The following is a 144,179-nucleotide window of genomic DNA, read 5'->3' as shown; positions in this document are numbered from 1 at the left end:
AACGCACTACCTTAGACACATTGTTAACATCGGACACCGAAAAAGCCCTCAGATGGTCTAAAGCTAGATTTTTTACTTAACAGCAATTCATTTTCCACCATGTTCGCTAGAAAACTAAACCAATCTACTAAACCACCTCACACCTACAAATTAAGGAACTCATCTTGAAATTTAGGGCCAGATTCACAAAGAAGCGCCTATCTTTAAGCGGGCGTAGCATATCTCAGATACACGACACCACCGTAACTTAGAGCGGCAGGTCCCGTACGGCGGCGTAGTGTAAATGGGCCGGCGTAAGCCCGCCTTATTCAAACTAGGCTGGTAGGGGGCGTGTTGTATGTAAATGATTCGTGACCCCATGTAAATGACGCGTTTAACGAACGGCGCATGCGCGCGCATGCTCAGTATAAAACGTCGAATTTTCAAAGTAAATTACGCCCACCCAATGCTTAGTCGATGTGAACGTAACCTACGTCCAGCTCCATTCACGGACGACTTACGCAAATGATGTAAAATACGGCGCTGTTCGGACATTTCCGACGTCCATACCCAACATGACTTACCCCTGCTTTATGAGGGGTAACTTTACGCCGGTCAGACGCCTTACGTAAATGACGTATCTTGATACGCTGGGCGCACGTACGTTCGTGAATCGGCGTATCTAGCTCATTTGCATATTCAACGAGGAAATATACGGAAGCGCCCCTATCGGCCAGCGTAAATATGCACCCCAAGATACCGTATCTAGGCAAAATTCATGCGTAACTGGTTTTAAGAATCAGGCGCATAGATACGATGGCGCACATTCGGACTTACGACGGCGTACGTGGAGTTACGCCGTCGTAAGTCCTTTGTGAATCTGGGCCTTAGTGTCCCATCCCAAAGAAGTCATGAATCTGTTCTTAGACTTCTACAAAAATCTTCTCTCCTCACCACGTACATCACCCAAACAGTCCTCCCTAGAATGGCTTAACAACATTACACTACCAATTCTTACTAGGGAACAAATTGAATCCCTCAATGCTACTTGTACAGATATAGAAGTTAGCAAAATTATTGGAACATTAAAGATATCCACAGCCCCAGGCCCTGATGGTTATTTCACATCTTACTATAAAAAATTTGCCTCTACCATTACCTTACTAAATGTATAATAATATTTTACAGGGGGTCGATTCCCATCTGAGATGCTTTTAGCCAACATGTCCCTGCTTCCCAAACCAAATAAAGACCACTCCACCCCTCAAAACTACCGCCAATATCAGTTATCAATAACGACTTAAAAATATTTGGCCGTATTTTGGCAGACAGATTATCTGCTGTTATTTCCCCATTAGCTGACCCTGATCAAACGGGCTTCATTCCAAACAGACAAATAACGGACAACATACGACTGACTGCAAATATCATTCAAGACGCCAACATATATTCCAAATCCACACTGCTACTCAGTCTTGATATACACAAAGATTTCGACAGTGTATGCTGGTCATATCTTGATACTCTACTCCCCAAATATGGCATCAACAATGAATTCCTGCATGGCTTTAAGGCCCTATATCACAACCCACAAACACGCATCAAACTCCCAGGCTTATAATAACTCTGACTTTTTTCCCCTGACTAAAGGTACCAGGCAGGGTTGTCCCCTCTCCCCACTACTCTTCGCCCTAGCGATAGAGCCCCTTGCCTGCACTGTCAGAAACAATATAGATATTAACCACTTTCCCCCGGACCATTTGTCAGCCTTAAGACCAGAGGTGTTTTTACAATTTTCCACTGCGCTGCTTTAACTGGTAATTGCGCGGCCATACAATGTTGTACCCAAACAAAATTTGCGTCCTTTTTTTCCCACAAATAGAGCTTTCTTTTGATGGTATTTGATTGCCTCTGCGTTTTTTAATGTTTGCGATATAAACGGAAAAAGAGCGAAATTTTTTTAAAAAAATTATATTTTCTACTTTTTGTTATAAGAAAAATCGAACAAACTCAATTTTAGTCATACATTTTGGCCAAAATGTATTCAGCCACATGTCTTTAGTAAAAAAAAATGCCAATAAGCGTATATTTATTGGTTTGCGCAAAAGTTATAGCGTCTACAAACTAGGGTACATTTTCTGGAATTTACACAGCTTTTATTTTATGACTGCCTATCTCAATTCTTGAGGTGCTAAAATAGCAGGGCAGTACAAAACCCCCCAAATGACCCCATTTTGGAAAGTAGACACCCCAAGGAAACTGCTGAAAGGCGTGTTGAGCCCACTGAATATATATATTTTTTGTACCAAGTGATTGAATAATGACAAAAAAAAAAAATTACAAAAAGTTGTAACTAAATGATATATTGCTCACACATGCCATAGTTATATGTGGAATTGCACCCCAAAATACATTCTGCTGCTTCTCCTGAGTATGGGGATACCACATGTGTGGGACTTTTTGGGAGCCCAACCACGTACGGGGCCCCGAAAACCAAGCACCGCCTTCAGGATTTCTAAGGGCGCAAATTTTTGATTTCACTTCTCACTACCTAAGACAGTTTTGAAGGCCATAAAATGCCCAAATAGCACAAACCCCCCCCCAAATGACCCCATTTTGGAAAGTAGACACCCCAAGGAATCTGCTGAGGGGCATATTGAGCCCACTGAATATTACATTTTTTTGTACCAAGTGATTGAATAATGACAAAAAAAAGAAAAGAAAAAAAGAAATTACAAAAAGTTGTAACTAAATGATATATTGCTCATACATGCCATGGTTATATGTGGAATTGCACCCCAAAATACATTCTTCTGCTTCTCCTGAGTACGGGGATACCACATGTGTGGGACTTTTTGGGAGCCTAGCCGCGTACAGGGCCCCGAAAACCAAGCACCGCCTTCAAGCTTTCTAAGGGCGCAAATATTTTATTTCACTCCTCACTACCTATGAAGGCCATAAAATGCCCAAATAGCACAAACCCCCCCAAATGACCCCATATTGGAAAGTAGACACCCCAGGCTATTTGCTGAGAGGCATGTTGAGTCCATGGAATATTTAATATTTTGCCACAAGTTGCGGGAATATGACAATTTTTTTTTTTTTTGCACAAAGTTGTCACTAAATGATATATTGCTCACACATGCCATGGGCATATGTGGAATTACACCCCAAAATACATTCTACAGCTTCTCCTGAGTACGGGGATTACACATGTGTGGGACTTTTTGGGAGCCTAGCCTCGTACGGGGCGCCCGAAAACCAAGCACCACCTTCAAGATTTCTAAGGGCGCAAATTCTTTATTTCACTCCTCACTACCTATCACTACCTATCACAGTTTTGAAGGCCATAAAATGCCAAGATGGCACTCAACCCCCCCAAATGGCCCCATTTTGGAAAGTAGACACCCCAAGCTATTTTCTGAGAGGCATGTTGAGTCCATGGAATATTTTATATTTTGCCACCAGTTGCTGGAATATGACAAACTTTTTTATTTTTTTTATTTTTTTGCACAAAGTTGTTACTAAATGATATATTGCTCACACATGCCATGGTTATATGTGGAATTGCACCCCAAAATACATTCTGCTGCTTCTCCTGAGTACGGGGATACCACATGTGTGGGACTTTTCGGGAGCCTAGCCGCGTACGGGACCCCGAAAACCAAGCACCGCCTTCAGGATTTCTAAGGGCGCAAATTTTTGATTTCACTCCTCGCTGCCTATCACAGTTTCGGAGGCCATGGAATTCCCAGATGGCACTAAACCCCCCCAAATCACCCCATTTTGGAAAGTAGACACCCCAAGCTATTTGCTGAGAGGCATAGTGAGAATTTTACAGCGCTCATTTATTTTTGAAAATTAAGAAAGATATATATATATATATATTTTTTTTAATTTTCAAATCTTTGTGACAAAAAGCAAGATCTGCAAAATATTCACCATACCTCTCAGCAAATAGCTTGGGGTGTCTACTTTCCAAAATGGGGTCATTTGGGGGGGTTTGTGCCATCTGGGCATTCCATGGCCTCCGAAACTGTGATTGGCAGTGAGGAGTGAAATCAAAAATTTACACCCTTAGAAAGCCTGAAGGCGGTGCTTGGTTTTTGGGGTCCCGTACGCGGCTAGGCTCCCAAAAAGTCTCACACATGTGGTATCCCCGTACTCAGGAGAAGCAGCAGAATGTATTTTGGGGTGTAATTTCACATATGCCCATGGCATGTTTGAGCAATATATCATTTAGTGACAACTTTGTGCAAAAAAAATAAAATAATAATAATAATTCTCTTTCCCATAACTTGTGTCAAAATATAAAATATTCCATGGACTCGACATGCCTCTCAGCAAATAGCTTGGGGTGTCTACTTTCCGAAACGGGGTCATTTGGGGGGGTTTTGAACTGTCCTGGCATTTTATGAACAACATTTAGAAGCTTGTGTCACACATTACCCACTCTTCTAACCACTTGAAGACAAAGCCCTTAGTGAGACTTTTTGTTTACATGAAGACATATTTTTTTTTTGCAAGAATATTGCGTTGAACCCCCAAACATTATATATTAATTTAAAGCAAAGGCCCTACAGATTAAAATGGTGGGTGTTGCATTTTTTTTTCCACGCAGTATTTGCGCACCGATTTTTCAAATGCATTTTTTTGGGCAAAAATACATATTTTTTAATTTTAATGCACTAAAACACACTATATTGCCCAAATGTTTGATGAAATAAAAAAGATGATCTTAGGCCGAGTACATAGATACCAAACACGACATGCTTTAAAATTGCGCACAAATGCGCAGTGGCGACAAACTACATACATTTTTAAAAGCCTTTAAAAGCCTCTACGGGTTACCACATTAGATTTACAGAGGAGGTCTACTGCTAAAATTACTGCCCTCGATCTGACCTTCGCGGTGATACCTCACATGCATGGTACAATTGCTGTTTACATATGACGCCAGACTGACATTTACGTTTGCCTTTGCGCGAGAGCAGGGGGGGACAGGGGTGCTTTTTTTTTTTTTTATTATTTCATTTGCTTTTTTAATTTTATTTTAAACTGTTTCTTACTTTTTTTATTATTTTTATAATTTTTATTGTTATCTTAGGGCATGTAAATATCCCTTATGATAGCAATAGTTAGTGACAGGTACTCTTTTTTGAAAAATTTGGGGTCTATTAGACCCTAGATCTCTCCTCTGCCCTTAAAGCATCTGACCACACCAAGATCGGTGTGATAAAATGTTTTTCCACTTTCCCAATGGCGCGGTTTATATCCGGGGAGGGGACATTCCCTCCCACTGCTTGTAAAAGCAGTTTAGAGGCTAATTAGCCGCTAGGATTGCTTTTACATGAAAGCCAACCGCTGGCTGAAAAGAATGATACCAAGATGATACCTAAACCCGCAGGCATCATTCTGGTATAACCATTCAAAGTCCAGCAACATACCATACGTTGATGGTTCTTGTCGGACATGTATTGTAATCTTTTTTTTTTCGTGCAGCCTGTTGGCTGAACGAAAAAAAAGAGATTGATCGGTGGGTATGCCCACCATTAAAATACCTCCCTTCATCCACCCACTTCTAATGATGGGCATACATGCACCATTTATATATGCCGAAGCATGGGGGCATCCTCCCGCAAAAAAGTTATGCCGCTCACACACGTATGTACGCCGCATAAAAAGTTATGGCGCATACACACGGTCGGACTTTTCCACGGGCAAGCTTCCGACGGAATTTCGACCGTATGTACGCGGCATTAGGAGCAAAATCACTCCTCCGCCCCTAATGCCCCCATGCTTCGGCATATATGCTCTTTTTTTTAACTGTGGTGGTGAAATCACCTACCACAGTGTTGGAGTCGCGGCTTTATGTATCGTGGGAGCAAACACTGTTGCTGTCACGCTAAATAAATCCGTGCTGCAACTGAATGGCGTACCTGATAAGCAAATGATGGTTAACATTATAACAAAGTAACATTACATTTTAACAGTAAGATCATACCATACCATACCTGCAAAGCAAATACCAAAAAAAAAAAAAAAAACAGTAAAAAAGAAAACATTTTTTTAACGCAACCTGTGCCTAAAAAATATATATGCCGTAGCATGGGGGCATCCTCCTGCAAAAAAAGTTATGCCGCGTACACGCGGTCGAACTTTTCCACGAGCAAGCCTCCGTCGGAATTTCGACCGTATGTACGCGGCATTAGGAGCAAAATCGCTCCTCCGCCCCTAATGCCCCCATGCTTCGGCATATATGCTCTTTTTTTAACTGTGGTGGTGAAATCACCTACCACAGTGTTGGAGTCGCGGCTTTATGTATCGTGGGAGCAAACACTGTTGCTGTCACGCTAAATAAATCCGTGCTGCAACTGAATGGCGTACCTGATAAGCAAATGATGGTTAACATTATAACAAAGTAACATTACATTTTAACAGTAAGATCATACCATACCATACCTGCAAAGCAAATACCAAAAAAAAAAAAAAAAAACAGTAAAAAAGAAAACATTTTTTTAACGCAACCTGTGCCTAAAAAATATATATGCCGTAGCATGGGGGCATCCTCCTGCAAAAAAAGTTATGCCGCGTACACGCGGTCGAACTTTTCCACGAGCAAGCCTCCGTCGGAATTTCGACCGTATGTACGCGGCATTAGGAGCAAAATCGCTCCTCCGCCCCTAATGCCCCCATGCTTCGGCATATATGCTCTTTTTTTAACTGTGGTGGTGAAATCACCTCCTACAGCGTTGGAGTCACAGCTTTATATATCGTGGGAGCAAACGCTGTTGCTGTCACGCTAAATAAATCCGCGATGCAACTGAATGGCGTACCTGCTAAGCAAATGATGGTTAACAATAAAACAAACATTACAGTATTACATACCATACCTGCAAAGCAAATACAATAAAACATTGTAAAAATAGAGAGAATAGATATAGAATAGTGAGTGGACAGTAGAGAGTGAACATAAGAGAACAATAAAGAGAGGAGAAAAATACAACCACAACTATTTTTGGATTTTTTATTTTTTTTGTGTGAGTTTTTTCACTTTTATAAAAACTGTAAGAAAATTGTAAACTGAACGTTGCAGATTATGGTCTCTCAAAATGTCATGGCCATCACATATTCCGAGACCCTGTGTTGGTGTGCCTAGGACTGTGTGGTGCTGTACCCTACGCTAAAACTCAACTAGTGTGTGGTAGCGTTTGAAACATACACCAATGCAGAGACCAGGTTGGTCAGGACAGTCGGGACAATAAAAGCGGGTGTCACGCCTAAATCCGAGTTTGCTGCAGACACGACATCTTCTTTGGCGTTTTTTTTGGGTAGGGGTACCAGGGATGACAAAAGGAAAATGCCTCTCATACAGCCGGCTCACTGCATTTGCATTAGGAAGGTGGGGCACAGCACCATCTGGAAACAGAAGGGCTTCGACGATCTCTTCCTGGAATTTTAGGAAGGATCCAGTCCGTCCTGAAGCTCTGTATAGCACATGAGCGTTCAGCAAAGCCAATTGAAACAAATAAACAGACACTTTTTTGTACCAGCGTCTGGACTTCCAGGCAATTAGGTACAGCGCCAACAACTGGTCATTGAGGTCCACCCCTCCCATGTTAAGGTTGTACTCGTGGATACAGAGGGGTTTCTCCACAACACCAGCCGCCGTAGGAATTTGGACTGCCGTGTCTGTGTGAAGCGTGGACAGAACGAAAACATTCCGTGAATCCCTCCACTTCACTGCTAACAAATTATTACACTGTAAGCAGGCTCTCTCCCCCCGACTAAGACAAGATTCTACAAGCCGTTGGGGGAAGCCCCGGCAATTAGGTCGCACAGTGCCACATGCGCCAATTCCATAATCAAAAAGGTGACTAAAAAGTGGCACGCTTGTGTAATAATTGTCCACGTACAAGTGGTACCCCTTTCCGAATAAGGGTGACACCAATTCCCACACTATCCTACCAGCGCTCCCTATGTAATCTGTGCAATTCTCCGGCTCTACGTGACTGTCTTTTCCCTCGTAAACCAAAAAGCTAGATGTATAGCCTGTTGCCCTGTCACAGAGCTTATACAACTTGACCCCGTATCTGGCACGCTTGCTGGGAAGGTATTGTTTGAATGACAAGCGGCCAGAAAACTTAACCAGGGACTCATCAACGCAGACAACTTGTTGGGGATTATACAAGGCTGCAAACCGTTCGTTGAAGTGGTTTACGAGGGGCCGAATTTTGTAGAGCCGATCGAATCCAGGGTCTCCCCGAGGACAACAGAGTTCATTGTCACTAAAATGCATGAACCGCAAGATCTGCTCGTATCGTGTCCTGGTCATGGAGGCAGAGAAAATGGGCATATGGTGAACTGGGTGCGTGGACCAATACATCCGCAGCTCACACTTTTTAGTAATGCCCATGATGAGGGAAAGGCCCAGAAAGATCTTAAATTCGGAAACCGTAATTGGCTTCCAATCTCTGGCAAGGGACAGCTGGGGATTAGCGGCGATGAATTGACCAGCGTACAAATTGCTTTGGTCCACAATAGATCTATAGAGATCTTCGGTGAAATACAGCGAATAAAAATCCAGTGACGTAAAATCAACTGTATTCACCTGAATTCCGGGTTGGCCAGTGAATGGGGGAAGTACGGGTGCTGCAGAAGTGGTGGGTACCCAATCAGGGTTGGCGAATGCAGCAGGAAGGGCACTATGGGGACGGGCCTGTCTTTGTTGTCTTCTTCTTCTTGGTGGCAGCGGGACACTACTCGTGCTTGCCACCTCTCCAGCTTGAACTGCACTTATGGGACTCGCCACATCACCAAGTGTTACTGCAGTGCTGGATGTATGACCAGGATGTACTAGGCCGCTGGTGCTTGCCAGTTCACCAGAAGGAATAGCGGCGCTAGTACTTCTCTGCTCCATACGAGAGCCCTGCGGTTCTTGCACCTCAGCGACAGCAGAAGATCGGGGTCTGGTACGCCTGACCCTAGCAGGGACCACAACTCCGTCGTCAGAGCTATCTGTCAGGGAGCCACTGTCGTCTACAGGATCGTATTCTGAGCAAGAATTTGACAGATGTGTGACCTCCTCATCACTATCTGTCAGGCTCATAAACAAGTAGGCCTCTTCATCACTGTACCATCGATTTGCCATTTTGGGCTCTAAATTTAGGGGTACAGTGGTGAGATTCACAGGCAAAAAAGCACCTGACCTGTTAGCGACTGAGTCAAGCGCTACCAAAAAAACTGTTAGCGATCGCAGAGATCAGGCCTGACTCTGCGAACGCTGCAGTTATGTGTTTTTGTGTTTTGTGTCAGTGATCGATCGATCGATACTGCACTTCGGTGGGCTGGGCGAAGGGGCTAAACGCAGGTGCTAGCAGGTATCTGGGCTGATCCCGCTAACCATGCGTTTTTGGGAACCCTAAACTGCAGGGAACGCTAGTATAGATCTGATCAGATCAGGTATCGATCCTTTCAGATACTATACCACTAAAGGGAGGCGTATGGTGCGTGCGTGGGTGTTAGTGCTACTGGCACTAATCTGACGCTGCCTGGGGCAACGCAGACCCTATCTGGTGCTAAAACCAAACATTTATCACCCGCCGGGCGATCAGGGGGTTAAAACTTTATTGCAAAAAATATGGCGGGTGCCTTGATGCTATAAAAAATAAACAAACTAAACTGCGTCACCCGTGACACTTATACTGTGATCACTGGTGACAGGGGGTAATGAAGGGGTTAAACCTTTATTGGGGGGGTTAGGGGGGGTCCCTAGACTTTTTAGGGCCTAAGACTAATTACCCTAACAATTATTTTAGTCACTAATGACACTAGTACAGCGACCATTGGCCAGGAGTGATCACCAGGTCCAGGCCAGATTTTATTGGCCTGGACCTGATGATTGATCAGTTCTGAAACAAATCTGATCGTCGGGAACGGCGGGGGGGCGCCCCCTTGCCGTTCACGCGCCCGACGTTATACTACGGGCTCTCGCCCAGGAGAGCCGACCTGCCGCCGTAGAATGACGGCGGCTGGTCGGCAACTGGTTAAAGGATACTCCAAAGGATCCAAAGAATACAAGCTAAGTCTCTATGCAGACGATGTCCTTCTGTTCCTAACTGACCCTCTTATCTCTCTACCCAATCTAACTAAAACCATGGACATCTTCCATGACCTGACAGGTCTGGGTGTAAATTTATCTAAGTGCTCGGCCTTACCAATCAACATTCCTCCAACCCTAATATCTTCACTTAAAGACAAATTTTCTTTCAACTGGCACACGGAATCGTTCAGATACATAGGTATTCAGATTACACCTTCATATAAAACGTTATACCAAGCAAACTACCATCCTTTATTTAACAGTATCAAAAATCTACTTAAACTTTGGTCTTCATACCAAATTTCTTTCTCAGGCAGAATAGTGGCCGTAAAGATGATGATACTACCCAAATTTCTATTCTTTTTTAACCACTTCCCGACGGCCGTACAACTATATACGGCCGCAGGGTGGTTCTACTTCTCTGGGGCGCCGTGTTTTTACGGCCGCCCCTCTCCGCGTTCCCCGCGCGCACAGTGGGGAACTTCTGTGCTAGCCGTGTCGCTTGGACACAGCCAATCACGGATCGCCGTGAATGGCCAATCGGAGTGGCCGTTTGCTAGGCGATCTGTGCGGCCAATGAGAGATGATCTCATATGTAAACATATGAGATCATTTCTCATTGCCGGCTCTCACACTGACAGCGTCCTGTCAGGGAGAGAGGAGACCGATCTGTGTCTCTTGTACATAAGGACACAGATCGGTCACCCCCCCAGTTACCCCCCCTTCACCCACAGTTAGAACACTATATAGGGAATACATTTAACCCCTTCCTCACCCCCTAGTGTTAACCCCTTCCCTGCCAGTCACATTTATACAGTAATTAGTGCATATTTATAGCACTGATTGCAGTATAAATGTGAATGGTGCCAAAAATGTATTAAAAGTGTCCGATGTGTCCGCCATAATGTCGCAGTAAAAATCGCAGATCGCCGCCATTACTAGTAAAATAAATAAATAATACAAAATAATAATTCTGTCCCTTATTTTGTAGGCACTATAACTTTTGCGCAAACCAGTCGCTTATTGCGATTTTTTATTTTTTTTTACTAAAAATATGTAGAATCGGCCTAGACTGAGGAAAAAATTGAGCCATTTATTATAGCAACAAGTAAAAAATATATTTATTTTTTTTTACAATTTTTTTTGAGGATATTTACTATAGCAAAAAGTATAATTTTGTATTTATTTTTTAAATTGTTGCTCTATTTTTGTTTATAGCGCAAAAAATTAAAACCGCAGAGGTGATAAAATACCACCAAAAGAAATCTACATTCGTGGGGGAAAAAAAAGGATGTCAATTTTGTTTGGGAGCCACGTCGCACGACCGCGCAATTGTCAGTTAAAGCGCCGCAGTGCCGAATCGCAAAAAGTCCTCTGGGCAGGAAGGGGGTTTAAGTGCCCAATAAGGAAGTGGTTAAAGCCCTTCCACTTATCCTACCTAAAAAAACATTAGAATCTTTGCAGAGAGAGAGACCAACAAATTCATCTGGCAAAACAAGAAACCTAGATTTAGTTATTCCCTTATGTTTAGGCCCCAAACAAAAGGAGGCCTTAGCATTCCAAACCTCTGGCTTTATTATTTGTCAGCCAGATTCACACAATTAGCCCAATGGTATGTCTCTTCACTCCTAATCCCTTGGCTCAGATTCCAAGAAGAATCTATCCTACCCTACAATTTACGAGGACTTCTCTGGTCCAAGTCCATCCCACCACAAAAAAATAAGACCCTTATCGTCACTCACACTCTTCAACTATGAACAGACAAGTATCTAAATGTAATTTATCCTCTGACACACCTCCCCTTGCTTCCTTTATAGGTGACCCCCGGTTTCCCCCCCCCCCGGACAGAGCCCAAGATCAAAATGTATTAATGAATTGGAAGTCACATAACCTAACACATTTGAATTCACTCTCCCACAACAATTCATTCCTCACTTTTACCGAACTACAAACAAAATATGATCTCTCACCTACGGAGCTAGAAAACTATACAAAAATAAGACATTTCTATCAGAAATATTACTCACTTACACTTCACCCCCCCCCCCCCCTATACACAATTTGAGCAAATTTGTATCTCCTCCCCCCGCGATAGGGGTTTAATCTCCAGAATATATAAAAGCTTAAATGAGTTCAACATGCCTGAGAAATCACATACCATGCTTCAATCGGAATCAGATCTAAATACCCCATTTACTCCTGATCAGTGGGATACTATCTTTACAAATCTCCATAAACGTACCAAAACAACCTCGATCAGAGAATCAGCCATCAAGTTGCTTTATAGATGGTATCTTACCCCTGCTAAACTTAACTAATTTTATCCCTCACTATCCCCACTTTGCTTTAGGGGTTGTCCCACCCGTGGAACACTTTTACATATCTTTTGGGACTGTCCCCACATAAAAAACACTTGGCATAAGGCGGGCCTTTATAATAGAAAAAATATCCAGTAGAAAGATCTCTCTTACACCTCAAATCTGCCTTCTATTCTCACCTATACAGGATATTTCGGTGACTAGCACAAGACTAATCCACACATTCCTCAGCTCCATTCATTGGGCCATAGCCTTTAATTGGCGATCCAATACGGTACCCTGGCCACAAATCCTTAACCCCATGACGAACATTAAACTTTCTGAAAGAATTCACCACATGTTATATGATTCTATGCCCCTTTACCAAAAAAAATGGATCCTCTGGGACAGCGCCTCTCTGGTTTAGTAGGAAGGGAGAGAGGAAGGAGAAGGGGAGAGAAATATTAACTGCTTGCCGACCAGCCGCCACAGTTCTACGGCGGCAGGTCGGCTCTCCTGTGCGAGAGCCCGTTGCATAACGTCAAGGATACTTTTATTCATTTATCAATTTACAAAATATTTTTGCACCCAGCGCAAATATTTCATTTTTTAACTATGCTTCTTAGACCACCTTCAACGTCAAGGCTAGGGCAACATACTCGTAGCCATGTGTGGAACAAAATTCACATTTGAGGAAGGAGAGTATGCGCAGTATCTATATTCCCAGTTTAAAAAAAGGTAAAGTTCTTACAAACGAGTATATATATATAAAATTGTACTCCTGTTTGGAGAAAGAGGTGCTCTACTCAAGAGACACGACTCCATGCTGGAGGAGAGATTCCATGTCCATCAGGCTGAGAGAGTTGAGGCAGCTAAGAAAGTCTGGATGACTGGGATAGCTGGGACAACTAGGTTAGTCCAGCGGACACTGGGAAACTGGAAATTTCGAAAGGGTACCAAGAGATCCCCTATTGTGCAGCCAGGAGCGGCTCTGGGCAGCAGGAACCAGTGAAAAGTGAACTGAAGGGAGAGCCAGGTGGCTCTGTATTTTTCTGTTACCTAAATTAATGTTACCTTTGTCCTCCTACGGGTCAAGCTTCTCTCCAAGAACCATAAGGTCATAGCATGCCACTCACACACACTGGCCGATTGCTATTTGATGCCTGGATATTAGTGGTGGGCTTTCCTGCTCTAGCTACACCATCACCCCCATACATCAGGACTTGCATGTTTGTGCTGCCCGGATGGAGCATTCCTTTCATCCACTGCAGTGCTAGACTCGGTTTACAGGAGACAGTAATGCCTCGTTTCCACTGAGTGGAACAGTTCGGTACAGTTTGGAACAGTTAGAATGGTCCGGTCTATTCTGGTGAGCGTTTCCACTGCAAGTCGGACCATCAGGGGCCATACAGGGTTTAGAAAAAATGCCTAGCGTGTCCACCAATCAGTGGAATGTATTGTAGCTCTGCCCTAACCGAACTGTTCCATTTTCTATGGCCCAACATCTGAAGCAGGACCCAGAATGGTGCTGTACGGTTCGGTTTTATGGCACACGTTCATAACGGAAACACCCAAAATAGCATACCGTACCAAACCGATCCGCACTAGTCTCTACAGTGAGGAGTTTTTTGTTTCTTGAGCGCATCTAGCCATATGACACAATGGCTGTCTTGTCTATATTTCCTTTGCATTATGGAATATTGACTAACTGTTTTGCTTTAACCACTTCAGCCACGGAGGATTTGGCTGCCAAATGACCGGGCCACATTTTGTGATTCAGCACTGCGTCATTTTAACTGACAATTGCAACGTGACTCCCAAACAAAATTGATATCCTTTTTTTTCTCACAAATAGAGATTTCTTTTGGTGGTATTTGATCACCTTGGTGATTTTTATTTTTTGCGCTATAAAAATAGAGCCACAATTTAGAAAAAAAATAGGAATATTTTTTTACTTTTTGCTATAATAAATATCCCCCAAAAACATATATCATTTTTTTCCCCTTAGTTTAGGCCGGTGTGTATTCTTCTACATATTTTTGGTAAAAAAAATTGCAATAAGCAAAAGTTATAGTGCCTACAAAATAGGGGATAGTTATGGCATTTTCATTAATATTTTTTATTTTACTAGTAATGGCGGCGATCAGCGTTTTTTTATCATGACTGCGACATTATGGTGGACACATCGGACACTTTTGACACATTTTTGGGACCATTGTCATTTATACAGCGAACAGTGCTATAAAAATGCACTGATTACTGTGTAAATGACACTGGCAGTGAAGGGGTTAAGTGTGTCATAGGGAGTAATTCTAATGCCTTGTACACACGGTCAGACTTTTGACCGTGCAAAAGTCCGCTGTTAGTCCGTTGGAAGTCTGACGGAAAGAAAGAGAACAGATTCTCTATCTAAGGTCTGTCAGACTTCTGACAAAAAAGTCAGATGGAGGCTACACAAGGCCTGACTTTCCGAGAGAAAAAGCCTGTCTGACTTTTTTCTCTCGGAAAGTCCTGCCCTGTGTACAAGGCATTACTGTGTGTGTCACTGCTCCCGATTACAGGGAGCAGAAGATCTGTGTCGTGTCACAGAACAGGGAGACGCCTTGTTTACACTGGCCTCTCCCCGTTCTGCAGCTCGGTGAGATGATTGCGGCACACTGGCGGTCATCGAGTCTGCAGGTCCCGCTGACACGGTCACGGAGCTCGCGGCAGGGGCGTGCATGTCCCCGCACGGCGCAAAATTCAAAGCAACGTATATAAACGTTGCTTTGCACAGCCGTGCCATTCTGCCTACGAATATCTAAATGGCGCAAGTGGTTAAAAAATTCATGTTTACATTGACATTGTGGCTTTGGGGGTAATCCAAAAAAGGGATACGCCGGCGTATCTACTGATACGCCGTCGTATCCCTGTTTCTATCTATGGAACTGATCCACAGAATCAGTTTCACATAGATAGACAGAAGATCCGACATGTGTAAGGGACTTACACTGTCGGATCTTAGGATGCAGTACCTCGTCCGGCGCTGGGGGCATTTTGAGTCGAAATGCCGCGTCGGGTATGCAAATTAGCACTTACGGAGATCCACAAAGCTTTTCAGCTTCGTTTTTTCTCCGTAAGTATTAGTTTGCTATCGCAAAATTAGGGCTGCTTTTACAAGGTGTAAAGTTAGTACAGTACACCATGTAAAAGTAGACCCTTCTTTCCCGCGACGGTGTCTTTTTTTTCCCCACTCGTATTTTTTTTTTTACGCCCGTCACCATTCTCAAAACCCTGCACAACGTAAAACCGCGCAAAGCACGTCGGGAAAATTACGTCGGGAGCATGCACAGTACGTCCGGCGCGGGAGCGCGCCTAATTTAAATGGGACTCGCCCCATTAAATTAGGAACGCCTTGCGCCGCATGATTTTAAGTTACACCGCTGCAAATTTCAAGGTAAGTGATTTGTGGATCGGGCACTACCTTGTGCAATTTGCGGCGGTGTAACTTAAATGACAAAAGTTACGTTGCGCCGGGTGTTTGTGGATTACCCCCTTTGTTACTACTATTGATTCTTCTGGGACAGTAGGCTCCAAGTGCATCTTACACAAGCATACCCCCTAGCGCTAGTCTCATGGACTTGTTGGTTGTACAATTGCTTTGCTCACCACCATCCCTGATGCATTGTTCCTACTATCTACTGGGGAGTAGACATATGCATTCGTTTTCGTTAGAATGCATTTTCGTCCGAAAATCTGTTTTTTTCGTTATCGTTTTAACAAACGATAACGAAAGTGCAAGAAACGAAAACCGAAAGATCCGACATAAAAAATGCTTTATTTTCGTTTTCGTTGCGGTAAAAATTCGATATAGAGAGATTCGACATTATAGGGAAAAGATTCGACATCATAGAGAAAAGATTCGACACTATAGAAATAATAGATTCGACATTACAGAGAATAGATTTCTATTTATGAGAAAATAGATTTGACATTATAGAGAATAGATTCAACATTATTACTAGTCATACAACATTAGAATTCTTGTAGGCGGAATATTCGAACAGAAATGTACGATTCGGCGTAAAGATTTGACGGTCCGTCGAATATTTTTTGACCATTAGACAGGAACCAACAAAGATTTGACGTTCCGGCGAATATTCTTTTGACCATTCGACAGAAACCAAGTATTATTGGATTTTCGGACGAAAGCTATTCCCCAACGAAAAACAAAATAAATCAAAACGATTTTCGGGAGTAACTAAATACATTTGTTTTCCAAACGAAAACGAAAAAACAAAACGAAATATTCCAGTCTGCACATGTCTACTGGGGAGCATAAAGCAAATCAGACTCTCATATCTTGTTTGCCCCCATTCAGCGCCTGAACTTTTTGTGTTTTACATTGTGCAGTATCTAAAATCCCACTTTATTAAAAAAAAGTTATGTACTTACAAACACAAGGAGTAAACAAGCATCACAAATATAAAATTGCCCAGTGTCCCGATGGGCCTGATGACATCACTGCTAAAAACCCTGCCCAACATAGGTAATATAAGAAGCACATGGGTGGAGCACTTTGTTTTTCCATTACATACATTATTATCACTTATATTGGGACTGATTTTACCTTTTTCTCTTAAAACTACGATTTTAGATACTGCACCATGAGTGTCCCTCTTGCTTTTCACATGTGAATTTTTCCACAATTCCAAGTTCCACACGTCGCTGCAAGTATGTTGCCCTAAACTTGCTGTTGAAGGTGGTCTAAGCCCCATACACACGATAGAATTTATCCGCGAATACGGTCCAGCGGACCGTTTCCGGGGATAAATCCTCTCGTGGATTTCGGCGGATTTTCATGCGATGGTGTGTACTCACCATCGCATTGAAATCCGCGCCGAAATCCTCTTGCGATGACGTGTCGCGCCGTCGCCGCGATTATGACGAGGCGACGTGCGCGACGCTGTCATATAAGGAATTCCACGCATGCGTCAAATCATTACGACGCATGCGGGGGATCCCTTCGGACGGATGGATTCGGTGAGTCTGTACAGACCAGCGGATCCATCCGTTGGGATGGATTCCAGCAGATGGATTTGTTCTGCATGTCAGCGAATATCCGATCTGCTGGAATCCATCCCAGGGGAGATATATCCGCGGATAAAGATCCGCTGGCGTGTACACACCATAGGATCTATCCGCTGAAACCCATTTGCTGGGATTTATCTGCGGATGGATTCTATGGTGTGTATGGGGCCTAAGAAGCATGCATTGAGACTGTGTACTGCTGTCTGAAATGCTTAGTGGTTTCTGGTTGGAGAAGAACTGCATTATCCTAATCCATCTACCCCAGTGAGGGTTGTTTTCACCAAGGCACAGTTAGAACTTGTAATGAGGTCTAAATATCTGGTAAGAGGCCAAATCATTTTCTTATTTTTTTGGCTTTATATTGGTATATAGACTTTATGGATTTGGGGATTATTGCTTTATTTTATATATATATATTTATGGTCGTTACCCTCTGACCGAGAGAGATGTGGATCACATAAACACGCGACAAGACTTACAACATAAATAGACCTGAAGTGTGGCTTGGTGGTCTGGTCAGTATGCCAAGAAAAGGGGGCATACCCAAGGTAAGTAATGGGTAGTTAATTGAAGAAGGATATGCTGAGAAGTGCCCTGAAAAAGGGAAGGGCGGGAGGGTGTCGAATGCGATTGAATGCGCAGACTCACGGACATGAGGTGAGCTGGAAAGAGTCGGCCCAGTGACGTGTAGTACCGCACACTGAACCGACAAAGAGCATGTGTGAGTGGGCTGCTTAAATACCCTCCGGGCTCCTCCCATAAACTCAGGCCACCATACTGGCCTTCTTATTTATGGTCGTTACCCTCTGACCGAGAGAGATGTGGATCACATAAACACGCGACAAGACTTACAACATAAATAGACCTGAAGTGTGGCTTGGTGGTCTGGTCAGTATGCCAAGAAAAGGGGGCAAAAGACTCAGATAGGGAAATAGTTTATATTGATTTCTTGTATTTATTTAGCCAGCTTGGTAAAGGCTTGTGCCATTCCTTCATGAGGATTTGGGATGTATGTGGCAAAACAAGGAGACTTCCATCAGCCTGGTATCTTGATTACGTAGTCTGGTACTCCCTGTTGGGAGGCAACTGAGGCTGCTCCAAAGAATGTCTAGAGAACTGACTGGGGTTTGAAGCCCAAGTTACTTAGGAGGATTCTGACATGCTTGACACACTGGCTGACACTCAGGGAGCTGGTATAGAAAGGGTAGCAACGAGCTACCATCAGATTGGCTGGGTAGATGGAGCAGTAGTGGGTCGAGCACCGTCACTGGGCATCAGGCGTTGTCAGTCTGAAACAGGTTGATGTCAACCCCAGGGGCTGGTTTGTTGCGTTTGCAGACTGTGAGAGTGTAGTGGTTCGAAAGCGAGTCGGGTGGCGTCGGAGCAGTGTGTGACTGCCGGAGCCGCTGACTAAATTCACTAGGTTGTAGGGAACCGTAGAAGGCCTGGTAGATGGCTGTTCGGGTGACTAGTCTGGGCAAAGCCCTAAACAGGGAACGAGTAAGGATTTTAGACATGTCCCTAAAGATGGGACTCTTGAAAGGTAGGCGCTTGCCACTGACTACAGGTTGGTGCTTCTGTATGCCCTGTAGGAGGGACTTGACTGCATGGGCTCGAGAATACTGACGGTTTACTGGGGTCCTGTAGGGACAGGAAATGCTGGATGCCATCTAGATATGGCGTGATAGTATTGAGAAATGGTCAGCTGCATGTGGCAATACGATATGAAGGCTAGGATGTGTCCAACTGCTGCTTCGGGGCAAGGGGCCAAAAATTTGCGATTAGTCTTCCAAGCAGTGCGATAGGCCTTCAGTGTGTTGAGTGCCAAGGAGTGGTTAATAAGTTGGATTGCGTTGGTGAGATGTGACTTCAGTCCATCGTCAGCAATGTCCATGGTGGGACAGGGATAGTTGTTGGGTCGGCTCCAGGCTCTTGCTGGAAAAAACATCCATTCCAAGGTTGGAATAGGAAAGCGCATCAGCTGCTTTTTGCATTTGCCTGAAAAAAGGTCTACATAAGATATTAACTGGTGACGGAGTGACAGCTGCGCGAGCCTGCGCAGGAAGTGATGGGGAGTGACTTAGATCTACCTTAATTGATGATGTCGGCTGTGGCCTGATTGTCTGTGGTGAAGAACAGTGTCTGTCCTGTTCAAGTGTGGTCCCAGACCTGGGCAGCTGCCCCCAGGCTCCCCCCAGGCTAATCAAGTGCAGACAAGGCACCATGTGAGTCCAATTACCACCTCAATCTGCCAAAGAACCCATACAAACACATGTCAATCTCCAAATGGATTTACAAATGAATTGTATGTTTGGCAGAAGGAAGTTGCAAATGTACTATGCCTGAGCCAAATGATGTTGAAACATGAGCAAAAGTAACTCAGAAGCAGATTTTTTCCAAAAGGGATGCAGGATAGGAAGCATAACGAATTGCAAGATTGCACAAGATACGAAAAGGTTTGAATCCTACCTGCGACAGTAAGCGGGAACCGCCGGCGAAGACCATGAAGGGAGAAGCCGCAAAGTGCTTGCGATGTCGAATGCGATTGAATGCGCAGACTCACGGACATGAGGTGAGCTGGAAAGAGTCGGCCCAGTGACGTGTAGTACCGCACACTGAACCGACAAAGAGCATGTGTGAGTGGGCTGCTTAAATACCCTCCGGGCTCCTCCCATAAACTCAGGCCACCATACTGGCCTTCTTATATATATATATATATATATATATATATATATATATATATATATATATACATATATATATATATATATACAGTATGGGCCAGATTCACAAAGGTTAGCGGATCTTTAGATCCGTGTAACCTATGTGTTTTAAGATCCGCCCTCGCAAGTTTGTGAGGAAAGTGTCAAATTCACAACACACTTACCTCCAAACTTGCGACGGCGGATCCTAACTCCCCCGGCGGAATTCAAATTCCGCGGCTGGGGGAGTGTACTATTTAAATCAGGCGCGCTCCCGCGCCGATTTAAATACGCATGCGCCGTCCGGGGAATTTCCCGGCGTGCATTGCTCCCACTGACGTTAATAGGACGTCAGTGGTTGCGACGTGAGCGGGACTTGCGACGCGCGTGTTCGTGAATCGGCGTACGCAAACGACGTAGGAAATTTCAAAATCGACGCGGGAACGACGGCCATACTTAACAATACTTACCCCTGCTTTTAGAAAGGGTAAGTATACGACGGGTACCGCGCTACGGAAACGACGTAAGAACACAGCGTCGGGTCCGCGTACGTTCGTGAATTTCGCGTATCTCGCTGATTTACATATTATTCAGTGTAAATCAGCGGGAACGCCCCCGGCGCCATTTTTAAATCCAAAAAAAGATCCGACAGTGTAACACAGTGTGACACTGTCGGATCTCGGCCCTATCTATGCGTAACTGGTTCTATGAATCAGGTGCATAGATAGGACCAGTAAAAATCAGAGATACGATGGTGTATCTGAGATACTCCATCGTATCTCTTCTGTGAATCTGGCCCTTAATATATATATATATATATATATATATTTCACATTTGATACAGTATTTTTTTATTATATTAACATATGAATGTTTTCTAAAAATATACCTCTAATATCTACATATTTACAGATGTAAGCATAACAAAACTGTTGGATATTAGTTTCCTACAAGATGCCAGTCTATGCATGCCCGTTATTCAGAAATAGATTTAATTATTCTCTGCAGACATAAAGATGTACTGTCAATAAAAGTTACAAATTGGTTATCAATTTACTATAATTAAAGTCAGTTTTATGAAGTACTATGCAGGTAATCTTCTTCAGGTTCCAAAGCAGATTTAAATATTTGGGATGTAGCTAATCTGGGATTTAAATTCTGGCAGACTGAAATATAATGATATCCTGCCTTCCCAGAATTTTCTTGTGCTTCTGAAACTAAAGGATTTAAGTACAGATCAAACAATGCACAATTTTTCAAGGACAAGCTCAGGATTCCAGCCAGCTGACCTAACAGGCAGCAGTATAAAAACACATTATACAATTTAACAATGTAACTACTTTATCAAAATTTTAACACTTCAGTGGTCACTTTTTCTATGAAAATGTAAAACAAGTAACACTGTCAGCTCTGTTTTTTCAAGTAGTAAAACTGTGAAAATTATATACAGTAAAACCTTGGATTGTGAGTAACTCTACAAGTGTTTTACAAGACAAGCAAAATGTTTTTTTCAAATTTTCGCTTAAAGGGTTTGTAAAGGAAATTTTGTTTTTATCTTAATAGCTTCCTTTACCTTAATGCAGTGCTGTTTTTATGTCCTCATTGTTCGTTTTTGCTCTCAAGTTGCTGTAATTCTTCTCTGATATCCACACTTCCTGGTTGTCTGTTTCCTGATAACCGCAGTATTGGGAGCTTTCTCTCTGTGGTCACTAATTAAGGAGGTGTAATTACTGTGGCCCAGATTCAGTAAGAATTGCGCAAAAATTACGGAGGCATAGGGCAACGATTTTGCCCTGCGCCCCCGCAAATTTGCGCCGCTGCCCTCGATTCACGGAGCAGTAGCAATTTAAATGATCCCGCAGGGGGCGGGAATCATTTAAATTAGGCGCGTTCCGGCGCCGATCGTAAAGCGCATGCACCGTCGGGAAACTTTCCCGACGTGCATTGCGGCAAATGACGTCGCAAGGACGTCATTTGCTTCAAAGTGAACGTGAATGGCGTCCAGCGCCATTCACGAATCACTTACGCAAACGACGTGAAATTCAAATTTCACGACGCAGGAACGGCGGGTATACTTTAGCATTGGCTGCCCCTACTATTAGAAGGGGCAGCCTTACGCTAAAGACGCCATACGGAAACTCCGTAACTTGCGTACGCAGGGCTCGCGCAACATTGTGAATCGGTGTTAGTATGCAATTTGCATACTATACACTGAGCACAATGGGAGCGCCCCCTAGCGGTCATCCCAAGAATGCAGCCTAAAATCTGCGTGGCATAAGAGCCTTATGCCACGCAGATTTTAGGCTGCAGTCGGCGTTACGATGTTCCTGAATCAGGAGCATTCGTAACGTCGGCGCAAGCAAGCAATTGCGCTGCGTAACTATGGTTACGCAGGCGCAATTTCTCTCTGAATCCAGGCCTGTGTGTCTAAAACCCCTCAGCACCAATCAGTTTCATTTTCCAAACCATCACTGCCCTGTATTGGCTCTGTGGCTCTGTACATCACAGAAGCAGGAAACAACATGCAAAAACGAAACTAGAAACAGCAGGTACATTATATGATTGATTTTTATCTATTTTTAATCATTTTTAAAAGGAATCAGTTAACTATTATGGGGCAGATCCACGTACCTTTGCGCCGGGCGCAGCGTATCTAAGATACGCTACGCCGCCGTAACTTATCTTTTTTTTTCTAATCCTCAAAGAATTTGCGCCGTAAGTTACGGCGGCGTAGTGGATTTCTGGTGGCGTAAGGGCGCGGAATTTAAATGGAAGTAATGGGGGCGTGTTTTATGTAAATACGTCGTGACCCGACGTAAACAACGTTTTTTTTTAACTGCGCATGCGCCGTCCGTGGGGGTTTCCCAATACGCATGCTCGAAATTAAACCGGAACCAGCCAATGCTTACGATGGTGATGTCATTCTACACAAATTCCTATTCGCGAATGACTTACGCAAACGATGTAAAAATTTCAAAATTATACGTGGGAACGACGGCCATACTTAACATTGAGTACGCCTCATAATAGCAGCTTTAACTATACGCCGTAAAAAGCCAAACACAAATGACGTAAAAAACAATGCGCCGGCCGGACGTACGTTCGTGGATCGCCGTAACTAGCTAATTTGCATACTTGACGCGGAATTCAACGGAAACGCCACCTAGCGGCCGTCGAAAAATCGCAACTTAGATCCGACGGCGTACTAAGACGTACGCCTGTCGGATCTAGCCGAAATGCCATCGTATCTTGTTTTGAGGATACCAAAACAAAGATACGACGTGCAAAATTTTAAATTACGCGGCGTATCAAGAGATACGCCGGCGTAATATCTTTGTGCATCTGCCCCACAGTCTCTATACCCTGTAAACAGTCATTTCAGAAGAAAAAAAAAATCCTTTACAACTCCTTTAAAGCGGAGTTCCAATAAAAATAGTAATTAAAAGTCAGCAGCTGCAAATACTGCAGCTGCTGACTTTTAATAATCTGATACTTACTGTCATGGACCTTGGAATGCAGAAGTGTTCCTCCTTGAAATCTGTTACACAGTTGGGGGTCTTCTGTCCTGTCTTAAGGCTCCAGATGGCTCCATTGTTCTGTGTCTGGCTATTGTGTACATTGATTTCCCCCTGGGGCTTCTGTCTCATTACACATAACAGTCCTTCTAATCAAGCTATCGGACCAATCCCTGCTGACTCATTTTCAAGTGTCGGGGGAGCGGAAGCGAGCAAGGGTCTCGTTACACTTACCTGTCCCAGGGTCCAGCGATGCGGGGGAACGAAGCCCCGCTCGTCTCCCCCCTCCTCTTTGCGGCACCGGCATTGTCACTGTGGGCACCCGGCTGTGGCTTCACAGCCGGGCACCCGCTGCGCACTGTGACTGGCCAGGCAATCATCTGGGACCTGTCCCAGATGATTGACAAGAAGGAGGGGGGAGAGGTGAGCTTTGGCGGAGCCCCGGGAGGAAGTGGGAACTGGAACTCTCTAGAAAGAAAGTTTCCGCTTCCCCCCCAAAAAATGACATACCAAATGTTGCATGTCAGGAGGTCATCTTCCTTTAAAGCAGAAGTTCCATTTTTGGGTGGAACTCCGCTTTAATAAGCGAGCAAGGTCTTGCAATACGAGTAGCGTCATGTCCCATTTTAGTCAATGAGAGCTGTCTTAATTAGCTCTACTTAAGTCGCTCCAACTTTAGAAAAGTTTCCTGTACTACTTAAAGGCAAGTTCTATCCGACTCATGTCCATAGATTTGGGCTTGTGAAAAAAAAAACGCCTATGCTTAAAAAAGCTCAACGGAGCTCAAAGAAGCTCAATAAAAATGTGCACAAGAGCACAAAAAAAGCACAAGCTTTTTTGAGCTAAAATGCATCATCAAATGCCTGTAAAAGCATTTTTTTTAGCTGCAATTTGCATAAGCTCTATGTCGGATCCTCATCTTAACCACTTCTAGACTGCCCACCACACATATATGCCCCTAGTGTTAACCCCTTCCCTGTCAGTGTCATTTATACATTGATCAGTGCACTTTTTTAGCACTGGTCACTGTATTGGTGTCATCGGTCCCCAAAAAGTGTCACTTAGGGTCATATTTGTCGCAGTCCCGCAAAAAATTGCAGATCGCCACCATTACCATTAAAAACAATACAAAAAATGTTATCTATCCCCTATTTTGGCTATAACTTTTGCACAAACCAATTAATATTTGCTTATTGGGATTTTTTTTTACCAAAAATATGTAGAAGAATACATATTGGCCTAAACTTATGAATACATTTTTTAATTTATTTTTTTCAAAATTGTCACTATTTTTTTTGTTTAAAGCGCAAAAAATAAAAAAATGCAGAGGTGATCAAATACCACCAAAAGAAAGCTCTATTTGTGGGGAAAAAGAACAACTTCGCATGACCGTGCAGTGCCATATCGCAAAAAATGGCCTGGTCATTAAAGGGGTAAATCCTTCCAGGGCTGAAGTGCCAAATTGATGTAATTTGTATCCAACATTACAGGAAGGTTACCCAGGCATTCCCTTAACCACTTGCCGACCGCGCACCGTCGTTATACGTCCACAAGGTGGCTCGGCTGGGCACGTAATATGACGTCCTCTCTCCCAGCCGCCACTAGGGGCGCGCGCGCCCCCGACTCCCGTGCGTGTGCCCGGCGGGCGCGATCGCCGCCGGGCACACGCGATCGCTCGGTACAGAGCGGGGACCGGGAGCTGTGTGTGTAAACACACAGCTCCCGGTCCTGTCAGCAGGGGAAATGCTGATCTTCGGTTCATACAATGTATGAACCGAGGATCAGTGTTTCCCCTAGTGAGGTCACCCCACCCCACAGTACGAACACTCCCAGGCATACTTAACCCCTTCCCCTGCCAGTGAAGGGGTTAACATTTATAGTAATCCAAAGGCATTTATAGTAATCCAATGCATTTTTATAGCACTGATCGCTATAAAAATGCTAATGGTCCCAAAAATGTGTCAAAAGTGTCCGAAGTGTCCGCCATAATGTCGCAGTATCGAAAAAAAAATCGCTGATCGCCGCCATTACTAGTAAAAAAAGTATAATAAAAATGACATACAAATACCCCCTATTTTGTAAACGCTATAACTTTTGCGCAAACCAATCAATAAACGCTTATTGCGATTTTTTTTTACGAAAAATATGTAGAAGAAAACGTATCGGCCTAAACTGAGGAAAAAAAATGTTTTTTTATATATTTTTGGGGGATATTTATTATAGCAAAATGTAAAAAATATTCATTTTTTTCAAAATTGTCGCTCTATTTTTGTTTATAGCGCAAAAACTAAAAACCGCAGAGGTGATCAAATACCACCAAAAGAAAGCTCTATTTGTGGGAAAAAAAGGACGCCAATTTTGTTTGGGAGCCACGTCGCACGACCACGCAATTGTCTGTTAAAGCGACGCAGTCCCGAATCGCAAAAAGTACTCTGGTCTTTGGGCAGCAATATGGTCCGGGGGGTAAGTGGTTAAAGGGGTTGTAAAGGTTCGTCTTTTATTTTCTGAATAGGTTCCTTTAAGCTAGTGCATTGTCGGTTCACTTACCGTTTCCTTTGATTTCCCTTCTAAATATTTTTTTTTTTTGTCTGAATTTCTCACTTCCTGTTTCTCCTTAGTAAGCTTGCCCCCATGTACTGGCTGGGGGCTAGTCAGCCAGAACATCTTACTGAGGAGGAACAGGAAGTGAGAAATTCAGAAAGAAAACAAAGAAATAAAAACATTTAGAAGGGAAATTGAAGGAAAAGGTTAGTGAACCAACAATGCACTAGCTTATTTAGAAAATAAAAAACAAACGTTTACAACCCCTTAGGCCCCTTTCACACTGTCAGTTTTGTCGGCAGACCTGAATGGCCGCTCCATGCAATACTATGGAGCGTCAGATGTCAGCGGAGACATGTCCGCTGACATTCGACCCGATCTGATCCGCCAAAATCAGACTATGGAGATACGTCCCCATCCATCCATGGCGGATCGGGTGAGAACTGATGAAAACGGACATGCTGTCCATTTTTATCAGATCTCTCCATAGACAGTGGCGAAGCACAAGCCCCTCCCCGCTCAGTGAGCAGAGCGGGACCATAGCGACGGAGTCCGCCTTGTGTGAAAGAAGCCTTTAAGTTACCTTGAAGTTGCCTTGAAGTCACATTGCTATAATCGTTTTATATGGACTATAGACTTAAGAATAAATGGTTGTGGAACAAATCATCTCAGTTTCCATTATTTCTTTGATATATGAGTGCTTTGGATTACAAGCATTTTTCCAGAACGAATTAGGCTTGCAATGCAAGGTTTTACTGTATATCCCTCCTGACACCCTGATGGACTCCATGTCCTGTTCACGTCGACACCATCATTCTCTGCAATCAACGCTGCACTCACAGGATCTCTATGATGCTTGGAGATGCCTCCACAGCACCGAAAGGGACTATTCTTTTTTCTCGACAAGACCATGGAGTTTACACAAGACGATCTTTTTCTTACGGATAAATGGTTATTGCCCAAAATTACTGACTCTAAAATTAATGATATCACATGGTCGGATACTACATTCGTTTGGCGATCCAACCCGAGGTTGTTCCAAGCTGATCACTCCAAAAGTGCTCCGAAGAAAGAACTAACACATTTTTTTTCTTGCAATGTCGGTTCTGTATCTGATCCTATGGTCTTGTGGAATGCCCACAAAGCATTCATAGGAGGGGTTTTAATTAAAATGGGTGCGAGGGCTAAGAGAAAAAGGGGGCAGCGTATCCAATATCTTATCTCTTATATACATACTCTAGAAGCCCAAAACAAATATAATGCATCTCCACTGGTCTCTGCCCGTTTAACGCAGCTCAGGTATGAGCTCCGCTTGGTTTTGATCGACAACTTTGAAAAGTCCTCCAAGCGCCTTAAAATGACATACTATGTGAGCAGCAACAAGGCCGGGAAGCTTTTAGCCAACCGTCTCATGCCCTGTACACACGATCGGTTCATCCGATGAAAACGGTCTGATGGATTTTTTCATCAGATATCCGATGAAGCTGACTTTCATCAGTCTTGCCTACACACCATCAGTTAAAAAAACGATCGTGTCAGAACACGGTGACATAAAACACAGCGATGTGCTGAGAAAAATGAAGTTCAATGCTTCCGAGCATGCGTCAACTTGATTCTGAGCATGCGTGGATTTTTAACCGATGGACGTGCCCACAGACGATCGTTTTTTTCTATCGGTTTTTTAACCATTAGATAATTTTAAAACAAGTTCCTAGTTTTTTCACCGATGGGTAAAAAACCTATGGGGCCCACACACGATCGGTTCGTCTGATGAAAACGGTCCTTCAGACAGTTTTCATCAGACGAACCGATTGTGTGTACGCAGCATTAGGGGGTTGAGACATAAAACAAAACTCCCCTATGTCCTGCATTCCTTCACCCGAGATAAGCTATTTCACCCACAAGCAATAGCTGACGTATTTAGCTGCTACTATAGCTCTCTCTATAATTTAAAGGAGGACCCATCCACAGTTTAACCCACGGGACCCATGATCTCAAACTTCCTTGACAAAATTAATCTCCCCAGAGTGTCGTCTGCCCAATTGGAGGACTTACATTCTCCCTTCTCAGAAGCTGAAATTGCTAAAGCCATAGATTCCCTTCCTAATAACAAAGCTCCTGGGCCTGATGGCTTCACAGGGGAATATTATAAGGCGTTGAAATTAGATCTAGTCCCCTACTTAGCAAGTATTTTTAATCAAGCTACCTCCTCTTCCTCTTTTCCATCAGAGATGCTTAAAGCAATGATAGAGGCGTTCTAGAAGCCGGGGAAGGATCGTGACATGCCGCAAAACTTTAGGCCCATTTCATTGCTAAACAACGATTTGAAACTCTGTGCCGGGCTCCTTGTCAATAGATTAGTGGACCTCTTGCCATCATTAATACACCTGGACCAGTCCGGGTTCACAAAAGGCCGACAGACAGCTGATGCAACTAGACGCCTAATTAATATTGTGCCATTGGCCAATAAAATGAAAACGCCTTCTCTGCTCCTAGCTTTGGATGCAGAGAAGGCGTTTGATAGAATCCATTGGGAGTACCTGGCCAGAGTGCTTTCCAAATTTGGGTTTGAAGGCAGAATATACTCAGCTATTATGGCACTTTAACTCCCTCGGCCCAGGTGTATATATCAGGGATGCTCTCCAAGCCATTCAATATATCCAATGGGACCCCTGTCAGAGGTGCCCACTCTCCCCTCTTATATTGAATCTCCTTATGGAGCCCTTGGCAACTTATATATGTTATCATGCCCAGATAAGTGGTTTACGGTGCGCTATAAACAAAAACAGAGCGACAATTTTGAAAAAAAAATCAATTTTTTTTACTTTTTGCTATAATAAATATCCCCCAAAAATATATAAATAAACGTTTGTTTTCCTCAGTTTAGGCCGATACGTATTCTAAATATTTTTGGTTAAAAAATTCGCAATAAGCGTTTATCGATTGGTTTGCGCAAAATTTATAGCGTTTACAAAATAGGGAAAAATTTGATTGCATTTTTATTAATATTTTTTTTTCATTACTGTGACATACACATCGGACAATTTTGACACATTTCTGGGACCATTGTAATTTTCACAGCAAATAGTGCTATACAAATGTACTGTCTACTGTGAAAATGACAATTGCAGTTTAGGAGTTAACCACTAGGGGGCACTGTAGGGGTTAAGTGTGACCTCATATGTGTTTCTAACTGTAAGGGGGCGGGGCTGGACGTGTGACGTCAGTGATCGTCTTTCCCTATATCAGGGAACAGACGATCACTGACACTGCCACAATGAAGAATGGGGAAGGTGTGTTTACTCACACCTCTCCCCATTCTTCAGCTCCGGTGACCGATCGTGGAACACCGGCGGCGATCGAGTCCGCGGGTCCTGCAGGCGTGGTCACAGAGCTTCGGACCCCTGGGCTTAAAGAGACGCGTACAGGTACGTGATTGTGCCCAGCCGTGCCATTCTGCCAACGTATATTGGCGTGAATGGGTCCTTAAGTGGTTAAGGACTACTATACAGCCAGATTTTAGCACAATTGAAAGGCTGGTTCTCTCACTCTACGCCATCCCTGTGGGCTGCTCTTGAACAACAACAGATCCCAGGCCGGAATCTCTATAACTATGTAATTTCAAGTACCCTCCTTCCACGCCCACCCTCAGATGTGGGATTGACCATAAGAGCATCTATTGATGCCTGGCGAACACTAACTAATTATTCCAAAAGATTTTATTACAATGGTATCTTACCCCCTATAGATTGTTCAGGTTTGCTGGAGGGATATCCCCTAGGTGCTGGGGGGACTGTGGGGAAACCGGTACATTGTTTCAAATTATTTGGTCTTGTCCCGATATAACACGGTTCTGGCAGCTGATCCAAGACCTTATAACACAAGTACTTAAAATCACTCTGGTTCTTTCCCCGGGGTTGGCGTTACTGTCTCTGGGGATGGATTTGGTCCCCTACCAATTGAGAACTCTGTTGTCCCATATCCTTTTGGCTGCTAGACTTGCCTTGGTTAGTCATTGGAGGACCTCTCCACATCCTAAACTCCCTGAAGTAATTCAAATAATTAATACCCACGACTTGTATGAACAATTATTTGCCTCGGGTTTGGGTAAACATACCGAAATTAATAAGATCTGGGGACCTTGGAACGAATGGTATAGAGCTTCGGTCCGCTCTAGCTCTCCATGAGCTACATCCTACCTTGTACATGGTTGATATGGTGGTTTAATGTTCACTGCAAATGGTAACTAACTGCACTTACCATTTCCCCTACCCCAGTTTTAGTTTATTTTAAGTTTACTGACATACTATTGCCACGGCTTTATACAGGGCAGACGATATCTTTCACTCATTTATTGCGTGTGACACCCTCAAGGTGTTTGCAGCATATTGTTCAAATGAGTTGCTTTTTTTGTCATATGGCCTATTTTGTCAATGTACCCCTATGTGCTACGTCTGTTAAAACTGTTGAAAATCAATAAAAACTATTGGAATGGAATCATTGGATAGGCACTGCCTTTTATAGGGTCATAGCACTTCCTTCTGCATTGAAATTGCTTCCGAGTTGTCAAAGTTGTCTTTTTAAAAACATTTTCACATACAATATCAGCTTGCCTTAAAAATATCTGTTTATCAGTCTGAGTGGAAACTACCAGAGACTTTGGGTCGGCTGCCCGTTCTGACAGTAGAAGGTCTTCTGACAGTAGAAGGTCTTCCACCTGGCTGAAGTTCGTTTGCCTAGCTGCCTCTGCCTCATCAGGTGCTACCTCTCTGTGCTGCTGAAGGATTAAAGCTGAGGAATTTATACTCATTGGACATGTTGCGCAACCCAGGAAGTTCCAAGAAATGAATTAAAGGGTCCTAAAACTGAATATGAGGTTAATGAGTAAATGGGGAAGAATAATACTAGTGACAACGGTATACAGTGTATTCAAAATGATTACTGATGATTTTATAATGATTATAAGATGTCTTTTAAAAACTAACCTTTGCTATTACTTCTTTTAATGTGTAATGTTCTGTGCAGGATGCTAAGGATGGGTCCCGGACGGGAGATGTATCTCCCCGCTATTTGGGTTGTGCTCCCACTAAGGGAGAGTTCAGGAGACATTTTTAGTACTCAGGGGTTTTCGCCCATGCAGGGTGAGGGGTTCCAGGGTAGTCTGATCAAAGAGGGGAGGCCTAATTTACAGTACTCTTTGGATTAGTAAATTCTCATTTGGGACTTGGAATTTGGAGGCTCAGAGAGACTTTGGGTGGAAAAGCGCCTCCAAACTCTGATTACAGGGACTTTGGTCCCAAAAGTGTTAACCTACTTGCAAGGGAGACTTAAAAGACAGCAAGAAGGAGTCAGCACCTGTCTGTAAAGTGAAGTGTGAGGCAGATGTCAGCTGCGGGAAAGTGCAGAGAATCCCAGTGCGCATGCTCGAAATTCCGCCGCAAATCGTCATTGCTTTCGACGTGAACGTAAATTACGTCCAGTCCTATTCGCGAACGACGTACGGAAACAACGTAAAGAATTAAAAATTCAAAGCGGGAACGACGTCCATACTTAACATTGGCTGCGCCTCCTAATAGCAGGAGTAACCTTACGCCGAAAAAGCCTAACGTAAACTACGTAAAGAAATAGCGCCGGGCGTACGTACATTTGTGAATCGGCGTATCTAGGTCATTTGCATATTCTACGCCGAAAACTATGTATCTTAGCCTAATTTAAGCGTATCTGGTTTCCAGAATACGCTTAAATTTACGATGGCGTAGATTCAGAGTTACGACGGCGTATCTACTGATACGCCGGCGTAACTCTACGTGAATCTAGCCCATCATGTTTTTCCATTGTGCCAGAATCTGAACGATTTACATTTGCTTTTGTTGAAGAATGTGCAAGTTGTTGGCCATAACAAGGGTATGGGGGACACATATCAATGAAAATAAATAAAAAATAAAAGAAGATTGTTTTTACAGGAGCAGTGATTTTAATGATGCTTAAAGTGCAACAATAAAAATGAAAAATTCCTTTAAATAGAGTGCCTGGTGGGTCCCCTTAGGCCGCGTACACACGGTCGGTCAAAACCGATGAAAACGGACTGAAGGACCGTTTCATCGGTCCAAACTGATCGTGTGTGGGCCCCATCGGTCAGTTATCCTTCGGTCAAAAAATGTAGAACTTGCTTTAAAATTTAATCGATGGACTGATAACCAATAGGTCAAAACCGATGGTTAGTATGCAAAAGCATCGGTTAAAAACCTGCGCATGCTCAGAATCAAGTCGACGCATGCTTGGAAGCATTGAACTTTTTTTCTGCACGTCGTTGTGTTTTACGTCACCGCGTTCTGACACGATCGTTTTTTTTTAACTGATGGTGTGTGGGCACATCAGACCATCAGTCCTTAGGACCGTTCTCATCGGATGGACTGATCGTGTGTACGTGGCCTAAGTCTGCCTGTAAAGTGGCGCATTTGTTCCCTGGATAGAACCTGCTACAACAAAACTGAAATTTCTCAAGAAAAAAAAAATGAATGAAATTGCATGTAAATTGCTGGCAATGCAATAACATTAATATTTATTTCTACTGCATGGTATAACTGTTTGCTTTAAGAATGAGAATACCAAAAAAAAAAAAAAAAATATAGAAATATTTATACAAACACAAATCATAGTACTCAGAAGTATGTTAGCTGAGTTATTGAATCAATGTGGATATCCATGAGTGTTTTGACAGTTGATGGCAAAATGTTTTTGTAACTTTAGCTTGCTCAGACACCTAGTGGCTCCCTATTGTTAAATTGCGTAAACCAATTATTATAATGTGTCTGCCTGACCATTTTCACAGTCAGTCATTAGACATAACATGATAAAAACACCACACAGTGCAGTAGTGGCCATTATTATAAATCTACATATATTTGAAACAGGTAGATGAATCAGCTAAATGATCAGACAGAAGCATTAAACTAAACATTAATAAAAGGTGCAGAGCGGGATTAACAAAGCAAACAAGGTCAAAATGGCAAAAGATTGTGCATACAGTAAAAAAAGTTTATGCGGTTTTAGAAATATTAGCTCATCTCCGCAACTTCTTCGTAACTCTAGGAGAAGGCTCTGTATCCATTTATAACAGAGAATGACCATATGACTGTCTGACTTTTTCCATTGGAAATTCCGATCGTGTGTACAGGGGTTAAATGGTGTAAAATGGTAGTGCATCGTTTGGGATTGCATTAAGGTGTTGATATAGGAATGATATATCAGTCCTCTGATGTGTGGGCCACTCTTAGTCCCCGTACACACCAGAGGATATCCGCTGGAAACGGTCCGCCGGACCGTTCCCAGCGGATAAATCCTCTGGCGGATTTGGATCTGATGGCTGTACTCACCATCAGATCGAAATCCGCGGGGAATACATCCGCGGTGACGTGTCGAGCCGTCACCGCGACGATGACGTGGCGACGTGCGCGACGCTGGAAGGTAATTACTTCCACGCATGCGTCAAATCATTACGACGCATGCGAGGGAGGGGAGCGGATGGACTGATCTGGTGAGTCTGTACAGACGACCGGATCAGTCCGCTGGACTGGATTCCAGCGGATAGATTTCTTAGCATGCTAAGAAACTTTTATCCGCTGGAAATCCGTCGGCTGGAGAAATCTCCTCTGAAAAATGTCCACTCGGGCCTACACACGACCGGATTTGTCTGCTGGAACTGATCCGTGGATCAATCCCAGCGGATAGATCCGGTCGTGTGTACGAGGCCTTACATATGCGTTCAAATTGTGTCATTTGGTTTAATGGTGATCCCCTCCAGAGGGAGGGCATATAGAAATTCTTTACTTGCAGGTAGCGAAAGAGTTCAGTTATAAGGTGTCCAAAAGTTTTGCATAAGGTAGGGAATGCATAGATAGCATTGATATAAACAAGCATATGGAGTCTGAACAGATTTGCGTTAGATAAGGCTGTGAACGCCGAAGGGGATTCCCAAGCTCGGTAAAAGGCAGGATTTCCAAGGAAGGAGAGTAGGGGGTTTTGATGGGATTGGAGATTTCGGGTGCCCCTAAATTTGTCCCAGTTGGTTAGTGAGTGTTTAGTAATGGGGTTTGAGAGGTGAGCTCTGTCTTTGGGTTTGAGTCACAGCATATTAGCCACAGAGATGGAGTCACAATCGATCCATCCAATGGCAACCCACAGCGGTGTTTCCATTGCTGCGTGGTACTTGGGTAACAAGGCTGTGAGTATGGGAGATGATGTGTCACACAAGTAAACGGCAGGGAGGCCCGGGCTTGTTGAAGTTCAGGCTGTGATAAGGAAATGTTGAGCACATTAGATATTAGATTTTTTGGAATTGACATGGAATTGACATGGAGATTTGGGCAAAGTTGTCTAATATGGAGATCAGATTTGAGGTGGAAATATGAGGATGAGCTAGGAAGACAAGAATATTATCCGCAAAGAGGCATACTTTATGATGATGACCACTCAGTTCTATCCCTTTGACATTAGTGTCTGACCTAATCAGTTGTGCCAAGGGCACTATGACTAAGGGGAAAAGCAACAGGGACAGGGGACCCTTGTCCAGTGCCTCTCCTAGTATCTATCATTGCTGACTTGTAGCCAGCACACTTAATGTATGCCCCTGGGTTATTGTATAGGGAGGAGACCCAGGTCAGAAAGTGGTTCCCAAAACCACATGTATTGTAAGTAGGGCCAGGTGACAGAGTCGGATCGCTAGAATCTTGGCTATTAATTTAGGACCAGATTCACGTAGTTGCGTGGCAGCGTAACGTGTTTCATTTACGTTACACCGCCGCAAGTTTTAAGTGCAAGTGCTTGATTCACAAAGCACTTGCCTGTAAACTTGCGTCGGCGTAACGTAAATCCGTCTGGCGCATGCCCGCCTAATTCAAATGGGGCGTGTACCATTTAAATTAGGCACGTTCCCGTGCCGAACATTCTGCGCATGCTCCGTTTGGAAATTTCCCGCCGCGCTTTGCGCTAAATTACGGCGCCCCAACGTGTTTTTTGAATGGCGACGTGCGTTACGTCCTTTCGTATTCCCAGACGTCTTACGCAAAAAGAAATAAAAATTTTAATTCGACGCGGGAACGACGGCCATACTTTAACATGGATGGTCTAATTTTACACCACCTAAATAGCACTCGTAACTTTACGACAGGAAAAGCCGACTAGCGACGACGTAAGAGAATGCGACGAACGCGCGTACCTTCGTGGATCGCCATAAACAGCTAATTAGCATACCCGGCGCGGAAAACAACGCAAACTCCACCCAGCGGGCACCGGAGTATTACACCTACCTTCCGAAGACGTACAAAGCCGTACGCCTGTCGGATCGAAGCCAGAAGCCGTTGTATCTTGGTTTGAGGATTCCAAATCAAGATACGACGCGGCAAATTTGAAAGTACGCCTGAGTATCAGCAGATACTCCGACGTACTTTTTCTGTGAATCTGGCCCCTAATGTCAAGGATTAGGAGAGAGATGGGACGGTAGTTGGTCCACGAGGAGGAATCTGATCTAAGTTTGGAAAACATAGAGAATATGGAGGTCAGCCTTTCTGTTCTAAATAAGTGCCCAGCTAGCAGAGAATTGAAGGCTTTAGTTAACATAGGCGTCAGAATGGGCACATTAAAGTCCCACATAGGGAAGTAGAGTTTGGCAAGATTAGATCAAAACACTTTGTGTATTTTAATGGGATTGCTGGTGTACGTATCTCGAGTAGTTTTTAAACGTATAGACAACTGTGGGTGGTGGATCGTCTTCAAAATGTCGGGTTTGTTAGCCTTAAGGTAGGATACTTGTTGACGTTTGTGGAAAAGTTTATCTGCCCAGTCAGTCAGGAATAAGTCAAAGTCAAGGCAGGCTTTATCTAGACGCACATTAGTGGTAGCATTAGGGGTGGGTTAAAAAGCTGCATAGCTTGCAATAAAGTTGGCCTCTAATTTTTCAAAATAGAATTTTACGGTCCTGCTTAAGGGCTGATGCCTGTTGGATAAGTCTGCCACGAATGACAGCTTTGTGGGCTTCCCATAATGTCAGATAGGATATATCGTCGGTATCATTAGTAGAGAGATAGGGCCAGATTCAGGTACATTGGCGTATCTTTGTGCCGACGTAGCGCATCTCATATGCGCTACGCCGACGTAACATTGAGAGGCAAGCTGAGTATTCACAAAGCACTCGCTCCCATATTTGCGCCGGCGTAACGTAAATGGGCTGACGTAAGCCCGCCTAATTCAAAGTAGGCAGGTAGTGGGCGTGATGTATTGAAATTAACCGTGACCCCATGTATATGCATGGCCGATCGAACGGCGCATGTGCATGCATGCTCATAATAACGTTGCAAATACTTCCTAAGATACGACGGCTCAATGCGTACGACGTGAACGTAACTTACGCCCAGCCCCATTCACGTACGACTTACGTAAACGACGTAAAATACGACGACAGTTCCAACGTTTCCGATGTCCATACCTTAACATGACTTACCCCTGCTTTATGAGGGTAAACTTATGCCGGACGTACGCCTTACGTAAACGGCGTAGATTACTGCGACGGGCGTAAGTACGTTCGTGAATCGGCGTATCTTGCTCATTTACATATTCGACGCGTAAATAAATGGAAGCGCCCCTAGCGTCCGGCGTAAATATGCACCCAAGATACGACGGCGTAGGAGACTTACGTCGGTCGTAGGAAGCCAAAATTCAGGCGTTTCTTGTACTGTGAATTAGGCGCATAGATACGATGGCGCATCAGTGGACTTATGCGGCGTATCATTAGATACGTCGGCGTAAGTCTTTGTGAATCCGGGCCATAGTCTTTAAGTACTACCTCAATCTTCAGACGGTGGGAGGGGTGGGATAGGGTTGTGTTATTGACACACAAGGACGTATCATGCTATCTGAGTATAGGGGAGGCTTTGGTGGTGCACACTGCATAGTGGTCGGTCCACGAAAAAAGGGGTGATACTAGAAGAGAGATGTGATCTATGTGTAAGAATGAACTGTGTGGATGGGAGTAGTGTGTTTAGCGTCTACTATTAGGGTTAGATTCACACCAAGTGTCAGCCAGGTTATGAATGGAAAGCAGGTGTTGGAAAGTCAATTTGCTGGGGCTAGAGTGTGGGGTCGGTGGAGATCTATTGAGGAAAGAAAAAATAGTGAGATTGGAATCTCTACAGAGAATGACCGTTCCAAACTTGTGTTTTTATACCATTTGGAAAAGATGCAAAATAAAGGCTGTCAGACGTTTGTTGGGAGCATAGTACGACACAATCGTGATTGCAGTGTCCTAGAGATAGCCTGTGAGTATGAGGTACCTGCCCTATGGATCATTCAATTGTGAAGTAAGGGTGAATGGCATGGAGCAATGGAAACTGATAAGGGTCCCCCTTTACTTGCTTGTGGCTGAGGCTGAATAGAATTGTGGAAAAGAGGCACAACGGAATTTTGGGGTGGACTTATCTATAAAATTTGTTTCTTATAGACAGATAATATAAGCCTTAGTGGCTGCATAAGGATGTAGTGCCTTGGTGCGTTTATGGGGGTGTTAAATCCTTGATTCAAGGAAAGGATGTTTATGGGGGCCATAGCGTGTCTAGAACAATCATTATAGTGGTGAAGACATAACCTAAGGCGAGAACTTCAGCTAGCGTGGGGAGAGAGAGAAGAAAGGGACAGTATGAGAGAGAACATAGCAAAATCGAACAACCCTTGTAGGTGCAATAGACATCAGTGAATAATAGCATGACAGTAGGGTATGGGAACATCTCAGTGGAGTGTCAAGCAGTCCACAAGAGGCTTCATGACTACCTTCGGAGTCCCGCATAATATGAGCAGGAGTTAGAGGGCAGTAAGCGAACAGAACATATAAAAACTAACGATTAACATGTAAACTTGGATACAGCAGCAGCATGACAGTATTGTCTGGGTGGTAGCATGTAGCCAACAAACTGAAAACCTGTAAGGAAAAAACTGGTGATTAAGACAGTACATTGCAGAGATAACCTGTACCTAAGGGCACTTAGAACCAGCTGGTAGCAACATGGGTACAAGAACAGCAATACCCTTAACAGCGGTCCAGTCATACCCTGAGGACCCAGGGAGCTTACATGTGTACAAACAGGGATCAGAGTATAGGCAAGTATGTCCCAGGAAGCCTTAGAGATCCTAGGAGACACAGGGGCAGAATCTTGTGCTGATAGGCGTGTCAGTCAGGGATGGGTTCTTTAAGAATGTTGCCAGAGAATTTCAGCAACTCGTATGGGTTGCAGGGGGGCTTAGTGGAATCAAATCAGAGCTATGGGGCAAGGTCCATCAAGTCCTCATTGGATGGTGCAGGATTATCAAAATGAGCACTTTTGTAGAGATTTTGACGTGTGGTTTTTGCCGACAGCCGTCTGTTTTTGAGGGAAGCAAGAGGTTGATCGCCTGTGAGATGAGTAAACAAGAGCCTAAGGAACTGCAATTGGGATTTGCCAATGATTTACATGCACTATAGTTACAAGAATAGGAAAACTCAAATTTCCCAAGAGTTCAATAGAATCTTTCTTACCGAGGAACATTCAGTTACAACTGCTATGTTTTGCCTAAACATCACAAAGATTCTGATGACCTTTGATTCACAATGTGTTCAGCCCAGCTCAGTACAAAGATAAAATAATCACTCATTTGCTTGCACATTGTTGTTCTTACTTAAGCTGTCTGTTGGGAGCTCAATATAAACAAAGGATGCTCCTGATTTTGAGCATCATTTGTAAGTATTGAGCTGTTTTGAGCTGATAGAAAGAAGCACCTCAGGCAGTTATCATAAAGGGAAATTTTTAAGTTTCCACATAAGCCTGATTCTTTCGTTTTTACAGAGAGGAGTGTGAGATCTAAAGTTCCACGCTTAAACTGCTTACAGCACTGGGCAAAGGTGGTACAGGGTCATAGCAGTGCTCTAGTTGTGTGATGTGCATAAAATATTATTGTTCGGATCATTCTCAATGACTTATCTGCTCATCTATGACCATGTATTTTTTATTTTTCGCACATTTAAAATCTGCATCTTTTGCTACAAATTTCCCTAAACTCTCAAACAATTATGGGCCGGATTCACAGAGATCGGCGTATCTCTGTGCGGGCGTAGCGCATCTCATATGCGCAGCGTAACGTAACCGGTTTACGTTTTTTATTTTTATTTTTTTGCTTAAAATATTGAATTTGATAAACAATTGTGCAAATATTGTGTGACATAAAAAATGCAACTATCATCATATATCAGTCTATATTGCATCTGCTCTAAGAAAATATATAGGGCCAGATTCACAGACGACTTACGCCGACGTATCTATTGATACGCGGCGTAAGTTCTGTGATGCGCCGTCGTATCTATGCGCCCTATTCAGGGAACAAGATACGCCTGAATTTGGCCAAGATACGACCGACGTAAGTCCCCTACGCCGTCGTATCATGGGTGCATATTTACGCTGGCCGCAAGCGTAACGTACCATTTAAATTAGGCGCGCTCCCGCGCCGGACGTACTGCGCATGCTCCCGTTGCAAATTTCCAGACGTGCTTTGCGCGAAATTACGAAGCGCCAACGTTTTGTGAATCGCGACGTGAAAAAAGATTTACGCCGGGAAAAATAAAAGATTTAAAAAAAAATTCAAAAGCGACGCGGGAAAGACAGGCATACTTTAACATGGTGGAGTACTTTTACACCATGTTAAAGGTGCCCTATCTTTGCGACGGAAATCTAACACTCGCGATGACGTAACGACGGGAAAAATCTTCGTGGATCGCCGTAACTCCTAATTTGCATACCCGACTCTGGTTTACGACGCGAACTCCCCCCAGCAGCCGCCGCGGTACTGCATCCTAAGATCCAACAGTGTAAGTCCATTACACCTGTCGGATCTTCTGCCTATCTATGCGTAACTGATTCTATGAATCAGTCGCATAGTTAGAAACAGAGATACGACGGCGTATCAGGAGATACGTCGTCGTATCTCTTTTGTGAATCTGGCCCTTGCTCCCTAAGTTACGTCGGCGTAGCATAAATGGGCCGGCGTAAGCCCGCCTAATTCAAAGTAGGCAGGTAGTGGGTGTGTTGTATTTAAATGAATCGTGACCCCATGTAAATGACGCACCGTACGAATGGCGCATGCTCAGAATCGCGTCGCAAATACTCCCTAAGATACGCCGGCTCCATTCATACGACGTGAACGTAACTTACGCCCATCCCCATTCACGTACGACTTACGTAAATGACATAAAAAGATACGCTTGTTCCGACATCCATACTTAGCATTACCTGCGCCTCATATAGCAGGGGTAACTTTACGCCGGACGTAAGCCTTACGTAAACGGCGTAGCTAAATCCGTATGTTCGTGAATCGGCGTATCTAGGTCATTTGCATATTCGACACGTAAATCTACGGAAGCGCCCCTTGCGGCCAGCGTAAATATGCACCCATGATACGACGGCGTAGGAGACTTACGTCGGTCGTATCTTGGCCAAATTCAGGCGTATCTTGTTCCCTGAATAGGGCGCATAGATACGACGGCGCATCACAGAACTTACGCCGCGTATCAATAGATACGTCGGCGTAAGTCGTCTGTGAATCTGGCCCTATATATTTTCTTAGAGCAGATGCAATATAGACTAATATGATGATAGTTGCATTTTTTATGTCACACAATATTTGCACAATTGTTTATCAAATTCAATATTTTAAGCAAAAAACTAAAAATAAAAAAGCTGAAAAGAGCTTTAGTGAAAACAAACACAATATAATATCCAATGTTTTGTAAAATTCGAAAGACGTGGTTCGGTTGCTTTGAGTAAATAAATACCAAACATGTCAAGCCTTAAAATTGCATGTGCCTGTAAAATCACAAAAAGTATGATACCCAAAACTTTCCATGTTATCAGTTTAGAGTTAACCACAAATTATGACCCTAGAATTATTCCTTTCACACTGACATTTGCTGCAATACTTCACATGTATGATTACATTTATGCTTGCATACACATGTGCACCCTAAGCTTCATATTTGCATTTGAATGTGAATTATTTGTATTTATTTTATTACGATATTTAAAATAAAAATAAAAAATTACATTAAGTTTATTGATATCACATGGGGGCTAAAAAGCTCTTTGCTAGGTTGCACTCAGATCCAGTGAACAATGATACAAAAATTATAGGAGCCCAAAATGGAACCATTGTGTGGTCAGCAGAGGCATTTATTTAACCACTTGCCAACCAGCCGCCATCATTATACAGGCGGCAGATCGGCTCGTTCCTGCAAATCGCCGTAGCTGTATGGCAGTCCCTTTAACAACTACAGCGGAGCGACACGTTCCTGGTGGCAGGGGAGCCGATGCGTGTGGCCGGTGGCAGCGATGTCTGCTGGCCACTGGCAGCCGCAATGTCTGCCGGCCACTGGCAGCCGCTCCACAGAGAGCCAGAATGGGGATCTGTTTTAATGTAAACAAACAGATTGCTGTTCTCACAGGGAAGTTCAGAGTAATCATCTGTTCCTAGTGATCAGGAGCAGTGATCTTTCTGTACTTTGTCAGTCCCCTCCCCCCACAGTTAGAAACACCTCCCAAGGAACACATATAAACCCTTGATTGCTGCCTAGTGTTAACCCCTTCTCTGCCAGTGACATTTTTACAGAAATTAGTGCATTTTTATAGCACGGATCTCTGTATTAATGTCAATGGTCCCAAAAAGTGTCAAAAGTGTCCGATCTGTCCGCCGCAATGTTGCAGTCCTGCTAAAAATCACTGATCCCCATCATTACTAGTAAAAAAAAAAAAATCTATTCCATATTTTGGATTTCCAGTGTCATGGAATTAAGACTCTTCCTGACATCAAAATCAGATCAGATTTTCCATTAGGGTTGCCCCCTCATCCCTTTAAAACCAAACATATATTAATTACACAGGTTCTGTATCTAATTAGGTGGTAATTAAACTCACTTGGTGCCTTATCTGCATTACATTTGCCTTTGAACCGGTGTATTTCATATGTGTTTTGGTTTTAAAGGGATGAAGTGGCAACTCTATTTCTCATCCCAAATAACACCAACAATATGGGAATGGGTAGTAGGTAATGCGAATGGAAGAGCTAGTACCTACAGCAATTAACAATGAATGTAATCTTAGGGAAGTTTGGGCTCCGTGGGTGGAGTTTCTGGATTCTCCTCAGCTGTTATCTTTTCTGTGACTGTTGGGATCCTGTCTGTGAGATGCTATATCTATTTTTCCTGTGTTCTGATTTTTTCTATTTACTTATTTATTCATTTATATATTGTTTTTTTTTTCTCCTCTCTCTTTTTTTTTATATATAAAAATTGGCATTGATGGCGAATACATTGGCATGTTATACCCATGCAATTTTTTTTCTTAGCTGGTGAAAATACAAATGGGGATGTTTTTAGGTTAACCTAAGGATATTTAGGTCACGGTCATTAAGCATAGTTATTTCCTTTCCTTTTTCTTTTTTGTTGTATAATGCCATTCTTTTCAATGAAGATATAATAAACTGAAATCTATTCCCTAATTTTGTAGATGCTATAACTTTTGCACAAACCAAACAATATAAGCCGATTGAAATTTTCTACCAAAAATATGTAGAAGAATACATATTGGCCTAAACTGATAAAGAAATTATTATTATTATTTTACATATTTCTTTTGGATATTTATTAAATCAAAAAGTAAACTTTTTTTTTTTTTTTTTTTTTCAAAATTATCAGCCTTTTTTTGTTGATAGCACAAAAAAAAACTCAGAGGTGATCAAATACCACCAAAAAAAAGCTCTATTTGTGGGAAAAAGGCATTAGTTTTGTTTGGGTACAGCGTTGCACAACCGCACAATTGTCAATTAAAGCGACAAAGTGGCGTATCACTAAAAATGGTATGGTCATTAACTGCTTGCCAGTGAAAAAAGAATCCGCGCAATAGGACCAAATATTGCCTGTGAGTGAGTATAGAGTTTTCACGCCCTTAATTAATTAATTTAAGCAGCTGCCCCTACCTGATTTATTTCACCTAGGTGAGATAATGATTTGAGAGAGGATGGAAGTAGGAATGGCGCTAGCTTTTAAAGTGCAGTTCCAAGTGATTTTTTATCCCATATACAGGAAAAAAGAAGAAGGAAGTAGTCCCAGGATAGTGTAGTACTGTTTAAAAATTCAGCTTTTATTGGTAAAAGACAAAAGGGTACTCACAATTTTGTTGAAATGACAGAGCATTACTTTAGCATGCAGAAAACTGAAGTGTTGTGGCGTTCTGTCGGATCACTCGACCGGTTTCGTCGACCTGACTTCATCTGTACCCCTTCCTTCTTCTTTTTTCCTGTATATGGGATAAACACTGAGAGCACCACCAGGACCACAGCAGGACGTGCCTTTGCCAGAGTGTTGCACAGTGGCATACACTGTGAATGCTGCAAACCCCAAGAGGGGGCACAAATCTGGTGAGTGCGGTCCATATAGGAGCACAGATTGGAGTGGATCACTGTGTGAAGCATAGAACTAGACGTTCACAACAGCATGAAGCACTTTTTCTAAAAAAAAAATATTTATTTAATTTATAATTATTGGCACTTGATTAATTTTTTCTTTGTCATTTCTCACACCTTTGGAGTGGATATCACTAGCCTTTGTAGCACAAGGATTTTATTAAGGTGCACTATTTTATTTTATTATATAATTTTATTTAGATCACTTGGAACTGCATTTTTATCGCAGCTGCTCAAGCAATCTAATTCATCTATTTTCACTTAATCGCATTGCTATTTACACACACACATTTTGGATATCACCAGCATTTTCCTTTACTTTCCGTACTAGGATTTCAAAATTAGGTTTTATTAAAATGCACCAATTTACCTGTATTTGATTATATGTCACTGCGTTTTTCACTATTAAGTACAGGTGCCTGTAGCACTATTTACCACATCAGCACTGCACTTTAAAAGCTAGCACCATTCCTACTTCCATCCTCTCTCAAATCATTAACTGCTTGCTGACTAGCGAATGATGATATATGTTGACAGTATGGCACGGACAGGCAGAAGGACGTATATATACGCCCCCCTTTAAAAGCGGAATTGTGGAAGCTCCGTGACTCCGACAGCGGGTCTTGTGGACTCGATGTCCGCGGGCATACCCGCAATAGTGTCACGGTGAGGAAGAAGGGGGAAATGTAAACAAGCATTTCCCCAGTCCTCCTAGTGACAGGACAGTGACTACAGATTCCTGTAATCAGAAGTGGTGATCACAGTCCTGTCACACATAGCCCATCCCCCCTACAGTTAGAAACACTCCCTAGGGCACACTTAACCCCTTCAGCGCCACCTAGTGGTTAACCCCTTCATTGTCATTGTCCTTTTCAGTGTATTCTAATCAGTGCATTTTTATAGCACTGGTTGCTGTACAAATTACAATGGTCCCAAAAATGTGTCAAAAGTGTCCGATGTGTCCACCATAAAGTCACAGATTGACGCCATTACTAGTAAAAAAATAATAATAATAAAAATGTCAAAAAACTATCCCCTATTTTTTAGACGCTATAACTTTTAAAAAAAAAACATTTTTAACAAAAATATGTAGAAGAATATGTATCGGCCTAAACTGAGGATTTTTTAAAAAACATTTTGGGGATATTTATTATAGCAAAAAGTAAAAAATATTGAATTTTTTTCAAAATTGTCACTCTATTTTTGTTTAGAGATTTGTTTAGAGATTTGTATTTTTGCAGAAAATAAAAACCGCAGAGGTGATCAAATACCACCAAAAGAAAGCTCTATTTGTGAGGGAAAAAAAAGGACGTCAATTTTGTTTGAGAGCCTCGTCGCACAGTGCCGAATCGCAAAAAGTGGTCTGTGTTTTCTTAAAAAAAAATCCTCCTTTACTATATTTCATGGTGGCTCCTGGCACTCATGTAACCAGCAGTTTATCCTCTCTGCTGTCTGACAGAAGCAGCGGATAGGAACGAGATTTCCCTGCTGACGCCAGCGGTTATGCAAGGAGGAGGGGAGAAAGGCCGGTCATGGGATCGCCGGGAGCCGCCGTGAGATACGGTAAAGGAAGATTTTTTTTTATAAAACACAGACAGCAGGGCACTCTATTAGGAGACAAAACAGATAGTATGCCAATATATTAGTTATTCCTGCAGCAGGAGGGGGATTGGGCGGTGCAGTCACTAGGTGACACACAGGAAGGGGGGACAGAGGAGACAGACACAGAAGAGTAGGCTGCGGATGATGGAGGGACGCAAACTGACAATGATGTCAGGGCTCAGCAGCCATGATTATCGTGGTCAGTTTACATAGGGGAGGGGAGTAACTATCAGAATCAGCCAGTTTTTTTAGATGTTACAGGGGTCCAAATTACACAGCACAAGCACTGTGCTGTATAAAATGCTTTAACGGAGCAGGATCCATATATTTTTTAGAGGTTAACAAATGCTTTTCGGTCAGTATTTATTGATTATAAAAACAGGTTAAGACTTCATCAAAGCTTTGTGTTCATTTCATCAGGAAAATGGTATACAGTACTCTGGATGAAATACGTAGAAATATGAGAAAAAACATTTTTAAAGGGGTTCTAAAGTTTTTTTTTTTTCAAAATAGGTTCCTTTAAGCTAGTGCATTGTTGGTTCACTTACCTTTTCCTTCGATTTCCCTTCTAAATGTTTTTTTTCTTTGTCTGAATTTCTCACTTCCTGTTTCTCCTCGGTAAGATTGCCATCATCTGAGCTGTTCTGGCTCGGGGTTTGTCAGTCAGAACAGCTTACTGAGGAGGAACAGGAAATGCGAAATTCAGACAAAGAAAACAAATTAAAAAAACATTTAGAAGGGAAATCTAAGGAAAAGGTAAGTGAACCAACAATGCACTAGCTTAAAGGAACCTATTTAGAAAAAAAAAAAACTTTAGAACCCCTTTAAAAATATTTCTACGTATTTCATCCAGAGTACTGTATACCATTTTCCTGATGAAATGAACACAAAGCTTTGATGAAGTCTTAACCTGTTTTTATAATCAATAAATACTGACCGAAAAGCATTTGTTAACCTCTAAAAAATTATATTGCTGGTCAAAGACCAGAGCACTTTTTGCGATTCGGCACTGCGTCGCTTTAACTGACAATTGCGCGGTCATGTGACGTGGCTCCCAAACAAAATTGGCGTCCTTTTTTCCCCACAAATAGAGATTTCTTTTGGTGGTATTTGATCACCTCTGTGGTTTTTAGTTTTTGCGCTATAAACAAAAATAGAGCGACAATTTTGAAAAAAATGAATATTTTTTACTTTTTGCTATAATGAATATCCCCCAAAAATATATAAAACAATTTTTTTTCTCAGGCCGATACGTATTCTTCTACATATTTTTCGTAAAAAAACAAACAAAAACACAATAAGCGTTTATTGATTGGTTTGCGCAAAGGTTATAGCGTTTACAAAATAGGGGGTATTTTTATGGCATTTTTAATAATATTTTTTTTTACTAGTAATGGCGGCGATCAGCGATTTTTTTTCGGTACTGTGACATTATGGCGGACACTTCGGACACTTTTGACACATTTTTGGGACCATTGGCATTTTTATAGCGATCAGTGCTATAAAAATGCATTGGATTACTATAAAAATGCCACTGGCAGTGAAGGGGTTAACACTAGGGGAAGGGGTTAAGTATGTTCCCTGGGTGTGTTCTAACTGAAAGGGGGGGGTGGACTGACATGGGGAAATGACTGATCTTCTGTTCATACATTGTATAAACAGAAGATCAGCATTTCTCTCCCTGACAGGACCAGGAGCTGTGTGTTTACACACACAGCTCCCGGTCCTCGCTCTGTAACGAGCAATCGCGTGTGCCCAGCAACGATCGCGCCCGCCGGGCACGCGCACAGGAGTCGGAGGCGAGACTCGCACAGGACTGCGCGAGAGCCGACGTATAGCTACGGGCTCTCACGCAGGGGAGCCAACCTGCCGCCGTAAAACGGAGGCGGCTGGTCGGCAACTAGTTAATAAAAGAATTGTCAAAAACTGTGTATTGTGGTTTTTACTTTTTGACCCTTTTTTGGAGAATGGGTACAATGTACCACATACCCACACACATGGGGGGCGGGATCTGAGGGCTCCCTTGTTAAAGGGGCTTTCAGTTTATGATAAGTCTCACGCCCACAGACCCCCAAAACCACCAGGCCAAGGTTGTGGAGACGAGGCCCTTGTCCCCATCAACATTTACACTACAGTAATGTAAAATAGGCTGAAACACTCTTCCTGGCTGATAAAGAATGTGGACACAGCTGTGATTGCTTAAAGCGGAGGTTCACCCTAATAGCATGTATATCTGACCAACTCCCTTATAGTCGTAACAAGTACTGTCCGCAATTAGTTTTTTTTTTATGCTTTACATACCTTGTAATCCATTTTTTCAATATACTTCTCCTTGCGGGAGTAGGCGTTTCTATGCCTAGAGGGATTGTCATCTGGGAGGTCGCCCAGATGGTTGACGTCTGTTCGCCCTGGCAGATAAGGCCCTGCCCCCCGTATTGCGTAGGCGCGCACGAGTTACGGGGGTTCCGAAAAAAGCCAAACATGCAGAGATGTGAGTCGGCTCTATACGGACAGTTCTATGTACTGGAAACATGCGCTATTTCACATGCTAACTTTACACCCCCCCCCCTAGGTACGAAATTTAAAGTAATATTTCACTTTTATTGTTTCACTTTTAGCATTATTAAATTCACTACTCCCGAAAAATCGTCCGTTTTTAAAACTTTTTTTTTGCATTGATACATGTCCCCTGGGACAGGACCCAGGTCCCCAAACACTTTTTAGGACAATAAATTGCATATTAGCACTTCTCCCATAGACTTTAACAGGGTGTTCCGTGGCTTTTCGAATTTGCCGCGAACACCCCTAATTGTTCGTAATTCGCCGAACAGGCAATGTTCGAGTCGAACATGAGTTCTACTCGAACTCAAAGCTCATCCCTACTAGAGGGTAGTGTTGCACAATATCATTGAGGCAGGTAATATGGACGTGAAACTTATTTAATGGCCTCACACCATAACAATCCAACAAGGAATGCTGATGTAGAGGTGTAGGTATTCTATATTTATATCAAGTACCTTGCATCAGCTATCGCAGATAATCGCAGACAGCTGACCGCGAGAAACTAAGATAGTAGGGAACTGGTGCAGATTCTGGGGAGTTTTTGTGCTGTAGCTCATTTACAAGTAACAAAAAAAAAAAAAAAAGATGGGAAAAAAAATCACACATCCATGTCCCTTTGATTGAATAAACATGTAACATTTTGTTTTGATATATTAGAACCATAGGTTAATCTACTTGTTTGTATTGGACAGAAATGTTTTTCTTGGCTTTTCAAAATGGTCCACGTCACTAGGATGGATCTATACTTTTGCAAGTAGCTCTTGATTCAGTCAATAATGTGATGTCTGTGTTATCAATATTAGCAGGAAGAGTCAAATGTAAAAATAAGCTCAGAATCAAACATAGCTCCTGTTTCTGCCAACGTGTAATTCACTTTATAATCCAATAATAGTGGATTATGATTCTCTGAAATTTGAATGTAGCAAACAGCTGCAAAATAACCCTTCTACTATACACACATAACAAAGTGTATTCAGTGCCACAGTGCAGCTCAGGCACGTGTGGCCTTTTCTACCATATTCAGTGGAGTTTCCATAGCTATGACATCTTGGGTACTTGTGTTTCTTACACTTGGTTTTCTTTGCATTGCCTGTACATTAGTAAATTGAATTAACCCATATATATTCTTTATTTTTAACATATAAACTTGGAGGTTAAATAGGGCAAACGTTCTTGCAATATTTTGCAAACTACCAAGTGGTAAGTTAGGTTCTCTAAGCAGTCTCCTTCATGTGCACTTACTGACATAATCGCAAGACTTTGCTAGACAATCAAACCTCAACATGTACCGTAATGCCACGTACAGATGATCGGACATTCCGACAACAAAACCGTGGATTTTTTCCTGACGGATGTTGGCTCAAACTTGTCTTGCATACATAAATGTTGTCGGAAATTCCGAATGCCAAGAATGCGGTCACATACAACAGGTACAATGGCACTTTTAAAGGGAAGTTCAATATCAGTCGTGTTAGTAGAAGTTTGGTTTGAGAAAATTTGCGCTTTTCAGTCTGTTACAGAGTGACGAATGTGCTATCTCCATTACGAACGCTAGTTTTACCAGACCGAGTGCTTCTATCTCGTACTTGATTCAGAGCAGCATGCGTGGAATTTTGTGCGTCGGAATAGTCCACACACAATCGGAATTTACAAGAATGGATTTTGTTGTCGGAAAATTTGAGAACCAGCTCTCAAATTTTTGTTGATGGAAATTCTGACAGAAAATGTCCAATGAGGCCTACACACGGCTGGAATTTCCAACCAAAAGCTCCCTTCGAACATTTGTTGTTGGAAATTCTGAGCGTGTGTACGTGGCATAACTGTCAATTTGTTTTCCTCACTTTTTGCTGGAGTTTACTGGATCATATACCTTTCCAAGAAATAAGTTGCTCTGGGTCAAAGTACTTGGTAAATTTGTTTATACGTTCCATAAACCGAAACTTTCCCAGTTACTTTTATGTCGCATACACAGGATCAGACATTCAGACAACAAAACCGTGGATTTTTTTCAGACGGAATGTTGGCTCAAACTTGTCATACACACGGTCACACAAATGTTGTTGGAAATTCCGAACGTCAAGAACGCAGTGACGTACAACACGTACGATGAGCCGAGAAAAATTAAGTTCAATAGCCAGTGTGGCTCTTCTGCTTGATTCAGAGCATTTGTGGATTTTTGTGTATCGGAATTGGCTACACACAATCAGAATTTCCAACAAGAACTTTTGTTGTCGGGAAAAACTGAGAACCAGCTCTCAAACATTTGTTGTCAGAAATTCCGACAGCAAATGTCCGATGGAGCATACACACGGTGTAAGCTCACATTGAACATTTGTTGCCAGAAACTCTGACCTTGTGTATGCGGCATTAGAGTTTTTAAATTATGAAAACATTAGATCATGACCTAGTGGATGTACTTAACCGCTTAACACCTGCCCGCCGTCAAATGACGGCGGGCGGAATACTCTGTTGTTCTGACAGGACGTCATATGACGTCCTGTCATTTAAAGCCACTAGGGGGCACGCGCCGCCGGTGGCGCACTCGCGCACCCATCACGTTACTGGGAACACAATGCGTGTGCCCCGGCGGCCGCGATGGCTGCCGAGCACCTGCGATTGCCCAGTAACTGAGCAGGACCGTGGATCTCTGTGTGTTAACAGCCATGAATAAGCACTGATTTTGTGCGAAATGTCGGCTGTCCCCTGTTTCTGTTGCTGTGATCTGGTAATGCTTTTGCTGTTTGTTTAATAAAAGACAACCTGTACGGTTTTTGGAGTGCGGCCATCCATCCTTCATTCAACCTTCAAGCAGGGATTCGACATGAAGACAGCGCGGGAGAAGCTGGGAGGAGACCACCGAGGCCGCAGACAGACGCCGGACCGGACGAGGCCGCCGATGGACGCCGGGCAAGACAACAAAACTGTAAGTAGTAAAATGTAATAACATTTTTTTTACAGGAAAAACTGGTCAAAATTAGAGGTGCGCGCTATACGCCGGAGCGCGCAATACCCCGATAAATACAGTAATAAAATATTTACAAAAATGTGAGGGGTGTACTCACTTTTTTGAGATACTGTATATATGGAATGTGTACCTATTCTTGCAGAATACTGTAGTGGGAGTTCCATGTATCTATAGCTAAACATTTTAGTAAGGTAAGAATATAAGAAATCAGAAATAAGAGAAAGCTTTAGTTGTCAAAATCAAAACTTATGTACATAGTTATGCTTATGAGTTTGTATTTGCTGATTACTTATGACAGCTTACTTTTTGTTTGCTGCTTTTAGCTGAATATTTGATTTGATATGTCAGGCACATTCCAACTACTCTCTGAAAACAAAATTCTCCTTTACAAGGCAATGCAAAAATTTTACTTTGCATCTACCCTCCCTAGCTGCAATACACATATTTCTATATATATACAATACACATACTACGGCGCCTTGAAAAAAGTATTCATATCTGTAGTAATATTAATATAGATATGTAGGTATTGTAAAATATTGTGGTATATGAAAGGCACAGTATATATAGGTTTACATACAGGCATTCAAGGTTACACATCAAAGGGGTTAGTGGTCAAACGACACGTATCAAAAGGACTCTTTGATGTGTTAATCTTATCTAAGACGACCTAGGTGTGTGGCCTGGTACTTCCTTACATAAGGAAGTGTTTATTGATGTTAATTAGACTCGGTGGGATATTCATTCAATCGGAACATTTGGTTGACACCCCCCCCCCCTTCCAGGGTGAGTCCAATATTTGAAGGACTCAAGCTGGCATTCAAGGAGTCGAGTCTTGTCTTGTCACTCTATGATGAACATTGCACAGGTCTAGGAGAAGATGGGATTCTGAATTATACTCTGTTGGATTCTTGTATCGTCTGTGGACTTTGTATGTTATTGGAAGATCCATTAAATGCGTTCTCTGGAGAACCTGGTGTGAGTTGCTGCGGAACAACGTAATTTATGGTCATTATACTAAACATCTAAGATATTAATTATCTGACCAGAGTACTGGACACTATACATGATCACTACATTTATTGGACAAATTAGATCACTATATTGGTGCCGTTCAAGTGACTAGAAGCGCATTTTCAGGACTTAGTAACAGAAGTCGGTGATGATAGCAATCCTGTGAGTTGGACAGAAGTCTGATGGAGACCCAAGAGCAGTGCTGTGACTCTAATGTCTGGTTGTGACATAAGAGAGTCTGATATACAAGACTAAACAAGTTTGGAACCCCAGAATTTTTCTCTGGAGACTGGAAACTGAAGAAAGAAAAGACTGCCATGTACTAGAAGACCGGAACTGGCAAGGTGAAGCTTCAAATGCAGTGAGTAAAATATTTCCTTTATCTTAAATTATTAGTACTATAGTCAAAATGCTTACTAAGTGTGAAGCTAGTTTCAGTTCTGATAAAATTAACAGATGGGTATTAAAATGTATTAAGCGTCATGGCGGTCCTTATGAAATGCCAGAAAAATGTAAGCAGACGTGGACTATGATGAAGGAATTTTTAGAGGAAAGTGTTTTTGATAGCAAAATTTCAGAAAGTAAAAGAAAAGGTTGTATTGTGCAGGGCTTGTTATCTTGTTGTTTAAAAATGGAAAGTTCTTTGAATGATAAAGTTGAGGAAATTGCGCAGTTACAGAGTGCAGTTGATAATTGCCTTAAGGTTTGCCAGAGGTTACAAAACCAATCAGAAACCGAGACAGTAAATTTAAAATTGCATGCAGTTACCATTGGTGGAGCTTTGCTTGAGAAATCTAAACGTTGTGATGAATTATCAGAGGAAAATGAGAGAATAAAATTAAGAATAATGGAATTGGAGAAGAGATCTCAGGGATGCAGATGTGCATCAAATCTTGGATTAAGCAATCTGCAGCAAAATACAAACTTTCTATCAAATGAAACAGAACCTCATATTAAATCTGATAATTCATTGCCAGCCGCACCCACTGTGACCACCACGGTTTATAACAACCATAATAACAATACAGGGGAAGTTCAGCTTGTAATGAAGCATTTGAAACCAAAAGAACTGGATGCAATTCTTAAAGAAATAGGAATGGTTCCCTGCCATGATATAAACAGATTTTTAAAATGGTTTTGTGACTTGCAGAATGTCATAGATTTGTACAATCTCAACCCATCTGACGTAGAAAGAGTTTTGCAACATTCTATAGGGAATGGTCTTTGGCTGAGAATCAAACAGATCTGTCTTCAGCCTCTGAGGACAAGGGACATATTACTGGAATTATTATGTGTTCTGTACGGAGTGCGTTCCGATGTTACTATTCATGGGAAGATTGATCAAATGCAGGGTGAATCTCCCTATGAATTGTCGCACAGGATATATACGGTTATGGAATTGTTGGTTGGTAATAATCTTGCATTTGAGCGGGGAGGCTCGATACATATCAGTATGTTTCTAGATGCTTTGCATGAAGATATCAAACAAAATATTTTATTAGTTACCCCGAATCCTCATGATTTAAAAGACGTATTATTGAGAGCAGATCATTTATGGAGAAAGTCAAATGAGCAGGCTGTCAGAATTGATGTAGCCACATTGTTTAGGACAAACACTGAACAGAAAGATCAGAAGATAGTATCTAATGATCACATCAAAAGGGGAAACTCTGGGTCAAACATTGGTGATATTAACATGATAAACAGAGCTGACCAAAATAATAATAAGAAAAGGACCTGGATACAATTTCCTCAGTTAAAACAGAAATATGACCACCTGAAGATTGAGTATGATAAGATGAAAATAGAATATTACACATTATTAGAACAATTGAATGGTACAGATCTGTTTTTTAATGAAAATTACACTTCTATAGCAGTGGGGGTGAATTAGCTTTAACCACTTGGGATCCGCCTGCCGTCAATTGCCGGCTGCAGTGCGGATCCCAATTTCCAAACTGCCGTCAATTGACGGCCGCCCCTTTGGGCGTTCCCCGCGCGCGCTCCAGAGCGCGCTGCGGGGAAAATCTGTGTTGGCCGTGTCCCTCGGACACAGCCAATTACAGATCGCCGCGAACGGCCAATCAGAGTGGCCGTTCGCGAGGCGATCTGTGCGGCCAATGAGAGAGGATCTCATATGTAAACATATGAGATCATCTCTCATTGCCGTTTTACACAGAGGCAGCGGTGCTGTCTCTGGAGAGGAGACCGATCTGTGTCTCTTGTACATAGGGACACAGATCGGTCACCCCCCCAGTCACCCCCCCCCTCCACCTACAGTTAGAACACTAAGCAGGGATACATTTAACCCCTTCCTCACCCCCTAATGTTAACCCCTTCAATGCCAGTCACATTTATACTGTAATTAGTGCATATTTATAGCACTGATCGCAGTATAAATGTGAATGGCGCCAAAAATGTGTCCGATGTGTCCGATGTGTCCGCCATAACGTCGCAGTCCCATTAAAAATCGCAGATCGCCGCCATTTCTAGTAAAAAAAATAATTAAAAAAAAATAATTCTGTCCCCTATTTTGTAAGCGCTATAACTTTTGCGCAAACCAGTCGCTTATTGCGATTTTTTTATTTTTTTTACCAAAAATATGTAGAAGAATACGTATCGGCCTAAACTGAGAAAAAAAAATGTTTTTTTTTTTTTTAAATTGGGATATTTATTATAGCAAGAAGTAAAAAATATTGTATTTTTTTCAAAATTGTCTCGCTTCTTTGTTTATAGCGCAAAAAATAAAAACCGCACAGGCGATCAAATACCACCAAAAGAAAGCTCTACTTGTGGGGAAAAAAGGACGTCAATTTTGTTTGGGAGCCACGTCGCACGACCGCGCAATTGTTAGTTAAAGCGATGCAGTGCCGAAAGCTGAAATTTCACCTGGGCAGGAGGGGGGTATATGTGCCCAGTAAGCAAGTGGTTAAAGTGTAAACATGTAAATAGTTCTTTGTTTAAGGTCCTTGCTAATGAGATTTTGTCTGAGAGTTTTTTGTCTTTCAGGTACGTTGCTGGAGATATGCATTTGCATGTGAAAAGCAGGAGTAATTGTTGACTAGTGGGGGAGAGACACTGAATGGACAATATCACTATACAAGAAATTATAAAGAATTCATGGACACTCTCTCAATTTTCATCAAGCAATGGACTTTTTTTTTTTGAACATTCAATTTTTTTTTTTCTCTTCATTTTTTTATTTTATTTTCAATGGACTTACCCAATGCCCTATTTTTTTCATTTTCTCCCTTTCCCCGATATATGTTGCTTTTTTATTCATGTTTTATTCATTGAACTTAATCTTAAAACCAGAGCAAAGCATTTAAATCTAGAATAATTTTATAACATCTGTACATATGAAATAATGCATATTGATATCAATATATTTACATCTGAGGTGATGTTGCACAATTGGCTGGGCATACATTATAGTAGGTTGGGTGGTTTTCCTAAATTTATAAGAGGGGTGAGTGAAATTCATCACTCTAGTCATGATTTGAAACATTGTTGAATCAGTTGTTTATAATATGCTGAAGGCTATGACACATATGGATGAAAGAGACCTTTCTACCTTTCATAAAAAATACTGGCAAGAATTTCCACTGCTGATTTGTCTGCACAGAAGATCTGATAAACACTGATGTCAAGCTGATAATATCTATACCGTCGCATGGGGGAATATATATATGTTGATACCATTCTGGTGGAATTATGGACTGAATGATACAAAACAGCTCTATTAAAGGCAATGCGGGGTCGGCCTACAGCACATTACGAAAGCAAATTGTGTCTGGCAATCAACCCTTTTGACCTTGAAAGGGACTGCTGATACATTAATGGTTCTTCTTACTACAAAGATGGAAGATGGAAGAATTTCAGGAATTGCTGGTGTTTGTGTAAAAGCATCTTTAAAAATGAAAACTTTGAGCCTGGAGATGAGAGAATCCTGGACTTATGTGGATTGGACCTCCCAAAACATACCAAGCTTTACTTTCAGTGAGATGGTGAGAGATGTGAAGTCAGAATGGACTGTGACATCAGCTTGTTTTTGCACAATATTCAAGATCGTGATGTGATTTACAAAACAAGGAGCAATCTTTGAAATGAGGCCTAACAGCTATATGGGCCACGAATGTTTACTGAATCCTTTTCCAGTCATGGTCTAAAGTTATATTATCTAATAACTGTTTCATGGGGATATTTTAGAGGTTGGTGAAGAGAGATGTAACCAGTCTCAACTTCATATTCCATATGAGCCGTTGTAAAGCATCCAGTACCTCAAACCATAATGCTTGATTTATGAGTCAGTTCTAGTAGTTAGAACCGACTCAAGTGGGGGAATATGTAGTAATATTAATATAGATATGTAGGTATTGTAAAATATTGTGGTATATGAAAGGCACAGTATATATAGGTTTACATACAGGCATTCAAGGTTACACATCAAAGGGGTTAGTGGTCAAACGACACGTATCAAAAGGACTCTTTGATGTGTTAATCTTATCTAAGACGACCTAGGTGTGTGGCCTGGTACTTCCTTACATAAGGAAGTGTTTATTGATTTTAATTAGACTCGGTGGGATATTCATTCAATGGGAACATTTGGTTGACCCCCCCCCCTTCCAGGGTGAGTCCAATATTTGAAGGACTCAAGCTGGCATTCAAGGAGTCGAGTCTTGTCTTGTCACTCTATGATGAACATTGCACAGGTCTAGGAGAAGATGGGATTCTGAATTATACTCTGTTGGATTCTTGTATCGTCTGTGGACTTTGTATGTTATTGGAAGATCCATTAAATGCGTTCTCTGGAGAACCTGGTGTGAGTTGCTGCGGAACAACGTAATTTATGGTCATTATACTAAACATCTAAGATATTAATTATCTGACCGGAGTACTGGACACTATACATGATCACTACATTTATTGGACAAATTTGATCACTACAATATCCCTTTACATTTTCTATATTTTGTCATGTTACAGCCAAAAACATAAATGTATTTTATTGGGATTTTATGTGATAGACCAACACAAAGTGGCACATAATTGTGAAGTGGAAGGAAAATTGTAAATGGTTTTCATTTTTTTTTTACAAATAAATATGTGAAAAATGTGGCGTGCAATTGTATTCAGCCCCTCTACTCTGACACCCCTAACTAAAATCTAGTGGAACCAATTGCCTTCACAAGTCACCTAATTAGTAAATAGAGTCCATCTTTGTGTAATTTAATCTCAGTATAAATACAGCTGTTTTGTGAAGCCCTCAGATGTTTGTTAGAGAACCTTAGTGAACAAACAGCATCATGAAGGCCAAATAACACACCAGTCAGGTCAGGGATACAGTTGTGGACATGTTTAAAGCAGGGTTTTTTTTTTTTAAATCCCAAGCTTTGAACATCTCAAGGAGCCCTGTTCAATCCATCATCAGAAAATGGAGATTATGGCACAACTGCAAACCTACCAAGACATGGCCGTCCTCCTAAACTGACAGGCAAGAAGAGCATTAATCAGAGAAGCAGCCAAGAGGCCTATGGTAACTCTGGAGGAGCTGAAGAGATCCACATCTTCACAGGACAACTATTATTTGTGCACTCCACAAATCTGGCCTTTATGGAAGAGTGGCAAGAAAAAAGCCATTGTTAAAAGAAAGCCATAAGAAGTCCCATTTGCAGCTTGTGAGAAGCCATGTGGGGGGTTCCCCTTTTTCTTTTTCTTTTTGGGAGGGAAATGGGTGGGGAAAAAACGGAAAGAGGAGTTTGCAATAAGCTGGAGAGGCAACAGAATGTACACAATCAATAGGATGTAATATAAATGTGGACTTATGAACATGTATGATTATGTCTATTGGAAACAATGTTGAGAAACTTATGGAAAAATAAAGAATTTATAAAAAAAAAAGAAGCCATGTGGGAGACACAGCAAACATGGAAAACGGTGTTCTGATCAAATGAGACCAAAATTTAACATGTTGGTCTAAAACAAAAATGCTATGTGTGGCAGAAAACTAACACTATGCATCACCCTGAACACACATCCCCACCATGAAACATGGCGGTGGCAGCATCATATTGTGTTTTTTTTTTTTTAGCAGGAACAGGGAAGCTGGTGAGAGTTGATGGGAAGATGGATGGAGCCAAATGCAGGGCGATTTCAGAAGAAAACCTGTTAGAGTCTGCAAAAGACTTGAGACTGTGGTGGAGGTTCACCTTCCAGCAGGACAATGACCCTAAATATACAACCAGAGCTACAATGGAATGATTTAGATCAAAACATACAGTAGGTGTTTGTGATATTGTGCTTTTAGCACGACAGCGTCGCGCTGATACTCGGCGACAGGGTGCCGAGATCTCCCCGACACCTCGCACTCACTGGAATAGTGACAGCACATCCCAGCAAGCGCGTCATAGAAGCGACGGGAGATCCGACTTGGATTCCCGCCAATTCTACACGTGTGCGGCGTTTGTTATGAATCCTGAGGGGGAAGTCCCCGCCGGATTTTAAATAAAAATCCGGCATGGGTCCCCCCCTCAGGAGCATACCGGGCCCTTAGGTCTGTTATGGGTTGTAAGGAGAGCCCCCCTACGCCGAAAAAAACGGCGTAGAGGGTCCCCCTACAATCCATACCAGACCCGTATCCAAAGCACGCTACCCGGCCAGCCAGGAAGGGAGTGGGGACGAGCGAGCGTCCCCCCCCCTCCTGAGCCGTACCAGGCTGCATGCCCTCAACATGGGGGGGGTTGGGTGCTCTGGGGCAGGGGGGCGCACTGCGGCCCCCCCACCTCAGAGCACCCTGTCCCCATGTTGATGAGGACAGGGCCCCTTCCCGACAACCCTGGCCGTTGGTTGTCGGGGTATGCGGGCGGGAGGCTTATCGGAATCTGGGAGCCCCCTTTAATAAGGGGGCCCCCAGATACCGGCCCCCCACCCTAAGTGAATGAGTATGGGGTACATCGTACCCCTACCCATTCACCTGCAAGAAAAGTGGTAAAAACACAAATAAACCACACAGGGTATTAAAATATTTTATTTTTCTGCTCCGGAGGCCTCCCCTGTCTTCTTTATTAGCTCTTTTACCAGGGGAGGCTTCTTCTTTGACGTCTTCGGGTGGGTGGGGGCCGCCGTCTGGTTCTCTTCCACCGCCGGGGGGGGTCGCTTTTAAAAAAGCCCCCACCCCCCGGCGGGTTTCCTCCGGCGTCTTCGGCGGGGCTCTTCTTCTTCCGCTATCCCGACGGGTCTTCTCAACTCTCCGGGGTTCTCCTTCTGTCTTCGCCGCTCTCCGCTCTTGACTCGGCGCACCCCGGTTCTTCGTCTCGCTGTCCGGTGTCTTCTTCCGTGCTGTACGTCTTCTCCTTCCGTGCTGTGATGAGTTCTTCTTCCGTGCTGTGACGTCATGTTCTTCACTTCTCTTCTTCTCCCGATGTTGACTCGCCGGTCCTCCTCGCTGAAATGACGGATGCGCGCCTTGCATCGGACCTATATAGGCCTCACAGTCCCATCATGCTCTGTACCTACCCATGTGATACCTACCCACGTGGTAGGTATCACATGGGTAGGTACAGAGCATGATGGGACTGTGAGGCCTATATAGGTCCGATGCACCCGCGCACCCGTCATTGCAGAGAGGAGCCGGCGACGTGTCAACACCGGGAGAAGGAGAGAAGTGAAGAACATGACGTCACAGCGCGGAAAAGAACTCATCACAGCACGGAAGGAGAAGACGTAAAGCACGGAAGAAGACACCGGACAGCGAGACGAAGAACCGGGGTGCGACGAGTCAAGAGCGGAGAGCGGCGAAGACAGAAGGAGACCCCCGGAGAGTTGAGAAGACCCGTCGGGATAGCGGAAGAAGAAGAGCCCCGCCGAAGACGCCGGAGGAAACCCGCCGGGGGGTGGGGGCTTTTTTAAAAGCGACCCCCCCCGGCGGTGGAAGAGAACCAGACGGCGGCCCCCACCCACCCGAAGACGTCAAAGAAGAAGCCTCCCCTGGTAAAAGAGCTAATAAAGAAGACAGGGGAGGCCTCCGGAGCAGAAAAATAAAATATTTTAATACCCTGTGTGGTTTATTTGTGTTTTTACCACTTTTCTTGCAGGTGAATGGGTAGGGGTACGATGTACCCCATACTCATTCACTTAGGGTGGGGGGCCGGTATCTGGGGGCCCCCTTATTAAAGGGGGCTCCCAGATTCCGATAAGCCTCCCGCCCGCATACCCCGACAACCAACGGCCAGGGTTGTCGGGAAGGGGCCCTGTCCTCATCAACATGGGGACAGGGTGCTCTGAGGTGGGGGGGCCGCAGTGCGCCCCCCTGCCCCAGAGCACCCAACCCCCCCATGTTGAGGGCATGCAGCCTGGTACGGCTCAGGAGAGGGGGGGGCGCTCGCTCGTCCCCACTCCCTTCCTGGCTGGCCGGGTAGCGTGCTTTGGATACGGGTCTGGTATGGATTGTAGGGGGACCCCCTACGCCGTTTTTTTCGGCGTAGGGGGGCTCTCCTTACAACCCATAACAGACCTAAGGGCCCGGTATGCTCCTGAGGGGGGGACCCATGCCGGATTTTTATTTAAAATCCGGCGGGGACTTCCCCCTCAGGATTCATAACAAACGCCGCACACGTGTAGAATTGGCGGGAATCCAAGTCGGATCTCCCGTCGCTTCTATGACGGCTCTGTCTCCATCGCGGCAAGCCAGCTCGGCGCTGGCTCCCGCGATGGGGCTCGTAGGTGCTCAATCTCGCCGAGAAAGAGAGCGAGATTGACACAAAATCGGGTTCACCTACTGTATTCATGTGTTAGAATGGTCCAGTCAAAGTCCAGACCTAAATCCAATAGAGAATCTGTGGCAATATTGAAAATTGCTGTTCACAGACACCCTTCATCCAATCTGACAGAGCTTGAGCTATTTTGCAAAGAAGAATGGGCAAAAATATCACTCTCTAGATGTGCAAAGCTTGTAGAGACATACCCAAAAAGACTTGCATCTCTAATTGCAGCGAAAGGTGGTTCTTCAAAGTATTGACTTTTCAGATATTTTTTTGTAAAACGTTTTGAAAACCATTTAACATTTTCCTTCCACCTCACAAATATGTGGCACTTTGTGTTGGTCTATTACATAAATATCCCAATAAAAAACATTTACATTTTTGGTTGTAACTTGACAAAATGTGGAAAATGTCAAGGGGTATGAATACTTTCTCAAGGCACTGTAAATCTGGTCATAGACGGCCCAAAGTTCAGTTGTTTCCTGCCAAATTGGTCAAATTTTAAGCTGCAGTTGGATCTGTCAGACCTATCTGATTCAACAAAAGTCAATTAAAAAATCAAATAAGTCGGGTGAAAAATGATCGGCCTCACAAGTGCCCCCTAGTGGTTAACCCCTTCACTGCCAGAGGCGATTCAGTTTGCATGTGTTGCGCTATATAAGTTTCTCACTCACTCTGCCATTTTCATTTTCACAGTAAGCAGTGCATTTTTTATAGCACTTTTTGCTGTGAAAGTGACAATGGTCCCAAAAATGTGTCAAAAGTGTCCGATGTGTCCGCCATAATGTCGCAGTCATGAAAAAATCGCTGATCGCCGCCATTACTAGTAAGAATAAATATTAATAAAAATACCATAAAACTATCCCCTATTTTGTAAATGCTATAAATTGTGCGTAAACCAATCAACAAACGCTTCTTGCGATTTTTTTTTACCAAAAATAAGTAGAAGAATACGTATCGGCCTAAACTGAGGAAAAACATTTTTTTATATATATTTTGGGGGATATTTATTATAGCAAAAAGTAAAAAATATTGAATTTTTTTCCAAATTGTCTTTCTATTTTTGTCTATAGCGCAAAAAATAAAAACTGCAGAGGTGATCAAATACTACCAAAAGAAAGCTCTATTTGTGGGAAAAAAATTACGCCAATTTTTTTTGGGAGTCACGTCGCATGACCGTGCAATTGTCAGTTAAAGTGACGCAGTGCCGAATCGCAAAAAGGGGCCAGGTCCTTTACATGCATAATGGTCTGGGTCTTAAAGCGGTGTTTCACCCTAAAAATCAAGTTTCTAGCATGCCATCAAGCATACTAGCGCGAGCTACAGTATGCCTTTCTTTTTTTTTTGCGCCATACTCACAGTTTAATCCTGTAGTGAAGTTTCAGACTCCCCGCGGGGAATGGGCGTTCCTATGCAGATGGAAGATGATTGACGGCCGGCTATGGCACGTCACGCTTCCCAAAGATAGCCGAAATAGGACTTGCCTCTTCACGGCGCTATACGGCGCCTGCGCACAGACATCGGAGCGGCCTGCGCAGGCGCCGTGAAGAGGCAAGTCCTGTTTCGGCTATCTTCGGGAAGCGTGACGCGCCATAGCCGGACGTCAATCATCTTCCCTCTGCATAGGAACGCCCATTCCCCGCGGGGAGTCAGAAACTTCACTACGGCAGTAAACTGTGAGTACGGCGCCAAAAAATAAAATAAAATCGTACTGTAGATCGCGCTAGTATGCTTGATGGCATGCTAGAAAAAAAAATGTTTTTTTTAGGGTGAACCCCCACTTTAAGTGGTTAAACAATGCAGTGTGGTAATGTGAAAAAATACCACAAACTATACTAATAAGTGGTTTTACCAGTGACCAACTTTTCACCAGTTTAGGGCTTTTTTTTTTATAGTAATCTGTCCTTCAGCTTTTGGATGTGCTGTGGCTGCTTTTTCCATTGGTCAATTCACGACTATTACCTCTTGATAAAAAGAAAATCAGATGTTGTAGTGAAAACTGCCTAAAAATACTTTTTTAAGTTGTAATTAACTAAATTAGTATGTTGCTGCTATATTACTGTAAAGCCAAAATAAATGTAAAAGGTAAGCTATTACACATCCAAAATATGTGATTCAAGAATACAGAGTCACTGATTCTGTCTGTGAAAATTCTACAGATTCATAACACCCCAAGCTAAAAGGCCTTTCCCAAGAATGTCATTTTAAGCATTGGTGTTTTTTGCTAGTCTCCCTGAAAGTCATTAAAACATAAAAAAAATGCCCCCTATGCTTAGTAAAATGTATCCCACTGCAGCTTCCAGGTCCACATGCCCTTTCTTAACAATAATTGATGTATTAGCCCACAAAATGTTACAAATATAACAGCAGGGTTCCACTGATCCCTACCCCTCTACCATCAAAAAGGCTACAATGGGATTTGCTGCTACATTTTGGATTTTGCAAATTTTACAGAATTTGACTAATGCCCCATGAATCAAACTCTTTGAGATTTGCCAATCTCTGGCAGACAGCTCTGATGCCAGATTAATCTAGGAAGGATTTACAGTTGCTGGCTAGGAGAATCCACATTTGGCATTTTAGTTCTTCCACAATGATTAGCTGACTGGGGAAGTTTGTGGAGGTCTCAGGCTGTGAATGAAAATATGAAACATTTCTGATCTAATTATATTAAGATAGGTAAGGCATCAATGACCTCTAGTATTGCTGAACAAAATCAGATGAGCAAAGGATCCAGTGAAAAAATAAATCTCATCATTCATTCATTTGTATTTCCTATCGTTGCCTTGACAACCAAGCAGTAACAATGTGATAGCTGAAAAGCTCTGTTTCTATTAATTGTATTGAACATTTGTAAAGGCCTCTAAGAAAATGCACAATTAAATATAATTCCTAGTGGTTCAGATACAGAACAAGCAAAGGACATCTATGTATAAAAACATATCTGAAATTGAGATTTTTTTAATGATCAGAAATTCTGGGTGATTATTTTCATTAGTTCACAGTTCATGAAACCCGTGAACTTTTGCGTTTTTTCCACCATAGAAACTAATTAACAATTTTACACTTCCTGGCCTCTAAACTGTGCACAGTTGGCTTAGAAGGGTAATTTATGGGGGATTTCTTAAGTATAAGCCCCCATCCTACAGAAGAGTGGGTTCTAAGCAGTCTTTATTTAGTGTTTGTTGGAGAAAATATGGAGTAGTTATGAATATATCACAGACCGCAGGGAAAATTGGATGATAATGCTGCTGAAGCAGAACAGAGAGAAGAGTGTACCGATCTCATGCAATAAAAATGGTTTAACATATTTTTCTGACTTCAATTGTTGTGAAGCGATCTATCCCTTGTGAGACCTCTATGCTTGGCCTGTATAAGCAGATGTATAGCCAGATTCAGGTAGAGTTACGCCGGCGTATCAGTAGATACGCCGTCGTAACTCCGAATCTGCGCCGTCCTATATTTAAGTGTATTCTCAAATTGAGATACACTTAAATGTAGCTAAGATACGACCGCCGGCGCTGTCGTATCTTAGCTGTCTATTTACGCCGGCCGCTAGGGGCGTGTACACTGATTTACGCCTAGAATGCGTAAATCAGCGAGATACGCCTATTCACGAACGTACGCTTGCTCGTCGCAGTAAAGATATGCCGTTTACGTAAGGCGTTTTCAGACGCAAAGATATTCCACCAAAAAGATGGCGCGTCTAATTTTTAAATTTTTACGTCGTTTGCGTAAGTCGTCCGTGAATGGGGCTGGCTGTAATTTACATTCACGTTGAAACCAATGAGTCTTTGCGGCGTAATTTGGAGCATGCGCACTGGGATACGTCCACGGACGGCGCATGCGCCGTTCATTCAAAACGTCAATCAAGCCGGGTCACGATTCATTAGCATAAAACACGCCCACCTCTTCACAATTTGAATTAGGCGCGCTTACGCCGGCACATTTACACTATGCCGCCGTAATTTAGGATGCAAGTGCTTTGTGAATACAGCACTTGCCTCTCTAACTTAGGCGGCGTAGCGTATATGAGATACGCTACGCCTGCCTAACGTTAGGCAGGTCTACTTGAATCTGGCAAATAATCACTGAGGACAATCTTCATCAGCTTGAACTCACTGATTCCATCCACAGAGGTGTCAAATTACAGCAAATGACAGGATACAACAGATGAATAGGTTGTGGTACTTGTGCGGTCAAAAGATAATATTATCTGTAGCTTACTATGCAAAATACATGTGCCCATTAGGGATGAGCCGAACACCCCCCCATTCGGTTCGCACCAGAACCTTCGAACAGACCCAACGTTCGCACGAACATTTAGAACCCCATTGACGTCTATGGGACTCGAACGTTCAAATTCAAAGTGCTAATTTTAAAGCCTAATATGCAAGTTAATGTCGGAAAACGGGTTTGAGAACCCAGGTCTTGCCCCAGGGAACATGTATCAATGGAAAAAAAAGTTTTAAAAACGGTTGTTTTTTCTGGAGCAGTGATTTTAATAATGCTTAAAGTGAAAAAAAAAAGTTGAAGTGCTAGCAATTTAGCTAAGCTAGCATTCAACCGCTGGGCATGTGGATGGCTGGAATAGTACTTCTTTCGGCGCTGCAGCAGCTGGGGCAGGGAAATTTGCCTGGTACAATCTGCCCTTGGTGTACCGATAGTAGATTGCCCGCATGTACTAGGCTGTGACACACCTAATTCTACACCTTCAGTCCTATCAGTGCAGGCTTCAGAGAGGACTGAGGGTATAGTGAGGTTGGATATCCCAGCTGATGAGGGGCAAGGGGAGGTCCGCTTTGTTCTTTGGTGTGGGTCTTTGAGGTATGCTTGCCAATGAACTGCATGGCAGGTCGACATATGTCTGGTCAAGCATGTGGTGTCCAAGCGGGTGATGTTTTGGCCACGCGAAGGTCCGCTTTGTTCTTTGGTGTGGGTCTTTGAGGTATGCTTGCCATATGTTGCAAATAGCAACGGTGCGATCTGATGCACTCGTCTCAAAAAAGGCCCACACCAGAGAACTTTTGGAATAACGCTGAGACACAGCTGGGCCCTGCAAATGCGTAGCTCTGCGTTGTAATGCAGTCGGTGTGCTGCCCTTAAGCTGGCCCCTGGAGGGCATCCTGCCTCATTGGAGATGTGCCTGTGCCTCCTCCTCCTCTCTCCTATCAGGCACCCACGTAGAGTCAGAGCACAGAGCACAAGTGCAGTACACACCAAATGGTTCAGAGAAACAATATATATGAATTCTATGCCCCATTGGGGCAGCACAATTATGCCTCGTTTCCACTGAGTGGATCGGTTCGGTACGGTTCGGTTCAGTACGCTATTTTGGGTGTTTCCATTATAAAAGCGTGCCATAAAACCGAACCGTACCGCACCATTCAGGATCCTGCTTCAAATGTGGGGCCGTAGAAAATGGAACAGTATGGTTAGGGCGGAGCTACTGGCATCACACGGTACATTCCACTGATTGGTGGACAGAAAACATCAATGCTGACGTCAAAGCAAAGTGCCAAACAATCACCACGTCGCCTTTCAGTCCATATAAAGCAGAAGGATGCCAGCAAACAACAGCAGGGTCTGGTTATCTGAGGAACTATCTACTTTCTTATCAATAATTGGTGATAGCGTTATTCAGAGTGAGCTTGATGGATCAGTGAGAAATGAAAAGGTCTATAAAGATATTTCTCAGCGGATGGCAGCCGAGGGATTTGAACGGACGTCGGGTCAGTGTAGGGCAAAGCTTAAAAAGCTTAAAGCACAATATAAAAAAATTAAGCACGCCAACATCCGTAGTGGAAACTGTCCAACTGCTTGGAGGTGGTACGACGCCATGGACACCATTTACCGTCATCAGCCAGCAAACCAAGGCAGGGAGGGAGGTCTGGACTCTGCAACTGTAATTCTCGAATCCATGGTAGACCCCTTTGGTAAGTTTTTTTTTTAAAACTTGGCATAGGATATCGCTCTGCGATATATAACCGTATATAACCATACGTTTATTTTCAGAAACAGTTGATGGACTCTCCAATCATGCGTCAAACTTTTCAGATGATGGACCTTCAACCTCTTTCAGCAGCACCAGTAGTATTTCATCAAGCCAACCACAGAGTAGCCAACCACAGAGTACGCCCAATGCACCCCGGCACAATGGTAAGACATGATACTATAGAAATTTTTAATTGTGCATTTTCATAAAGTAAATCAGCAGTGGGGCAGATGAGAAGAGGGGTTCAGCAGTGGGGCAGATGTGCAGGGGGTACAGTGGTGGAAGAGATGAGGCGGGGGAACAGAGGTGGGGCAGTCAATCAGTGTGGTACAGTCTAGTGGGGCAGATGAGCCGGGGGAACAGAGGTGGGACAGTCAATCAGTGTGGTACAGTCTAGTGGGGCAGATGAGTCGGGGAACAGAGGTGGGGCAGTCAATCAGTGTGGTACAGTCTAGTGGGGCAGATGAGCCAGGGGAACAGAGGTGGGGCAGTCAATCAGTGTGGTACAGTCTAGTGGGGCAGATGAGGCGGGGGAACAGAGGTGGGGCAGTCAATCAGTGTGGTACAGTCTAGTGGGGAAGATGAGCCGGGGGAACAGGGGTGGGGCAGTCAATCAGTGTGGTACAGTTTAGTGGGCAGATGAACAGGTGAAAGGAGACGGTTGCAGTTGGAGGATATGCGGGCAGCAGAAGAAAGGCAGCTGGAAAGGATGGATAACCTTTCTGAGAGGCAGTTTCAGGCACTGCGTCAGGATGCACAGGAAGCTATGCGCCAGGAGGCAGAAATTGCTCGGCAGCAGATGGAGCAGTTGGCTACCTTCAAACAGGCCTTTCTCTGTGTCCTTGGTCAGCTTGTCCAAGTGCTTGGAGCCAGTCGTCAACCCAGGTCACCACCCAGACAGTAGTGCCTTTCATGCAGCACAGGATCTGTACCCATGTTTATCTTTAAAAAAAATGTAATTAAAGGGGGTGTAAAAGGTTAGATTTTATTTTCTAAATAGGTTATTTTATGCTAGTGCATTGTTGGTTCCCCTACCCCCTCCCTCGACCTCCCTTCTAAACGTTTTTTTTTCTCTGTCTGAACTTCCCACCTCCTTGTGCCCCCTCAGTAAACATGACACCATCATCTGAGCTTACTGAACAGCCCACTGAGGAGGAACAGGAAGCGTGAAATTCTGACAAAGAAAACAAAGAAAAAAAAACAAGAAGGGAAATCGAAGGAAAAGGAAGCGAACCAACAATGCACTAGCTCAAAGGAATTAGATAATGAAAAACAAACCTTTACAACCTCTTTAAGTTTTAAAAAAAAATGTTTCTATATTTTTTAAAATTCTACAAGAATATGTAGAAAGTTGAGTTTTTTGTTGAATAAAAAACATGAGAGACTTCTCTGAGTATGTCTGATATAATTTAACATTTTATTAAAAATATAGCAAAAAGTAATTACACATTTTAATAATTCATGGTAAGAACTTAGGGCCAGATTCACCAAAGAGATACAATGGCGTTTCTCCTGATACGCCGTCGTATCTCTGTTTCTATGCGACTGATTCATAGAATCAGTTACGCATAGATATCCATAAGATCCGACAGGTGTAATTGTTTTACACTGTCGGATCTTAGGATGCAATACCGCGGCCGCCGCTGGGTGGAGTTTGCGTCGTAAACCAGTGTCGGGTATGCAAATTAGCAGTTACGGCGGATCCCCGATGGATTTTCGCGTTCGCTACATCGCTGCTAGTCTAGTTTCCCGTCGCAAAGTTAGTCGTCGTTTGACCTGCCCTAACTTTAGTCAGCAATCGTATTGCTGTCTAAAGTATGGCCGTCGTTCCCGCGTCGAAATTTAAAATTTAACGTCGTTTGCGTAACACGTCCGGGAATACGGAAGTACGCTACGCGCGTCGCCGTTCGAAAAAATGACGTCACGGCGCGCAAAGCACGGCGGGAGTTAGGAAACGGAGCATGCGCAGTAGGTCCGGTGCGGAAGCGCGCCTAATTTAAATGGCACACGCCCATTTGAATTGGCCCACCTTGCGCCGGAGGCCGTCGGCGTAGTTTTCATTGCAAGTGCTTTGTGAATCAGGCACTTGCGATGAAAACTTGCGGCGGTGTAACGTATCTACGATACGTTACGCCGCCGCAGTTCAATGTAAATCTGGCCCGTAAACATTAAGGTGCCGCATCAGAGCCTGACGTATTTCACTGCACTCTTCCTCCATATCCTTTGCTGCTATTACTGGTACTGGCTCTTCTGGAGATGTATTCCAATCCTGGTCAAAGTCTTCTCCATGGCTTTACAAAGATTGTGTAGAGCACAGCAAGTTAGTACCATGGATTTGGCAAGTTTAATGTCACTGTCATTCCTCTTCATAAGACACCTCCATCTACCCTTAAGTCTTCCAAAAGCATTTTCCACTACGACACATGCCCTGGATGTTTTCTTGTTGTAGGTTTGCTGCTCTGTTGTTAGGCAGCCATTGTCAGGAAATGGTTTCAGGAGCCAATTTTGTAAAGGGTAGGCAGAGTCCCCAAGCACATAATAGCCAACATTCACCCCACAAATGTTCTTGGTGCAAAGAGGGTTCAGGCCTCCCTGGCCAACCCAATCCCAAAATGTGGACAATCGTAGAACCCGAGCATCATGCAAACTCCCAGGCTTTCCTACATTCACATTCCAGAATAGTCCCTTGCCATCCACTACTCCCTGGAGGATGATAGAATGCCAGCCTTTTCTGTTGAAGTAGTTAGTGTGGTATTCGTGTGGTGCTATTATTGGTATGTGTGAGCCATCAATAGCACCAACACACTGTGAAAGGCCCCACCTGTTCTCAAAGTACTCAGCCATGTCTTTAAGCTTTTCCCTGTCAGGAAAATTAACAATTTCAGGAGCTAGCAATGTGCACACAGCCTTACAGAAGTCCTGCACACACCGGCACACTGATGATTTACTGACACCAAAAAGATGACCTATACTTCGGTATTCACTGTTGGTAGCCAGCTTCCACAGTGCAATGGCAACTCTTTTCCTCACAGGCAAACTGGCTCTGAAGTTGGTGCTTTTCTTTTCCATCGCTGGACGTAGCTTGGCACAAAGGTATGAGAAGTTTTCCTCTGACATTCTTAAATTCTGCACCCACTGTGTGTGTGTGAATCCTGGGACGGTCACATGCCACCACTCATTGGCACGGGGGAAAGCCCAAATGACTGGTCGGTAGCGCTGCTTTGCCCAAAGGAGAAGCATCTAAAAAACAAAAACAAATGGTAACATATCACAAAAAATAAAACATCATTCAACATATATAACATAAGTGTCAGTCAGTGTGTGTGTGTGTCAGGTTGGTAGGTCAGTGTGTGTGTGTGTAAGGTTGGTGGGTCAGTTCGTGTGTATGTCAGGTAGGTGGGTGAGTGTGTGTGTGGTAGGTGGGTCAGTGTGTGTATAATGTGTGTTTCAGGTAAGTCGGTCAGTTGTGCTTACCCTATAGCGCTGCCGTCTTTGTCTTAGCCGCACAAATGTGTACTTCTCCTCCTGGCTCAACATCCAAGCTATAAGTTTTATTTTATTTTCTGCTGTGTTTCTCATTGCCGCTCGCAACCTTCTCTCATACAGTGCGGCATTTAGTTTGTCTATAAAGAACCAAAAGACAAGTAGAGAAAAGACGAGCTGCTGAATGACCTCCATTGTTATCATTGTTGTTTGGCTGACGCTGAGTGACGCTGCATCACGTTTCTCTTTGCACTAGTGTGACATCACGAGAGGCATTTTTTCTAAAACCTGTATGGCCCCAAGCGGTCCGACTTGCAGTGTAAATGCTCGCCAGAATAGACCGGACCATTCTAAACGTTCCAAACTGTACCGACCCGAACCAATCCACTTAGTGGAAACGAGGCATAAGTATAGAATTATTCTCTTTCACCAACAAATAGTCACAAACTGTCCAGAGACGAAAAAGTGAGGACCCTGTCAGAACCCTTAACCATACATGGAAATGTGTTACTGATAGTAAGAAAATGATTGGCAGCCTTGCAACTCTAGGCCATGATATGATTAAACCTTTTATCGTTGAAACCATAAGATTGAATAGGGAGTGTACCATCATCCTAGTGTTTTGATATAGATAGAGGGATCTCAGGGATTCCCCACAACCCCAAAACTCCAATGAAAAAATGTGGGCGGGGAGGACTATACCGGTACTGTTTTGTATAGGTTCAAAAACCTGAGTAATTCATATTGAGTAAATTTAAAAAGATTTATTTACATACAGACATTGTAGACAAAAAAATAAATGAAAACTACATCACATTGAAACACATTTACAGAAATACAAACTTGACCACAATCTGGTCACCGATTGTGCAATCCCATTTCTTAACAAAAGGGGGTGGGATGTCGGTGAAGAAATTGGAATCATGAGACCAACAGTCTCTAGTCTCGACTAGTTTTGCTTTCGCTTCGTCAGGAGACAGTCTAGAGGCACAGCATCCCTTAGCCCCAGAGAGGGGGTCCCAGACAAACAGTGGATAGATATCTCACACGTGAACCAAGACCAAGTCTTTGAGGTAGACCTGTGTGCCCTAGCGGGCATGAATTGCTAAAGAAAGATTTGGGTCCCAGGACATAAGAATCCCATATAAGGATTATACAAATGCTCACAGGAGTGGCATAGTTCGAACAACCAGCCACAGATACAATAGGTTGGTAATATATCAGTTACCAGTCCGTGAGGGTAGCCAGATAAGAGCTTTGTATGTATATGGTGATATACATATGTCCTGGGACCTGCCACTCCTGTGAGCATTTGTATAATCCTTATATGGGATTCTTATGTCCTGGGACCCAAATCTTTCTTTAGCAATTCATGCCCGTTAGGGCACACAGGTCTACCTCAAAGACTTGGTCTTGGTTCACGTGTGAGATATCTATCCACCGTTTGTCTGGGACCCCCTCTCTGGGGCTAAGGGATGCTGTGCCTCTAGACTGTCTCCTGACGAAGCGAAAGCGAAACTAGTCGAGACTAGAGACTGTTGGTCTCATGATTCCAATTTCTTCACCGACAACTCTAGACCATGGCCTATGGTGGCAAATCATTAAAATGGTAACAATTAGGATGGACAAGCAGTGTTGTTAACTAATGGAACCTTTCTTAAAATTATTGCAAGAAGATTCTTGGCTCTGCACGTGGCATGGCTTAGAAGTACTCTGGCCAATTGCTTATAGTTGATTGCAAAATCATGGAACTTTCTGCACAATGAGATACTCACCAATCCCTCCAAATTATCTCACCACCTTTTTTCATTTTGTTAGGTTATACTGCCTGCCTAGTGATGACAGAGGTACTGGGCATCTTAATAAGACTATGACCATCTTTTTTCCCTCTCTTTCAATTCTTATCTTTTTGTAACTATTGAACAATTTCACTGCTATTTTTGTCTATAGCATATCTTTTTACTTAACCTACAACAGTGGTAAGTATAGTAACAAGACCTGTTTGCAACCTCAGAACACCCAATAAGGAGACAGTATGCGACCGGTTTAAACGATGTGGCTTGCGCACCAATGCCAGGAGTCTGCCGGACAAGATGAGAGAACTAGAGCTACTGTTGTTCTAGGAGGATTTAGATGTTGTATGAATTTCAGTGACTTGGTTCAACAGCTCTCATGATTGGCTGGCAACCATTCAAGGTTTTCCCTATATCACAGGGATAGAGAGGGTAAAAAAGGGGGATGGGTATGCCTGTATATCAAAAATGATGCACAACGGAATGTGAGAGATGACATCACTAAGGGAACAAGTGAGGAGGTGGAATCCTTATGGATAGAGCTGCAAAGGGATGAAACTAAGGGGAAAGTAATACTGGGAGTATGCTATAGCCCTCTAACCAGAGGGAGGAGGCAGAGGCGGACCTCCTATCACAATTTGGATTAGCGGAATTCGGATTTGAATTATCCAGACACAGACTGGATGGAAGAAACTGTGCATTCAACTAAGGCTTACCAGTTCCAAAATGTCTTGCAGGACAATTTCATGGGTCAGATGGTAAACGCTTCAACTAGAAAAAAAGCATTACTAAACCTACTGATTACCAACAATACATACCTGATCACGGATGTGGAAATTTGGGGCAATTTAGGAAACAGCGATCAATTAGTTTCAGTATAAATCAAACTAATAGGAAACATAAGGGGAATACAAAGACACTGAATTTCAAAAGGGCCAACTTCCCAAAACTATGAGCCAACTAGACGATAAAATCTTAGGTATAAAGAACACAAAGGAGAAATGAGTATGCTTTAAGAGCATATTAAATAAGGACATTAGCCAGTGCATCCAGATGATTTTTTTTTAAAAGAACTAAAAAAAGTCCTGGGTGGCTTAACGCCAACGTAAAAACGCATATAAAAGCAAAGGGGAAGGACTTCAAAAAATACAAGGCTGAGGGATCATCATCAGCATTCCAATTTACAAAGAATACAACCAGAAATGTAAGGGTGCAATCAGGGTAGCTAAGATAGAAAACGAAAGGCACATAGCAAAAGCAAAGTAAGAAAAATCCAAATAAATTCTTTGGGCCAGATTCACAAAAGAGATACGACGGTGTATCTCAGATACACCATCGTATCTCGGATTTTTTCTGGTCCTATCTATGCACCTGATTCATAGAATCAGATACGCATAGATAGGGCTGAGATCCGACAGTGTCACACTGTGTTACACTGTCGGATCTTTTTTTTGAATTTTTTTTTTTTTTGAATTAAAAATGGCGCCTGATTTACACTGAATAATATGTAAATCAGCGAGATACGCGAAATTCACAACCGTACGCGGACCCGTCGCAGTGTTCTTACGTCGTTTCCGTAGCGCGGTACCCGTCGTATACTTACCCCTGCTAAAAGCAGGGGTAAGTATTGTTAAGTATGGCCGTCGTTCCCGCGTCGAGTTTGAAATTTCCTACGTCGTTTGCGTACGCCGATTCACGAACACGCGCGTCGCAAGTCTAGCTCCCGTCGCAACCACTGACGTCCTATTGACGTCAGTGGGAGCAATGCACGCCGGGAAATTCCCCGGACGACGCATGCGCATTTAAATCGGCGCGGGAGCGCGCCTGATTTAAATATGACACTCCCCTAGCCGCGGAATTTGAATTCCGCTGGGGGATTTAGGATCCACCGTCGCAAGTTTGGAGGTAAGTGGTTTGTGAATTAGCCACTTGCCTCCTAAACTTGCGGGAGCGGATCTTAATTCACGTAGATCGAGCGGATCTATAGATCCGCTGAGCTACGTGAATCTGGCCCTTTAAGTACATAAATAGTAAGATCACATTGGTTCCATAAAGAAGGATGAAGGGGATCTTATTACTAAGGAGGGAGAGATGGCAAAGGTATTGAATGTATTCTTCTCCTCAGTCTTCACGAGGGAATCAGGGGGCTTCAGTATCCAAAACTGCAATGTTTATCCTTGTGACACATCACAGGAAGCACCCTCATGGCTAACAGAGGATAGAATTAGAAATAGACTTGAAAAACTCAACATTAATAAGTCACTGGGACCAGATGGCTTGCACCCGAGGGTCCTTAAGGAACTCAGTCAAGTAATTGCCAGACCATTGTTCCTAATTTTTTTACGAACAGCCTACTGACTGTAATGGTACCAACTGATTGGAGAAAAGCCAATGTAGCACCAATATTTAAAAAAGGGCCAAGGTACATCCCTGGGAATTACAGACCAGTTAGCTTAACATCATTTGTATGCAAGCTCTTGGAGGGGATGATAAGAGACTATATACAAGATTTTAGCAGTGACAACTGTATCATTTGCAGTAATCAGCATGGATTCATGAAGAATCGTTCTTGCCAAACCAATCTATTAACCTTCTATGAGGAGGTGAGCTGCCATCTGGATAAAGGAAGGCCTGTAGATGTGGTATATCTGGATTTTGCAAATACTGTACCCCATAAACATTTATTGCACAAAGTAAGGTCAGGTTGGCATGAAGCATAGGGTGAGTACATGGATTGAAAATTGGCTACAGGGGAGAGTTCAGAGGGTAGTGATAAATGGGAAGTACTCGGAATGGGCAGGGGTGGAAAGTGGGGTCCCCCAGGGTTCTGTCCTAATCCTATTTAATTTATTCATAAACGACCTGGAGGATGGGATAAGTAGTTCAATCTCTGTATTTGCGGACTATACTAAGCTAAGCAGAGCAATAACTTCTTCGCAGGATGTGGAAACCGTGCAAGAACATCTGGAAAAAATAAATGGGGTGAGCGAGTGAGTGAGTGAGTGAATTACTTATATAGCGCTACAAATGCGAACTGAATCGCCTCAAGGAGCTTGGCATCCATTTTCCTTCAGTTTGACCCTCAGAATAGATGGGTCTTTTTTTTTTTCTGAAGGCCAGATGATCAATTTCCATTTGGATATTAGTCGGTAAAGTGTTCCATAGTCAAGGTCCTTGAACTGAAAAACGACGTTCTTCTTTGTTTTTATATCGGGCTTTGGGAATTTGTAATCATTTTTGGTTAGTTGATCTAAGAACTCGATTTGGGTTTTGTTGTTTTATTTTCTCACTTAAATATCAGGGCGCGCTTCCGTGTACACATTTGTGCATTAGGCATAAGGCCTTGAAAGCGACATCGGTCCTTTATGGGCAGCCAATGGAAGGATCTCAGGGACGGGGTGATTGGTTCCCAGGGTTTTTTCCCTGTTACCTGTCGAGCTGCCATGTTTTGGATGATTTGGTGCCGGGCGAGCTGGTACTTTGGGAGTCCGAGGTAAAGGGCATTTGCACAATCCAAACTGGAGTTAATGATTGACCCTACCACTACCACTGTGTCTTCTTTAGGGATGAGGGGAACCACTCTTCGTAGGAGCCGTAGAAGATGGTGCGATCCGCTAAATACTGATCCTATTTGTGCATCCATTGTCATGTCCGAGTCAAAGATGACTCCTAGACTTTTGACCTTGGTGCTAGGGGTGATGGTTTGTCCCAAAATGGGTGGAAGGGTCCAGGTAGTCCTGGCCAGTTTCCTCCTGTGGGCAACTACATGGCAAATGAGGTTTAATGTGGACACATTTAAAATAATTAATTTGGGTGGCAAAATTATGAATGCAATCTACTCCCTGGGGGTAGAAGCTCTGGGGGATTCTATGAAGGAGAAGGATTTGGGGGTCCTAGTAGATGGCATGCAATGCCAAGCAGCTGCAAGCAAGTCAATCAGAATATTGGCATGCATTAAAAAGGGGATTAAATCCAGAGATAAAACAATAATTCTACCACTCTACAAGACTCTGGTCGGATCGCACATGGAGTATGCTGTCCAGTTCTAGGCACCAGTCCTAAAGAAAGATGTGCTAGAACTGGAGGGGGTCTAGAGGACCTTAGTTTTGATGAAAGGTTACAAGCACTGAACTTATTCTCTCTGGAGAAGAGACGGTTGATAGGGGATATGATTTCAATGTACAAATACCATACTGATGGCCCCACTATAGGGATAAAACTTTTCAGCTTAAGGAAATGTAATAAGACATGTGGCCATTCACTAAAATTAGAAGAAAAGCTCCTTAAATATGTCTATAGGTTACCAGTTTAAAGCTACAGAGGAGGTCTAGTGCTATAATTATTGTTCTTGCTCAGACGTTCACGGTGATACCTCACATGTGTGATGTGAACACTGTTTACATATGTGGGCATGACCTATGTATGCATTCACCATGGCGCACAAGCTTTAACATTTTTTTTATTATTTTCTATTAAAATTTTAACACTGTGCCTTTATTGCTATTGCAAGGAATGTAACCATCCCTTGAGATAGGGCAGGCAGGAAGGACAGGCAGTATCGTCACCACGTCTTGAGGAGGAAGGGCTCTGTTTAAACTTGCCGGCCGGCTTGTTCTGATTTTATACTGCATGCTGCTAAGCTGTTTTTACTGTGATGTTGTGTAAGTACCTTCCAACCGTACTTCATTAAATTTTTATGACCGAATTACGCTATGGTGCATCCCTCTTTTGTCTTTTAACTTTACATACGGGAGAGTGTCATCTGGCGGGTTCCTGAGTGCTGCTTCCTCCATTGTGATCTGTCATCTGGTGGATTAAAGGCCGCGGCTGGGTTATAGCCAAATGCATAATTGGCTTACCCTCTGGTAAGCAGCCCCTTTTACTGGTGAAGGGATCACTTCAGACAATACTTTTCCTCACATAGTGGTGGTCTGCTAAAGTTTAATTGCATGAGTGTGTCTGCTGGAGGATTCGGTTTAACCACATTTTTTTCTGTGATAACATCTACTGTGGACTATTTATTTACCCATACGGACTGTTTTTCATTATTATAGGGGTTATCCCTTATGATCAAATAACTTTTTGGCGCAGCTTTATTTTGTTTTCCTTGCTGTTTTGTGTATCACACGTCTGTCTGCAGCCTCTGTACTTTTGATTAGCGCAGTTTTTTGTTTCAATTGTTATGTTATATAGATGAAACATGAAACATGAAATAAAGAAAAGCATGCTATAAAAAGAGATAAGAAACTCTATGAAAGTCTGACCACAGAAGAACAGCTTTTATTACAAATTCAATTTAAACCACAGGGTTTATAAAACTTCAGAGTCTCTATAAACCAAAATCGGTGTAAAATAAGACTAATCTACTGGCAATTTTCTTAGCATGAAAAACGACAATTATGGGTTGAGGATGAGATGGCCCTAACACCTGCTCCATCATGTTTTAATTCAAGGCTATATATTTTTTTCTACAGCATGCAGTGTTGTTTAAATTGTTTACCTCATTATGTTGAATTATGATCATAACTGAAAACTTCAAAAATATGTGAGAAAATGATGAAACTTCTATAAAGGTTTTTACAACAACCTATATTTTTCTTTATCTGTGTTGCTCTCTATAGGAAACTGCAACAAAACAACATGTTGTCTAGCCCTTGCTCTCTATGAAGTCAGCCAAAGGCCCTACACACTTATTTTGGATTGTAGGTTATAATTCTTTCTTTAATTTAGCTGGCTTGATGTTTGTAAGCACTTTATTTCATGCAGCTTTTTTTGGGAAAAAGCAGAGTTCTGTAAAATACAAAATATCAAGTGTTCAGGATTCATGTTCATCTGCAGTAAGACTCTAATCATAATAAATAAACATCATTCAGAATTTGCTGATCATCATCCTTACATTTGGAATTCAGTGAAAATATCTCACAAGCACCAATAAAGTTTTAACTTTTTTTTTTTTTAAAGCTGAGCTCCAGACAGGTATTAAATATAATTCACATAGCCATGCATTTAATAATAAATAAATTCATGATTTTTTTTAAATGAAGCTATTGTAAGTACCTTTAACCACTTAAAGCGGTGGTTCCCCCTTAAAAACAACTTTTTTTTATTCCACTGCCCCCCCACATTCCATCACGATTAAGGCTCTTAATATTTTTTTCCTGCTGTACATACCTTAGTACAGCATATTCACCCGTGCATCCGGGTTGCGAGTCCCGCGGGAGTGGGCGTTCCTCACATGCAGTTGATTGACGTTTTGGCCAAAAACGAGCTCCCCCTGTCGCGTAAGCCGCATCACAGTTGGCGAAAGGAGCCGAACGGCGAGTCGGCGCTATACTGCGCATGCGCATCGCCGTTCGACTCCTTTCGCTAATCGTGACGCGGCTTACACGACGGGGGGAGAGCTCGTTTTTGGGCAAAACGTCAATCAACAGCATGTGAGGAACGCCCACTCCCGCGGGACTCGCAACCCGGATGCACGGGTGAATATGCTGTACTAAGGTATGTACAACAGGAAAAAAATAATAAGAGCCTTAATCGTGATGGAATGTGGGGGGGCAGTGGAATAAAAAAAAGTTGTTTTTAAGGGGGAACCACCGCTTTAAGACCCGGACCAAAATGCAGGTAAAAGACCAGGCCCTTTTTGCGATTCGGCACTGCGTCACTTTAACTGACAATTGCGCGGTCGTGCGACGTGGCTCCGAAACAAAATTGGCGTCCTTTTTTTCCCACAAATAGAGCTTTCTTTTGGTGGTATTTGATCACCTCTGGGGTTTTTATTTTTTGCGCTTTAAACAAAAATAGAGCGAACATTTTGAAAAAAATTCAATATTTTTTACTTTTTGCTATAATAAATATCCCCCAAAAATATATAAAAAAAAATAGTTTTCCTCAGTTTAGGCCGATACGTATTCTTCTACCTATTTTTGGTAAAAAAAATCACAATAAGTGTTTATCGGTTGGTTTGCGCAACATTTATAGCATTTACAAAATAGGGGATAGTTTTATTGCATTTTTATAAAAAAAAATATTTTTTTACTACTATTGGTGGCGATCAGCGATTTTTTTTCATGACTGCGACATTATGGCGGACACATTTTGGACAATTTTGACACATTTTTTGGACCATTGTCATTTTCACAGCAAAAAATGCATTTAAAATGCATTGTTTATTGTGAAAATGACAGTTGCAGTTTGGGAGTTAACCACAGGGGGCGCTGTTGGGGTTATGTGTTCCCTGAAGTGTGTTTACAACTGTAGGGGGGTGTGGCTGTAGGTGTGACATCATCGGTTGTGTCCCCCTATAAAAGGGATGACACGATCGATGCTGCTGCCACAGTGAAGAACGGGGAAGCCATGTTCACACACAGCTCTCCCCGTTCTTCAGCTCCGGGGATCGATCGCGGGACTCCAGCGGCGATCGGGTCCACGAGTCCCGCGGTCACGGAGCTTTGGACCGGTTCGCGGGAACGCCCCCTGCGGCCGCGCGCCCGCGACCCATGGCTGGGTACTAGTACAGGACGTACCTGTACTTACATGTGCCCAGCCATGCCATTCTGCCGATGTATATGTGCAGGAGGCGGTCCTTAAGTGGTTAAAATAATGTCAGGCTCTTTTGTTGTCAAATTAGTTTATTGGGTTTAAAGTAAAGAGAAAACAGTAGATACAATTGACAATAAAATATTACAGAAAAATAAAAATGGTATCATGTAATTAGAGAGTATTTGAAACATAGAATAATCGAATAAATATTTGTAGATCCTATGAGAAATATTAAAGGAATCATTAAAGCAGGTTATAGTCAAACCAATCATGTTAGTCTATTACATTTGAACTCAAATAAAATATTATAGAATATTATGATATAAACGGAACCGGATATAATTATGATATGAACTATAGCTATGGAGCAATTGTAATTTTAGCAATGAATCGGTTCAAAAACTGTCCGAAATAGGGGGGAGAATTATCTTATTCATGTTAATTAGTAAAACAATAGAAGCAAAATTAGATATTGTATTTACATATTCACATTTACCATTTTATAAAATGAGATAGCTTGAGTTATATATTTGAAGAAGTGAGAGATAAAAAGAAAGAAAAAGGACAGACTGTGGAGTATAAAAAGTGGAAAGTGATGAAAACAATAGGATAGGAAAGGGAGTACAGGATAGAGGAAAGGCTCCGGGATCGTTACATATTAGAGATAGTAATAATATCGATGAACTGTATCCAGGATGTTACTGGCTTACAATATCTTACCAAGGTCTCAATAGAGAATCATCTGGGTTAGATGAGATAGTATAGGTCACCCATGGGTTCCATATTGTTTCATATATGTCTATGGAATCATCGGTTATGGCTTCTGATTTTGAGTGGAGCATGGCTTGGTGTACTTTATTTCTGAAGAAGAAGCGTAGCTGTTTTCCAAGCTTTGGAGATGGTTTGGTTTGCGGCTGTGGTGATTTGTAGGAACAGTTTAAATTGAGCATAGGAAATACAATCCAGTTTTAAATTTAGGAGTGCGGTAGTCGGATCAGGAGTAATGGATTTCTTGAAAACTGCTGAAATCATGAGGATTATTTATTTCCAGTAATTTTTTGTAACAGGGCTCTTTTTAATCCTTGTACAGCATTACTCAGGTTGGAAGAGAGAGATTTTATTTACTAAAGGCAAATCCACTTTGCTCTACCAGTGCAAACCACAAGTTCAAAGTGCACTTGGAAGAGCAGTCGCTGTTGATCTGAGGAGGACATGCAAGGAAAAAAAACAGCATTTTAGCTTGCACATGATTGGATAATAAAATCAGTAGAGCTTCTCCTCATTTCAGATCTACCCCTCAGATTTACAGCGACTGCACTTCCAAGTGCACTTTCAGTGCAATTTCAAGTGCACTTTGCACTTGTAGTTTGCACTTGTAGTGCAAAGTGGATTTGCCTTTCGTAAATAACCTCCAGTGTGTGTGTTTATGACAATACCATTTTGCTTTCATGCTTTCTGATCAGACAGTAAAGTATCCCCCATGCAATTTAAGGATAAACCTCTTCTCTCCAATTGCATTAAGTGGCCATGTGTCTTATTAAGCTCTGTGAAACTGAATACATTTTTCCCTATGCTAGAATCACCATTGAGGTATTTGTATATCGCTATCATATCTCTTCTCCAGGGAGAATATGTTTAATGCTTGTAGTTATAATAAATGAGGCTCTTCAGCCCCCTTATTAGCTTTGTTGCCCTTTTCTGGATTCTCTCTAGTTCCAGCACATCCTTCCTGAAGGCTTGTGACTAGAACTGAATGGCATACTCAAGATGCGGCTGCACCAGAGTTTTGTAAAGTGGCAGAATTATCGTTTTATCTCTTGAGTAAATCCCCTTTTTTAATGAATGTTAATATTCTGTTGGCTTTGTTTGCTGCAGCTTGGCATTGCATGCCATTGCTGAGTCTATGATCTATTAGGACCTCCAGGTCTTTTTCCATCCTGGATTCCCCCAAAGGTTCTCCCCCTAGCGAGTAACCTGCATTCATATTTTTAGCCCCCAAGTGCATTATTTTACATTTTTCAACATTAAACATTACGGGCCAGATCCACAAAAGAGATACTCCGACTTAAGTGCTGTTCAGTCTGTGTGTAACTTTGGAAACGATCCTCAAAAGGCTTTTTCCAAAGTTAGGCAGAAGATCCGGCATGTGTAATTGAATTACACTGCCGAATCTTAGGATGCAGTACCGCATCCGCCGCTGGGGGCATTTCGAGTCGAAATGCCATTTCTAGTATGCAAATTAGCACTTAAGGCGATCCACAAAGCTTTCCAGCTTCCTTTTTGCGCCGTAAGTGTTATTTTGCAAGTGTAAAATTAGGGCTGGTTCTACAAAGTGTAAACTAGTCACACCATGTAAAAGCCCATTCCAGCGACGGCATTTGGTATGCTTTCCCGAGGGAGAACTCCACGGCAATTTGTAAAAACAAAACCGGCATGGGTTCCCCCCCAGGAGCATACCAGGCTCTTAGGTCTGGTATGGGTTGTAAGGGGACCCCCCCTACGCCGAAAAATCGACGTAGGGGGTCCCCCTACAATCCATACCAGACCCGTATCCAAAGCACGCTACCCGGCCGGCCAGGAAAGGAGTGGGGACGAGCGAGCGCCCCCCCCTCCTGAGCCGTGCCAGGCCGCGTGCCCTCAACATGGGGGGTTGGGTACTCTGGGGCAGGGGGGCGCACTGCGGGCCCCCCCACCCCAGAGCACCCTGTCCCCATGTTGATGAGGACAGGACCTCTTCCCGACAACCCTTGCCATTGGTTGTCGGGGTCTGCGGGTGGAGGCTTATCGGAATCTGGGAGTCCCCTCAAATAAGGGGGCCCCCAGATACCGGCCCCCCACCCTAAGTGAATGGATATGGGGTACATCGTACCCCTATCCATTCACCTGTAGGCAAAAAGTTAGTTAGTAAACACACAACACAAGGCTTTTTAAAATATTTTATTATTCTGCTCCGGATGCCCCCCCTGTCTTCGTTATTAGCTCAATTAGCAGGGGGGGCTTCTTCTTCCGCTCTCCGGGGGTCTTCCACTCTCCGGGGGTCTTCCGCTCTCCGGGGGTCTTCTCCGCTCTCCGGGGGGGGCTTCTCCGGACTCCGGGGGGCTTCTTCCATCTTCTCCCCTCTTCCGCTGTTGACTCGGCGAACCCCGGTTCTTCTGCAGCTCTCCGGTGCCTTCTTCTTCAGCGCTGGCTGCCTGCTATGTTTGTGTGTTAGCTCGATTTCAAACAGGCAGCCAGCGCGGTCTTCTGTGGCGTCAGGGTCTTCTCTTCCTTTCTTCCGATGTTGCCTCGTCGCCTGTTGTCGCTGTAATGATGGAAGCGCGCCTTGCATCCCATTTATATAGGCATCACCGTCCCATCATGCTCCGGCAGGTACCCACGTGGTGGGTGCCTACCCACGTGCACCCACCACGTGGGTACCTACCGGAGCATGATGGGACGGTGATGCCTATATAAATGGGATGCAAGGCGCGCTTCCATCATTGCAGCGACAACAGGCGACGAGGCAACATCGGAAGAACAGAAGACAAGACCCTGACGCCACAGAAGACCGCGCTGGCTGCCTGTTTGAAATCGAGCTAACACACAAACATAGCAGGCAGCCAGCGCTGAAGAAGAAGGCACCGGAGAGCTGCAGAAGAACCGGGGTTCGCCGAGTCAACAGCGGAAGAGGGGAGAAGATGGAAGAAGCCCCCCGGAGTCCGGAGAAGCCCCCCCCGGAGAGCGGAGAAGACCCCCGGAGAGCGGAAGACCCCCGGAGAGTGGAAGACCCCCGGAGAGCGGAAGAAGAAGCCCCCCCTGCTAATTGAGCTAATAACGAAGACAGGGGGGGCATCCGGAGCAGAATAATAAAATATTTTAAAAAGCCTTGTGTTGTGTGTTTACTAACTAACTTTTTGCCTACAGGTGAATGGATAGGGGTACGATGTACCCCATATCCATTCACTTAGGGTGGGGGGCCGGTATCTGGGGGCCCCCTTATTTGAGGGGACTCCCAGATTCCGATAAGCCTCCGCCCGCAGACCCCGACAACCAATGGCAAGGGTTGTCGGGAAGAGGTCCTGTCCTCATCAACATGGGGACAGGGTGCTCTGGGGTGGGGGGGCCCGCAGTGCGCCCCCCTGCCCCAGAGCACCCAACCCCCCCATGTTGTGGGCACGCGGCCTGGCACGGCTCAGGAGGGGGGGGGGCGCTCGCTCATCCCCACTCCTTTCCTGGCCGGCCGGGTAGCGTGCTTTGGATACGGGTCTGGTATGGATTGTAGGGGGACCCCCTACGTCAATTTTTCGGCGTGGGGGGGTCTCCTTACAACCCATGCCAGACCTAAGGGCCTGGTATGCTCCTGGGGGGGAACCCATGCCGGTTTTTTCTTTGAAAATTGGCATGGAGTTCTCCCTCAGGAATGCATGCCGCTGTCATTTTTTTTTTCCCCGACGCAACTTTTTTAAGCCGCCGCGATCCTCAAAACTCGGCGTAACGTAACTTCGCGCATGCGCAGTACGGCCGGCGCGGGAGCGCGCCTCATTTAAATGGGACTCGCCCCATTTGAATAGGAACGCCTTGCGCCGGCGGAATTTTAGTTACACAGCCTTAAATTTCTAGATAAGTGCTTTGTGGATCAGGCACTTAGGTAGAAACTTTAAGGCAGTGTAACTTAAATGGGATTTTTTAAGTTACGCCAGGTTTTTGTGGATCTGGCCCTACATTCTTAACGCTATAATGCCTGCAATACGTCCCCAGTGTGAAAGGGGTCTTAGTTACACTTAAGGTCAATGACAGACACATAATGGCCAGCTTTATTTTCTTAACTACCTCCTTCTTCTTTTAAAAAAAAAAATTTAATTTAGATATAATATAGTCCTCATGTTGCAGCTTTTTGGTATTTATCTCTAAATTTGTCCTTGCTGTAGGTAATATCCAGATACTTGAAACTCTTTTTTTTTTTGCCATTTACTTTGATTGCTTATTGAGTGCTTTCTCCTGTCCTTGCCGATTATTTTAATTGTTGTTTTTTTGTTTTCTTGCTCCTGGTCGTGTTTCTCTTTTAATGTTTCTCTTCATATTTGTCAAGGATTTCCTCTATTGGTTTTTGTGTGCAGCATCTTCAGAAAGGATCATCTAAGTGACGTGTACAAGTCTCATTCACAAGGCCATCTGTAAATTTCCTGATCTGGTTTCACAGCTTTAGATAATATAATCAATTAGCACTATAAACAGCAATGACAATAGACTGTCTCCATTTCAGATGTTGTGAAATTAGAAACACTGGGTTTTGTATGTCTTCATATATATTTCCTACACACTTTACAAAATTATGTAATTAGGCTCTGAGTGACTCTTTTTCTTTTGATAAATGTCCAGAGCTCTTATAAAAAGCTTATGGTATATTAAAGCAGTGGTCATCAACCCTGTCCTGCAAGGCCCACTAACAGGCCAGGTTTGCAAGATAACTGAAATACATCACAGCTGATATCATTTGCTCCTCAGTGATTGCAGTATTCTAGTCTGCATCTCCCCAAGGTAATACATAAAACCTGACCTGTTAGTGGGCCCTGCAGGACAGGGTTGATGACCACTGTATTAAAGGATCACTAAAGGAAAACTTGTTTTAGCTGAAATGACTGTTTACAGGGTATAGAGACATAATAGTTAACTGATTCCTTTTAAAAACGATTAAAAATGGATAAAAATCAATCATATAATGTGCCTCTTAGATGCAAAAACGAAACTGAAATTAGTTTATTCTTTGCATGTTATTTTATGCCTCTGTGCTGGACAGTGCCATAGAGAGTCATGGCTAGAAAAATGAAACTAAACTCTCCCATGACTTTTTTCATACGGAGCCAGACAACCAGGAAGTGTCCACAACAGAGCAGTTTTACAGCAACATCAGAGCAAAAACAAGCAATGAGGACATGAAACCAGGACTGCAGTAAGGTAAACGAAGCTATTTAGCTAAAAAAAAAAATCCTTTAGTGACCCTTTAATCTTACTGGTGTGTTCTACTACTGTATCTACGCTGAGGTTTTCTGGATGATAAAGATGAGGTCCCATGTCCTTAACATTTGAACCCGCATTGTTCCTTTCCTAGAGGCTGTCCTATTTTTTCCAAGTGTCTGCTTTGTGGCGTTCTTGAGTAAATATTAACCAGTACACTGAGAAAGGAAAGACCACAGTGCCTTTGACATTCTCTGCTATCTACCTTTGATGCCTACACACATACTATTGACTTGTCTCTGCTTGATTCACAGTATAATACAATGTTACATTTCAGACTCTCTCTTCTTCTCCTGTACCTTTTGTACAATGCACTGTGTTATTTCCTACTGCAGAGCTAATAGAACTTAAGTGCGGGTGATTGAAAGGTGGGAAGTAAGAGTGAAATACATTTTTTTTTTGGCTATTGCAGAACTAAAGGAATAAAAGTGCAGGTGTATAAAAGGCTGTAAAGCAGAAAAAGAATAAGAGTAAAATACAAATGTCTAGATGCAATAACTAACCAATTTACCTCCTGTTCAGCAGACACTGTCCCTGTAAATAACATGTTTGTAAAATAATAAATATTATTTTCTTATCCTCTTTTTTAGTTCATACAAAGCATCATACAAATCACTCACACAGTGGATGCCGGTGTCAAACCACTGTACTACAGTTTTCTCCATTTTTACTTTATTTAAGTAAAATACAATACTGATATCTTGTCTTGTTTGGAATAATTCCATTGGCTCCTATTCAGGCCGATGGAAGATATAAAAAGCACCCACAGATCTTGGTAATTTTGTTACTTTGAAGATTTTTTTTTCTTGTGTTCTATTACATCATGTCTCTTTCTTTTCTACTTTTTTTTTTACCACACTTGTATATACTCATCACATCAAAGACAGAAAGCAATCAAGCAATTCTGACACATGCTTGAGGCTTTCCCTGTAACTTAGATTTTATTATAGTTTTACCTTTACCTTTGCTATAATGGGGAAAAATAAAATAGTAACATTAATTGCAATTACTCTGTTTTATCTACTATTTTTAATTTAAAGATATATTTATTAATCAGGAAGAGTACAATGAATTTTATATTTTTTTCGACTGCCAATATTAAAGTGTTACTAAACCTAGGACCCTGAATTCAATATACCTGCTCTCCCACAGTACACAGAACATGGCAATGCAATTGTTTTAGTAAATATAAACTGCTAAATACCTTTTCTCATTAGCAGTTTGAGCAGTCTTGTAATTTCTATCAGTGCTCAGCAGAGCACTAGGTGAAGCTTGTAGGAAGAGTTTGTATTCTCCCCTGATTGTCCTATAAGGGCTACAGGACCCCTGACCCTCTGTCTGGGCAGTGCTGATTGGTCCTGTGCTGATCACATGCACTCTCCTAAGAAACAAAAAACTCTCAAGCGATACACACCAAACTGAGAATGTGCAGCTTGCCCCCAAGGCTCTGTTCTATCATCAGATGGTTCGGCAACTGTAGACGAAGGAGTGGATCAGAGAAGACAGAATCAAACAGCCTTTTTACACAATGCAGAAGATTAACCCCTTAGGTTCCACAGTGAGTATAACGAGCATACTTTACTGCACACTGATTTTACTGTTGTGGGTTTAGTAACACTTTAATGTAAACACTGCAAGTATTTAACCTCCCTGGCGGTATGATTATTTCAGATTTTAGGTGCCGAAAGCGGTACCATTATTTGCAAGGAAATTTGGCGTTTTATTCTGTAGGCCAGTAATTTTTGAGGAATAACTCACTTAAATCTGACCAAACAAGAGTCTAGTAGGATCAAAATGTAAAAATTCCTTAGGAAAAACCAAAGGAAAACACTGCGCTAATACGTCATAATAAAAAATGATGATAAGTGACAAAAGCAGCTAGTACCTATTGCTCATAATACCCAAAGCAAGAAAAACGTACATACAAAAGAAGGTACAGCGCTGATGTAAATGAAATAAATAGTGAATGAACCAAATGAATAGTGAATTGGCAAAATAATCTGTGACTTAATAAACAAAACAAATTGATTGTAAAGGTTAAAAATTCCTTATAATGTCCAAAAGTGAAAAAGTTAATATGCTGATCCTCCACCAATCAATGATTGAATATAGGTGATGTGATAGCAATGATGATGAAAATCAGTGTAAAAAGTCCAATGGTAAAACAAACAAGATTCCCAATCTTCCACCAAGAGAAAACACCCGTGTGATGGTATTCCAATCTGCTTACCAGATTCACTGACCGTTTGTGCGGTCAGATAGAGCCCAGAGATGTTTTAAAGTCCTCTCAAGTGGACTATATACCAGCAGGTTACACAGATCGAATCATCTACTGCTCCAATACTTCAGATATAATGAGGATGCGCTCATACATTCAAAGAAAAAGAACAAGAAATGGCTCCATGGTGAAGTACTGTATGTAAGGATTTATTAATGAGGAAAAAATTGCACTTACAATTCAGTTGGTTAAAAAAGGCCTGTCATGAATCCCAGCGCATGCAGCGCGTGCTGACAATCGAATCCTGGTGGCTGTGCTCAGTGTGTATAGCTCTCTCCGTGCGAGCGATGACAAGGTACGCTTAGGCCACTCCTACGTACGTTTCGTCGTAAGACGTCGTCGGGGATGGACCAATAGCGCGCCGGCCATCGCTAGAGCATTATATAGTGTCCGGCCGCCATTTTGATTGTGGGCGAATGCTAAGGGCAAACGGAAACGACTGTATACACACTAAAAAAGAGACTAATGGGGAATGGAATCATGATGCAGATGACTGCCATCTTGAGGGGAAATAGGAGAAGAGTCTTACCACACACGGAGACACAGCATCAGGAAACGAATGGGACAAGATGTACAATGTATAATTGTATAAATTAATGGACAAATGAAAGTCCATTAATACATTTTCACAAATAATTAATATAAAAGCCTAAATTTCTTAATATAGCATTATAAAACCTATAATAATGTTTTTAATTGGATAAAATTGATTAAAACATTTATATATATCACATATTAAAAATATAAAATATAAAATATTAATACAAAAAATGGAGAGGAGCTATGCATTGCTAAGGAAACAATTTATGTCCCACTCAACGTTCAACCCGAAAGGGACAAAACTTTTCATATTAAAAATCCACTGAGTTTCAGATTTGGATATAGAACGTACTTTATTTGTGCCCCTCCAGGGAGCGTTAAGTTTTTCAATAGGAAGAAATAAAGTTCCAGCAATCTGTTTATTATGGTATTTAGCATAATGCTTAGACAGATTGTGTTTAGAAAAACCTCGACCTACATTGCCAATGTGTTCTTCCAATCTGACATGTAATGCCCGTTTTGTACGTCCTATATACTGTTTAGAACAGGGGCATTGTACAAGATAGACTACATGATCACTAGTACAAGTGATGAATGAGTCTATATTATATGTCCTTTTAGTCTGAGTGGACTGAAAGGATGAAAGCTTACGTCCACAGAAAGAGTTGATTTTACAAATATTGCACTTTCTGCAAGGATAAAAACCTTTCATATCTTGGAAAAACCCTATTGTGTTTGGCGGGTCAATTACATTCGGGGCAACTTTTAAACGTAGCGGCGGTGCTCCTCTGAAGATGACAACTGGTTGATCCGGAATTACTGCCCCCAAAACACGATCATTTTTTAAGATCTTCCAATGTTTCTTTAAAAAAATTTTAACAGAAAAATGCTGATTAGAATAACCAGTAATCATTGCATAACTGAATTTTGGATCTATAATATTTCTTGGAGCTCTTTTAGTATCAAGTAACTGGTTTCTATCAAGTGCCCCCACTTGTTGGATAATCTCATCAATAGTGACCTGATCGTAACCTTTTTCCAAAAATTTTGTTTTCAAAATGCAAGCCTGTTGAAAATAATCATCTGATGATGTGCAATTTCGCCTAATCCTCTGAAATTGGCCCTTTGGTATGGCCTTAAGCCATTGGGCATGATGGCAACTATTCAGAGGAATATAGGCGTTGCGATCTGTCGGTTTGAAATGGGTTGTGGTTTTAACAACTCCATCTTGGACCAAAATGTTCAAGTCTAAGAAATGAATCTCAGAATCGCTTGCCTCATACGTTAAAATTATGCCCTTATCATTCCTATTCAACCTGGCAAAAAAACTTTCCAATGAAGGGAGATCACCTTCCCAAATTATCAAGACATCATCGATATATCTTTTCCACAACCTCAGCTCGTTGGGGGGATTGATGTCTATTAAATCTCTCTCCCAAAAGGCTAGAAAAAGGTTAGCTAGCGAGCCTAGCTAACCTTTTTCTAGCCTTTTGGGAGAGAGATTTAATAGACATCAATCCCCCCAACGAGCTGAGGTTGTGGAAAAGATATATCGATGATGTCTTGATAATTTGGGAAGGTGATCTCCCTTCATTGGAAAGTTTTTTTGCCAGGTTGAATAGGAATGATAATGGCATAATTTTAACGTATGAGGCAAGCGATTCTGAGATTCATTTCTTAGACTTGAACATTTTGGTCCAAGATGGAGTTGTTAAAACCACAACCCATTTCAAACCGACAGATCGCAACGCCTATATTCCTCTGAATAGTTGCCATCATGCCCAATGGCTTGAGGCCATACCAAAGGGCCAATTTCAGAGGATTAGGCGAAATTGCACATCATCAGATGATTATTTTCAACAGGCTTGCATTTTGAAAACAAAATTTTTGGAAAAAGGTTACGATCAGGTCACTATTGATGAGATTATCCAACAAGTGGGGGCACTTGATAGAAACCAGTTACTTGATACTAAAAGAGCTCCAAGAAATATTATAGATCCAAAATTCAGTTATGCAATGATTACTGGTTATTCTAATCAGCATTTTTCTGTTAACATTTTTTTAAAGAAACATTGGAAGATCTTAAAAAATGATCGTGTTTTGGGGGCAGTAATTCCGGATCAACCAGTTGTCATCTTCAGAGGAGCACCGCCGCTACGTTTAAAAGTTGCCCCGAATGTAATTGACCCGCCAAACACAATAGGGTTTTTCCAAGATATGAAAGGTTTTTATCCTTGCAGAAAGTGCAATATTTGTAAAATCAACTCTTTCCGTGGACGTAAGCTTTCATCCTTTCAGTCCACTCAGACTAAAAGGACATATAATATAGACTCATTCATCACTTGTACTAGTGATCATGTAGTCTATCTTGTACAATGCCCCTGTTCTAAACAGTATATAGGACGTACAAAACGGGCATTACATGTCAGATTGGAAGAACACGTTGGCAATGTAGGTCGAGGTTTTTCTAAACACAATCTGTCTAAGCATTATGCTAAATACCATAATAAACAGATTGCTGGAACTTTATTTCTTCCTATTGAAAAACTTAACGCTCCCTGGAGGGGCACAAATAAAGTACGTTCTATATCCAAATCTGAAACTCAGTGGATTTTTAATATGAAAAGTTTTGTCCCTTTCGGGTTGAACGTTGAGTGGGACATAAATTGTTTCCTTAGCAATGCATAGCTCCTCTCCATTTTTTGTATTAATATTTTATATTTTATATTTTTAATATGTGATATATATAAATGTTTTAATCAATTTTATCCAATTAAAAACATTATTATAGGTTTTATAATGCTATATTAAGAAATTTAGGCTTTTATATTAATTATTTGTGAAAATGTATTAATGGACTTTCATTTGTCCATTAATTTATACAATTATACATTGTACATCTTGTCCCATTCGTTTCCTGATGCTGTGTCTCCGTGTGTGGTAAGACTCTTCTCCTATTTCCCCTCAAGATGGCAGTCATCTGCATCATGATTCCATTCCCCATTAGTCTCTTTTTTAGTGTGTATACAGTCGTTTCCGTTTGCCCTTAGCATTCGCCCACAATCAAAATGGCGGCCGGACACTATATAATGCTCTAGCAATGGTCGGCACGCTATTGGTCCATCCCCGACGATGTCTTACGACGAAACGTACGTAGGGGTGGCCTAAGCGTACCTTGTCATCGCTCGCACGGAGAGAGCTATACACACTGAGCACAGCCACCAGGATTCGATTGTCAGCACGCGCTGCATGCGCTGGGATTCATGACAGGCCTTTTTTAATCAACTGAATTGTAAGTGCAATTTTTTCCTCATTAATAAATCCTTACATACAGTACTTCACCATGGAGCCATTTCTTGTTCTTTTTCTTTGAATGTATGAGCACATCCTCATTATATCTGAAGTATTGGAGCAGTAGATGATTCGATCTGTGTAACCTGCTGGTATATAGTCCACTTGAGAGGACTTTAAAACATCTCTGGGCTCTATCTGACCGCACAAACGGTCAGTGAATCTGGTAAGCAGATTGGAATACCATCACACGGGTGTTTTCTCTTGGTGGAAAATTGGGAATCTTGTTTGTTTTACCATTGGACTTTTTTCACTGATTTTCATCATCATTGCTATCACATCACCTATATTCAATCATTGATTGGTGGAGGATCAGCATATTAACTTTTTCACTTTTGGACATTATAAGGAATTGTTCACCTTAATAAACAAAACAAATTGATTGTAAAGTCACAGATTATTTTGCTAATTCACTATTCATTTGGTTCATTCACTATTTATTTCATTTACATCAGCGCTGTACCTTCTTTTGTATGTAAGAGTCTAGTAGGGTATGATTTTTTTTTAAAAAACAAAATTATAAATTATAATATAATAAATAATTATAAATAATTATAACAAATAATAATATAATTATAATAAAAATTATTCAATAATGTAATCAACTCAAAATCACTGAAATTTGCTTATTTATCCTGTAAATACTTCCAGTTAATTAACCGCTTGCTGACCAGCAGCCGCAGTTTTACGACGCTTTGCCCTGTGGCCTCTAGGGGCGTGCACCACCGGAGGCATGAGCGCGCGCCTGCTGCTCGCTCCTGGAGCCAATGTGAGTGCCCGGCGTGCGCGATGACTGCCGGGCACCGGTGATCACTCGTTATACAGCGAGAACTGGGATCTGTGTGGGTAAACACACAGATCCTGGTTCTTTCAGGGGAGAAAGGACTGATTGTGTGTTCATACAAAGTATGAACAACGATCTGTCATTTCCCCTAGTATGTCCCATCCCCCTTCAGTTAGAACACAGAGAGGAAACACAGTTAACCCCTTGATAGCCCCCCTAGCATTAACCCCTTCCCTGCCAGTGATATTTTACAGTAATCAGTGCATTTTTATAGCACTGATTGCTGTAAAAAATTGTCAATGGTCCCAAAAATTTGTCAAAAGTGTCGATCTGTCCGCCATAATGTCGCAGTCCCGATAAAAATCGCAGATCGCCGCCATTACTAGTAAAAAAGCGAAATAATAAAAATGCCATAATTCTATCCCCTATTTTGTAGACGCTATAACTTTTGCGCAAACCAATCAATATACACTTATTGCATATTTTTTTTTACCAAAAATATGCAGAAGAATACATATCGGCCTAAACTGAGGAAAGAAATTGGGATATTTATTATAGCAAAAAGTAAAAGATATTGGGGGTGATTTACTAAAGGAAAATCCACTTTGCACTACAAGTGCACTTAAAAAGTGCACTTGGAAGTGCAGTCACTGTAGATCTGAGGGGGACATGCAAGGAAAATTAAAAACAGCATTTTAGATTGCACATGATTGGATGATAAAGTCAGCAGAACTTCCCCTCATTTCAGATCTACCCCTCAGATTTAGAGCGACTGCACTTTCAAGTGCAAAGTGGATAGAGCTGCGGTGGCTCAACGTGATTGGCACTGCGCTGACAAGCCATTCATCTCTGCAGCTAGGGGTTCGGATCCCGGTCTCGGCTACATGTGAATTTGAGTTTGGTGGTCTCAGCCCGGCTCCCGGTGGGTGTGCTATGCGAGTTAAGCCTGCGCTTAGTATGCCCTCCCACAAAAACCACCACACTTACACGCACTCGAAATTGGGTTAACATGCATGCACTTTGACCACACGGTCTCTAAAAAGAGAGGCGAAGGACTAACGGGGCTGGTTGAGCGGGCTAGATCCTCTAACTCCCTTATAGGGAGTCCCTCTGCCCCGTTGGGCTTCAAAGCGGAGCAGGTAGGGCAGGCTGTGTGGGAGGACCCCCTCACCTCCTCTGGGGGAGGCCTGCCTACTCCCAACTCCTGCAGTCCGACTCCTCTCTCGAGTACACGCACAAAATACACTTAAAAAAAAAAGTGCAATGTGGATTTGCCTTTCGTAAATAACCCCCATGGTGTTATTTTCTAAATTGTTGCTGTTTATAGTGCAAAAAATAAAAACCGCAGAGGTGAACAAATACCACCAAAAGAAAAAAAGTACAAAAAAGGACACACATTTTGTTTGGGTACAGTGTGGCACCACTGTGCAATTGTCAGTTAAAGCGACGCAGTGTCAAATCTTCTGAGGCTAAAGCAGTTAATATGCTGTCATTCTTACAATGTTGTTGCTTTTTTTATCTTCATAAAGGTCTAGTAGGTTTAGTAATACTTTCCCAGCAACAGCTGGAGGAGTACTCCAGTAATGAAATCTATACCCAGGAAAATCTAAGTGCTGTGCTGGGGACCCTGCAGATTATCTCTGCCGTGTCAGTTGTGTAGTATGGTATATAACAATATTTTGTTGAGCCTTTACCTGCATGCAGGGATGGACTGGCCATTGGGACTACAGGGAGTTTCCCGGTGGGCCGATGGCTCAGTGGGCCGGCTTCAGTGGCAGTGGACCGCCGCCCCCCTCCGCTCCTCTGTCTCTCCCTTCCCGCAGCGCTTACCTCCTCTGCCTCCCCACAGCGCTCACCTGGGGGGAACCAAGGAGCAGGGGGGAGGACCAGAGGAGCAGGGGGGACGACAGAGGAGCATGGGGGAGGAGACAGCTGACTCAACAGCTATGGCCTGGGAGTTTCTCACTTCTGCTTAATCTTGTCCCATAAGGGGGGCATCAAACTGATTATTTGCCCGGGTGAAATAATGTCTAGCTTCCCCACTGGTACTGCCTATAAGAGTACCAGTACCAGCCGTTCTACTCTAATAAAGTAGTGGCTAGTGAAGGGGGAGGGGGGCTTGGGTGGTCGGGGGGTGTGGGAGCTGTCCGGCCGCTGTGGGAGAGATCTGTCAAAGTGGGCCAGTCTGGATGAAGTCCAGGGCCAATTTTTTGTCCCAGTCCAGCCCTGCCTGCATGCAAAGTGCCTTAGGTATTACAGCTTCACTGGCTTTTCCAACACTCCAGGTTCCCTTTATTGCACCCCAGAATTAGCATACTTGTCCTTTATCCCGATGCTGTACTAATAGAAGGACATGGACAAGCACACACACCTAAACTTGTCCATATTCCTTTAAAGGACACAACTCTGGTTTTTCATTATAGCATTTGGATTTCTGTCTTTAGGTTAAGCTTTAATGTGATCATTTTCTCTGTTCTTGTCATCCCCATTCCTATTCACTTTAGTAGCCTGTAACTGCCTTGTTCCAGCTTCCTGTATTCCTGGCTCTGTCTCATAGCTCATCTGACTCCTGGTTTTTGCTTGTCCTTGGCACTTATGGACCCTACTAATAATCTCCTTGAAACTGCTTTAAGTGGAAGTAAACCTTGCTATTGTTTTCAGGTTTCCATGGCAGCTGCCATCCTGGCCTCTGTTTAATCTTCAACTGCCATGATGCTGCACATGTGATCCACTATGACACCAGCCATTGAATGGTTTGGTCGAGAGCACAACCAATGTGACAGTTACATTCCCAGCGTGCGCTGAGAATTTAAGGCCCCTTTCACACATGCGGACCGTTCAGGTCCGCCTGTCGGTTTTTCAGGCGGACCTGAACGGACACTCCATGCATCTCTATGGAGTGACGGCTGTCACAGTGACATGTACGCTGACATCCGATCCGTTCCGATCCGCTAAATACAGATGGATGGAAACCCTATATTCCATCCATCTGGCGAATCGGATCCCCCATAGAGGAAAGCGGGGCTCTGACAGGTCCGTCTCTGCACAGTGAGCAGAGATGGACCTGTCATCCGCCGGATCAGCGGGGATCAATGGAGCGATCCCTGCTGAGCAAGCAGAGTCCGTCAAAATGGATAGCCCCGCGTGAGAGGGGCATAACTGTTTTTCTCTGAATTGTAGCACTTTCTTATCTTGATCATGCTAATATATTCCGTCTACCCTTGCCTGTGCTGTGTTTCTTTTGTCCCTTCTCTGCATTGTTTTGGTTTTGATGCAACTCTTTGCCTATGTTTCTTCCTTCTTTTTTCGCCCCACCTTTGCTTAGCTGGATATAACCTTAGCTTGTCTTACTACTCCATGTTTCCTGGTGTGCCGTATCTGAGGAACCTGGTTCTTAAAACTAGTTTTTCTGGGCACAAATGAGTACTAACACATGCATAAAAATGTATTTAAGAGGCTATTAAAGCTTATGTAAGTTGAAGCAGCCATAACCTGGTCTAAACAGATGTCCTGACTCTCCTTAACAGTGAAAAACATTTAAAAATAAGCATTTCCCCTATTTATATTTTGGATTAAAAATAGGTACATTTGCACAGTTTTAGAAAATCACAAAAAAAAAAAAAAACACGAGATTTACCAAATTCTTCAGAATCACCAAACTATAAAAGGACTTAGTCAATTCACTAGAACATACTGTACATAGCCATGTTTAATATAAAGATGCAAATGAATGCTACACTTTATTCCTAAATATACAGGTAAATATAATACTAATGTAAATTTTTCAGCGCCCAGGTCAAGCAATATACAGTATTTCCCAATGGGTACCCTAGAAGCTGGTTACCTCTGCCCTTCAGGCGAGACTCTTGGAAATAAATATATATGCACCAGCACTCAACATGAAATACAATGTCTGATCATAAAATTCAAATAAAAAAAGCCTGATTATGAATAAATCAGTCATATGGAGCCTGATAAAACAACAAGTGCCTTTAAATCTTCCACCCAATCTGTGCTCCTCCCCTTCACTCCTCTTCTGCCAGCTACATAAAAGGTTATGTAGGGAGGTAAGGTGAAGGTGGGAGGAAGTCCTCTTCAGTACCCTGAATGGGTACCCATTTTTCAAGAAAGGATCACATGATGCAGCACCCCTCTGGCTAGTTAGAGGCCAAGAAGACAGAGATGTTACTTCGCCTTGTATTTATGGGCCACAGCAAGGCAGGACCAATAACAGTGGGAGTTGGTAACCCTAAGCCTCTCCTATCTCTGTGGACAAAACTGCTGACTCATTACACATTGCATAAACCAGCTCACATTACAACGGTAGAACATAACAGAAACTAGAAGCATCACCTCTGGCATTTTCCCTGTCCAGCCTAATTGATGCAACCTAGATATGCCTGGTGTTTCACACCTCTCCTCCTCCCCTCCCCCTTCCCCACTCTACTCCTCTACCACTCCCCCCTTCCCCCCTTCCCCCCTTCCTTATCCTACTCTCTTCCATCTCACCTTCCCCTCATTTCTCCACTGCTTTTTTTTCACTCTTCTGTACATCCTACTACCCTTCTTTAGGTAGTTACCGTCCTACTATTCAACTCTATCTTCAAACCTGCTGCCAGGTCAGACTCATAATGTTGCTAAGCCTTACGTATCTGTTTATTCATTATACTGTTCCACTGTAGTCATGAAATGTAGTATGCACGATAGCTTACTAGATCTCTGGGTTTACACCCCTAGGCCGAATAAACGCTCTGTATCTCCATGTATATATAACCCTCTTATTGCTCATTGACACTGGCTATTCTACCATTTCTAATTCATGTTTAGTCCATACTTGGACCATTGTTTACTTATACTTTACCCTATACCTTCTAATAAAATAGTTTGAACAAGAAAAACGATTGAAATTAAAGGTTGGTTATACTGTCTTCTCCTCACGACAGTTTGTTTCCAGATGGGTTGTCTGGGGGTGTTGGATAATACTCCTTACCTTAAATTTAGCTCTTGGGATAAATTACATTGTTCACGCATATTTGTAATTACTGTTTTGTCATGTGTACCTATTCATGTAAGCCTATTTCCTATATCCTGATGTATGGCAGATACTGATCACTTTTTTTGTTCTTTCTGATTAACTTAAAGAGAAAATAAAAATAAAATTGAACACAAACATAACAGAAACGTTATACCAGGGTTTCTCAGCTAGGGTTCCTCCTAGGCTGGCTAGGGATTTCTTGAGCACCGAGCAATTTCTGCCTCCAGATAAGTTCCTACTGATACTATTGATCTTTTTAGCTATCTGTAAGGGGTTAGTTCTTCTCAATGTCCACACATGTAAGGATACATTTCCCCTCTGACTATCACACTACTGTATAATGAGTTGTAGGTATAGTACTTTTTAGAAGGGAGAATGAAAAATTATTTAAAGGGTTCCTCTGTGTTGAAAGGGTTGAGAAAGGCTGCTTTACACTATATGCACGTCCTCTGTAAGCACATGCATCAGCTTCTAGTAATCTAGGGGAAAGTATCACAGGGGAATACAAAGGGCTGGACCTACCCACCGCACAGGTCGTTCAGACAACTGAGAAAGCCTTAGGCCACGTACACACGATCAGTCCATCCAAAGAGAATGGTCTGATGGACCATTTCATCGGTCCAAACCGATCGTGTGTGGGCCCCATCGGTTAGTTAACCTTCGGTCAAAAAAATTAAAACTTGCTTTAAAATTCAACCGATGGATGCCTAACCGATAGGTCAAAACCGATGGTTAGTATGCAAAAGCATCGGTTAAAAATCCATGCATGCTCAGAATCAAGTCGACGCATGCTTAGAAGCATTGAACTTCGTTTTTTTCAGCACGTCATTGTGTTTTACGTCACCGCGTTCTGACAAGATCGTTTTTTTTAACCTATGGTGTGTAGGCACATCAGACCATCAGTCAGCTTCATTGGTTAACCGATGACAACAGTCCTTCGGACCGGTCTCATCGGATGGACTGATCGTGTGTTCGAGGCCTAAGACACCCAGAGCATATGCACAAGTGGTGACAACACAGGGCACAGGTTATGCACATCATCCATGCTGCTCAGAGAGCAAAGTAAGCAGTAGACACCTGGAACACATGCACAGTCGGTGCCAACTTTAGGGAGATAGAAGAGGGTAGAAGAGCCTGCAGATCATTGCCACTGCCAACAAGCAGGAGGAAAATCACTGGAATGATTAACACGTATTTTAATATAAAGAAAATTAAAAGAAAAAGTTATAGACACATTTACTGTAGAGAACATAATTAGATAGATTTTTTTATTTTTGGAGGTAGGAAGGGGTTTACTGGCACCTTAAATATCTAAACACCCCTCGCATTTAAAACTGTAGGATTAGTTGTTTGGACTGGATTTTTGATTTCTCCAATCTTAGTCATCCATTAAAGAAAATGTTAATATAGTGTATATCTTCTGAAGGTTAAAACTGATGATAATGAAGGCAATATTAATTTGCAGGTGCAACACTTTCTGTGTAAATTAACACAAGGTCATGGAAATGCTGTCACCAAATGTTGTTGTATTAACACTCCTGTCAATGCCATCACTTGTTCTGTCATATAAAATTTGTCATGTACATTTAAATGAAGGAAGATTTTCAGTTACTCAAGGGCAAAATAAGAAAACGTAATGTTTATGTTCAGCTTTTGTCGTTATAAATGAACTGTAAAGAAATGCCAGCCATGGTTTGTTGTATATCATGTTTTAAATTCAGATAATACATTTAATTACACATTTTAAATTTCAGAATATTTTTTTCTGGAATATGTATGTATTACCAACCGTAAATCAAATGCTTGTGTTGTGTTACTCTAGGTGTACTTTTTTCAATTTTATGAATATTTTTTTCAAAAAAAGTTATGACAAGAATTTCAATAATCAATTTTAAAGCTCAACCCTCCGACAAAAAGTCCAATACACATATGAGATACATATAACTAATCTGTTTTACCTGTCAAAGGATTTATATTTCTGTCTATCCAATTCTAAGATATACACCTCTCTGCAATAACACTTAGCCTTGTCTGGAGGTTAGCAAAATGCATGGTTTAGCTGCGTTTTTGCCATCCAACATCCACCCCCCCCCCTGAGTTGCAATAGGCAGCGGAAGGCAGTGTTTAAATGCTGTGGTCATGATGGTTCGCACCCGTGGAGAAGTTTATCTGACAGCGATCGAGGAATAGTAGCCCCTGTAAATGCTACATACTCTGAAAAATGGAGAAGCTCCACAAATGCCTTGAAACCACTTACAATCAGGTTAAAATAGGTAGTGAGGAGGCATCACATCACTTCCTCACCACCTGTTAGTAACCTCTGAAGTGCAATCCAAACTCGGATCGGGATTCAGAGTGTCTACTTTCATTCTTTAGCTGTATATGTGGAAGAGCTGTATAGCAATCTTTAGACAGCAGTGTTGTTAAACGGTGGCATGGAAAAAAATCCCACAGTGCTATTGTGTTCTTTCGGTGTTAAGGGCATGGGGAACCTTCCCGGGTGGCAGAACACAATGATTACTGCTAGCATCTATAAATTATTCTGTAAACAAAACAGGAAGTTGGAGAATCTCTCCAAGGTAAGTATTGCTGTTCTAGAGACAAATCAATATATTGGATATTCCCTCACCTCCAGTTCCCATGACAATAGTCACCAGGACATATAGAAGGATTGTTTTAATCCAGTGGGGGCTGGAAATAAAAACCTGATGGGTTATAAACCTTTGTCACTCTATCTACAACGCAAAAAAATATTTCACTTTAGAGCTTGCAATCACACTTATAACATGGTGTTGGTGTCACAAAAACAACAGAAAAACAAAGGGTGATATATGATGAGCCAATAGAAGCTACAGTTACATTTGTAGGGATGTTTTGCTAAATCTTCAAAGACATTTGATGCGATTGAGACATTGGGGCTGATTTACTAAGCGATTGCGCCTTGTTTAATGGCGTATCGGCGTGCGCAGCGGCCGTTTCGGTATTTACAAAATGACTGCGCCGGCAATGCAGCTCTATTCCCTATTTACTATAATGCCAAATGCGCCCAGGAGGGGGCGCACGGTGCACCACTATGTACCTGGCGCACGGCATCTGGGAGTGAGGTTTTTATGGGGGTGATGTGGGATGATGTGGGGAAGTGTAGTGACAACTGTTCGTGTAACATATACAGCCTGAATAGAAAGTGAAAGTGACTTTTGTATAAACCAGCCGCTGCGCCTGCTAGTACTTTTAAACCTGCGGGAGGTTTATTTGTGTACTGCGCATGCGCGAGCGGCATTTTCGGGCATTCAGGTGCACCTCTTCACTATGCCGGCAAAATCTTGATAAATATCAAGTGGCGTAGCTGCATTTGCACGGGTTGAAGAGGCTGATCATGAAGGGAAACTCTGCGCCAAATTTTAAATAAAAAAACGGCGTAAGTTCCCTTTCAGGAGCATACCAGGCCCTTAGGTCTGGTATGGATTTTAAGGGGGAACACCTACGCCGAAAAAACCTACATGGGGACGAGCGAGCGCCCTCCTGAACCATACCAGGCCGCATGCCCTCAACATGGGGGGTGCTTTGGGGCAGGGGGGGCACTGCGATGTTGAGGGGGGGTGGCGAAGAAGTCCGGGGCCCTCCTGCTTGTAAAAGAGCTTAAAGAAGAAAGCAGGGGCCCCCGGCAGAACATAACAAGACGGCAGTGAAGACCGGGCCCCCGGCAGAACACGGCAAAGAAGTCCGGGGCCCCCTGCTTGTAAAAGAGCTTAAAGAAGAAATCGGGGGCCCCTGGCAGAACAGAACAAGATGGCGGTGAAGACCTGGCCCCTCCCCGGCAGAAGACGATGAAGAAGTCCGGGGCCCCGCTTGTAAAAGAGCTTAAAGAAGAAAGCAGGGGCCCCCGGCAGAACATAACAAGACGGCAGTGAAGACCGGGCCCCCGGCAGAACACGACAAAGAAGTCCGGGGCCCCCCTGCTTGTAAAAGAGCTTAAAGAAGAAATCGGGGGCCCCTGGCAGAACAGAACAAGATGGCGGTGAAGACCTGGCCCCTCCCCGGCAGAAGACGATGAAGAAGTCCGGGGCCCCCGCTTGTAAAAGAGCTTAAAGAAGAAAGTGGGGACCCGGCAGAACGCCCCCTAAAAGAGTGGAAAAGTCGGAAGAAGACCCCCCCGGAGCTGACATTTAAAATTACTTTAAAAACCTGTGTAGTGTGATTTTTTATTTAACATTTTCCCCCCAGGTGAATGGGTAGGGGTACGATGTACCCCATACTCATTCACATAAGGTGGGAGGCTGGTATCTGGGGCCCCCTTATTAAAGGGGTCTCCCGGATTCCAATAAGCCCCCCCCGCCCGCAGACCCCGACAACCAACGGCCAGGGTTGTCGGGAAGAGGCCCTTGTCCCCATCAACATGGGGACAACGGTGCTTTCGGGTGGGGGGCACCCACCCCCCCATGTTGAGGGGGGCACCCACCCCCCCATGTTGAGGGCATGCGGCCTGGTATGGTTCAGGAGGGGGAGGGGGGCGCTCGCTCGTCCCCACTCCCATTCCTGACTGGCCGGGCAGCGTGCTCGGATAAGGGTCTGGTATGGATTTTGGGGGAACCCACACGCTGTTTTTTTGGCTTAGGTGTTCCCCCTTAAAATCCATACCAAACCTAAGGGCCTGGTATGCTCCACCGTTTTTTTATTTAAAATTTGGCACAGAGTTTCCCTCCATGATGAGCGTAACAAAAACCCATGCCGGTGTTTTATTTAACCACTTCCATACCATGCCTATTCTGGCACTTTTCTCCTTCATGTAAAAATCATATTTTTTTTACTCGAAAATTACTCAGAACCCCAAACATTATGTATATATTTTTTTAGAACACACCCTAGGGAATAAAGTGGCGGTCATTGCAACTTTTTATCTCCAACGGTATTTGCGCAGGAATTTTTCTAGTCGCCTTTTTTTGGAAAATAAAACGGTTTCATAAATTAAAAAATAACAAAACAGTAAAGTTAACCCAATTTTTGGGGGATAATGTGAAAGATGATGTTACACCGAGTAAATAGATACCTAACTTGTCACGCTTTAATATTGCACACACTCATGGAATGGCATCAAACTTCGGTACTTAAAAATCTCCATAGACGACAATTGAATTTTTTTTACAGGTTACCAGTTTAGAGTTACAGAGGAGGTCTAGTGCTACAATTATTTCTCACACTCTAACGCACGCGGGAATGCCTCACATGTGTGGTTTGAATGGCGTTTACATATGTGGGCGGGACTTATGTGCTCATTCGCTTCTGAGCGCGAGCTTCTGCACTTTTTTTTCCCTTTTTTAATCATTTTTATTCCTATTACAAGGAACGTAACCATCCCTTGTAATAGGAATAGTGTGTGACAGGTTCTCATTATGGAGAGAGGCGGGGTCAATAAGACCCCACATCTCTCTTCCAGGCTGGAAAGCATGAGATTGGCAAAAAAAATCACTGATCTCATGCTTTCAGCCGCGATTGTTGCTTTGTTTATGTTTTTAAATCTCTATGCTCCTCATTCGACGGCGGACAATTCGTTCTCTGGCCTCCGATGGCACGGGAGAGCCCGGAGAAGTACTGGATGGTGGTGGGAGGGGGAATGTCCCCTCCCCCGCCTGTAAGAACGATCAAGCAGATGAACTGCCGCTATGACCATTCTTATGGTGCGCACAATCGCCGCCTGTAAAAAAGGATATCTGAATGATGTCTTTAGCTGCAGGCATCATTCAGATATACCCCACTGAAGTCCAGGACGTCATATGACATCTGATGGTACGGAAGTGGTTAAAATTTGCCTTGGAGTCAGGGCCGGTGCTACCACTAGGAAGCCGCCTAGGGTGCACTGGAGAGAGGCAAGGGCACGGCCACCCTGGGCACCCGGCCACCGGTGATCCTACTCCCTCTCAGCAACTAACTCAACAGACAGCCAGTCCCTCCGTACATTGTTAGAGGCGCTGGCACAGCAGCGGTGGAGGAATGGAGGAAGGAAAGAAAACATCCCCTGCGTGCCCCTGATCATCACAGTGCCACTGGCAGTGAGTGTGACCTGTCTGTGTACCTGCGGTCACATTGTTACCGTCCATCACCAGTCTGCCTCTGATGTATCACTCCGCCTCTGCTACAGCCAGCCAGCTCTGCATCTGAGCCTCTGCCTTTCTGCCCAGTGCTGCCTGTGCCCATACGCCGCATGTCCCCCCCCCTCCGTCATGGAGGCCGTTCTCTCTCTCTTGTGTTTTTCCTATTGCAGCAGCCAGCGCGAGGTGTACAGTACCCTCTACCAGATCGATGAGATCACGCTGAAAGTACAATAACGGCGGCAGGTACTGTATGTCCCTTAGGCTAGGTTCACACTGGTCTGACAAACGCTCCAACATTGGGAGCTCATGTCGCATGACATGTGAAAATCAATTGAAAGAGAAAAGACCTATGGGCAAATCATGGACTCTTTAGGCACAATAGTCTGGTAAGGATATAGTCAAAGAAAGGGGGGTTTTGTTTATCTTAACCTCCCTAGCGGTATGATTATTTCAGAAAAAAGGTGCAGAAAGCGGTACCATTATTTGCAAGGAAATTTGGCGTTTTATACTGTAGGCCTGTAATTTTTAGGAATAACTCACTTAAATCTGTCCAAACAAGAGTTTAGTAGGCATCCCAGGTATGACATTTTTTTAAAAACAAAATTATAAATTATAATATAATAAATAATTATAAATAATTATAACAAATAATAATATAATTATAATAAAAATTATTCAATAATGTAATCAACTCAAAATCACTGAAATTTGCTCAGTTGCAGAATTGTCGCTGTCATTACTTTTATTTTTTTATGACGAATTTGACCACAAATCGCTATCGCACAATTCTGCAAGTGATTAGAATTTATTATCGCTGTTTTCTAGCTGCTCTAAAACCATTTTTGACATAAAGGGACACTTTTGGTTGCTATGGACAATCTACAGTTTGCAGGCAGAAAGAACAGTTTTTTATTATATAAAAGTACACATAGGACACTGGGCAGACCACTAGGGACAAAGGGGGTGTGTATTTTTTACATACAGTACTGTAATCTATAAGATTACAGTATACTGTATGTAAGGTGTTTGTTTACCTTTTTGAATTTGGAGCCGTTCTGCGCCCCAGTACGTCGTAACGTCGCAGGGAACGGAGATCGGCACACAGAGGCACTGTGTGAATCGAGCAAGGTCCCGCTCGCTCACACAGCACGGTGGCATCGCTGGATCCAGGGACAAGGTAAGTAAACCAAGCCTGTGGATTCTGCGAGGCGAGCCCGAGTCTGACTCGGGGTTACCGATCGTAGCACAAAAATCTCACCCCGAGTCAGACTCTGGAATACCGCCAGGGGGGTTAAAAAAGATTTATTACAAAATGTATACATAAAAACCCAGTTCACTATGAACTGTATCTATTCACAAACTTAACAGCATTGTTTAAACCTTCAAGACCAGCAGGAAAAAATACAAGCAATTGAAAATATCCTTTAGAGGTAGATACAACCTCCAACTATTTATATATTGGATAAATCCTGGGAGGAATTGAGGAACAGCACACTTGATGTCTGTGAGTTGGTACACACACCGCTGTGGCTTGACATGTTTCGCGCCGAGTTTAGCGCTTCTTCATAAAGCCTCTATTTTAAGTCTGCTACAATTAGTGTTGAGCAGAATATGCCATATTCGATTTCGCGATATATCTCGAATATATATTCGAATATTCGAGATATATTCGCTAAATTCGAATATTCGTGATATTTTATCGAAATTAATTGATTGCGATTTTTCGCTATTGCGAATGCGAAAATAATTGCGATTTTTTTTATAACTGCGGTAGGAGCGCTCTGATTGGCTCAGAATATTTGTGATATTTTATCGAAATATCGCAACATGCGAATGCGATATTTATTGCGCAATTTCGAGATATGCTGGAGGAGCGCTCTGATTGGCTCAGAATATTCGTGATATTTTATCGAAATATCGCAACATGCGAAAGCGATATTTATTGCGTAATTTCGAGATATGCTGGAGGAGCGCTCTGATTGGCTCAGAATATTCGTGATATTTTATCGAAATATCGCAACATGCGAATGCGATATTTATTGCGCAATTTCGAGATATGCTGGAGGAGCGCTCTGATTGGCTCAGAATATTCGTGATATTTTATCGAAATATCGCAACATGCGAATGCGATATTTATTGCGCAATTTCGAGATATGCTGGAGGAGCGCTCTGATTGGCTCACTCTGAAATCGAATATTCGAGATATTTTAACGCAATTTCACAAAATGCGAATGCGAAATTGATTGCAGATATTTCGAAAACTGCTGTAGCAGCACTCTGAAATCGAATATTTATGATATTTTACCCAAAAAACATATTGCGATTGCGATTTTTCGATCGCGCATGCGCAATTGCGCGAACAGCACGCGACCATTTCCTGGAGCCTTGCCAGTTTCCAACTTATGATCGCAGCGCAATCACACAGCAACATGGTTGGAAGCAATTTCACTAAGTCTGAGGAAAAGATGCTGATTTGTGTAAGTATTTTGACCACTGTTATTTCATCATCTTCAACTGCATTTTAGTCTAGTTTAAAAGTTAGTATATATGATCAGATATTAGTATTTCACAAAAAATGTGTCTCCTGCTTTTACAAAACTACAAGTCCCAGCATGCCTGGACAGCTGCAGACACCCTGGTTGGCAAATGTGTATTTAGGCACTTTTCCTTGTTATTTAGCATAATGAATTTAACATTTTTTTGGACATAGGACGTATGCGAACTTTCTGACTTCAGTGTCCTCAAGGCCCAAGGACGTTCGAATACATATTGCCCTTTAGATGTTGCAGAACTACAACTTCCAGCATGCCTGGGAATGCTGGCACTTCTAGTATTGTAAGTTCTGCAGGCCCCCATTTTTCAGGCCTTTATGCACGGGTCTCTAAACTGTGGCACCCTAGATGCAGCAAAAGTAAAATTCTTAGCATGCACTGACAGACCGTGGCTGATGGGAGTAGTAGTTTTGCAACAGCTGGAGGTGGACTGGTCTTGAAACCCAGAGTTAGGTAACAAACCCGTAGTGTTTTGCAACCATTCTGCCTCCAGCTGTTTTTTTTCTGTTGAAAAGCCTGTGGCGTGCAAAACACAAACCAAAAACTCCACCCGGTGGAACGAAAAATTTGCACACACCTAAAGAGTGACATCACAAAAAACTGCGACGGTTGCATACGTCAGTGGTCCTCCGAAAAGGTCCCGTCTCTGACCCCCCGGGGCGTTAGGCTCCTGACAGGGAAAAGAGTTACTGTGGTCCATACAGCCGAAGCCATATGGACCCATCTCGGTCCAAGCAGCGCAATCAACACGCGAACAACACGCGACCATTTCCTGGACCCTTGCCAGTTTCCAACTTTATGATCGCAACGCAATCGCAGAGCAAGATGGTTGGAAGTAATTTCACTGTATCTGAGGAAAATTTGCTGATTTGTGTAAGTATTTTGACCACTGTTATTTCATTATCTTCAACTGCATTTGAGTCTAGTTTAAAAGTTAGTATATATGATCAGATATTAGTATTTCACAAAAAATGTGTCTCCTGCTTTTACAAAACTACAAGTCCCAGCATGCCTGGACAGCTGCAGACACCCTGGTTGGCAAATGTGTATTTAGGCACTTTTCCTTGTTATTTAGCATAATGAATTTAACATTTTTTTGGACATAGGACGTATGCGAACGTCCTGACTTCAGTGTCCTCAAGGCCCAAGGACGTTCGAATACATATTGCCCTTTAGATGTTGCAGAACTACAACTTCCAGCATGCCTGGGAATGCTGGCACTTCTAGTATTGTAAGTTCTGCAGGCCCCCGTTTTTCAGGCCTTTATGCACGGGTCTCTAAACTGTGGCACCCTAGATGCAGCAAAAGTAAAATTCTTAACATGCACTGACAGACCGTGGCTGATGGGAGTAGTAGTTTTGCAACAGCTGGAGGTGGACTGCTCTTGAAACCCAGAGTTAGGTAACAAACCCGTAGTGTTTTGCAACCATTCTGCCTCCAGCTGGTTTTTTTCTGTTGAAAAGCCTGTAGCGTGCAAAACACAACCCAAAAACTCCACCCGGATGCAGTGAAAAATGTGCACACACCTAAAGAGTGACATCACAAAAAACTGCGACGGGTACATACGTCAGTGGTCCTCCGAAAAGGTCCCGTCTCTGACCCCCCGGGGCGTTAGGCTCCTGACAGGGAAAAGAGTTAGCAACGCATATCTCCCCTATACGTGTATCCTGTGTTGTTAATAATATATTCATAATTATGCAAATGATAATGGCTGCTATATTTATGCAAAAAAGGTGGCGACCGAAATGGCAGGATATAAAATCTGTCATGTTACCCCTGTCATTGATTAATAAGGCGAGAATGCTTCCAATTGTTGAATAGCATACATTTACGTCATATATCCATAAGGCTGTCAACAGAAGTATTACAATATACTTTGTTCTTCATCTTGCAGAAGTTCCTGGAAACAGGATACGATGAGCTGCGGAGGCAGCCAGAGAAAAGGGCTGTGGTCAGCGCCCTAATCGCTGACTTTGGCGGCCAACACGACCACAAGGCGATTGTGAAGAAGTGGTCTGACCTGAAGAGGCGCCAAATGGATCAGGTCAGACGTCTTCGGGCTAAATATCATCCAGGTAAGTTATTGTTGACAGTTATGTTTTTTTTTTCAAAAGTGTATTTTGTGCGTGAACTCGAAAGAGAGAGGAGCCGGCCTGCAGGAGTTGGGAGGCCTCCCCCAGAGGCAATCTGCCACCTTTCTCCATGCCCCGGTTGGCAATGGCGGGTGTGAGGGGGTCCTCCCAACCCAACCTCGCATAGCACACCCACCAGGGGCGGGGCTGAGACCACCAAACTCAATTCACATGTAGCCGAGAGCGGGATCCGAACCCCTAGCTGCAGAGGTGAATCACTTGTCAGCGCAGTGGCAATCGCGTGGAGCCACCACAGCTCCTTTGGTGACAGTTATGTAAGGTCATATGTAATTCATGTAAGGTCAGATGTTGTTAACCAAGATGCCATGTTGTGCTAACATATATCACCACCAGCCAAGGTATTCATAGTACTGTTGAAAAAAGACATGGGACAGCAGACAGGAACACAGAAGTTATGTGGGAACATACTTTTCCCATTGCTTTGCATGGGACTTTAAAGAAAAACCCCGACCATGGCAAATGGGGGTGGGTAAGGTTTAAACCACCTATCCTATGTTTGTGGCTGACATATAAGTAACCTGTGTGCCAAGTTTCATATAAATATCTTTAGCCGTTTGTACGTGATGCTGGAACATACATACATACATACATACATACATACATTTATGCACACACACGTTGAGTTTTATATATATAGATTACCACTAAATTCCTGTGTTAGGAGTGGGGTTGTTATAGTAATCCCGTGTGCTCCATCAGGCCCTTTTTTTAACATGAGATCGTCTGAACAAAACAAAGGAGACAAAACAGCTCATTTTAACATGGTGGCATCCCAGCTCACGCTCAGTCCCCTGTAGTGCCCACAAGACCCTTTAATATAACATTGTCCCATTGGTTAACTGTCTATATAAATCAATTTGTATTCATATACAATACAGCAGAGTACACAGAATTTGCATACGTCATTAGAAAACATTTTTTATAATATATGAACATTGTGATATTATAGGTGCTCCAATACCAGCTGTGCGCGCCAAGCGCAGAAGGCGCCAGGCCGATGAGGAGGAGGAGGAGGATGCGGCAGAGGAGGATGCGGCAGAGGAGGAGATGGATGAGGAGGAGCAGCCAGGGCCCTCCCACTCCCCAACCCCAGCTCCTGTTGAGGTGCAAGCTGAGGAGCTTCCCCCCCCCACCACCCCAACTTCTCAAGCAGAAGAGCAGGAGGAAGAGAGCGGTCCTGTGAGCCTCGTTCAGGAAGGTAAATATGTGCACAATGATTAATAACATTTCAACAATAAAATGTAGATATAAAAATGGACAACATATAAAGCGCACCTGTCAGATTGTAGAACCATAATATGGTATTGATGCTAGAAGTATACAGGTAGTGCATAATTATTAGGCAAGTTGTATTTTTGAGGATTCATTTTATTATTGAACAACAACCATGTTCTCAATGAACCCCAAAAACTCAATAATATCAAAGCTGAATTTTTTTGGAAGTAGTTTTTAGTTTGTTTTTAGTGTTAGTTATTTTCGGGGGATATCTGTGTGTGCAGGTGACTACTATTACTGTGCAGAATTATTAGGCAACTTAACCAAAAAATAAATAGATACCCATTTCAATGATTTATTTTTAACAGTGAAACCAATATAACATCTCAACATTCACAAATACACATTTCTGACATTTAAAAACAAAACAAAAACAAATCAGTGACCAATATAGCCACCTTTCTTTGCAAGGACACTCAAAAGCCTGACATCCATGGATTCTGTCAGTGTTTTGATCTGTTCACCATCAACATTGCGTGCAGCAGCAACCACAGCCTCCCAGACACTGTTCAGAGAGGTGTACTGTTTTCCCTCCTTGTAAATCCCACATTTGATGATGGACCACAGGTTCTCAATGGGGTTCAGATCAGGTGAACAAGGAGGCCATGTCATTACTTTTTTTTATTTAATACCCTTTCTTGCCAGCCACGCTGTGGAGTACTTTGACACGTGTGATGGAGCATTGTCCTGCATGAAAATCATGTTTTTCTTGAAGGATGGTGACTTTTTCCTGTACCACTGCTTGAAGAAGGTCTCTTCCATAATCTGGCAGTAGGACTGGGAGTTGAGCTTGACTCCATCCTCAATCCGAAAAGGCCCCACAAGCTCATCTTTGATGATACCAGCCCAAACCAGTACTCCACCACCACCTTGCTGGCGTCTGAGTCGGACTGGAGCTCCCTGCCCTTTACCAATCCAGCCACGGGCTCTTCCATCTGGCCCATCAAGACTCACTCTCATTTCAGCAGTCCATAAAACCTTAGAAAAATCTTTCTTGAGATATTTAATTGGCACAGTCTTGACGTTGCAGCTTGTGTGTCTTGTTCAGTGGTCGTCGTCTTTCAGCCTTTCTTACCTTGGCCATGTCTCTGGGTATTGCACACCTTGTGCTTTTGGGCACCCCAGTGATGTTGCAGCTCTGAAATATGGCCAATCTGGTGGCAAGTGGCATCTTGGCAGCTGCACGCTTAACTTTTCTCAGTTCATGGGCAGTTATTTTGCACCTTTGTTTTTCCACACGCTTCTTTTGTTTGATGATCACGCTTCAGAAGCTTTGCAATTTTAAGAGTGCTGCATCCCTCTGCTAGATATCTCTCTATTTTGGACTTTTCAGAGTCTGTCAAGTCCTTCTTTTGGCCCATTTTGCCAAAGAAAAGGAAATTGACTAATAATTATGCACACTATAGAGTGTTGATGTCATTAGACCACACACCTTCTCATTACAGAGATGTACATTACCTAATATGCCTAATCGGTAGTAGGCTTTCGAGCCTATACAGCTTGGAGTAAGACAACATGCATAAAGAGGATGATGTGGTCCAAATACTCATTTGCCTAATAATTCTGCACTCCCGGGATGTGTTAGACACATAACAAGTGTATACACATGATAATGATTGATTAATAAGCAAAAAAAATATTTTATTTATTTGGTAACGTTCTTTGAAATCCAAATGTTTTTTTATTATATCCTAACAGCATCAAGAGATATGAGAAGGCAGAACAGACTCATCAAAAAAACACACCAGAGGATCCTGCAAAACCAACGCAAGATCCGCTACCTGACGCAACAAAATGCTCTGCTAGAGCAGCAGCAATCCGAACATATTGCGGAAATGGAACGGATTCAGAAACGCATTGATAGTTATATCTGAATTTATTTTTTTATTAAAAAATCTTATTTTTTGGAAATGTTTCATTTCTTTTTGAGATAGATTTGTAGGTTTTTCAACACATCTAACTTCACATCAAACAAATCAACATCAACACATTTAACTTCATAATAAGCAAAAACATTTTATACTATTATTTTGTTTAACAGTAACCTAGGACAAACTAAAGCACACGACACAGACACGACGAACAAAAAATAAACTGTTGAAAAATGAACATAACAAAAGCAACAATATATATATATATACAAAGAGAGAGAGAGGGAGAGCAAGAAAGAGAGAGAGAATGCAGATGAGCTCTTGCAGACAGCCCAATGGTTGCAGTATAAATGCCGCAAAACAGGGTTTAACATAAGGTTCATTGTTATAGTTACACTTGCTGTTTAGATCCGGTCTGGTAGCTTGTAGCGGAGGCTGTTGGTGGATCCGCTGTGCCAGAGAGGTCATGAAGCTTTACTCAGCATGGAGGCAGCAGCAGTAGTATTAAAATATAATATAACTAGACAATGCATTTCCTGAGGAAAATGCGAGTGGGAATGCTGAATAGCTTAATTGGTGAGCCCCTTGCCAAAGACATTCACCATAACCACTACACTATCTTTAGGACACACAGCTTCTTTCTCTATCTGCAAAGTATAGAGTATGCTGACTTCCTGGTCGCCCCTCCCCCCTCAATAGGTTTCCCCTCCCCCCAGGTCAGTGAGGAGGAATATTGCACTGAGGTCAGGAAAGTTATTTATGGAAAGAAATAACATTACAAACGCTTTTAATTCACAGATCTAATACATGATTTAAGCCTCCAAACAAAGCTTAATAAATCCTCAAACGTACATGCAATTGATACAACGACTACACCGTTTGAAATACACGGCCCTTGTAAACGCATCGATATGAAATTTATGTAGATAAACTTAAAAATGTGGCCATGTCTGCGATTTAGAAAAGAGCGTCTTTGTGAGTTCTGCAGCAACATTTTTTAGATAATTTAACATGAGAGTCTATGAGACATAATTTCTGGCTGTTGCTCCAATAACTAAAACTAAAATACGTATCGCAGAATTGATCACATTGCCATAAACCAGACAAGCATAGCTACGTTTTGATATAAAAATTGTGTATGAAAAGTAGATCTTGTGGGCGTGAGACCAATTTGTTTCCCCTTTTTGTAAAGATATTTTTAATTACAAAGATCTCCAATGTTAAGGTCACATGACAGACTCTAAATCCCCTCCATAGGATTACATTATAACCGATTGCATTTTTGTGAAAAATTCGCAAAACGTAAATTGCGTTTTCACCAAAAAATTGTAAACGATAACGATCTGAAAAGTCATAGCCGGATAGCTAAATATTTTGTGACCGCTTTAAAGTTTTTTCAGTGTCTGTAAGTGAAAGTATGAAGTAGCTGAAACTTTTGGCAGGGCATGTGAATTCAAAGGGGAAAAGGATGTTCTCATTGACTTCAATGTTAAAAAAAAGGGTCTAAAAGCTTAAAATTTATAAAAGTGTAAAAAGTAGAAAAAAACTTGAAGTCCCATCATTAGCTGAACGAGACGAACATTTTTACAGTTGAATGGTCTCAATAGCTGAAAGTATGCCGAAGTTACGCAGAACCAAAAAACGTAAGGAATAATAAGATTACTAAATTTACGTATATCAATACTGGAAATGTTTATTAAAGCATTCACACTAATTAAGATTAATACATTTACGGGTATCCATACTGGGAATGCTTATTAAAGCATTCCCACTAAGTATCACACAGGCATGATTTACAAGCAGTAGTGGTAATAGTAATAGATAGCATAAAAACACTTGGGGAATACTTTACAGCATCAGTAGTGGTCATAGTAGTCAATAGTGTACCAAAAAATTGGGACACAGGTGTCTTGACTGAGCTGTAATAGTAGTAGTAGACATTGACAATACAGTGTCAAATCACTCGGGCAAGAGGTGCCATGATGAACAGCAGTCTTAATAAGAGTATATAGGGTGTGAAATAACTGCTGACATAGGTGTCTTGACTGGGCAGCAGAAGCAGCAGTAGTAGTATTACCAGTAGTAGTTGATACAGAGTCATATCACATGGGCAGGAGGTGCCATGATGAACAGCAGTAGGAATAGGAGTATATAGAGTGTGAAATAACTGCTGACATAGGTGTATTAACTGGGCGGCAGCAGCAGCAGAAGCAGCAGTAGTAGTATTAACAGTAGTAGTTGATACAGAGTCATATCACATGGGCAGGAGGTGCCATGATGAACAGCAGTAGGAATAGGAGTATATAGAGTGTGAAATAACTGCTGACATAGGTGTATTGACTGGGCGGCAGCAGCAGCAGAAGCAGCAGTAGTAGTATTAACAGTAGTAGTTGATACAGAGTCATATCACATGGGCAGGAGGTGCCATGATGAACAGCAGTAGGAATAGGAGTATATAGAGTGTCAAATAACTACTGACATAGGTGTATTGACTGGGCGGCAGCAGCAGCAGAAGCAGCAGTAGTAGTATTAACAGTAGTAGTTGATACAGAGTCATATCACATGGGCAGGAGGTGCCATGATGAACAGCAGTAGGAATAGAAGTATATAGAGTGTGAAATAACTGCTGACATAGGTGTCTTGACTGGGCAGCAGCAGCAGAAGCAGCAGTAGTAGTATTAGCAGTAGTAGTTGATACAGAGTCATATCACTTGGGCAGGAGGTGCCATGATGAACAGCAGTATTAATAAGAGTATATAGGGTGTGAAATAACTGCTGACATAGGTGTCTTGACTGGGCAGCAGAAGCAGCAGTAGTAGTATTAACAGTAGTAGTTGATACAGAGTCATATCACATGGGCAGGAGGTGCCATGATGAACAGCAGTAGGAATAGAAGTATATAGAGTGTGAAATAACTGCTGACATAGGTGTCTTGACTGGGCAGCAGCAGCAGAAGCAGCAGTAGTAGTATTAGCAGTAGTAGTTGATACAGAGTCATATCACTTGGGCAGGAGGTGCCATGATGAACAGCAGTATTAATAAGAGTATATAGGGTGTGAAATAACTGCTGACATAGGTGTCTTGACTGGGCAGCAGAAGCAGCAGTAGTAGTATTAACAGTAGTAGTTGATACAGAGTCATATCACATGGGCAGGAGGTGCCATGATGAACAGCAGTAGGAATAGGAGTATATAGAGTGTGAAATAACTGCTGACATAGGTGTATTGACTGGGCGGCAGCAGCAGCAGAAGCAGCAGTAGTAGTATTAACAGTAGTAGTTGACACAGAGTCATATCACTTGGGCAGGAGGTGCCATGATGAACAGCAGTATTAATAAGAGTATATAGGGTGTGAAATAACTGCTGACATAGGTGTCTTGACTGGGCAGCAGAAGCAGCAGTAGTAGTATTAACAGTAGTAGTTGATACAGAGTCATATCACATGGGCAGGAGGTGCCATGATGAACAGCAGTAGGAATAGGAGTATATAGAGTGTGAAATAACTGCTGACATAGGTGTATTGACTGGGCGGCAGCAGCAGCAGAAGCAGCAGTAGTAGTATTAACAGTAGTAGTTGATACAGAGTCATATCACATGGGCAGGAGGTGCCATGATGAACAGCAGTAGGAATAGGAGTATATAGAGTGTCAAATAACTGCTGACATAGGTGTATTGACTGGGCGGCAGCAGCAGCAGAAGCAGCAGTAGTAGTATTAACAGTAGTAGTTGATACAGAGTCATATCACATGGGCAGGAGGTGCCATGATGAACAGCAGTAGGAATAGGAGTATATAGAGTGTCAAATAACTGCTGACATAGGTGTATTGACTGGGCGGCAGCAGCAGCAGAAGCAGCAGTAGTAGTATTAACAGTAGTAGTTGATACAGAGTCATATCACATGGGCAGGAGGTGCCATGATGAACAGCAGTAGGAATAGAAGTATATAGAGTGTGAAATAACTGCTGACATAGGTGTCTTGACTGGGCAGCAGCAGCAGAAGCAGCAGTAGTAGTATTAGCAGTAGTAGTTGATACAGAGTCATATCACTTGGGCAGGAGGTGCCATGATGAACAGCAGTATTAATAAGAGTATATAGGGTGTGAAATAACTGCTGACATAGGTGTCTTGACTGATCCAGAGGAGTCATGGGAGAAAATCATGTGGTCAGATGAGACCATAATATAACTTTTTGATCATAATTTCACTAACCGTGTTCGGAGGAAGAATAATGATGAGTACCATGCCAAGAACGCCATCCCTAATGTGAAGCATGGGGGTGGTAGCATCATGCTTTGGTGGTGTTTTTCTGCACATGGGACAGGGTGACTGCACTGTATTAAGGAGAGGATGACCGTGGCCATGTATTGCGAGATTTTGGGCAACAACCTCCTTCCCTGAGTTAGAGCTTTGAAGATGGGTCGAGGCTGGGTCTTCCAACATGACAATGACCCAAAGCACACAGCCAGGATAACCAAGGATTGGCTCTGTAAGGAGCATATCAAGGTTCTGGCGTGGCCTAGCCAGTCTCCAGACCTAAACCCAATAGAGAATCTTTGGAGGGAGCTCAAACTCCGTGTTTCTCAGCGAGAGCCCAGAAACATGACTGATGTAGAGAAGATCTGTGTGGAGGAGTGGGCCAAAATCCCTCCTCCAGTGTGTGCAAAGCTGGTGTAAAACTACAAGAAAGGTTTGACCGCTGTAATTGCAAAGAAAGCCTACTGTACCAAATATTAACATTGATTTTCTCTGATGTTAAAATAGTTATATTCAGCACTGTAAATACATCAGGTCCGGGGCTTCATCAGGGAATGCATGACAAGGGACCCTTCAGCGCCCTGAACCGACGACGGGTGCCAGAAAGTCACCGCCGATCCAGGACTCATACTGTCAGAAGCACCGACGGACGCCATGTAGTCTGCCACCATGTGGGCCAGCCGCTGGTGGTGACTGCTGCTGCTGCTGGTGCTGGTACTGGGTCGCTCGGTTTGGAAGAACATCCTCATCTCATCCATTAGGTCCCCTGCTCGGCTGCTGCTGGGTGCAGCCACCTGCTGGGTGAGATGAGGGGGGACAACTGGAGGCCGGGGAGTTGCCTGCTCCAACCGGCTGACAATGCCTGCCTGCAGTTCCTCCATCCGGTGCTGCCTCCGGCTGGCTGGGATGAACTGCTCCAGTTTCCCCTTGCACCTGGGATCCAAAAGGGTGGCCATCCAGAAATCATCCCTCGCCTTGATGGTCTTAACCCGGGGGTCCCTCCTGAGGCATCTCAGCATGTGAGCAGCCATGGGGAAGAGCACAGCCCGCTGTGACTCCACACTGCTGGCCAGGTGAATGAGGTCCGACTCTTCATCCCTGAGGCGCTGCTGGTCACGCTCAGAGATGCCCAACCCCCGGACTATCGGTGCCCCCAACACCGGCTCTCCCTCCTGACCAGGCCCTGACTCCGGGACGACACCAGCAACCACCTCCTCCTCCTCATCATCATCATCCTCCTCCTCCTCCTCCTCGTCCTGGCCCTGGTCTCGGTGGAGCATTGCTGACTCCTCCTGCTCCACCAAGGCACTCTCCCCAGCTTCGAGCAGGCGATCTAGTGTCCTCTCCAGCATGAACACTATTGGCAGCACGCTATTGAGGCCGATGTGCTCACTGCTGACCATCTTGGTCGCCTGCTCGAAGGAGGACAACACTTGGCAGACCTGGTTTATCTGCCCCCACTCCGCACAGGCGATGAAAGGGAGTTGTGGTGAAGCCCTCTCAGTGCCTAGTTCCATCAGGTACTCCCTCACCGCCCTTTGCTGCTCCCACAACCTCTTCAGCATGTGGAGGGTGGAGTTCCACCGCGTCACACTGTCCACAATCAGCCTGTGAAGGGGCAGACTGTACTTCCGCTGCAACTTGGACAGGGACGCGGTAGCGGTTGGGGAGCGCCTGAAGTGGCTGGCAATCCTACGCGCCTTTGCCACAATGTCACTCAACCCTGGATAAGTGCGCAGGAACTTCTGCACCACCAGGTTGAGGACATGTGCCAGACAGGGCACGTGGGTCAGACTGCCAGCACTAAGGGCAGCGAGTAGGTTGCTGCCGTTATCGCAGACAACCATACCTGCCTGGAGCCTTCGGGGTGTCAGCCACTTCTGGACCTGAGCCTGAAGTGCTTTCAGCACTTCTTCTCCAGTGTGTCTCCGGTCCCCTAAACTAACAAGCTGGAGCACGGCCTGACAGCGCACGTGCCCCACACTTGAGTAGCTACGGGGGCGCTTGCTGGGAGGCTCAGCAGCTGCGGAGACAGTGGCTTGAGGGAGACCAGCAGTTCTCCCCTGGACACCCCGGGGCGGCACCACAAGATCGGTTGCCGCCGATCCCTCACCGACGCCTCGGAGGGAAACCCAATGGGCCGTGAAGCTGATGTAGCGCCCCTGCCCATGCCTGCTGGTCCAGCCATCCATTGTCAGATGAACCCTGTCGCTGACAGCGTGATCCAGCGACAGGGTTACATTCTGCACAATGTGCTGGTGTAGGGCAGGGACACCAGTCCTGGCAAAGAAATGGCGGCTGGGGACACGCCATTGGGGTTGGGCCTGCTCCAACATCTGCCTGAAGGGGTTGCTGTCAACTATGTTGAAGGGCAGCAGATGTTGGGCAATAACCCTTGCCAGGAGCCCATTGAGGGAACGCACACGTCGGTCTCCAGGGGGGAAGGGAGTGGTGCGGTCAAAGGCGTCTGAAATCGACGCCTGGCGCCGGACGGCAGTGCGGGACACAGACGTGGAGGGTGCTGTGGAAGTAGAGGTCTGGCTGCCGGTACCAGTACCTCTACTAGAGGGAGCGGGGGGGCATGACCTGCTGGAAAGAGATGAAGATGTGGCAGGGGCTGCTGTACCCTGCTCACTTGTGGTGGTGGCGCTGCTACCACCACCACGCTTCATCTCGTCAAACACCGCCCAGTGGTTTATCCTCAGGTGCTGGTTCAGGGCTGTGGTACCCACCCGAGCCAAACACTTCCCTCTCTTCACCCTCACTTTACAAATCCGGCAGATGGCCACGGTAGGGTTGTCTGCCACCAGGGTAAAGTAATTCCAGACAGGTGACTTCAGCACCGCCCTCCTGTCAGATGGGGTGATGCTTACTTGCACCTGCTGGGACTCGGTGCGCACAGGTGGAGCTGCCTGCTGCTGCTGCTGCTGCTGCTGCTGCTCCTCCTCCTGACACCTCCTGCTGCCATCACCAGTGGAGACCCTGACGATGGTCTCCCTGGTGGTGACCTGGCGCACCGTTTCACCAGGGTGCCTACCTTCCCCGTCGTCACTGACGTAGTGAGCCGACGCGTCAGATGGCAACCATGATGGGTCACCCTCTTCGCCCCCAGAGATGTCAGACCAAGGGCTGAAATGTGTTGGTCTGAGGGAACCAACTGACATGGAGCCTCTAGCCTGGCTCCGCTGTCCCCTCACCCACGCCTGGGTCTGACTAGGTGCTGCTGTTTCCTGCACCAAAACAGCAGCACCAGTTTGAAGGGATGTCTCTGGGATACTGCCAGCAGGTATCCCATCCTCCTCATCCATCCCTTCAAAAAGGTCCTGACCATCAGGACAGAGCTGAAGGTCTGCCTGATGCATGGCCTCCCCCAAGATATCCCTATCACTGTCGCTGTCGAACAGTAAGATGCTGGACTCTTGGGGGCTGGGGGGGGGTACTACAGGCACCGGTGTAATGGTGGTACTACTGTGAGTCGGGACCGACGACTCAGTGGCACTGCTGTGCCCCATGTAGTCCACCACTACTTCAGCCTGAGATGGCAATATCGGGCGGCTGCCCGATGGGAAGAACTCCCGGATCAGGCGTACTCCCCTTGCACCCGATCCTCTAACACTAGTAGGGGCACGAGAGGTACCCCGTGCTGGCAGCGATCCAGCACTGGGAGTAACTCCCCTACCCCTGCTGCCACGGCCACGGATGCCGCTCATTATTGCTGATATGTGTGTGGGGGGGGTAAACTTTATTGGGGGGGGGAAATGTGAACAAAATGTGTTTTTGTGTTTTTTTTACAAGACAGGCACGCAGACAAAGACGTACACAGACAGCTACTAAACTATAAGAAAAGTAGTACACCAAAGACAAGGACTACAAAATTAAAGAAAAAAAAAAAAGCACTAAACAAACACTAACTTTTTTTTTTTTTTTTTAAACACAAAACACAGACACTAAACACACACTAAGCTAAGCTAGATGAAATAAATGTACACTAACAGTGTGTACACTTACTACACAAAATTTAACTAAACTGAACACAAAACTTAGCTTTTAGAAAAGCTCTTTAGGAAAAACTAAACAAAATGTGAACTGAAATGCCTAGCAAATATCACTGAACAGCGAACCTGCAAGATCTAACAGTAACACAAGATGAACAAAACTTAGCTTTTAGAAAAGCTCTTTTATAAAGCTCAGCAAAATGTGCACTGAAATCTCTAGCAAATATCACTGAACAGCGAAGATGCAGGATCAAACAGTAACACAAATGAACAAAACAGCACAAAACAGCACAAAACGTAGCTTTGAAAAAAGCTCTTGGGTCTATTGCTTTGAAAAAAGCAGTTGATATACTGGAAAAGATCCACTGGAATCACTAAATAGCAATGCTGGTGATGATATAAATCAATCAGGAACAAAGACACAGGAACACAGAAACAGCCTCCACACTCTCTAGCCAGCTTCTGAATCTGCAATGAAATGGTGCTGGGAGTGAGCTTATATAATGTCCATGCAGGCAGGTTCCTATTGGTTGCTAACCTCTGACGAGTGTGGAAGGAGAACTCTGATTGGCTCTGATGCAAAAGGGCGGAGCAAATAATCGCGCAATATTCCTATTGCCGAATATTCGCATTGCGAATATTCGGCAATATAAAATGATCGCTTCAGCTACTCGGCCCAAGGTCTCTAATCATACCAGCAATGCTTTTAGACGTCTATGGAGATCACTAGGATGTGATCTGTTTTAAAAATGAAACTGTAAAAATCGCTCTGATGCGGAAGATCGGGGCGAGGAAAATAATCGCGCGATATTGCGTTTGCCGAATAATCGCATTGCGATCTTTCTGGAAAATTCCAAGAAACGCTTCAACTACTCGGCCCAGGGTCTCTAATGATACCAGCAATGCTTTTAGACGTCGATGGAGATATCTAGGATGTGATCTGTTTTAAAAAAAAAAATGTAAAAAATCGAATATTCGGAATTGCGAATATTCACCGCGAATTTCGAAATATAGCGCGATTTCTCGAATATGCTATATTCGAGTCGAATATTCGCAATGCGAATATTCGTGAGCAACACTAGCTACAATAACAAAGAAAATATATAAGTAAAGTACAAAAGACATCATTATTTATTCATATTCATAAAGAAAAATTGTATGTGCAGTAGGGTTGTCCCGATACCGATACTAGTATCGGTATCAGGACCGATTCCGAGTATTTGCAAGAGTACTTGTACTCCCGCAAATACCCCCGATGCCAGATCCGATAGCCACCCCCCCCCCCCCCCGCTGGATATGGGGGGAGACATGGCTGCATATGTGGGGGACATTGCTGGATATGGGGGGAGACATGGCTGCATATGGGGGACATGGCTGCATATGGGGGACATGGCTGGATATGGGGGGAGACATGGCTGCATATGGGGGGACATGGCTGCATATGGGGGACATGGCTGGATATGGGGGGAGACATGGCTGCATATGGGGGACATGGCTGGATATGGGGGGAGACATGGTTGCATATGGGGGACATGGCTGGATATGGGGGGAGACATGGCTGCATATGGGGGAACATGGCTGCATATGGGGGGACATGGCTGCATATGGGGGGAGACATGGCTGCATATGGGGGACATGGCTGCATATGGGGGACATGGCTGGATATAGGGGAGACATGGCTGCATATGGGGGGACATGGCTGCATATGGGGGGGACATGGCTGCATATGGGGGACATGGCTGGATATGGGGGGAGACATGGCTGCATATGGGGGGACATGGCTGGATATGGGGGGGACATGGCTGGATATGGGGGGGACATGGCTGGATATGGGGGGGGGGACATGGCTGGATATGGGGGGGACATGGCTGGATATGGGGGGACATGGCTGGATATGGGGGGGACATGGCTGCATATGGGGGGACATGGCTGCATATGGGGGGACATGGCTGCATATGGGGGGGACATGGCTGCATCTGTGGGGGGACATGGCTGCATCTGTGGGGGGACATGGCTGCATTTATGGGGGGACATGGCTGCATTTGGGGACACATTTAAAAAAAAGTATCGGTATTCGGTATCGGCGAGTACTTGAAAAAAAGTATCGGTACTTGTACTCAGTCCTAAAAAAGTGGTATCGGGACAACCTGTGCAGGCAAGACAACACAAACAAACAAACAAGGTCAAGGATCAGCCAAAGGGGAGGGGGAAAGTCCCGGAGAGACACCAGGGAGGGGTGGACCAAAAATCAAGGCGGCTACAAAGTGCCCTAAAGATTGCATAGTGGGAACAAGGATATATAGTAGTCAAAGTTATTCATAAATTAAAACAGAAGTATAAGGGGAAGAAAGGGTTAGAAGTTAATAGAAATAATGGTCTGCAACGTGGCAGAGGTCGGGTATACTATACTTACATAGATTAGTAAAGCAGAAACAATAATGGCGGGTTATGAGTAGTCATAAATAGTTGCCAAAAATAGGGCAATAGTGCTATACTCAAATAGTAACAATTCCTATGGCGGAAAGGTATAGTTGAAGACCAAAAGATCTGAAAAGTAATTTAATTTACATTAGGTCCGTAAAAAAGAGTAGGGTTAAACTACCGGTTCAAAGAGCCTCAGCTTACCTAGCACAGGTGAATAAATCCAAATAGCACTGCAGACATTCAGGTATAGTCTAAACAGATTGGATTTGCAAGAGTATTGGCCACTTTAAATAATTATGCGGCCTTATTTTTGGCCAACCTAATTTTCTCTGTTAGGTAAGTTTTTTTAGCTTTTTTTATTTCAGCTTTATATTTTCTCAAAGCCGCTCTGTATGCCTCTCTAGTAAAGGAATTAGGGTCTTTCCTCCATATTTTTTCTAACGCTCTGCAACTTTTAACGTGCGAGTATTTTGATTAAACCAGAGCGCATTATTTGTTGGGGATCTTATATTTTGACTTTTTTGGGGCCAGGAGATCTAGAGTTTTCGTTATTGCTGAATTAAATACTTCTATTTTATCCTCAACAGTATGTATTTTTTTAAATACCCTAATATTTGCATTATCTAGAAATATTCTAGAGAAAACATCTGCGGACACTTTCGAATAATTGCATGTAGGAAATGATTTAACAACTCTATTAGGTATATGAGGTTTTTTTTTGTACATTACCCACTATTTTAAAACCTATAAAAAAATGGTCACTCCAAGCCACCTCTAATGGTGGGTCAGTCCTGGTTACACAGACATTATGCAATATCCAATCCAAAGTATGCCCAGCCCTATGGGTGGGTCTACTTACTTCCTCTGTGTAGCCCAGGCTATTAGCATAATGAAGAAGTTGCTGAACTTCTGTATTACTAATATGATCAGCCCACATATTAAAGTCTCCCACAACTAAAGACTTGGGAAACTGCAACACTGAGGCTGATAACAATTCTGTAATATCCTTTAAGACAGTCGAATTCATACTCGGAGGATGATAAATGATAGTGAGGCCAACAGTCTCTTCCGGACTTTTCTTCCATCTTAAAGCTAAGCTTTCTAATGCAGCATAGATTTCCGTGCAATTAATGACCTCAAAATCAAATACCGCTCTAAAAATAAGGGCTATACCTCCTCCCCTTTTAAACTGGCGATCACACTTCATTATTTTATATCCCCCTGGAACTAATTCATCCAGCCGCGGGGGGGAAGCAGCCGAAAACCACGTCCCCGCCATGGCAAGTAGATCCAAATTATGTTCAACTATTAGGTCATAAATGGCCGCTGCATTTTTTATAGCTGAGCGGACATTTATGAGGCCTGCCTTTAAAGTCTCAGTCTTTTTTCCTGATGCGTCATGGGGTAACCTTTTGTCCTTTACTGCTAAGTCAATATATGTAAGTTCAGACCAATAATCACCATTATTCCTTATAGAACTACGCATGATATTGTATTTTATAATTTTTTCCTTAGTGCGATCATGTAAGGAATAGCACTTATTTAACCTTGTTAAATATTCAAAAGAGTAGCATATTGATAATACAGCTAACGCTCTATCCTCTGCCATATAACAAGAGTTTACACTCTACAGCATGCAGTTAAAAATAATCATATAATAAAATAACCAAACAGACACAAACTTTAAAATATCAATATAAAACCTTCAGTCTGACCTAAAATAAGATCAAGGTGAATTAGGCCCCACTAATTGAGATCTATTTCTGTTAAAAGAATTACATTAGTTGCCTCTCACCCCTCTATTATTTACCTATCGGCCTTTTAGAGCCAAGATGTTACAGTAGGTGAACGCGATATTGTGTCAATCTCGCTCCCTTTCTCGGCGAGATTGAGCACCTACGAGCCCCATCGCGGGAGCCAGCGCCGAGCTGGCTTGCCGCGATGGAGACAGAGCCGTCATAGAAGCGACGGGAGATCCGACTTGGATTCCCGCCAATTCTACACGTGTGCGGCGTTTGTTATGAATCCTGAGGGGGAAGTCCCCGCCGGATTTTAAATAAAAATCCGGCATGGGTTCCCCCCTCAGGAGCATACCGGCGCCCTTAGGTCTGTTATGGGTTGTAAGGAGAGCCCCCCTACACCGAAAAAAACGGCGTAGGGGGTCCCCCTACAATCCATACCAGACCCGTATCCAAAGCACGCTACCCGGCCAGCCAGGAAGGGAGTGGGGACGAGCGAGCGCCCCCCCCCCCTCCTGAGCCGTACCAGGCTGCATGCCCTCAACATGGGGGGGTTGGGTGCTCTGGGGCAGGGGGGGCGCACTGCGGCCCCCCCACCTCAGAGCACCCTGTCCCCATGTTGATGAGGACAGGGCCCCTTCCCGACAACCCTGGCCGTTGGTTGTCGGGGTATGCGGGCGGGAGGCTTATCGGAATCTGGGAGCCCCCTTTAATAAGGGGGCCCCCAGATACCGGCCCCCCACCCTAAGTGAATGAGTATGGGGTACATCGTACCCCTACCCATTCACCTGCAAGAAAAGTGGTAAAAACACAAATAAACCACACCACTTTTCTTGCAGGTGAATGGGTAGGGGTACGATGTACCCCATACTCATTCACTTAGGGTGGGGGGCCGGTATCTGGGGGCCCCCTTATTAAAGGGGGCTCCCAGATTCCGATAAGCCTCCCGCCCGCATACCCCGACAAACAACGGCCAGGGTTGTCGGGAAGGGGCCCTGTCCTCATCAACATGGGGACAGGGTGCTCTGAGGTGGGGGGGCCGCAGTGCGCCCCCCCTGCCCCAGAGCACCCAACCCCCCCATGTTGAGGGCATGCAGCCTGGTATGGCTCAGGAGGGGGGGGCGCTCGCTCGTCCCCACTCCCTTCCTGGCTGGCCGGGTAGCGTGCTTTGGATACGGGTCTGGTATGGATTGTAGGGGGACCCCCTACGCCGTTTTTTTCGGCGTATGGGGGGCTCTCCTTACAACCCATAACAGACCTAAGGGCCCGGTATGCTCCTGAGGGGGGAACCCATGCCGGATTTTTATTTAAAATCCGGCGGGGACTTCCCCCTCAGGATTCATAACAAACGCTGCACACGTGTAGAATTGGCGGGAATCCAAGTCGGATCTCCCGTCGCTTCTATGACGCGCTTGCTGGGATGTGCTGTCACTATTCCAGTGAGTGTGAGATGTCGGCGAGATCTCGGCACCATGTCGCCGAGAATCAGCGCGATGCTGTCGTGCTAAAAACACAATATCACAAACACCTACTGTATAGCTTCTATTCTCCAATACCCAGAAAAAGTCCAACTGTCTCTACTGTTCTGACCTTACACTCCAGGGGAGACACTGCAGGAGTCTCTCACACCGCCGCTACACCTCCACCAGATATTCCTCTGTGCAGGGCTACCGTTACCTCTCATACGTGCCCGTTGCCACTTGGCAAAAGTTCTTTATCTTTATGTTCTTTATTTGTTTATCAAAAAATTATTTTTGGTATGGTAAGCAATTCTTTCTCCAAGCTAGAGGAGTGGCTATGGGGGCACGCTTCGCTCCCAGTGTAGCCAATCTTTTTATGGCACACTGGGAGGAAAAGGCTGTGTTTAAAAACAAACCCCCTGAATTAATATGCTACCAAAGATATATAGATGACCTTATCATGATCTGGGATGGGGATAGAGCTAGTTTGGATGTTTTTGCATCCAAACTGAATGCGAATAACAAAAACATTGTCCTTACATTAGTTTGGATCGATTGGTGTTTCTTGACTTAGACCCCACTAAGGAAGGGGATCAGATTAAGATGGTTACCCATTTTAAGGCCACAGCCCGTAATTCCTATATCTCTACTGAGAGCTGTCATCATACTAAAGGGTTGTGCCATATACCGAGAGAGCAATTTGTGCGCCTGAGGCGTAATTGCACCCAGGAAAGTGATTTCATCTCCCAATCACAGACCTTATCCTCGAGGTTTGTGGAGAAGGGATATGACAGGAACCTGTTGGATAAGGAAGTTGAGAAAGTCCGTAACCTTGATAGAAGAACATTGGTTTCTGATGTACCCAGAATGGACCGGAAGGATCGTTCGGGGTATACGGATGATTTTGGATTATAATATTCAATATCGTAAATTCAAAAGGATTGTGCAGAAACACTGGCCAATCATTAAACATGATAGGATTTTGGGCCCATTATTACCTGACCACCCACAGTTTGTCTATAGGAGAGCTCCTTCACTTAGGGATAAACTGGCCCCAGGGGTGATTGACCCACCTATTTATGTTGAAAATCAGGGGCCAGATTCATAAATATCTGTATCTTGTATCTCTGAGTGTGCGGCGTCGTATCTATGCGACTGATTCATAGAATCAGTTACGCATAGATTTCCCTAAGATCCGACCGGCGTAAGTGTCTTACACCGTCGTATCTTAGGCTGCATATTTACGCTGGCCGCTAGGTGGCGCTACCGTATATTTACGTGAGGAATATGCAAATGAGCTAGATACGCCGATTCAGAAGCGTACGTCCGGCCGGCGCATTTTTTTACGTCGTTTACGTTAGGCTTTTTCCGGCGTAAAGTTACCCCTGCTATATGAGGTGTAGCTAATGTTAAGTATGGACGTCGTTCCCGCGTCAAGTTTTTAAAATTTTACGTTGTTTGCTTAAGTCGTTCGCAAAAAGGGCTGTACGTAAGTTACGTTCACGTCTAAAGCATTGACAATTTTCGGCGTAATTTCGAGCATGCGCAATGTAATTTTTTCACGAACAGCGCATGCGCCGTTCGTAAAAAGAACGTCAAATACGCGGGGTCACAGTTAATATACATAAAACACGCCCATATCATCCAGATTTGAATTAGGCAGGCTTACGCTGACACACATACGTTACGCCACCGTAACTAAGGGCGCAAGTGGTTTCTGAATACGGAACTTGCGCCCTAATTTACGGCAGTGTAATGTATCTGAGATACGTTACGCCCCACCTAAAGATACTCCAAAGTATCTGAATCCGGCCCAGTATTTTTAATTTCTTGACTGGCTTTCATGCATGCGGTGGGTTTTTGGCTTGCATAAAAGCTAAAAAGAATATTAAGAAATGCAAGGATTTTGTGGCAACAGCTACGTATGGTAAGAGCTATAAAATTAAGGATTTGATCACTTGCCATACGACTGGGGTGGTCTATGCACTACAATGTGAGTGTGGGCTGCAATATGTAGGGAGGACGTCTAGACCTCTGCATGTGAGGATTGGTGAACACGTCACCAACATTAAAAAGGGTCTTGTTACACACAATGTATCAAAACACTTCAGGCTCTTGCATAACCGTAACCCCCGCTGGGTTGCAGTTTTGGGTGATCGAGAAGGTTGCGAGTCATTGGCGGGGTGGTAATTTCATTAGGCACCTTAGCCAACGTGAATTGTTTTGGGTTTATGAACTCAAAGTAGGGGTACCATTAGGGTTGAACATTGAGTTCGACCTCAATTGTTTCATTTCTGATCGCTAACCTCATCTTCTTTTTTATGTTTTCTATTTAGGGTATGTATTTATATTTATTTTTATGTATCTGTCAGGAGCGTTGCTAGGTGGCAAAAAGACCAGGGGCTTCAGCCCAAAGTCAGCATGGGGGGGGGGGGTTGGCCACGACCACGGAGGGTGGTTGTGGCATGCTTTTTTTGGCTTGGAGGTGGGGTTGTGTGGCGGAGGGTAAGCTCACTTGCTGCCTGGCTTACCAGTGCCCATCAATGACCACTAAACTCACCAACCTGACACACTGACTTACCTGACCTCACCTACCTTACATAGATAGACCTACCTGACATACACTGACTTCACCTACCTGACATACATACACTGACCTCACCTACCTGACATACATGGATCTACCTGACTTACACTGACCTCACCTACCAGACATGCATACACTGACCTATATATTTTACTCTGTCTCTCATTTGTTGTATATCAGCAGAGAATTTGTGGATGAGGGAGGAGAGGTTGGACATGAGGGATGATTAGAGAGATAGGAGCATATTTTTCATAGTTGAGTCCAGAACAGGTTGTCTTGTAGTAGGAAATGAGGTAATGGAGGATTGTAAGGAGGCATTTACATATAGTGGGGGAATGTCCGTACTCACCCCTGTGGCTGGGTAATGAGAATCCTTTCTCATTCTGGCTTTGGCTGGGCTTCTCATCGTGGGGCTGTTAGGAGTGGAATTGCCTGGGGATGTGGTTGTGTGTCCCTCTTCTGTCACAGTGCTTGACATCTGGCAGATCAGTGTAGGATGCTGAGGGTGTGCGAGTGTACTGCTCGCCGGCGCCATCTTGTGCCTCTAAACCCGACGGCGTGCCCATCATGTGTCACGGCACGGCAGGAAGACAGAAAGGAGGAGGAGGGGAGAGCCGCCCGCCTGAGCTGGAATCTTACAGTGATGTGGCTCGGCGAGGAGGCATTGTAATTCCCGCCTTCCGAAGCCTACGGCATCTATGATGGATGTCACGCGTCCTGCGGTCCCGGCATTGGACCTGTGGGACGTCCATCATAGGCGCTGCAGGCTCCAGAAGGCGAGACTTGCATTCCGTTCGGAATCATAGCGGTCCCCGCTCGGCGGTGGCCTGCGGCACTTGGGGCTGACAATTGAACCCTGCATTCCTGACACCCTGGGCTTTTCAGGGACCCATTTGGGGCCCCAGCCCCCCTAGCCACACCATCCCGACGCCCCTGGTTACTGTTTATTGTAAACAGGTTGGGTGGCTGTACTGACGTCTATTTCATTTATTTTAGTTTTTTGTCTCTCTGATGGTGAGGCTTTTAGGTTAGGCCTTTGGCCTCCCCTTTTTTCAATTGGGATTTTACATATGTTGGTCTTATGTGTAGGTTCACATTGTACTACATATACTGGCTGTTGCTCGTTGTGCCCATGATTTGCAACTATCAGTCTATGACCATTATTGTGGATTTTAATTCATTTTGTCAGTATGGACAAGCTTGTACTGTTATTCTGGCTTGTGTTAGTTTTTTATTTATTTATGTCCCTTAGTCCATTATTTGTCTATTATCTCTTAGAGCTTTATTCTGATCCCTCTTATGGTGGGTGGGCGGGTTTTGTACTGTCAGGCTGAATGGCTGTGCCTGTATGACAACCTGTTTGTTATTCATCTTCTTTTCGTATTGCTCTCCTATGTTACCTACGCTGTATTGTGGTGAGCGAGCCTTGTGTGATGGACATGTGACCGCCCGTCCATCTGGTGGCGTGTTGTTCACGCTGCCTTCTGTGACGGCGGTGTGGGGTGTGCTTCTGTTGTTGTTTGCTGCTCCCCATGGTGATAGCGGGTCAGGTGACCGTATGTCTGTCTGGTCACATGTCTGTCTGGTCACGTGTCGTGTTGACGCCGCCCCCCTATTGCGGACACTGAGATGTATGATTGTACCGTTACCGTACATCATACTGTGGATACAGTTGAGATGCAGAGTATATTCCACTCGCGGTGAGTAATCTTATATGTGGATGAGAGAGGGACCTCCCCCATTTTCATCAATTTTTGTACATACCGCCCCCCCCCCCCCCGTGATGGATCATATATCGCTAGCACAGTTCCCCCCTTGTAGGTCAATGCTAATCTACCGATGTCGGTGTGCTTCCTAAACATTGAGGTGAGCGCTGTGGTTTGACATGTAGCTTGAGATGTGTTTGAGTGATTGTTACTCAATGATGGGCAGTTCCCTAGCTGGGAGTGGGCGGGGTTTTTTAATTGATTGAACCAGGAATTGATGCTATAAATTTAGTACTGACACACTAGCCCTTGTTATGCCCACTGAGGAAGTCCTGTACCAGGGACGATACGCATGCTGGGGGCTTGCAGTGATGTCAGGACAGCCACCTACCTGGTCTTTATTTATGTTTGCTTCCATTCCGTGCACTATGACATAGTGCCATGTTTGCTTTTTTTTCAAATGGAGAGCACTATGTGTTTTCTTTATACCTTTTACATGATCACATTCCATTCATGAGCATTTCTGGAGGCCATCCATCGTTTGAGGATTTAGAGTGAGGGATTTTATGTGAAGACATTATCTTACCAATACCCTTGTGTAAGGGAAAGTGTGATTGACCTACTGTTCATTCAGAGGTCCATACGTTCAGGTGAGCGGTTTGCACTTCTGGTGGAGGAGACACATTTGTTTTGATATATGGTGATTGATCTCAGCACTCCATTCACTATCCGAGGAATCCTGCTTCTTCTGTGGTTCTTCTGCTCTGCTTTGGACTATTGATATTTTATTTGTTTTATTTCTTTGAGCGCTGCACTGCTTTTTACATTTACTCTGTTTAAGGATTTTATTGACCTTCAGTGTTCAGCTGCTGTAATTAGGGTTTAGTTTTTGCGCTGTCTGTATTTTTTTATTAGGTAATGCTTTTAATTCCTGAAAAGCTTTCCTTTCACTATGTGACAAATTGTCCGCAGTAGGCTGTTTTGGCCCATTTTATGGAGCGTATATCTTTAGTAATTGCTTCCAAAAACATTTGAAGGTATTTATTATTAGAGAAGCTCGGAAAGCATTGCGATTTATTCGTTAAACCTGAGGCTGGGGATAAGTCGAAGATAGATGAATCTATCCATGTATTCCCCTTAAGAAAATCAACTATCTGGGATTCTTCCTTCTCCATTAGAGTACCAGATCCCATCTGATTTTTTACATCATTAGTCTTTCCAAAGAACATAAGTTTGAAATTGACTCATCGCAAAAACAAACATATAACCTTATAGAAACAGAGGGGAAGGGGGGAAATTGGGATTTTCTTATCGGTGCAATACGTATTCTCGCCTTTCTCTCCTTCCCCTCTGTTTCAATACATTTTCTTGGGATGTGGTGCCTATATATTTGTTAGTGTATCATCTCTGATTGGACCAAATCTACATATGTCCTTATAGATCTCAAAGGGGTTACCTTTATTACATGAGGAAAATCCAAAACCCTTATGCCCTGTACACACGATCGGTCAATCCGATGAGAACGGTCTGATGGATTTTTCCATCAGTTAACCGATCAAGCTGACTGATGGTCAGTCGTGCCTACACACCATCGGTTAAAAAAAACGATCGTGTCAGAACGCGGTCACGTAAACCACGTACAACGGCACTATAAAGGGGAAATTCAAATCCAATGGCACCACGCTTGGGGCTGCTTTAGCTGATTTTGTCTTAGTAAAAGACGTTTTCGCACTTTTCTGTCTGTTACAGCGTGATAAATGTGCTATCTCCATAACGAACGCTAGTTTTACCAGAACGAGCGCTCCCATTCCCTAATTTAGTCTGAGCATCCGTTAATTTTAAAACAAGTTTCAAATGTTTTAACCAATGGATAAATAACCGATGGGGCCTACACACGATCGGTTTGGTCTGATGAAAACGGTCCATCAGACCGTTCTCATCAGATTGACCGATCGTGTGTACGCGGCATGACTCAATACAGACAGATGGTCCTGACTGAGTGTGTGTTCTGTGAGGTTGATAATATTCATATCTGGCTCCTCTGTAATCTTGTGGTTACCCTGCTCTCCTGTGACGTAGAGTTCCCTATTTTGGATGGATTCTGATCCTGTGTTGGATGTCGTGTTTCTCTTTCTATTTCTCCTTCTCCTTCGTTTCTTTTTTCTACCATTATTCCCCTGACAGTAGTTGCATTTGTTTTTGGGTGTCCTTCCCCCTGCCTCCTGGGACAAAAAACAGTGGGTTGATATGGCGCACTCTGGATATAGCTGTCTAAAAAGAACAATAAAATAAATAAAAGGAAAGTGGATGGGCAGGGAAGGGGTTAAAGTCAATATGAGTCCATATATGGTATATGTAAGGAGGTATACAGGAAAGTTGCTGAGTTAGTAAATGGCTGCCAGTCCAAAAAGCTAGAAGAGGATCTGAGAACAAACAAGAAGAAAGAGAATGGCGCCCTCTAAGTGCAGCATATTTAAAACATCTTTAATAAAAGGGATTAAAAACACTCACATTTGAGTAGAGATAATCAGGCATGTCAAGGGTTAAGTGTATTTCATCCGCATTAGTCCTGGTACTAATGTGTCACCGATGTTCTCATTAGTACTATAGCTTGGCCACTCCCCTGTGCTGCTGTGCTCTAGCTTGTGTGGTCTCCATGACTACCTGAGCCAATTGCCACTCCCCCACAATCCCACCTTGCCACTCCCCCACACTCCCCCTTGCCACTCCCCCTTGCCACATGGTATAAATTACCGCAACTGAGATGGCCACCTATCAAGCCTAATGAAGGGACACACATGTCCCGATCGCGAAGCGCTCCCGCCAGCCTGAATCCCAGAAGTGACGACAACATCACATCACGGAGGCCTCCACGATCCCGGTCCCAGCCGCCGGCCAGCGCTGTACACATTCAGTGCAGACAGGAGTGCTACAGGACTAAATTCTCAACCATCAGCCTGTGATGTACACACTCCACCAGGACTAATGTGGATGAAACACACTTAACCCTTGACATGCTTGATTATCTCTACTCAAATGTGAGTGTTTTTAATCCCTTTTATTAAAGATGTTTTAAATATGCTGCACTTAGAGGGCGCTGTTCTCTTTATTCTTGTTTGCCTCCTGGGACACACACAGGTCCCAGAAGATAGTAGGACCATTCAGAAAGCGCAGCATGACTTGCTTTAACTTAGTGAAAAGGACAGCACCTTCACCCTAAGCCGATTGGAGAATCGGCTCTGGGTGCCTACTAGACATGTGCATTTAGTTTCATTACGAATTCGAATTCGGACGAATCTTTCATTATTCGGAAATTCGTATGCATCCGAATTTCCGAATTACAAAATTAACGAATTTAAACAAATTCGAAAAAACGTGAATGAAATTTGAATTCGAATCTAATTCGAAAACAAATTCGAATCGAATTTGAAAAAATAGAAATCGATTTTCTAAAAACTACAATAAAATAGAATTTAAAACAATAAAGCAATATAATCAAAAAGAATAGAATAGAAGTTAATAGAATGTAATAAAATAGAACATGACAGTCTTCTGAAATTCGAATAGTATAAATTTGAATTCTAGAATAGATTGGAAAATAATTACAATTTATGGAAACTAAAATATAAAAGAATAGAAAAACAATAGAACAGAATAGAATCAATTATAATATATATTATATTTTATTCTATTCTCTTGTTTTTCTTTTCTTTTCTATTCCATTCTAATCTTTTCTATTCGAATTTGAATTCATTTTATACGAAATTCAAATTTCTTATTGAATGAAATCGAATGAAATCGAATTGAAATCGAATTTGAATGGAAAAGATTATAAAAGATTATAAAAGTTTCATATTAGAATTTGAAAATTTTTTGAACGAATTCCTAAAAAGTCGATCAAATTTGAAAAATTTAATTAGATTAGAAAAAAATCTACTGCATTTGAAAAAATTCTAACGCATTTGAAAAAAATCTACCGAATTAGAAAAAATTACCACATTTGAAAAAAATCTACTAAATTAGAAAAAACTACCACATTCGATTTTTTTTACATATAACCATTTTCATGTAGAATGAAATAGAATTGGAATAGAAAAGATTAGAATAGAAAATAATAGAGAAGTTAATAAACTAGAAAAACAATAGAACAGAATAGAACAAAATACAATATTGTATTCGCTTTTGTTCTATTGTTTTTCTAGTCTATTCTTTTGTACTCTATTCTTATCTTCTCTATTCAAATTCATTGTATATGAAATTTGAATTGCGGAAGATGTTTTTATAAGTTCTGTTCTATTGTTTTTCTACTATTTTAGATTCTATCCTAATCTTTTCTATCCAAATTCGTTCTACAGTATATGAAATTAAAATTTTGGAAAATGTTAGAAAAATTATAATATATATATATGACATCTTCCAAAATTCGAATTTTGCATATAAGGATTTCGAATATGAATACAAAAGATTAGTATAGAAAATAATAGAAAAGAATAAACTAGAAAAACAAATACAATTTTATTATTTTCTGTTCTATTGTTTTTCTATTCTATATATAAAAAACTAAGGCCCCATACACACCATAGAATCTATCCGCAGATAAATCCCATCAAATGGGTTTCTGCGGATAGATCCTATGGTGTGTACACGCCAACGGATATTTATCCGCAGAGAAATCTCCCCTGGGATGGATTTCCAGCAGATGGATATTTGCTGACATGCACAACAAATCCATCTGCTGGAATCCATTCCAACGGATGGATCCGCTCGTCTGTACAGACTTACCGGATCCATCCGTCTAAAGGGATTCCCCGCACGCGTCGTAATAATTTGACGCATGCGTGGAATTCCTTATATGACAGCGTCGCGCCCGTCGCCTCGTCATAATAGCGGCGACGGCGCGACACGTCATCGGCAGAGGATTTCAGCGCGAATTTCAATGCGATGGTGTGTACACGCCATCGCATAGAAATCCTCTGAAATCCTCGAGAGGATTTATCCGCGGATACGGTCCGCTGGACCGTATCTGCGGATAAATCCTCTCGTGTGTATGGGGCCTAAATTGGAATTTCGTATAGAATGAATCTGAATAGAAAAGATTAGGATAGAAAAAAATAGAAAAGAATAGACTAGAAAAACAATAGAACAGAATAGAATGAAATATAATATATGTTATATTTTATTCTATTCTGTTTTATTGTTTGTCTATTCAATTTTTTTCTATTTTCTATTCTAATCTTTTCTTTTCCAATTCAAAATCATTCTATACGAAATTCGAAATTTCGAATAATGGATATACATGTTTATATGGTTATATGTTTTTTTTTCTCTCTCTCCCCTTTTCTGGGAGGGGGGAAGGAAAGGAGAGGGCAGAGGTAGAAGTGAGATGAAAAATCAGGAGGATGTAAGATTGACCCATATTGTTGTTATTGTTGTTATTTATGTTCATGTAATGTCGAATTCATTTTAAAAAGTGATTCCTTTTGTACGCTTATTGCAAATGAAATGTAAATTATATCTGTGTTTTAGAAAATCGAATAAAACAAATTTAAACACTAATGGATATATATGTAAATATTAGAGTTAGGATTAAACCTAACCCTAACCCTATTTTATATATATATATATATATATATATATATATATATATATATATATATATATATATATATATATATATATATATATATATATATATATATAACCATTTTCCGAAATTCGAATTTTATATAGAATGAATTTGAATTTGAATAGAAAAGATTAGAATAGAGTAGAAAAGAATGGACTAGAAAAACAATAGAACAGAATAAAATATAATATATATATATATATATATATATATATATATAATGTTTCTTTTTCTGTTCTGTTGTTTTTCTATTATTTTAAATTCTATCCTAATCTTTTCTATCCAAATTCGAATTTTGTAAGATGTTTATATATAACATCTTCCAAAATTCGAATTTTTTAATGAATGAATTTGAAATTGAATACAAAAGATTAGTATAAAAAAAATAGAAAAGAATAAACTAGAAAAACATATATTCGATTTCATTCTGTTCTGTGCTATTGTTTTTCTATTCTATTCTATTATTTTCTATTTTCTAGTCTATTCTAATCTGTTCTATTCTAATTAAAAATCATTCTATACGAATTTCGAATTTCAGGAAATGGGTATATATAGTTTTGTTTAAATGTGGTAGCATTATTTCGAATTTGATAATTTTTTTCGAATTCGGTAGATTTGGTTTTGGATGCGTTAGAATTATTTCGAATGCGGTAGAGTTTTTTCGAATGCGGTAGAATTTTTTCGAATACAAAATGAATCCTGAAAACGAATGTAATGAATGCAACGAACTTAAAGGGTCACTAAAGGATTTTTTTTTTTAGCTAAATAGCTTCCTTTACCTTACTGCAGTCCTGGTTTCATGTCCTCATTGCCCGTTTTTGCTCTGATGTTGCTGTAATTCTGCTCTGTTGTGGACACTTCCTGGTTGTCTGGCTCCTTATGAAAAAAGTCATGGGAGAGTTTAGTTTCGTTTTCCTAGCCATGACTCTCTATGGCATTGTCCAGCACATAGGCATGAAATAACATGCAAAGACTAAATTAGTTTCACTTTCGTTTTTGCATCTAGGAGGCACATTATATAATTGTTTTTTATCTATTTTTAATCGTTTTTAAAAGGAATCAGTTAACAATTATGTCTCTATACCCTGTAAACAGTCATTTCAGCAAAAAAAAAATTCCTTTAGTGATCCTTTAACTAAACAAATTTAATTAAATAACGAATCGAAACGAAACAAAACAATTGTTTTCATCCTGCACATGTCTAGTGCCTACATCGCTGAATCCCTGGACAGGTAAATGTCCCTATATTAAAAGTCAGCAGCTACAGTATTTTTTTTTGCTCCGACTCAAACTCTCTAAGCTCATCCCTACCTGCGAGTTATTGCAGTTCTTATGTGTTAAAAAATCTCAATTATTTAGACATTTCAGTAGATTACAGCCCAAAAAATAAAAATAATACTGACTATTATGTTTGATTTAAATTCATTGACCTATTGATTGTTGTTTCCTGCTGAGTGCTAGTTACAATATGGAGAACAAGCCATAGAATAGTTCACTAAGCAATTATGCATAGTAGCATGAGCTAGCAGGGCACAAGACACAATTAGGGATGAGCCGAACATACCCGGGTTCGGTTCGCATCAGAACGTTCGAACAGACCGCGGGTTCGCGCGAACATTTAGAACCCCATTGAAGTCTATGGGACTCGAACGTTCGAATTCAAAAACGATCATTTTAAAGACCAATATTCAATTTAATGTTGGTAAACGTCTTTCAGAACCCGGGTCTTGCCCCAGGGAACATGTATCAATCGAAAAAAATATTTTAAAAACGGACGTTTTTGCGGAGCAGCGATTTTAATGATGTTTAAAGTGAAAAAAAAAAAATGAAAAATTCCTTCAAATATCACACCTGCTGTGTGTCTCTAGTAGTGGCACATGTTTAGAAATGTCCCTGCACAACATTAAATTATTATAAGAACAAAGTAATTTAATACTGGTTGCGCACGTGCTGTGTGGGAACAATATCTCGATTATTTTAGGGGTGGTGGGGGGGTGGCATTATCTTTTTGGGAAAGCAAAATTGTAGAAAAAAGGGCACCCCTCAAACATACTGTAATTGTAGCGCAACAAAGAGCCACGTGCAAAGTATTGCATCAAAAATTGTTATTAGGCGCCCTTGTTACACAGGGGCATAAAAATGTGTCCGTAGGCGCAACATAACACTGCAACCCCTCCCAATATCTGTAATTGGAGCGCAACAAGGAGCCACGTGCAAAGTATTGCATCAAAAATTGTTATTAGGCGCCCTTGTTACACAGGGGCATACAAATGTGTCCGTAGGCGCAACATAACACTGCAACCCCTCCCAATATCTGTAATTGGAGCGCAACAAGGAGCCACGTGCAAAGTATTGCATCAAAAATTGTTATTAGACGCCCCTGTTACACAGGGGCACAAAAATTAGGCCTTAGGCCACGTGCAAAGTATTGCATCAAAAATTGTTATTAGACGCCCCTGTTACACAGGGGCACAAAAATTAGGCCTTAGGCCACGTGCAAAGTATTGCATCAAAAATTGTTATTAGACGCCCCTGTTACACAGGGGCACAAAAATTAGGCCTTAGGCCACGTGCAAAGTATTGCATCAAAAATTGTTATTAGACGCCCCTGTTACACAGGGGCACAAAAATTAGGCCTTAGGCCACGTGCAAAGTATTGCATCAAAAATTGTTATTAGACGCCCCTGTTACACAGGGGCACAAAAATTAGGCCTTAGGCCACGTGCAAAGTATTGCATCAAAAATTGTTATTAGGCGCCCCTGTTAAACAGGGGCAGAAAAATTAGGCCTTAGGCACTGGTGGCGGAGCACAGAAAAACAAAATTTCTTACTAGCTAACAGCATGAAAAGTGAGGAGGAGAAGGATATTCCATCAGCAGCACAACAGGACAGTCACTCAGCATCAGCAGTCTCAAAGGGATCTGATATTTCAACACAAAATTCTTATTCAGTAACATCAGCATCAGGTGCTTGGTAGCCGGTGTTGATCCAAGCCTGATTCATTTTGATGAAGGTCAGTCGATCAACAGAGTCGGTGGAGAGGCGTACCCTGTGATCGGTCACAAAGCCTCCAGCAGCACTGAATGTACGTTCTGAAAGAACACTGGATGCAGGGCAAGCCAGTAGCTCAATTGCGTACTGTGCAAGCTCTGGCCAGTGATCCATCCTCAAGACCCAGTAAGCCAGAGGATTTTCCGTGGGGAAGGTGTCCAAGTCGGATCTTGCCGCTAGGTATTCCCGGACCATGTAAACCAGACGCTGGCGATGGTTGCTGGAACCGGTCAGACCTTGGGGCTGCGGATTAAAAAATTGTCTGAACGCATCGGTCAGACGGCCACCTTCTCCACCGCTCCTTCTCTGACTCACCGAAGCCTCAGCAAGACGTTGTCCAGGGCCAGGTTTTGGTAATCCCCCCGGTTCTGGGAACGCATTGCACAGACCCTTCTGCAAGGCCTCCCGCAGTAGTTTCATCTTCTGCTCCCTTTGCGATGGCAACATAAGATCCGTTACCTTACTCTTGTAACGTGGATCAAGGAGAGTTGCCAGCCAGTAATGATCCCTCTCCTTGATAGCACGTACACGAGGATCCTTACGCAGGCTTTGCAGAATCAGGGAGGCCATGCAGCGTAGGTTTGCAGAGGCATTCGGGGCACAGTCCTCTGGGTCACTGAGGACGACAGGATCCTCAGCCACCTCATCCCAGCCACGTAAAAGTCCACGTGTTCCTTGGGACTGTAAATGATCCCTTGAAGACTGCTGCTGTTGATGCTGAGTGCTAGGCTCCACCTCCATGCTGCTGATACAATCCTCCTCCTCCTCCTCCTCCTCATCCTCCTCCTCCTCTTCCTGTGTTCCAGGTGGGCAAGCAGGAACAGTGTCTGGATAAAGGGGGCCTTGAGAGGTAAGGAAGTCCTCCTCTTCCTCCCTCTGTTCTGCCTCAAGGGCCCTGTCCATTATTCCACGTAGGGTGTGCTCCAACATGTGAATAAGCGGGACAGTCTCACTGATGCATGCACTGTCACTGCTCACCATCCTCGTGGCCTCCTCAAATGGTGACAGGACAGTGCATGCATCCCTGATCAAGGCCCACTGGCGTGGTGAAAAAAACCCAAGCTCCCCTGAGCCAGTTCTGCTGCCATATTGGCACAGGTACTCATTGATGGCCCTCTGCTGCGTGTGCAGCCGCTGCAGCATGGCCAACGTAGAGTTCCATCTGGTGGGCATGTCACAGATTAGGCGGTTCTTGGGCAGGTTGTATTCCCTCTGGAGGTCTGTCAGCCGAGCAGTGGCATTATATGACCTCCGGAAATGCACACAGACTTTCCTGGCCTGCCTCAGGACATCCTGTAAGCCAGGGTACCTGCCCAAGAACCGCTGCACCACCAAATTGAGAACATGCGCAAAACAGGGCACATGGGTGAGTTTTCCACGTCGCAGGGCAGAGAGGAGGTTGGTGCCATTATCGCTGACCACCATTCCAGGCTTCAGCTGGCGTGGCGTCAACCACCTCTGAGCCTGCCCCTGCAGAGCTGAAAGAACCTCTTCCCCAGTGTGGCTCCTGTCTCCCAAGCACACCAGCTCTAGGACCGCATGGCATCTCTTGGCCTGCATTCCTGCGTAGCCCGTCGTACGCCTACGGAGCACGGCTGGTTCTGAGCCAACATCACCACAGGAAGAGGCCACAGAGGAAGAAGAAGAGGAGGGGGTGGAGGAGAGAGGTGTGTCACAAGCAGTTGTAGTGTTTTGGAGGCGTGGTGGTGGAACAACCTCCAAAACTACTGTGCCTTGACCTGCGCCCTTCCCAGCTGCCAGCAGAGTCACCCAATGGGCCGTAAAAGACAGGTAACGTCCCTGTCCATGCCTGCTGGACCATGAGTCAGCGGTAAGATGCACCTTACCACTGACCGCCCTGTCCAGCGAGGTATGGACATTGCCTTCCACATGCCGGTAGAGAGCCGGAATCGCCTTCCGTGAAAAAAAGTGGCGTTTGGGTACTTGCCACTGAGGTACTGCACATTCCACAAACTCACGGAAGGGGGCAGAATCTACCAACTGAAAAGGTAGCAGTTGAAGTGCTAGCAATTTTGCTAAGCTAGCATTCAACCGCTGGGCATGTGGATGGCTGGGAGCGTACTTCTTTCGGCGCTGCAGCAGCTGGGGCAGGGAAATTTGTCTGGTAATATCAGTAGATTGGCCGGATGTACTACCACTACTACGTTGTGACACACCTATTTCTACACCTTCGGTGCAGGCTGCAGAGAGGACTAGGGGTCTAGTGGGGTTTGAGGTCACAGAAGGGCAAGGGGAGGACCGCTTTGGTCTTTGGTGTGGGTCTTTCTGGTATGCCTGCCAACGAGCTGCATGGCAGGTCGACATATGTCTGGACAAGCATGTGGTGCCCAAGCGGGTGATGTTTTGGCCACGCGAGATACGCTTGAGACATATGTTGCAAACAGCAAAGGTAGCATCTGATGGACAGGTTTCAAAAAAGGCCCACACCAAAGAACTTTTGCTGTACCGTTGAGACACAGCAGCGCCACGTAATGCAGTTGGTGTACTGCCCTTAAGCTGACCCCTGGAGGGCTTCCTGCCTCTTTGAAGATGTGCCTGTGCCTCGTCCTCTTCCTCCTCCTCCTCTCTCCTACCAGGCACCCAGGTAGAGTCAATGACCTCATCATCCCCTCCCTCCTCATCATCACTGGCGACAACCTGGCAGTATGCTCCAGCTGGGGGAACATCACTCCCAGATTGTTGTCCCTCTCGGCCACCCCCTCTCCCTGGGCTCACATCAATGCCTTCCTCTATCAGTGTTCCGTCATCGGAGTCTTCAAAACGCTGTGCATCTTCAGCTAGCATGTACCCAACACTGTGTTGAAACAGTTCGGGGGACTCCTCAGGAGGACACGGTGGGACTAGGGAAGGATTGTGTGATCCCATTGTGCAGAGGGTAGAGGACGCCTTGGCAGCTGCTTTGCCAGACAAACTATAATCAGTCTGTGTGAGAGAGGATGAGGAGGATGAGGACGGCTTGGTCATCCACTCAACTAATTTCTCAGCATGTTGAGGCTCAACACGGCCAGCTCCCGAAAAGAAGGACGAGCGGCCACGGCCACGTGCTGAAGAGGATGCACCACATCCATCACCAGCGTTACCTCTAGATGCAGAGCCTGCTTGCCCTCGTGACTCTCTGCCTCTCTTTGTCCTTCCAGCCATAGTTATGCGTTCAGGTGTTATGTAACAAAATAGTCGCTGTCACACCGACTGCGTTCAGATGGTATTAAACAGCAATCACACAGTAAGAGCGACTTGGTTCAAGTGTAAAGTAACAAAATAGTCGCTGTCACACCAACTGCGTTCAGATGGTATTAAACAGCAACCACACAGTAAGAGCGACTTGGCTCAAGTGTAAAGTAACAAAATAGTCGCTGTCACACCAACTGCGTTCAGATGGTATTAAACAGCAACCACACAGTAAGAGCGACTTGGTTCAAGTGTAAAGTAACAAAATAGTCGCTGTCACACCAACTGCTTTCAGATGGTATTAAACAGCAACCACACAGTAAGAGCGACTTGGCTCAAGTGTAAAGTAACAAAATAGCCGCAGTGACACCAACTGCCTTTAGTTGCTATTAAACAGCACGCACGCAGTAATAGCGACTGCGGTCAAATGCGATTTAACAGCACGCACGCAGTGACACCAACTGCCTTTAGTTGCTATTAAACAGCACGCACGCAGTAATAGCGACTGCGGTCAAATGCGATTTAACAGCACGCACGCAGTGACACCAACTGCCTTTAGTTGCTATTAAACAGCACGCACGCAGTAATAGCGACTGCGGTCAAATTGCGATTTAACAGCACGCACGCAGTGACACCAACTGCCTTTAGTTGCTATTAAACAGCACGCACGCAGTAATAGCGACTGCGGTCAAATGCGATTTAACAGCACGCACGCAGTGACACCAACTGCCTTTAGTTGCTATTAAACAGCACGCACACAGTAATAGCGACTGCGGTCAAATGCGATTTAACAGCACGCACGCAGTGACACCAACTGCCTTTAGTTGCTATTAAACAGCACGCACGCAGTAATAGCGACTGCGGTCAAATGCGATTTAACAGCACGCACGCAGTGACACCAACTGCCTTTAGTTGCTATTAAACAGCACGCACGCAGTAATAGCGACTGCGGTCAAATGCGATTTAACAGCACGCACGCAGTGACACCAACTGCCTTTAGTTGCTATTAAACAGCACGCACGCAGTAATAGCGACTGCGGTCAAATGCGATTTAACAGCACGCACGCAGTGACACCAACTGCCTTTAGTTGCTATTAAACAGCACGCACCCAGTAATAGCGACTGCGGTCAAATGCGATTTAACACCACGCACGCAGTGACACCAACTGCCTTTAGTTGCTATTAAACAGCACGCACGCAGTAATAGCGACTGCGGTCAAATGCGATTTAACAGCACGCACGCAGTGACACCAACTGCCTTTAGTTGCTATTAAACAGCACGCACGCAGTAATAGCGACTGCGGTCAAATGCGATTTAACAGCACGCACGCAGTGACACCAACTGCCTTTAGTTGCTATTAAACAGCACGCACGCAGTAATAGCGACTGCGGTCAAATGCGATTTAACAGCACGCACGCAGTGACACCAACTGCCTTTAGTTGCTATTAAACAGCACGCACGCAGTAATAGCGACTGCGGTCAAATGCGATTTAACAGCACGCACGCAGTGACACCAACTGCCTTTAGTTGCTATTAAACAGCACGCACGCAGTAATAGCGACTGCGGTCAAATGCGATTTAACAGCACGCACGCAGTGACACCAACTGCCTTTAGTTGCTATTAAACAGCACGCACGCAGTAATAGCGACTGCGGTCAAATGCGATTTAACAGCACGCACGCAGTGACACCAACTGCCTTTAGTTGCTATTAAACAGCACGCACGCAGTAATAGCGACTGCGGTCAAATGCGATTTAACAGCACGCACGCAGTGACACCAACTGCCTTTAGTTGCTATTAAACAGCACGCACGCAGTAATAGCGACTGCGTTTCTGTGCAATTCAATAGCCCAGTTGCATTAACAGCGACTGCGCTTCTGTGCAAATAAATTGCACACGTGCAGTAACAGGTAATGCGTCTGTGTGTGCAATTAACTAGCACACGTTAAATAACACAGAATAATTATATTTAAAGTAAATCCCTAATGCAGGCAATACAACACGTTAGAGCGCTGCATGTAGAACAATCTCCTGCCTGATAGATAAACTAGCTGAGCTGTACAGTTTATAAATATATTGACAACGCCTAAGGATGTGAATATATTCTCTACAAACTGTACTTTTAACTATACTGACTAGTGTTGAGCAGAATATGCCATATTCGATTTCGCGATATATCTCGAATATATATTCGAATATTCGAGATATATTCGCTAAATTCGAATATTCGTGATATTTTATCGAAATTAATTGAATGCGATTTTTCGCTATTGCGAATGCGAAAATAATTGCGATTTTTTTAATAACTGCGGTAGGAGCGCTCTGATTGGCTTAGAATATTCGTGATATTTTATCGAAATATCGCAACATGCGAATGCGATATTTATTGCGCAATTTCGAGATATGCTGGAGGAGCGCTCTGATTGGCTTAGAATATTCGTGATATTTTATCGAAATATCGCAACATGCGAATGCGATATTTATTGCGGAATTTCGAGATATGCTGGAGGAGCGCTCTGATTGGCTCAGAATATTCGTGATATTTTATCGAAATATCGCAACATGCGAATGCGATATTTATTGCGCAATTTCGAGATATGCTGGAGGAGCGCTCTGATTGGCTCAGAATATTCGTGATATTTTATCGAAATATCGCAACATGCGAATGCGATATTTATTGCGCAATTTCGAGATATGCTGGAGGAGCGCTCTGATTGGCTCAGAATATTCCTGATATTTTATCGAAATATCGCAACATGCGAATGCGAAATTTATTGCA

The sequence above is a fragment of the Rana temporaria genome, chromosome 4 (genome assembly GCF_905171775.1).
Source record: "Rana temporaria chromosome 4, aRanTem1.1, whole genome shotgun sequence".
Taxonomy (NCBI): Eukaryota; Metazoa; Chordata; class Amphibia; order Anura; family Ranidae; genus Rana; species Rana temporaria.
The sequence above is the reverse complement of the archived record's forward strand: the minus strand, read 5'-3'. Positions refer to the sequence as shown.